The following is a 130,521-nucleotide window of genomic DNA, read 5'->3' as shown; positions in this document are numbered from 1 at the left end:
TCTCACCTCGACAACACGAGTTGGACCAACGGGGGTTCTGCTTGTTTGGTAGGAGCTGTTAGTGCACGTCACCATGTGTTGGGACGTTGCAAGTTCAAACCAATGGTATGTTGTTTAACTGGTTGGGGTCTGCCTAACCCCAGCTTGCCTATCAAAAAAACAAAAATGGGAGTTGGGTCATAAAAAGGCAAGACTGGCACTTAGGAACTTAGGCTTTTTGGCTCCAACTTGAATGATCCTACTTGACTATGTCGTCACCACAAATACAAGTCATGCCAAACCCAAAAAGATGTTTCAGATTCTGGTCGAGTGGAAGGCAGCGGCTGAAGACGTTGCTACCCTCCCCCACCCCAGTAGGTGAACATGCAAAGCACCCAAAATTAATGTGTACGATTTGTGAAACTGTTCACATCTTTTACTTTTCAATGAGTTAACTTATAGTCACGTTATTTTGGTAAATTGAGATTTACTGTTTACCACCCTACATGTGAATCCATCTTTGATTTGCGATGGCCTCGGTAGTGACTGTAAAAAATTACGATGTCTTTCAAGGACAAATTATAGTATGCAAGGGAAGGTATAGTTGGTATCTTGGATCTCCTCTGATACTTTCATTAATACTGATATAGGTGAAGTTTTATGAGAAAAGTATAGAATTTCTCACTATAAAAGAATTCGTATGAAAGTTTTTCCACAAAAATATATTTCCATTCTGTTCTGTGCATGAAAAAAAAAGTAGATTTTTTTTACTGACCCATGGGTGAGAGCAGGAAGATTATGTTTCCATCTTCTTTGTATGTTTTGAGTGCCAGGTTTGGCTGTTAAATGCCAAGTCCTGGATTTCCCATGCCCAGGCGAGGATTTGGAAGCTACAGTATTTGTTAAATCCTTTCTTGTTTGGGATGCGGTTTTAGGTTCTTGCTGGGTTGGGAATCTCCTTGCCAGCTACGGCTGTCAAACTGCCACATAAGAGTACCCAAAAAGGGGGAAACAGAGATTGAAGGCATCAGCCTCCAGATTTGGCAACTACATCCTCTAGGGTATGTAGCTGGATTTGGGAGATGGGAGAACCAAATCTGATCTCGTCTTCTGGATTTTGCAAATATCGGTGCTCCTAAATGGCTGAAGTGATAGGGGATTCCATGAGTCCCCTCGCTATGGCTCCATCTATGGAAACCAAAAAATGCCTTAAAGATGCCAACTAAAGAAACATTACAAGTTGCCTTTCAAAAAAGAAATAAAGAAACATTACAATTCCTGGGATGCCTTTTTCTTTGGATTTTCAGGAAAAACTCTTCTTTGTAAGGGATGTGGATTGTGAATGATTCAATAATGGTAATCTTGGGTTTTCTGAAAACAATGACAGTTTGGAGTTTGGTGGTCATGGAAGAGGTTAATGTGGTTGTTGTAGGGGGTCTGTGCTGATGAAATATCTGCATTTTTATTCATTTTAGCTTTTCATTTGCGATGACAAGCAGCCTATACACAAAAGGAAAAAAAAAAACAGAATTCCACAGGAGTTGTTGGAACATCTCATGAAATGCCAGACGATTGTAAAAATGATAAATGTTCTTTTCTGTTTGTTGTCACTGGCATGAGAAAATGATTTCCAGAAAACTGCTGTCTTTTTCTCGGAAGTAGCACGAAACAGTTGCGGCTATTGATATTATTGAAGGTGTTCTTTTTCCTTCCGTCTCTCGTTTTTTTTGCTAAATCGAGGTATTGGATGAATATGAGAGCAGGTGGGTAAATCATTTTTTTCCTGCGATTTTCTGTTTTCGACGTGAGTCTTCTTGGGGGTGTAAGTGGTAGAATGAGTCGGGTGGTATGTAACGGGTGACTCCTGTTGTTGCACTCATCAAAGTACAGAAAAAATGCGGTAAATATTCATTATTTCAATGAGATGGAAGTCCAAATTCGAACTTAAGAATTCACAAAAAGTTCGGGGTTTACATAAAATAATTTAGGGTGTACGCTTTGACGACGATGAGCACCGGCCTTGTCGGCTCGCATAAGTTTTGACTCTTGAGTTCTTGATTCAGCTTGTGGATGTGAATATGTAGGCTTTCTGGCTAATTGAATGGATTGAGTTATGTTTTCTTCAAGAAAATGCAAGATAAGAGAAGAATTGAACAAAATGGGTGGATGTATGATCCGAGGAGGGATCTCAACTATGGTTTGTGATCTCTGTAAAGCACGTTCACACAATTCTGATCAATGCCCAAGGAAGCGTGAAGCAAGTTCCAAAGGAGATCAAGATGAATGGCAGCCAGTGAGGAAAAAGACCAAGAAAATATCGGTGCAAAAGTCAGTTCAATAGTTGAACTCCAATAAATTTTCTGCTCTTTTGGATGCCGTTCAAGAGATTTTTTAATTTCAGTGCTCATAGTTCTAGAGTTAACCCTCTTATGAATGATGATGCATTACAAGCTCTTAGGATTCAGAATCATCGCATTCCAGTTAGAGGTCCTGGTTCAGAAAACGTGGTATTAGCAATTCAAGATGGTTTTGATGGCCCCAAGGGGGGTTCGTTTGTGCAAGCCAATCCGTAGGGTCCTAGCCTCAGAGTTTTATGCTGTCGGCATGACAATCGTAGGTATGGCAGGCTGAGCCAGTGCTACCAGGTCTTCGTGCTGGGTGCGGTTTCTTTGGGTTATAAATCCTGATCGATCTGTTAATTTGGGTCTTGGACGTCTCCCAAGGGAAGGATAATCAGGAAAACTTGGATGTAGCCAAGAAGGATCAGCCTCTAGGTGTCGGTTCACCTCATGAACATGTTTTCCTTTCTAAAGGGCATACCAACCCACCCAAGATGTCCAACATGTCAGGTGCAGCTGCAGTGGCAAGGGTTTCCCCCTATTTTGGACTCTAATTCAGTTCTTTCTTCCTTGGGAAAGAGGGAGATTTTCAAGGCACCTAATAAGGAAGGATTTGATATTTTAATTGATCATGAAGATTCTTTGTTAAATGAGGCATCCAAAGTTGGAAGGCAATCGCAAATTGAAGGATTAGATATGCGTAATGTAGAGGATAGAAGTCCTCCTTTCTCGGCTAACGAGGATGTGACACCTAATGTTGAAATGCATTCCAACAAAAATTGTGCACTGAAGAAAGGTTTCCTATCTCCCACCCCCAAAAGTGTCGGTCGTCAAAGGAAAGTCAGAACCTTAGTTTAATGGGGGAAACCTGCAATGGGTCTTGGATCTCTTGATCTTAGATCTATTAATAAAAACCAAGGTCTATCGTGAGACAGTATTATTGGATCTGGGTTTTGGATTTTTATTTTAGGGGTTTATCTCTTGAGAATTATGCCTCGTGTTCTATGCATTAGCTTCCTTTTAAGATCACTGTAAATTGGTTTTTCCGACTAGTGAATTGGTTGGGTCTGCCTAACCCCAACTTGCCTATCGAAAAAAGAGGAGGGAACTCAACATTGGGCCCTGCAATAATACTGTATGAAATTTTCAAAATGCCTTAAACTCCAGGATTGATTCGACGTCTTTATGCGCCCTGGGATCAGCACATAGGGGATCTGATCAAGCGTGGGGAGAGGCTCACCACGCTGGATCTGGATGGCCACACGTGGAAGGGGCTGCGATAGGGCCAAGGAACGGGCTACCGGTATGCTGAACGCCCAAAAGCAGAGCACCGGGAGGCTTGGGGGCATCCTTGGTCTTGCTCAGCCCTCACGACACCCGTAGGCCCACCTATTGGGCACTGCTACCAGGGATGGAGAGAGAGAGAGAGAGAGGTGATAACTCTAAAAAAGATCCACAATTGCATAAGACATCTAGGGTTATCCCTTTGAGAGGTTATATAGAGAACCTCTTATTTGGATTTGGGTCACCACAGTTTGGGCATGGCATCCTATGCCAAATAATCCAATGCACTTAACAAATTGTCAAAAATACTAAAAGAACAACCTATTGGACAGGGCACCCATGCGCCTAGCCGGGTGAGGGGCATGCCTATGCCGTGCTCGTGAGTGAGTCCTCCCGGGTTGTATCAGTTACATCACGCTTCCCATCCACTTGCCCACAAGTGTAAAATATCAGAATTTCTTCTGCAAGGTGTCTTCCCATACCCAAGTTGCTCCTTTGGATCCACATTCATCTCACTGAATAAGAAACTTGTGCCACTTGCTCCCGACACGTTCCATGCACATCATCTTGAGCACCTTAAGAGGCTAGGGTGATCTCTCATCTGGATCTTCCACCTCAAGCTTGTGGGATCTCCTAAGAAGGAATTCGACCAGCTCACATGAAAAACCGGATGAACTAATGTGGTCGGGGGCAACTTGAGAAGGTAGGTCGACTTGCCAAACCTCTTTTCCACTTGATCCGAGCCGTACTATTTAGGCAAAAGCTTGGAATAGGGCTGCCCAAACGCAAAGCAGGTTATATGTCCCCCCCCCCCCGAACAGGGCAGTTAGCTACATCTCATGTTCGGGGGTCCCAAAGAGCACCACGTATGTAAGCATGTGTGTCTCGTATCCCCATGTTTGTCAGCATTAATTAACGTTGGAGTTTGATGCGATTGCAAAGACTTAAGTACCCTCTCCTCCATTGGTGCAAAAAAAAATGATGATTTCTTGAAAAGGAGTGGTTGTAAAGACTTAAGTGCCCCGAAGATGATTATTTAAGACCCAGTCTCTGCACTGCAGGATTATCTGAGAAAGAAATCTCCTCTCGAGGAGGCCATGAACATCAACCCTCTCACTCTCTCTCTTCCTTCTATTTCTGCTTCTATGCACATCCAACAGAAGATCTTACATTGCTCCATCAAGCACCGGCTGACCTGCACATTGACTGTTGTGGAGCCTGATTCAGAGTTTTTACCCTTACAGGAGGAGGGTTTGGGGGTTCATCCCAGCGTGGGTAGCATCATTCAACTAAATAAGTTGTAGATCCTGATTCAGAGTTTTTACCCTTATAGGAGAGGGGTCTGGGGGCTCCTCCCAACGTGGGTAACATCATTCAACTTGAAGAGTTGTGGAGTCTGATTCAAAGTTTTTACCCTTACAGAAAAGGGGGGTCTGAGGGCTCCTCCCAGCGTGGGTAGCATCATTCAACTTGAAGAGTTGTGGAGTCTGATTCAGAGTTTTTACCCTTACAGAAGGGGGGTCTGAGGGCTCCTCTTAGCGTGGGTAGCATCATTCAACTTGATGAGTTGTGGAGTCTGATTCACAGTTTTTACCCTTATAGGAGGAGGGTTTGAGGGCTCCTCCCAATGTGGATAGCATTGTTCAACTTGATTTGTTGTGGAGCCTGATTCAAAGTTTTTGCCCTTACAGGAGAAGGGTTTGGGGGCTCCTCCCGATGATCATTCGACGAAATAAACCTGAGCCATCAAAAATGTATGTTTGAACTTTTCATCATCATCATCTTCTTCTTCTTTCTTCTTCGTAAAACACTGTAAAACCCTCTCTCTCTAGAGAAGAAATCAAGGGAGGCAAAGAGTTCCCCCTGAAGAAGGCCATGAACATCAACCATCTCACTCTCTCTACTTCTGTGCACATCCAACAAACGATCCTACATTTCTCCATCAAACACCGACTGACCTGCACACTAACTGTAGCATCGTTCAACTTGATAAGTCATGGAGCCTGATTTAGAGTTTTTGCCCTTACAGGAGGGGGGTTTGGGGGCTCCTCCCAGCGTGGGTAGTATCATTCAACTTGAAGAGTTATGGAGTCTGATTCAAAGTTTTTACCCATTCATGTTTTAAGGCATTAGATTTCATGTTTGAACATCCACGCATGTGCAGTTTGCTTTCATCATGTTCAGTTGCTTTCTAGATTATACTTTGAATTCTGGTGAATTTTAGATCTATCGATTTGTATGTAACCAGAGCTCATTTTAATTTGAATTTTTTACTGCAACTTTATGCATATGTCTTCATGCTCTCCACCAAAAATAAGATCATTCTGAGTTTGTTTGACCCACTTTAAAAATTGAGATTCAGAACCTATTTTTTTGCATCGTCAGGATTTTAGCAGAATGAGGACCAACTTGCGGGAGTGATTTCTCCCTAACCAGAGATGATCTTTCCAATCCGTAAAAATGGTTGTTTTTTAAATTGAATCTAGTTTGTTCATACCAAATTTCAGCGATTTATATGGTATTTTCATACCAGTTTTGGGTCGAAAACCATAACCCTATCACCCTGTGTCATTTTAACGGCTTAGATTTTGATCCATTTTGTTTGAATTTTATTTTCCTAATGGGAGATTATTTTTCAATTCTGTAAAACAAGTTCTCTTCGTTTATGTGTCTAGTTCATCCCTGTAATTTTTTAAAAATTTTTATGGTCAATTACTATTTTATTTTGATTAAATACCAGAACCTTATATCCAGATTTTATAAATATTCTGATTTTGGCCCCCATATCATGACTGTTGTAGCACTTCTTCAACAAATCGCTATTTGATTGACAATATTCTTCAGCAAATCGTTGTTATGAATTTTTTGGGTCTCTAATGAGTCTCTACTATGATTTGTAGTATTTTTGGGTCTCCAACGAGCCTCACAATAATTTATAGTGTTGTCCGGTCTTTTAACTATGATTTATAGTGCTTTGGGGTCTCCAACGAGCCCCACAGCGATTTGTAGGGTTTTTCAGTCTTTTAACTATGATTTATAGTATTTTCGGGTCTCTAATGAGACCCACAGCGATTTATAGTATTGATGGACCTCGCTATAGCGATTTGTAGTGTTTCTCGCTAAACACTACAGCGATTTGTGATACAAATCGCTATCCGAATCAGGATCAACTTGTCAGGGTCATATCTCCCTAACCAAAGATCAGATTTCAAATCCGTAAAAAGTGGTGTCTTTGTTATGAAATCTAGTTTATTTCTGTAAATTTTCAACAGTTTCTATAGTCATTTGATACCCCATTTGGATCTAAAACCAGACCCCTATCAGTCTGCCTTATTTGAGTGACATAGGTTTTTAGTTCATTTTGTAAAAGTCATATCTCCCCAACGGAAGATCATTTTCCAAATCCGTAAATAGAGTTTTCTTCCTCTATGTGTCTAGTTTATATCTGGAAAGTTTTATAACTTTCTATGCTAATTTGATATTTCAAACCTATTAAAAATCGAGACATGTCTCCAACAAGTTATAATTAACTTTCATCCACTCAGTTAAAAGGGAATTATAACATGTCGTCTCAGTTAAATAGGGATTTTTGGTTAGACCCATGTCCACTACTTGGGACATGTCGTCTCGGGTCAGGGTGTGAAGATGGACGTTAAGAAAGTCAAGGCGATGCAGATTTTGGCCAATACCCAGTTGCTCAAGGGACTGCAGGGATTTCTCAGCCTTACCAGATACTACCAAAAGTTTGTTTAGGGATATGCTCAGATTTTCCACTCCGGATGACCCTTCTAAAGAGCAGTGCCTTTCACTCAAGCTAAAAGGATACTACGACCTTCGAATCTCTGAATAAGGCTATGACTCAGGCATATGTTTTGGCCTTGCTAGATTTCACACAGACTTTTGTGGTTGATATTGACGCATCCAAACTAGGTATAGGGTTTGTTCTTATGCAGCATGAGCACCCCCTCACTTATTTTAGCAGGGTCATAGCAGTTGGGAAGCAAGGCCTGTCCACGTACGAGAAGGAGTTCATGGCTGTTATCCTGGTGGTGGACAAGTAGCGTCCATACCTGATGGGTCGACACTTTATAGTTTAAACAGACCATAAGAGTCTCAAGTACATGCTTAAGCAGCGAGTGAGTACTCCTACCCAACAGAAATGTGTCTTGAAGCTCCTGGGTTATGTCTTTGAGATCTAATACAACAAGGGAGTCAACAATCAGGTAGTTGGCGCTCTTTCACGATGTCTCAGCATGACCGACATCACCTTTCCCTTTCTGGATGACCTTCAGTGAGAGTATATAGTGTGCAACTTCCATTATACAGTACACGCGCATATCTAGTGAGGTGAGGCTCTCAGATTCAAGATTCAAAAGAATTTGGTGATGCATCATGGCCAAATAATACTTCTTTCGAAGTCCAATTTGATGGATCTTCTCGTAGAGTAGTACTACATGTCTACTACAACAGGCTATGAGGCTATACAATGGATCTATCAGCGTTTCTGCAGAGAGATTGCCTCTCTCGCCGAAGGCTTAAGAAATATGTTCAACAGTTTGTGGGGCAATGTAATGTGTGTGAGAGGGTTAAGTATGAGACCACCTCCCCCACCAGATTGTTGCAACCTCTTTAGGTGTCAGATCATATTTGGGAGGACATATCGATGGACTTCATCGATGGGCTTCCCTCCGTGCAGGAAAAGTTCACAGTCATGGTTATGGTGGATCGCATGTCCAAGTACAAACACTTTTTGGCTGTGTTTTACCCATACACTACCCACATTTATCGCATAGTTGTTCGTACGTGAGATGTTTTGCTTGCACGGGATGCCCCATACCATCATCAGTGATAGAGATCTGGTGTTCATCAATACCTTTTAGGTAGAGTTCTTTCGATTACAAAGTACAAAGTTGGTCAACCTATCAACCCCAGACAGACAAAAAGACCGAGGTATTGAACTGATGCTTGGAGGACTACCTTAGTGCCTTCAGGTGACAAACCCAAGGCATGTGTGAGACTCCTCTCATGGACCGAGTGGTCCTATAACACAACCTACCACTCCTCAGTTCTGGCGACCCCATTCTAGGTTGTGTACAAACAACCCCCATCGATTGTAGCCGACTATGTTGTGGGAGCTATGCAAGCAGATGAAGTTAAGCTGACTTTGCTAGAGAGAGACCATCTCTTACACTTGTTGTGTAAGAATATGGTTGCTGCACAAGAGAGAATGAAGCAGACATATGATTAGAGACATCAATCGTGATAGTTCTAGGTGAGTGACCTTGTGCTTTTAAAGTTGTCGCCCTACCGACAAAGGACATTACTACGAGTACAACAACACAAGTTGGCACCTCACTTTTATAGGCCTTTTCCTATGTTAGAGAGGATTAGGATAATGGCTTATCGCTTGGACCTCCTTGCAAGAGCCCAGGTACATCCTTTGTTCTATATTTCATGCCTTAAGCCCTATAGAAGAGAGCCACCCGACGGGTGCCCAACCTTGGTGACACCTCGCCCTAGCTGATCAGGGTCCTTGAGAAGAAAATATGAAGGAAGGTCGGTCACCTAGTTACAAAGATTCTGGTCCAGTGATCAGGTAGTGTTGTGGACGAAGCAATATGAGGAGAGGAAGAACAAATAACTACTCAGTATTTAGAGTTCCCTCCTTGAGGACAAGACGTGTTTGGGAGAGTGGATTGTTATGGACCCACATACACACCTCAGGTTTGAATTGCCAGACCTGCCAGATCCACTCCAGCTGGGACTGCATAAGAGAGAGAGAGAGAGAGAGAGAGAGAGAGAGAGAGAGACCCACCCCCTCCAGGACTCTCCTAGAGTGGGATGCCCCCTCGGAGTCCCATCTAGGGTGGACTTCTAGTTATCCCATGACTCTCTCAGAGTGGGATGCCCCTTGTATTGTCATTCAGGGTGACAATATAGATATGTAATATTCTCGCTTTTGTTTTATAAATAGGCACATACAACTTTCTTTTTACTTAATGAGATTTATTGAGTTCAACCTCTAAGTTTTATTATGGTTCTTGTGTGTGAGCACTCCATGAGGGAAAGATTCTGCTCCCTAAATCACTCATCTATCTTCATCCATCGCCGGTTAGTTGAGAAGAGATTTCTCCCTTCCAACTACGCCCTCGCTTTTGCCTCGATCCCCACACCCATCAGGTGAGGACCCTATCTCTCCCTATGTTTTCTTCCCTGGTCGTGTCCATGTCCTGAGACATGGCCAGGTCTTCTTCCCCCCTGCGGTTTTCCTGTGGTCGTGTCCAACCTGGTGACACGCCTGCTGCATCATGTCCGACTCTGGCCCTAACACATCGCAATATTGTATGCCACTGCTGTTGTTGTTGCCTCAACCTTGCCTCCACCATCGCACCCCTTGTTGCTGCAATATCTACTTGTGATAGCCTCAAAACCTGCCCTGCCTTAGCCACATAGGCCCTGCTCCTTCCTTTGCTGGGATCCGCACTATGTCAGGCCAGACCGATAGAACTAATCCATATAGGAATCAGGTCCTATCATATGGCACCTGGCAAAGCTTCCCTTACGTTTTCCATTAACACTTTCACAAACAATTTCACTGAATATGTTTTAGGCAAACTGTTGACGTGTGAATACTTGGTGAAATGGTCTACTACAACGAAGATCATTGTAAACACCCTAAATTTTGTAGGTCCATTCTTGATATCTCCTTCCATAGATGCTCGTCCCCTACAGGGTGATGCAGAGTCTCACCCCTAGGTTTATCCCAGTCTAGATGTCAGTTTACCCTCATTTTGTCAATAAAAATATCATTTTACCCCTGAGTCACCCTTAGCCTTTCATCAGTCAGACTTAGCTAAACTCATCTTAAGTTCACAGAAGTTAGAATATCAATCATTTCTAGCTCCACTGAGCTCACGATGAGTTGTGTCAGTTCATTTTTTAGTTCATTTTAGGCGAAACAAGCTCATTTTTAGCTTGAATTTTAGCCAAATTGTCTCTGAGTCAGTCCAACCAATTAGATCCTATCCTCAATGAGTTTAATTTGAGTTCATCAGGAGTTTGAATGGTCTAGTTCTAGTTTTAAGTCACTTTTTGCACTCTCAGACTCTCATTTCAGCTCGTTCGAACTCAATTCATTCCAAATTGAGCTAACCCTAGTCGTTTGAGCTAGTGTTTTAGCTTTGAATTTAGTTTATCTTAGTATAACTGACTTTAAATTCAGTTCATTCCAATTTTATCCAGTTCAAGTTAACTCAAACCAGTCCAGTACTGTGTTTCGCTACCCCTGCAAGGCAAAAATAAAAAAATAATATTTTCTTCAGAACATTATTTCTATCAAATTTTTAAGCTGGGGCAAGTCCCAATTCGGTCTCAGATCAATTCCTCTATCCGAAATCTTATCTATATCCGAGATCCAATCCATATTTCAAATCGAATACTGGATCCAATGTTGGATCTGATGTCCATTTTCTATTTCAGGCCCAGATTTTCCATTTTCTGTTTATATCCAGGATTCAATCATCACTTGGATCCATTTTCTTTATTTTTATCTTCCTTCGAGATTCAGATTCAATCTTTTTTAAAACCTCGAATCCATATCCCTTTCAAAATTTATTTTAAAAAATTAATCATCTTATCTCAAAAATAAATCTAACATTCTCCTTCTTTCAAAAATTGATATTTTAAAGTTGGATCCACTTTTAAACTTTTATTTGGACTTCAAACATCAAATTGGATCCAGATCTAAATTCAAAATCCAATTTTTATTCCAATTTCGAAAACAATCCTTGAATTTCAAGTCCAAATTCCATGTTTTTATAAAATCTTTCAAAATTTAAAATGGATCCAATTTCAATTCAATTTAGATTTTAAAAAATTTCAAATGGATTTCACATCTAATTGATATCCATTATCTTTAATTTCCAAATATCCATTATTTTCCACCATTTTATTTTCAAATCTCTCATTTTTAGTTTTAAAATTCAAAAGAAAAAATATTTCTAAAGTCCCATCTCGGTCGCCAAACCTGTTATCATCGCAAAACTTTCCCCCTCTCTCTGCGAGAAGGAGAAACGATTCTGAGAGTCAAACTCGACCAAAGTTTTTGAAAATGGTTTTGAAAATTACTCGCCTCCGTTTTGAAAATTTGTGAGAAAATTTCGTGGAATGGGATCCGCGTGTCGGTACAAGGTTCAACCGTTTCTAGCACATTTACTAGGGGTAATTGAACCAAGGATGAAATGTATGTTTTAACTAAGTTTAATTATCTAAATTATGCTCTATCTTCCTAAAATGCACAGAGAATCAGGCAAGTGCTATGAAATTTTGAAAATATACAAGTTTGAGAAATATGTTGTTTGCTTGGAATATTGAAAATATATTTCGAAAAATGCTTGAAAAATACTTGGGAAAAGTGATGATTCTGGGAAAATCATGAATTTCATTGGAAAATAACTTTTAAATGGAAAATGGACTCTCAAAAAAACTTGAACTTTGATAAAATTGATTTTTGGAATTTTGAATTACTTTTCCTAGGAAAATCAAATTTTAAAATAGATTTGAGAATTCTGAGAAAGATCAATTTCATAAGTATTTCAAGGACTGAGGGAAAATCGATTTTGGGATTTGAAAGTGAAATTGAGAATATTAAAAAAAACTTGGGAAATCATGATTTGAACTCGAAAAATTCTTGAAATATCATTGGAAAACTAAGAGTTTTTGAGAAAATCAATTTATGAGAAAGACTTAGAAATTTTTGAGAAAATCGATTTCTCTGAAATAGAATTGGAAAATGATTTAGAAAATGATGCAAACTGAATGAATGAATAAATTTGAAAGACATGTTTTTGGGAATTGAGAGAATTCTTTTGTATTTTTGAGAAATGCAGTGGATTTTTGGAGTTAGCCTAAGAGTGTAGGCTGAATGTGGCTAATACGAATATCCCAAATCTGGGTTTCCTTCGTATTATGACTATGTCCAAAAATATGAATTTCACAAAGTTTGTCAACTTTCTAAGAGCTTGTGCACGTGTCATTCGTGTCAACCATGGTGGATTTGAGAAAAGAATATGTATGAATTATACATTCATCAAATATTGAAATTATATGAAAGCAAACTATATGCAATGCAATCCTATTCTAAGCAGAAAATATAAATTATTATTCCAAATATTACAACTTGATATTACATTGAATTGAATAAAAGAAAAGAAATAAAAGTCTTCTTCCTGGATATTCCTGCAAAACTAGAAAACATGTTAACACAGAAATGTAGGTTTATCTGGATTTATCCAAAAATATTGGAAATTATCAGAAATTATCCAAATATAAACCAATTCAGAAATCTCTGTTATAAACTTAAATGATAAAATTGGATTGGAAATATGAAAATGAGCTTTGGAAATTTGAAATTGGGGTCAAAATGACCAAAATGCTTTTGATAGCAAGACTATGACCTTGAAATCAGGGTTTTTCAGAACGATATTTTGTAAAATGAGAGTTTTGAAATCCAAATGAAAATAAATCAAACACAAGATGTATGATGTAATTGAAAATATGAAAATCAAAGTTTGGAAATTCAAAATTCAGGCCAAATGACCGAAATGCCCTTGATAGCAAGACTATGGCCTTAAAATCAGGGTTTTCTGAAATAATTTTTGTAAAAATACAAATTTTGAAATTCGAATGAATGCAAATGATGTGTAAATCAACTATAATATGATGTGAGATGATGATATATATATATATATATACTAAAACTCTAAAAATGCAAAAATATCACAAAACACTGAATTTCGCTTTTGATTTTAAAAATTAACTAACTCAAAGGGCAAATGAGCTTGGAATTAACTCAAATTTGGTATGGACATTTAGACTAACTCTAAGAACAGAATAGATTCTGAAAATTAATATTTTTGGTATTTTCTAATATGAAAATTCAAACTAAAATTCTTAATTATGTGATTTTTGCCTAAAACCTTAGATTTGTTCTAATGAAAACTGAATTTGGGGTATTAACCTACCATAGAAAATCCCTAAATTTTGTGGGGTGACATAGGACAGTTAGGCAAAGATTTTTCTTTTTTACATATTTTAGTTTTGGCCTATGGTTGGAGTTTTAGAGCTCTAACAAGTTGGATCGGAATTCAACGACTCTGGAATTTAAGCCAGGCTGACAGGTTTTCACAAAAATTTGGAGAAAAATGGTAAACAGAAGCAAAAACCTTTGAAAATTTAAAAGAATGGCCCTAGAACATAGAGGAATAGTTTCATGTTTGACTATTTCTGCAATGGACCTACAGATTGGATGGACTCAGAGGTTTATCAAACCTCTAATTCTGATAAAATCTAACTAACAGGGATTTAGCTAATAAATTTGTAAAATCTGGAAAACTATGAATATGGACCCTAAAAATCCTAAAATTCTGGGAAAAGGTATAGGAGTTTATTAGTAACAATTTCACTGTTGATGATTTTGGCATTAGACCTACATGTTGATGCGATGTAGCGGATTAGAGTCGGTCTAGACCTTGACATGCAGGAAACCAGATTTTCACAGGGGTTTGGAAAATCCGATTTTTGGCATAGTCTGTATCTTCTTAAAAAAATACAAAAAAATACTGAAAAATACTAGGTCTTAAAAGGGATCTACTGTATTTTTTAGAGGAGGATTCAAATCTCCCTTGGGGGAGATCTCGTGTTCTCATGTTTGGTAAAATGGGATTCCAGATTATTATAGGGTTTAGAACCTGATGTGATGTTTGATTTGTTGGAGGAGGTTTTGAAACTCAAATGGATCCAAAATTTTGGCAGAAAATCAAAGACAAATTACTAAGACTATCATATTTTTTGGGGATTTTTGAACGAAAATTCTCACATGAAATCATAACTGGACTCGATGCATAAGATAAAATCTATAAACCTTACACTAAATGCTAACAAAAACTAATATTACATGAATAAAGCCATTATGAAAGGATAAGACTAACCTAAATACGAAATTTAAATCATGCAAACTACATGAAATATAAAAAAAACAAGAACCAACAGGGGAGCATAATTTGTTTAATGTTGATTTAATCAAAATGGGGGATTCAACCCATCAAATAGGTGAATCACCCCATTCTCATCAGTCTATATTCGTGAAATAGCCAATACCCTTTATCTTTACCATTCAAGTGCATCATACCATCTTAAATCCAAAATTCGAAACAAACATTTCATACATCCACCATTTTAATAAGCATTCATTAGATTCACCTAATGTAAAATCCGATAAACATGTGAATTAGAAGGAATAGGCTCAATACCTTGGGATTTAGTTTGTTGCACGGTTGGAGATCTTGAAGGCAGCAAGGAGGGCTGCAGTTGGGAAAGTTGGTTGTAGCTCCAATGAGAACGATTGCAATGGAAGGCTGGACCTTGCTTGTTAAAGCTCTTACGGTGGTGAAGGTGCGCCAACTGAAGTGGTGCTGGAGATGGTGGTCACCAAAGAAGGCTGAAGGTGACTATAGCTTGATGTGGATGGAAGGGCCGGAAGTAATGATGCTACGGTTGTAGCTGTTGCAAGTGGAGGCGACCTTGGTTGAAGATGACTGCAGTTGTGGAAGAAGTAGAACCGTTTGGAGGGGCTGCAATAGGTGCTGGAATGAAGGTGGCTGAAGTAGGTTTTGGAAGGATGGCACCGACTGGTGGAGCCCTTGGAAGGGATGGCGCCAAGTAGGGGCTGGTTGTGCTGCATCTGGAGAGAGGCCGTAGGTGGTGGAAAGATGCTACTCTCTTTGCTGCCTTGATGACAAGTGAGAGACCAAGAGTGGTCTTGGTGGCTGGATCCAAAGAGGGATCAAGATAAAGGGGAGAGAGAGAGAGTGAATGAGAGTTCTTAAGCTGAGAGGAGGAGATGTGTGTAGACAAAACCAAAATTGTGAATGAGAATGGGATTTTGAAAGGGGAATAGGTAATAAGTATGGGTTGGATCAAGGAAGGAAAGGAAGAAATGGAGGGAAAAGAAGAAGGAAATAAAGGTAAAAGAATAAAGGAAAGGAGGGAAGAAAAGGGAAAAGGAAAGAAAGAAGAAAGAGAGGGAAGAAAGAAGAGGGGAAGGAGAAAAAGAAGAAGGGAGAGGGCTGTACGTGAATGAGAAGGAGAGGGAGGAAAGAGAAGGAAGAAAGAAAAAAAGGAAAGAAAGAAAAGAAGAAAGAAGAAAGAAGAAGAAAAGAAGAAGTGAAAGAAAAAGAGGAGGGAAAAAGGAGAAAGGAAAGAAAATGGGGAAAAGAAAAGAAAAGAAAGGAGAGGGCTGGTCGACCCCCTTGTGAGTCCCACCACCTCTCATTAGGTGGAAATAATAAAAAAATAAAAAATAAAAAAGAGAGAAAAAAGAAAAGAAAAGAGATTTTTCCTTCTTTTTTGAAAGCTCGAAGTGTGGCACCACCTTGGAAATGGGTCCACATTCATTTTTGAAATTCATTTAAAAAGCTAGAGGGGTAAACTGGTCTCTTAAAAAATTTTTGGTCAAAATTAGCTATTTTTTGCAGTTTTTGAAATGAGCTCAGAATTTGAAGTTTTATACCCCGTTGCAGAGTAAATCCAGTTTAGAATTTGAAAAACCAAGTTAAAAAAGAATCCACATTGTTTTCTCAGGAAAATATTTCTAAATTTACAATTTCAAGGGTAAAAATGTCAATTTTGAAAACCGAGGGTTTGAAATTGATTTTTGAAAACTTTAAAACTCAAATCTGGTGTTCTGGATCTCGAAAATGAAATAAAATGTGATGAAATAATATGAAATGATGGAAATGATGAAAATGATGAGAAATGATATGAAATGCCATGTGAAATCCTGACCCTGAATGAAGAAATTTGGATATTGGACCCCGATTGACAGTTGTACCAGTTCAGAAAGTGATAAAATTGATAAAGATTGGCAAAATGGTTCAAGAAATAATTTTTGTCTCTACCGGGCCAGAGTGACACTAAAAAATTTAGGTTTGAGCAAGATTGAACTGAAATGAACTGGATTGAGCTGTGTTCTAAGGTTCCAGAACTCAAATGGACTAACAAGACACTCACTCAACTGAACTCCTCGACTGAATTATCAAGAAAAACTGCCATTTTTAGAAAAATGGTGAGAAATGGTCACTAGAGTGAAACGAATTACAAACCAGAGTTGGGTTTGAACTGAAACAGAGAATTGTAATACTGAGATGAACTAAAATTGAAGTTCAAACACTAGCTCAACTAACTGAATTTGGCTCAATTTCAGCTAAATGAGTTGAAATGGGTTCCTAGAAACTTGAAAGTGGTTTTGAACTGAAACTGAAGCACTTGAACTCCTGGTGAGCTCAAGCTACACTCAGGGGAACGTGACTGACTCGGAATGACTAACTCAGAGACAATTGACTTGGATTTGAGTGAGAAATTAGCTCATTTCTAAAGAAATGATCTCATTTTGGCAGGAATGGTCAGAAATGAACATGGTTTGCTCATCGTGAGCTAAGGTGAACTAGAAATGACTGACATTCTAACTGTTCTGAGCTTGAGAATGAGCTTGGATGACTCCCACTAACTCGGGGCTTAGGATGACCTAGGGGTAAAATGATATTTTTTCTAATGAAAGTTGGTAAAATGATAATTTTTTTAATGAAAGTGAGTAAAATGGTAATTTTATAAGACAAACTGAGGGTTGGACTCCTGTTTTGACCTACCAGGGTTGACATCCACGCGAGGGGGTGTTTTGGAATGCATGAGGAAAATTTGGAGTGTTTACAGGGCACCACTTTGCATTTTCTTTCAATTTAAAAAATGATTTTTACTTTAAAATTTTTCTTTAGTTTAAAAACCGCATTTTTCACTTGTTTTTAACTTCACCCCTTTGTCTTTAAAAACCCACATGGGCATCAATTGCCAAGTGATGCCATGCGTTACCTTGTTTTCAAAATTCCCACATTATCCATTTGAAAAAATAAAAAAAGACCCACATGGGGGGGGGGGGGGCACCCCCCATGTGTGCTCAAATGGTGATATTTAGCAACATCAGCCCTAACTAATTCTATTTTTTGGCATGCCCAAAATGCCCCCATTATGGGCTATAAAGAGACCTCTAGGGGATCTCTCTTATCCTCTCCTTGAAGTTGGCGCCAAGTTTGGAGAACTCCAACCCTCTCCTCCTCTTCTTCAAGGTATTTTTCTTTTTTCAATTTCATCGCTTTCTTAGTTTTAATTGATGTAATTTACATTTTATAATTTCTATTTATATTAAAAGTCATTACAAAAATAGAATTTGATCTTCTATAGATCAAATTCATCTTCAATTAGCAATATCAAATCAATCCATGCTTTATTTATTTTAATTTTTATTTTTTTAATTCTGTATTTGATGATATTTTTTTTCTAAAATTTGAAAATACATCAGCTAGATTTAATTTTTCATTTTATGCGTTGATATATTTCATACATTTATTCTCTTTTCTATTTTCCATGCATTTTGATTATGGCCTTATTTTAACATCTTAATTTAGGATACTTTTCTTTGCATTTTTTATCTGAATTTTTTAACATCAAATGGTTAGGTCATGGTAAACTAAAGGAAGCACGTGTTTGAAAATTATGCTGTTAACTAAGGTGTGTATTTGTAAATGACAAAAAGACAGTTTGTGTCAAAGGTTAAGCATGTTTTTGTATTTTTTTTGTTTATTTATTTATTTATTTATTTTAAAGGAGGGTTACTACGGTCATTATATCTGCAAAATAAGTCGACCGACCCATGACCCACGACCTGTTGGGTTTTAACTGACAGGAACCAAATTCTGAGATCTGACATGGGCCGGCCCGAACCTGGCTGGCTGGAGGATGCGTCTAAGCCTAACCGTTTCTGTTAAGAAGCAGACATTGGGAAGTCGTGGGCTGGATTGGAAACTGAAGGCTAGTTTGGGTGAGTGGCTGGCTGGCGCGTCAATCTCTCACGCAGGCCGCAGCGTGGGAGGGCGAGTCTTGCTTGACGAGAGAGATCTTCTTTTCTTGGGTTCCAACGGGAAGGAGGAGGAAGGAGAGAGATGGCCGATGCGTCGTCGACGGAGGAGGGGTTGCTGCCGGTGGAACTGTTCAGATGTCAAGTGGTGCCGCCAGCTCCTAACGGCACCGCCAATTCCATCGGTTGGCTGCGGGATTTCGCGGGCTTCTCGTGGATCGCCTATGGAGCTGCCTCCCTGGCTGTTGTCACCCACGCCGCTTCCCCTTTCTCACGCCGAGAGTCCGTCGTCGGTTCCTTCTTTCACCAGGTTCTTGAACCCGATCCCCCGCCAGGCCACGCCGATCCTTCTCTCTTTACCGTTGGCGCCCTCTCCTGGCGTCCCTCTCTTCCTTCCGATGGCACCCTCGCCGTCGCTTTGGGGAGTTCGGTTTCTCTCTATTCCCCGTTCCCGGATTGTCCCACTGGTACGCCACACCACACCCTGCCGTTCCCTTTCTTTCTTTCATTCATTCCTTGATCAAGTCATTGTTATTACTGTGGTTTTGTGTTCGTTTGTTATCGACCGAGTGCGTTCTTCAGTCTTTTTCTTTTTCTTTTTTGGTGAGTGTGTGTGGGTGTCTTCCCCGCAAAGCAAAGCATGGAAAATAAAAGGAAATTTAGGAAATTAGCCGCCAAGGCAAGGCTATGTGCCGATTGAATGAACAATCAAACCGAGTCACTGCAATCGTAGAGGGGCGTGGTTTACTGTTGGAACTAGGGCGACTGATTATCTTCACAACTTATGAACATCTTATGCACAACGACACAGCATCAAACTGCCATACCTCATGGCTACTATGCTTTATCTAGTTGGTGGGTAGGAGGTCCTCTTTTCTACTTGTATGCAAAGAACAAGATCATGTACACCTTGTCCTGGCTTGTTGGATCTGTAGTGAATGGAACCCCAGTTTCTCTTGTTTCTGACTTTGATACTGAGAGTAGTGAAATGCTGAAACAGTCGCTAATATTTAACATGCGAAGCTTGTTGGATCTGCAGTGAAGAGAAATCAAACTTCTCTTATATCAGCTTTGATACAGGGGCTGGCCAAGTGATGAAATAGTCGCTGATATTTACTAAGGCGGATGCTGAACCAGTGACACACGAATATTGCTGCGTTAGCATAACAGATGGTTATAACCATGAACCGTGACGTCTGCTGCACCTTTTTTAACTTGTCATACATAATTTTATATATTCTTATTCCGTAGCATCTACTCTTGAATGTTCCTTTCTGGTGCAATTTTTCCACCTTCTCTGTTTTTCTCAGACACCAAGAATGCCAAGTCGTTCTGGTGCAGGTCCTTCCTTCAGGTGGAGGCCAGTCGCGAGGCTTGTGCAGTCTTGCCAAGTGGAAGCAATTGAATGGACAAGGTCAGGGGATGGGTTGATCACTGCAGGTGCTGAGGTCGTTGTTTGGAAAAAGAAAAACACATGCTGGGAAGTACTCTGGAAGTCCCGTGCAGAACTTCCACAAACTTTGGTCTCTGCAGCCTGGTCTGTTCATGGCACTACCGCAACAGCAGCTCCCGCTATATCTTCAGTCTCATTACCAGTTAGTAACTCAAGTTTCTTTAACAACATGGCTAGAAATGCTATAGTCTGGCAGAGTGATGAGAGATCTGGGCTTGTGAAGGTTGAATTACACCATCCTCAGCCTATCTCAATGATTCAGTGGCGGCCACTATGCTTGGAAAAAACCTCATCAACTTGTAGGGAAGTGCTGTTGACGTGCTGCATGGATGGAGTAGTAAGGCTGTGGGCTGAGATTGGTGATGGAAGGGGAAGGAAGTACGCAAAGGACAACATTGATCAGAAGAACAATAAGCCAAAATTCTTCGTCACTGCAGTAATTGAAATTAACCAGTGCTTGGGTGGATTCCTTGGCACCAATACCTTTGTCAAATGGGCAAATGAAATCAAAAGTGTCAATGATAAGGGTGAAAACGTAATTCAGTGTCATCCAGAAGAAAGTTTAAACTGTGATGTGGCTGGAAGATGTGAGTGGTTGGTTGTGGTTGGACCGGGGACTTCTCTTGCTTTCTGGGCTGTCCATTGCCTAGATGATAGTTCACCACTGCGGTGCCCACGCATGCATCTATGGAGGAAAATGAATATTTCAGATTTCAGTGCAACATGCACGTCTGAATCTAGTACTTCAAATTCTCAAAATAGTCTTGTGTTCGTTTCTGCTGTTATATCAAGGCTTACACCTTCTGGTCCACCTATCTCATGTTCCTTGCTGCAGTTATTACCTACTAGTTCATTTAGATGGTTGCACTTGGATAGGCTGCATTCCGATGCTACTGTGGAAGCATCCTTCGACCAGCTTAGAAAGGAAAGTAGTGCATCTATTTCTTCCTGCAAAGTTTTTACTCAGGATGGGCACACTGGCAATATTATGCAGTTTGCAATGCATCCTTGCAGTTTTGAATTTGATCTTGCAGTTTCATTGGATTCTAGTGGATACATTTTAGTGTGGTGTTTGTCTACAAGTTCAAAATTTTATCCTAGCAAGCCAACCCTGTTTCAGCCTGCTTGGAATTGTCTAGGTCGAATCTTTGGTCACGATGATTGCTCGGGCATCAAATACTCAAGTTTGGCATGGGGACCATTGCTTTTGAATGGTAACATGCTTCTCCTTGTTGGACATGCAGGAGGAATCAATTGTTTTATCATTAGACTAACTAACAATACTTGCTTTGAACATCAGAAAATATGCACTATTCCATTCCCTAGTCACATCGTCAGAGAAGGCCCTGTCCATATCCATACATCTCCTTTACCTTCCATCAATTCAAACAATGGTGCACATGCTAGCTTCTTGTTGATAGCGGTTTGGATGGGCAGTTTTCAGATCCTGTCATGGAGATTTGTTGTTCATTCATATGACTTGGTTGGCAGTTGCTGCCTTGGAAGTATTACATCTGATAAAGTGTGTACATATAAATATGCATTTTCTGGTGCAAATTATTGCTTTGATGTCGGCCTGTGTTCTGATCATCATGACAGTGATACTATTACAAGTGTGGCTGTCGTCTGTGATGGTGCATCAGTACCAGCTGTCCCACAAAGTGGGGATTCTCTTGTTGGGTGTGTGGATAGCGCTTCCATATATCACATGGCAACTGGTTGTTCTAATGGAAACCTGAAGTTGTATAAAGTACTTGATAACTCAGATTCTTTCACTTCACCTACCGAGTTGCTGTGCCTTCCTTGGAAGCTTGTCGGTATGTTTAGAGCTCATGATGGCCCAGTTGATCTGATATCCTTGTCTAATGGTAGTGGTAAGATCGCAACAGTTAATATGAGCAGTCCAGATGCTTGCACTTGCCTCCATATCTGGGATTCAGTTAATGTTGTAGATGAGGGATGCTTTATTTTAGAGGATAAAATTTACTTTGATAATAATATCACTGCTTTAGATTGGCTAGTTATAGGAAATGGGCAGTCATTATTGGGAGTTTGCTTGCCAAATCAGTTGCAAATTTATGCACAAAAGAGATATAGTGGTTGGGATCCTATAAAGTCGAAACTTTCCTTGAAGATGCAGAATTGGCTTTGCATTGCATGCGTTCGCACTTCACTCTCTATTAGAAACTTCTTGTGGGGGACGAAACTGACACTTGTGCTTCTCCACCAAAAGTACCTCTGTATTACTAGTCAGTGGTCATTTGCTATTGATGGTGAAGGTCAAGCTGATTCCTATCCTGAATATTTCGAGGATCATCCTGCTGGTTTGAGGAAAGAAGCGGACAGAGGTAAGCTTTTTGTGCTTTCTACTAGAAATTGTGCTTCTCATTTATCTAAATGGATCATACATTCATCTGCATACTGAAGCCTGTATTCTTAAATGAAAAATTTACAATAATTTTTGACCTATTTAGAAATATCCAACTAACTTTTCAGAATTTACAAATTGGCACCTAAGTTAAGAAAATAATTCACAAAATCATGCCTGACTAACTCTGATCCTTTAACCATGGTCGGGCCCAGTTTGCTCAAGCTAAAAGACTGCTCTATCCTTTTGATGCTAAAAGATTACACTATCTTTTTCCTTCCCCATTTTTTATCCGGTACTTCAAAGATGGTTTTTCTACCTTGTGCCAGGCCAAAATGTCTCTCTCTCTCTCTGCGATAGTTTAGACTTTAGAGGGTTTCAAGTTCAAAACTGGTTTATCTCAAAAAATATGAGGAAAACTTGAAATTTCCAACATGTCCAATCCATAAAATTTTTTCTCGTTTCTGATAAGGGTATCAAGTTTGATGATTTGAGGTTGTAGATGTTGGGAGATAATTGATGGGTTGATCTTGATTTTATGAGATTTCCACTATAATTTGTCTGATGATTTGTGGGGTTTGGAGATGTGGGCATATAATTGATGGATCAATCTCAATTTTGTGAGATTTTTACTGTAGTTTGTGAAACTGCATGCCTTCCTATAGATCATTGGGTTGTTGCATTACTCGATTGGATTTCGTTGAGAGAGAGAGAGAGAGAGAGAGAGAGAGAGAGAGAGAGAGAGAGAGAGAGAGAGAGAGAGAGAGAGAGAGGATAGCTGATAGCTGATAGCATTGGATTGTGTTGGATTTTGGCATAATCATCTTTCAATGTTTAAGGGTAAAATGGTCTTTTACTTTGAGCAAACTAGGCTCAGACCATAGTTAAAGGGTCATAGCTAATCCAGGCGGCTGTTTGTGAATTATTTCTTAATCCAGGTGCTTATTCATAAACTCTGAAAAGTTAGGCGGGTCTTTGTAATTACATCAAAAGTTAAGCGTGCACCTGTAAAATTTTCTTCTTAAATTCTTCCGTAAGCTACTCAACTGTCACTTCATATGATGTTATTTTATATGACAGAGTACCATTTTCATCATGACTGTGACACCAAAGGAGGAATGCATAGCATACTTGATATAGCTGATGAATTATGCGGGTCCTTGCCACTATATCATCCTAAGTCACTCATTTCATGCTTATTTTCAGGTACTGTTTAATACCCATTGAGAAGTTGTTGACTTATTCTTCACATGCATGTAGTAAGGTTGTTTATTGGTCTGGGTTGACTACAGTATTTCTTCTCAGAAGTATCCCATTATTGCAGATATTCTTTGATGCAAAAATATTGATATAGTAGCCAATTTGAAGATATTTCATATTACTGGTTTTCTAATTGCAAGCAAAGCTTTTTTAATACATAAATTTTAGTGAACTCTGTTCACTAGATTAACATACTTGTGAGGCATACACTACTTGAAGTCAAATAATATGTTTTATGTCATCTGGATTCTAGCCTTTGGAACTTGAAATGGTACAATAGTCTGACTAAAACATATTTTTGAGCTTCTGGAATTCTATGGGTGATGAGTTCAGCAGGCCTTGAATGCATTTGCTGCTGAACCTGTGTTCAATATGTCTCATTGCTTTTTCCACTGATTTGATGCTGAAGCTCCTTATTCTGCAGTTCCAGCAGTTTCACCAAAAATCAAATGGTAGTGAAACATATATTGTTAGACATGGGCATTTTTGTCAATTCGCTCGAGGGCGGAATCATCATTTATATGTTGTGTGTGCTGGAGCCTGCTGGAGCTTCTTTATATGCAGAGACGTGAAACAATAGCATGTGATGCTTGTTATTGTAATATATTGCAAGGGGCATGGTCATCTTTTTACTTACCGCAATATATAAGGATACTAATACAATTACATAGTCTCATCTCATTGGGTCACTATTTTTGGCGGAAGGAAGGTTTCTCTCTTGTAAGGCTTGTAAGGAAATGAGAACCTTCAACAATGTTCTCCAAATCACCAAAGTGGATACACAAAAAGATCCACAATAAGATCTACCGATAACACCACAAAGATCCACAAAATAGTCTCCCACACAAAACCCACTCAATGGGCACACAAAGAATACTCACAAATATAAAAATATTATTTTATTCAAGAGGAATCCATGCAAGAAGCATAAAAAATGGGAGGGGTTTCACCCCTATATGTACACAAGCAAGAGAAGCTCCAAAGAGACGTTGGGAGGGGCCCAACGGCTCTAAATAGAGCCATTGGACCTCTCCAATGTCGACTAGTCAACAAATGCTGACTAGTTCAAACTAAAAAAAAAGTAAAAATTAAACTAACTATTCTAACCTAGTTACATATCTATATATATACATATAAATAGATATGTATGTATATAATACTTATACATTTTAACACTCCCTCTCAAACTTACGGTTGGATAACCGAAAGTTTGTCTAAGAGAAAGTGAAATCTAGGAGCAGCGAAAGGTTTGGTGAAGAAATCTGTCAATTGATATTCAGAAGTAACATATGGAAGATCGATAATGCCATGTAGATACTTCTCTCGTACATAGTTACAGTTTATTTCAATATGCTTGGTATGATCATGAAAGGTTGAGTTGCTAATAATGTAGATGAAACTTTTGTTGTCACAACACATCAGTGATGCTCTTTTAATTTGGACTCACATATTAGCCAACAATTTTTTTAGCTAGACCACTTCGATAATGATTGTAGCCATGGATCGATACTTTGCTTCAATCGAAGAGAGGGACTTTTTGTTGCTTCTTACACCGCCATGAGATCAACGATTCATCTAAAAATGCACAAAAACCAATGGTTGAATGTTGGTTATTGGGTTCACCTCCCCAATCAACATCAATATAAGCAGTTAAATCTAATGATGAAGAAGCAAACAAGAAAAGTTCTCAGAAAAGAAAGTTTTAATATATCTAATAATACGCAAAACCACTCTCATATGAATAGAAGTGGAAGCATGTTGAGACTGGCTTGTTGTGTGAATAACCTGTCCTATGTCAGGTCGCGTAATTGAAAGATAAAAAAGTGCTCTGATAAGTTGTCTGTACGATGTCAGACTTTTTAGTGGTTCCCCATCATCAATCTTCATCTTAGTATTGACAACTTCGGGAGTGTGTCAGCCTTATCATCTGAGATTCCAGACCTGATAAAAATATCTAGAGCAAATTTAAATTGAGTCAATAGATAACCTCTAGAAGAATAAGCTACTTCAATTCCAAGAAAATATTTAAAAAAATCCAAATCAATCATTTTGAAATATTTTTTGAGAAGTTTTTTAATGTGTTCAACTCCCTGTTTGTCCCCTCTAGTGATAATCATGTCCACATAGAGGAGAAGAATAATCATACTTGCATCAAAAACCTTAACAAATAAAGTTGTGTCGGTTGGACAAGATTAAAATCCAATATCATGAATAACTTGACTAAACCTGTCATACCATGCCTTTGGTGCTTGTTTAAGATCATATTCAATTTCGAAAAGCCTTTCTTTTTCTAAGAAACACATTTCTTGAAACATATACTTTTTATTTTTAAAATCAAAGCATCTATATCCTTTTTGATTACTTGTATATCCCAAAACGACACAAGGAATAGCACGGGGAGAAAGTTTATCATTTTTATCAATAAAAATGAAACATTTACACAAAAAAACTCTCAATCTAGAATAATCAAGAATTAATTTGAAAAGTTTTTCATTTGGTGACACATTTTTCAAAGAAGAGGATGACATTCTGCTAATAAGATAAACCACAGTCAATGTAGCTTCAACCCAAAATTTCTTGTTGTTTCTATAATATGCCTATGCTTCTTTTCGGCTAAACCATTTTGTTGTAGAGTGTAAGGGAAAGATTTTTGATGTGTAATACCATTTAAATCTAGATAGTCTTTAAATTCTTTTGATAAAATTCTTCCCTTGAATTATTGCAAAAAATGAAAATGTCATTTTTGAATTTATTTTTTATCAAACTATGAAATATTTAAAAATGTAAAAAAACTTCATATTTGTGTTTAAGAAAATAGATCCAAGTATTTCTAGTAAAAGCATCAACAAAACATACATAATACACAAATCCACCCTTATATATAACAGGTGTTGGGCCCAAATATTCGAGTGTATTAACTCAAGCGGTCGGGAAGAAATAAAGGTTTTTTCTTGGAATGATAATCTCTTCATTTTGCCAAGAATACAATCTTCACATATAAAGTTTTCAGAATTACAATTTTTTTCTTTCTTTGGAAAATACAGAATTTTGGATATATTAGGATGGCCAAGCCTTTTATGCCATAAACCCAAATCTAATTTATAAACATTACAACAAAAAGTATTCTTGAGTATTTTCAAAAAATCCATGTAGTACAGGCATCCTTCTCTATGACCTTTTCCAATCAGCTTCCCTAACTGACGATTCTGCACCCGATAACCACGAGATGAGAATGAAACATTACATCCATGGTTAGATAATGAGAAAAAGATGAAAGATTTAAATTTAATTTAGAAATATATTTAATTTTTTGAATATTTTTTTTTGAACTTTAAGAAGTATTTTCGAAATTCTCTATTTCTTTTATCTCAAGAGATGTCCCATCGACAGTAAACACATTTGACCTGCTTGAGTTACGATATTTGAATAACATATCACCATTTGGTGTCATATGAAAAGAGACACCTGAGTCAAGAAGCCAAATAGATTTATCGAGATTAGAGAAGCCGAAGAAAGACACCACAATTCCAGTCGATGAGGATGTTCCTTTGAGTAGAGGTTGAAGGGCCTCCACTAGTTGTGTCAAGGACATGTTCCCAATGGATGAATCTTGAATGATTTTGACATCACTTGACTCTTGGGGAGGTCCAACCGAGGCAACCTTCTTTTATAAGGCCTTTTTAACTTAAAAAAAAGGTTTTGACGTATCCCGGTTCATGACAATAATAACAAATAAATTTTTTTTCTTGTACTCATTACCTTGTTTTCCATAATGCTCATTGTTTGGCCTTCCATAGTGTGGCGGTTTGTAGGTACGAACATAGTTTCCTGGTCTAGATACAACTAGAAAAGAGTCATCATCACCCTTAGAAATCCTCTTTTTGAGCCTATTTTTCTCTATACTTAATTCTTCTATAGTGTATTCAATTGAGGGAACTTTCCCTCGATGAAGAAGAACGGATTTGATGGATTCAAATTCCGATTTCAATCCATTAATAAATTGAAAAAAATGCTCCACATCTATTTGATTTTGGCGGAGTTCTATATCTTCATGACAATGCTATTTTGGTTCAAGAAGAGCCAACTCTTCCCAAAGTTTGGACAATTCATTATAATATTCTTTAATATTTTGTCCCTTTGAGTCATATTTTGAATTTTGTCTTGCAAATTGCACACATGTACAATATCTTTAAGAGAATACATTCTCTTGAGATAATTTCATACCTTATTTGCATGTTCGAATTTAGCAAGACTAGAGCACTTGTTAATATCACCCTACTAATAAGCCAATACATAATTTTGACATGCCCCATTCTCTATTCCTTTTATTTCTTCTCATAGTTTGTTCAACCTTCGTAAGAGATACTTCTTTTTCACCTTCTTCTTTAGTAAGGATTAGTTTGGGTTCGGGATCAGTACTGTCTATTAGTCCCCACAACCCTTTTCCCCATATGAGATGCTTCATAATTGAAGCCCATGTTACATAATTTGAGTTATTGAGTTTGATAGGTTTTATAGTGATATTTTCATTGTCATCAATTTTTACAAGAACTAAAGAAGATATAACAAGAAGAAAAGAATAGAGAAGAGGAAGAAGAAGAAAGAGGAAAGCAAGGTGAAGATCACGAGTACTCCATCACCAAGCATGCACCATTGATAAAGAGCACAAATATTCCTCCACCAAGTGAGCACCACCAATCTTTTACTTGAGACACAATCACGATCTCACAAAGCACTTAAATAGGAATTACCAAAGAACTCTACACTTTTAAATTTTGAGTAGCCCCCTTTCCGATGCACTAAAAACAAATTCAACTAGATTACCAAGCTCTGATACCATGTAAGAAAATGAGAACCTTCAACATTGTTCTTCAAATCACCAAAGTGGGTACACAGTGCCACAATAAGATCCATCGAAAACACCATAAAGAACCATAAAATAGTCTCACACTCTGTAATGCCCTCAACTTATCCTCATGAAAATGTTTTTTTTTAAACAATTGCGGAAACCAAACCCAAGGATCCGGGGTCTCACAAATTTAATAATTACCAAACCACAAAGATAGTGCATTGAATCAACAAAGGGTAACCAACTTTATTAACCAATATAATAAATATCATAAAAACATAAATAAATAAAGTCTGTAACATAGAGCCACTCTGTCAAGAACATCAGAAACAAGTCACGCAAACTCGCAGGCTTCATGTGGCAGTTACCCCATCACTGAGCTCTTGGTCTTGAAAAACATTTTGAAATACAGGGTAATAACCCGAGTTTTTTTTTTGTACAAATTCCTCTAAAAATCCAAATAAAAAGGAAATAGCATAAACCAAATCCATTCATAAATTTAGAGGAATATAACAATAACAATTTCATAATCAATTTATCATTCAAGCATTTGAAACAAGTACCATGCAATAACAATTTTCATATGAGACAAAATAAGTATAAATGCATGAACTAATGCATAACGATAAATATACATGATTCAATGCACATGCATAACTTATTAAGTTATTATAAGAGTTTCTTTTGCATGCATGTCCCTATTAAATGCACAAAATTTTAGTTTAACTTTTCATTAAACTCGCAGATATTCAAAACGGGCACAACAATTTTCAAAGTCCAAGTTAGGTTCCCAATTGTAGCTTAACACACAATTTATAATTTATTATTAGGTTCTGCACTTGTTTCTCGACCAATATCAGGAATTGACACCATCCATCGGAACATTATAAATTAACATCTAATGTCGATACATCAAGAAAATCAGCATCCACTGATGCCACTTTCTTTGTATACAACAACTGTGTGACACCACCACCCCCAGACAAAGTGGCTGAAATCTCTTTAAAACCGTGGCCGGGAGGTGAACCACCACATCGGGTTCAGGGGCACAATCGCATACGGAGTTTTAGTATCCTCACAGTTTTCTCAAAACCACCATTCAGGATTCCTACACTGTGGATGAGACATGTAAGAAAAAAATTAATTACACTGTTTGTCTCTTTTAATTTTTTTTTTACAAATTCGAGTTCTTTACACAAGAACCGTTTTGCAAATCAACGTGCAAAACCCAATTCGGACCTGACACACTACCATTTTTAACAGTGCAATTCAATTAAAAAGCCAATAATTCAAAACAAATTTTGCAATGTATAAAAACAAATTTTAGAGCAACACATGCTCATGGCCCACATGACCGGCAATGGTTCTCAACAGACCACATACATGCATGACCACATACATGCATCTTATGCAAAAAATTTAGTGAACATGTTCACAATGCACATTCAATTACACAATAAGAATGCACATATAAAACAACTTGCATACGCATACGAACATATGCTTACAATATTCATTAACATGACCCAATTTATGCATAAGCTCTCAACCATGCACATGATTATATTCGTGCAAACATTAAAGTGAATTTTAGGATTTTCATGCGTATGATATGCATATTTATGCAAACATAATCAAATCAAAATCACATTTATGTATCAATTCCGAAAGAATGCATACATCAATCTTAAACGGGTACATGATCAAATTCATGTGCTAATTCAACTATGCAGAAATTTTTCATCGAGCCAACAACTGGGGCTGAGCTATGTACATGATCGAATTCATGTACATGGGTCGGCCAATGCTAAAAATACATAATTTCAGTATGCTGGCTGTTTCATGTACATGATCAATTATCATGTACATGGGTCGGCCAAACTCAAAATTATACTCATAACAGCCTACACCAAGTGCTGGCTGATCCATGTACATGCTCAAGAGCATGTGCATGGGTCGGTCATACCATCGAGTATGTATATATTAACCTGTTGGCCAGACCATCAAGCATATATATATTAACTTGCGCATCATATATACATTATTAAAACTTAACCAATGATAATATGCATATGCATGAGCAAGTAATTCAAACCATTGCATTCTAATGCATGAACATGTAATAATAAAATAAAAACATGGTATTCTGATGCATGAACATAATCAACCAAGATCAAAATATTCAGCTGTATGTGCATATAACCAGACGGGTTTGAATCAACAGTTGAAAGAACATGTACTCGGCAGATCTGGACAGAATTGTCCACATGTGAAAAAAAATAAAACTTTGCAGAACAACACGTGTTCATGCTGTTCGAACATTTACTCGACATATCTAAACACAATTGTCGACATGCTGTCCAGATCTGTCCACATGTGAAAAAAATATAAAACTTTGCAGATCAGTCCAGAACGACATGTGTTCATGCTGTTCGACAAAATCTGATCCAGAACAACATGTCTACATGTTCAGTAGATCTGGTCCGAAACAACATGTGCATACTGTTCGGTAGTTCTGATCCGAAACATCTGCATATTGTTCGGTAAATCTGATCTAAAATAGCAATGCACAAATCCTGTAGGGTCTCTGTACAAATCTCCATCTTGGGAACTGAGTTTCTGATGAAGTACACCGGGTGTGCTTAGAGGCTTGCAATCAATCATACTTGCCTTGCTAAGAACATCAACGATATACTTATGTTGAGTAAGTGTCATGCCTTCAGGAGTCCTGTCAACTTCTACTGCAAGAAAGTATCGCAGTTTACCAAGATCCTTCATCTTGAATCTATGATTCAGAAGTTCTTTAACCTGTTCAATATGTTCATTAGAGTTACCTGCAATGATAATGTCATCAACGTATATCAATAACATGTTAACTATATCTTTGCATTTAAATATGAAAAGAGAATGGTTAAGAAGAGACTGAATAAAGCCATATTTTTCTATTTCGAGCGAAAAATTGTCAAACCCAGATCGAGATGCTTGCTTCAGGCCATATATAGCTCTCTTTAACCTGCACACGTATTCTTTAGTGTTCCCTTCTGCAGACTCAGTGGGTTGCTCCATGTATACTTCCTTCATCAGTGTTCCATGTAGAAACGCATTTTTCACATCCAGTTGGCTGAGAGTCCACTGGTGCTCAACTGCCAATGATAGTATGATGCAGATAGTGCCCATTTTACCGATTGGACTGAAAGTCTCATCATAGTCTTATCCTTGATCCTGTATAAAGCCTTTGGCAACCAGCCTAGCCTTGTATCGCTCGATAGTACCATCTGGCTTATACTTTATCTTATACACCCACTTTGACCCAACCACATTTCGATCGTGTGGTCTGAGAACAATATCCCAAGTGCTACATTCATGAAGAGCCTCCATTTCTTCGTTCATAGCTTCAATTTATCTCTTAAAATTTATTGCTTAATAAAATGTTGTGGGTTGATATTCCTTGCCCAAAGAAGCTAAGAAGAGTTGAAAATCCATCGTAAAATTCTCATAACTAACCCACCTATCAATTGAATGTCGAGATTGGGTAGACTTTCTGTGAACAGGTGATTGCATGGAAATAGAATGTGAATTTTGCTCCTGATTAGAGCTGAGGGGTATCTCCTCACGTTGAGAGTAAACAATGCCTTTATACCTTTCTAGGGCCGATAATGTCTCAGAAATCACACTTTTTTGAGTTCTTTGCTCAACAGTAGGTACGTTTTCCTCATCTCTTTGGTGACATTCAAAGGAACAACCATCATCAATACTAGAAAAGAGATCTGAGTTCAACCAAGGATGATAAACTTCAATTTCAGGAGTGATGGCATTATGACCAAAATTTGATTAATCAAACACAAAATTTTTGGATATTTTGATGCGCTTGCTTACAGGATCATAGCACATGTAGCCTTTGTAATCATTAGCGTACCCAACGAATCTGCACTTTAAGGCCTTATCCTAAAACTTATGCCGCATTGACCTGTCAACATGAACATAACATACACACCTGAATACAGGCAAATCATGATAACTTGGATGCACACCATGTAAAGAGAAATAGGGTGATTTGTTTTCCAAGATGTTCATGGACAATCAATTTATGACATAGACTATTGTATGAAAGGCTTCTGTCCAGAAGACAACTGAAAGATTACTATCATTCATCATGCTCATTGCACTCTCGACAATATGACGATGCTTGCGTTCAACAATCTGTTGAGGTGTATGAAGGCAAGACACCTGCCTACTTATCTCATTTGTCTCGAGGAAACTAATAAAGTCATTTGAAGAGAATTCACCCCCTCCATCACATTAGAAACAAATGATATTCTCAGAGAATTGATTTTGAACAAAGGAATGAAAGTTCTGAAATAACTTAAAGGTTTCAGATTTATTTTTCATAAAAAAGATCCATGTATATCGATAATAGCTATCAACAAAGATGAGATAATATCTAGTGCCAGACATGAAAGGAACTGGAGCCGGACCCCAAACATCAGAACATATAATCTTAAATGGTCTTGAAGTTCTTTTATTAATGGAATGAAAAAGAAGAATATGACTCTTACACTGAAGACAACTAAAACATTTTTTATTGTCGACACTTAAATTTAGACTTGACTTGGGAGTAAGACTACTTGAAACAAGCTTATTTATAAAATGACTACTACAATGACCTAGACGACCATGCCAAAGATTCGGTTCAATACATTCAGAAAGATTAAAAACACTGTCAGAAGTAGTTGAATATAATGATGTGAGCTTCAAGGTGGAATCAACAGATTGAGCACGAGAGGAAGGATTCTCTTGGAACACATACATATTCCCTTGTCGTTTTCCTTCAGTAAATATTTCCCTCGTGTGAAGGTCCTTAACACAAACAGAGAAAGGAGTAAACTCAACTGAAGCATTAATGTCATCTACAAGCTTAGAGACAAAAACAATATTTTTCTTGATATTAGGAGCATGGATGACATTTGAAAGTGCAAGAAAAGAGTTGGACATAGGAATTTCAGAATTTTCAATGTGCGTAATATGGTGGTGTGACCCATCTCCAATGACTATACTATTTCTACCAACATAAGGGACAAGATCTAGGAGCTTACTAGCATCACCAGTGACATGAGTGGCTCCACCAGAATCAACATACCAAGTGCCTTGATCATTCTGTTTGATATTTAATTCAGCCAAGGCAGATAATAACAATTTTTTGACTTCTTCACTATTTTTATATGTATATGTTCCTTTTCTTGTTTCCAATTGCTTTCCTCTATTCTGCGGGTTAAACTAGCAATTTGCCTTTATGTGCTCCCTTTTGTTGCAGAGAAAGCAGGTAGGTATTGTCCTTTGCCTTTGCAGATTATGAGGTATACTAGGAGTAGGTAATATTCCACGAGCTCCTTGTTCATTTCTCTCTTGACCTCCTCTTTCTCGAGATTCATACCTGCAACGTCCTCAACCATAGGTGACTCCTGTGGCAAGAACGTCGTGGGCTCCAATGGGATTATGATGGATTATGATTACCTTCAGAGAATCCTTTCAAAGTCATCTCATACTGTAAGAGTTTAGCACGACGATCTTCTAATGTAGGTAAGTCTGGCAAACACAACAAGGAAGTAACCATCATATGATAATTGGGTCCCAGCCCGCTCAAAGTTTGTTGTACCATATCTTTGTTACTGACCGCGCAACCCACGATTACCAACTGATCTGTGATGGTTTTCATTTTGTTTAAGTATTCCATGACAGTTATGGAGTCCTTTCTCAGCATTTGGAACTCTTTTTTTAAATATAAAACTTTAGCCTGAGAAACTTGAGAATACGTCTGAACAAGACGATGCCATAACTGCATAGGTGTGCAGTCATCTGGGATTGCCACAAGCACTTCCTGTGACAGGGTGAAAGTGATGTAGGCAACCAAAGCCTGATCTCGCTTCATCCAGGATATATACTCTGGATTTCTGACAAAAGTAATGGAAGTGTCACCCTCCCTAGTCTTGCCATCTTGTGATATGAACTCTGGAGGAACAGAAACAGAGTCATCTAGATGTCCAGAAAGATTCTGACTTCTTATGAATGGGATGATTTGTCTTTTTCAGGTGAGAAAATTAGAGTTGTTCAGTTTTTCAGATACAAGTTGACTAAGAAAGTTGGAAGATTGACCAGATTGAGAAGAAGAAAAAGAATCCATAGGTAATTGAAGGCGGAAGCAAGACTCAGAAATAAAAGAAGTCAGAAACAATACTGGAGTAGAACAAAAAAAAATCAGAAATAGAACTCAGAAATAAAAGTCAGAACCAATATGTAATTTCAGAAAACTCGGAACTCAACTGCCTTTTTTTTTACAGCAGACCCGAGACAAAAATTGAAGTTATGTAGTAAACTGATCTGAATAAAGATCAATCAATGAAATGCAAAACAGAAACATGTTATTTGGATGTAACATGTTTTTCTTTCCAAAAAATGCAAAGAGCGGAATATGATTTTTGGATGTAACGTTATTCTAAAATGTAAAGAAAAAGAATCTAATATTTTACTCAGATCTGACCTTACTTTTCTAAAGAAAATGAGGAACAACTTATGAAATCACGCAAAAGATTTGCTCTTGCGTGACCATATGAAATCACGTCAAACAGATTTTAGAATAAACAACGTGAGAAGGAAAAGAACAACGTCAAACATAATATGAGCAAATAACAACGTCAAACATAATATTTCTTTTCAGATGCAGATTTTAGAATAAGAAAAGATGCAAATTTTAGAATAAGAAGAATGACGATTAAAGAGGGTGACAATTAGATGCGGAAAGAGAGAGATTAGATGCAGACTTTAGGAATAAAAATGCAGATTTTTGAAATAGGGAAAAACAGAATACGTTGGCTGAAGGAAATATTCTGCTGAGTGCGTTGGCTGAGAGATTCAATAGATTCAAGAAGAATAAGAAAATGAATACCTTGGAAGAAGATGTTGGAGAGAGGATCAATGCTCTGATACCATGTGAGAAAGTGACGTGAGAGGAGAGAGAGGCTCTAATGACTGCAGAAGAAAACCCAATTAGGGTCTGCGATTTTCCCTTCTCATTAAGTATGCATAGGTACATATTTTAGGGTATGAAAATACCCATTACATAGTATACTAAAATTACAACATGCCATTCATGAGCATGTGTTTTAATAAACAAGACGAATTGGGTCTGGATCAGAGTTACCAGTCGAGGAAGCGGGAGCTGGAAGCGAGGCACTTTCAAAAAATTAGGAAGCGGGGAAGCGTGGGACTACTTAGAAGAAAATTCCGAACCGTCTCGGAAGCGACCTAGGAAGCAAACCGGAAGCGAGGGGGAAGCGAAAAAATGGAAAAAATGGGGAAGCGAGGGGGAAGCGCGCTTCCCAAAAAAAGGGGGACACTTCCCCTCACACTTTGGAAGTGCGACGTTTCGTGCTTCCGAAGCACGCTTCCCCTTTTACCTAGGCGCTTCCGGTAACTCTGGTCTGGATCCTGAGATCTAGACCCGGTCATGAATGACGTCTTTTCACAGGTTTACTGAATGGCCATCTAGAACTTTGACTTGACATGAGATTTTTGTTAGAGTGTGTATGGTATTCTATATGCTTTCTTATTTCTCTAGGGATTTTCTGTTCTAGTCAGTCTTTTTTGTGCCATGCCTTGTATTTTTTAGATTCACATCACCTTTTTCTTAATATAGGCCTTTATTCCTTATCCATTATAAACATGAGTTGATTTCCTGCTCAGTTTTACAAGAATAGTGAAGAATGAGGTAGAACAATAACAAAAAAGTTGCAAGTATTGTTCTTCTTTAACAGTCACACTTATCATTGGATACACTACAATAAAGCCCTTAGCTACAAACCGATCATGGCTACAGCCTATAGGATACACATTTGAGTATATAAGAACTACATTTTTATAATCTTTTTTAGAAGGGATTCAGTAATTTATAATGTAGACTGGTCTAAAAATCATATTATTGTTTCTTATGGTTGAAGATGAGGCAGCTAGAATCCTCGGCAGGTTGTGGTAACTGTAGGGAGTTTTTCTCTAAGCAAAGCTGCCTGACCGCTCCTTTTTTCCTTCTTGATAAAGTCGCCTTCTTTTTTATCTGGTTTTGTGAATGCATTTTCTCTTCTTTTCAACTGTATAGGCTCTTCTGTAGTGTTAACATTTAGGTATCATCAGATTAGATTTGGATGTGTTGATGGATTGGACCTTGCTGGGTGGGGACCAGTTTTTCTCCACATAGTGTCTCTTCATTATCTTTCTTTGCTCAGAAATTTTGTATTGTTGTGGTTACACCTTGTCAGTTTCCTTCCTTTATGATTAAATATACTTGCACTCAAATAAGTGCTATGAATGTGACTGACGTGATTGTTTAAGCTTGGATCTTTAGAAGCTATCGGGCACCATGAATATGTCATTGAAAAGTTGCATAACTACTCTGGATTGAGTGTGATACTTGATAACTATTACTTTCTGCATTGCTTTATATTCAACCAAGGACTATGATATTTCAGGAAATTGGAAGTGTGCATATGCTGCTGTGGGACATCTTATCTCATGTCTTGATGGTGAAGGTACTTCAACCATTCAGGGAAAGGGTGATAACATCGGCAGATCTTGCCACAGTATTCAACAAGTCAAGTTGTCCAAATATATCCAGGCTAATTGTTCAACATCTTTGCAGCCTGTGAAATCAAAGTCCCAGAAAAATATTCTACAACTTCTGGAAGCAAATTCAACATCTATATCAAGTGTTAAAGATGATAGATTTGTTATACATTCTGGTGAATCTGAAATCAAGAGATTCTCTACAATACTGGAGAATTCCCCTTGTATTCCTGGTATTACAAATATGGAAAGGCCTCAAATTCTTGCAATTGTAGACCTTTTGCTAGAAATTAGTGATCCAAGTGGTGCTATGGCCTATGAAAGCTTTGATGAACCTGCACGAAGGTACTTACATTCTAGGTTGATTATTCATGTGCATAAGTATCTCATTGGATTTTTCATAGTTTATTTGTTACTAGCAATCCAATTTCCTTGCATTAGCATGCGTATAGCTTTTCAATAATGAAGTATATCCTATTCCTAGGTCCATAATTGATATCATGATAAGAAGGCTGGACTGGGTTGCTAATCCATTTTTACCTTGGTAACAAAGTGTAATAAAATTATAAAAGTATGTTTTGGGCATGGGTTTCTGGTAATAATCTAATACAATAATATAAAATAACTTAAGGCAGGTGTATTAATATAAAAATAATTTAATGTAGGAACTTTGGGGGATGATTGGGTCCAAGAGTTTTTGCTATCTTATTCAATGTTTTTTCAGAAGTTTGACTTTTACAATTGGAAAAATTGACTTTTCACACACATTATTCCATACATCTAAACTTTTCAACTGTGTAGTATCTGAAGCATCCTGGAAGATTAATTTAGCTGTTGAAATATTTTGAAACTTTTGATATGGATCAACTACCTTAAATTTCTTTGTATTTCAAGGGAACATCTTCTTTTTCATGAATGATACTTTTTTGAAGGACCCCTTTGTCTTTACACTTTGTTGTGATCAGAGCTAGAAATATCTGCGACGAATTCACTGCCCTGGAAGATCCTGATAAAAATCCATGTTAAATTCAAGTTTCCATCTGTTTTTACTGTATTCTGATTTTAATGAAATTATAATGATTTTTTTTTTTATTTTGAACATTTTCTTGATTTTTGTAATATTTTTACTTTTTAATCACCAAACATTTCATGATATTTTCCCCCAAAAGCTAATCTTGTGAAAATCTCGTAGGTTTTCCCCTTGCCAATAAAAATCTGAGTGACATTCGTGACCATGGTTATGATGTTGGGGTTTGTAAATGCTGTCCTTCAGTATTAGTAGCTAGTGTGGTTTGAACTATTTGAGCATTAGTTCATTCTATGCTTTAACTTCTTGAAATTTTATGAGTTCTCATCTTTTGGCGCAAACTGAAATCTTTATATCAAGGTTTTGGGTTGCTGTACGCTTTGAGAAATTGCTTTTTCGTCGAAAATTTGGAGGAGGTGCTCTTGCTGAAGACTTGGTCGTGGGCTCCAGTTTGATTGCTTGGGCTTTCCAGTCTGACTGTCATGAAAACCTATTGAATTCAGCGCTATCTTATGAACCATCTTGGCAGGAAATGCGAAATTTGGGAGTTGGATTTTGGTTTACTAATGTGACCATGCTACGTGCAAGGGTAAGTACATTGTACTATTTCCTTTTGTTTTGAAGGCATCAGGAAAATCTTCTAGTGATACTATTTTTTTTGTTATTTTGGTTTTAATGCAAGAATCATTTAAAAAAAATCAAATATTTAAGGAACGCTTGTGTTTGTTTGTCTTTTCACTTGCATGTCTGCTTGTGCACATGTATGTGTGTATGCATGCATGTGTGATTGCATGCATGTGCGTGTGTTTGTGTCTGTGATTGTTATATGTGGTGTGCATGCATTTGTGCATGTGTTGTGTATGTTGCTTTTTTCAATTTAATGCCTGCTGTCAAGCCGTGATTTGCATGCTCAGTTTATTGTACTAATCAATTCATCATTTTATTCATCCTTAATAAAGGTCATAGGTTTCTTGTCTTTTTCTTTTTCCAACTAATTGTGAACTCCAATTTAGAACATCTTTACCTTTGGCATTCCTTTTCATGTAGTTTTTTCCTGTTATTTTTAATTTTCATATTCAAATCGCTTCTTTCTATACATTTTCCCTACTTTAAGTATACAAGAGCTCCTTCTTCAATCTCAAACCCTGACACTTTTATTATGGTAATTGGAAATGCAAGATATGTCAAAAATTTTCCTGGCCATGGAAGAATGATGCATTTGCCCCTTTGTTAGGGAGATTGTTTGGACTTTTTGTTTGTTGATTTAAGTAGTGTTTTGGGCTTTTAGGTTTATTTTGTATAAGGACATTTGTCTTCCTATTCTGATTGATCTTATATGCCTGGTCTTCCTATGCTGAGGACCAAAACTCGAGATCGCTCTAAAAGTTTGGTCCCTCTCTTCTGTTTTTTCCGTTCTTGTTCTTCTTCACTGTCTTATCTTTGCTTCTCTTCTCTTTTCATAATCTCTCTTCTCACTCTACCTCTAAAGGTAATTTCATGAGCTCAATAGTTAGTATGTGATCGTTTCTTGTGACATGTATGAGCATGAGTTTTGTTATCATGGGACTCATGGAATGTTTAAAATTGTGGAAATTCTAAGCATATTTTTGTTCATCATTTAACAAACTGCTATTTTGTTTAGTGTGATCGTTTCATATTTTATTTAATATAACATTTTCTAAACTATTCCCTTTAGTTTTCTTTGTTCAATCAATAAAAAACTAGGTGAGACAAGGTGAGGTAATAAGACTGCTTATTGGATAACTATGCCAGAACACTTTTGATAACCTTGGGCAGAATTGAAAGTCTTGTAGATCTACATAACTTGGTGACCAATTAGCAGGCTGAGTTGCAAGCCAGGACCCTCAGCAGTCGCAGCAGCATGGATTGGACTCAGATCTTTTGCGTTTGGTTGGATGCATGTTTGAATGGCCATCAGTCTATTAGAATATGGATCGGATATGGATCCAGTCGAATCCATATCCGATACAGCCTCTTATATGTCTATGTGTAATATGTAATACTTGTACAGGGCAGTTTTGTCCTTGTATTTTATTTGTAACCCTATTAGTATTAATGCAGGGTTAGTGCAGCCATCAATGTATTAGAGTGGCTGCCGATTCCCAAATACCGAGTTCTCTCTTTTCTCTCTCTCTCCCCTCTCTCTCTCACCGATTCCTTGATTCATTTAGGAGTTCTTTCATGGTATCAGAGCAGCGACGTACCTGGGAGTAAGAAGGCTCTTCATCGGGATCGTGAACAGCTGTACCCAACCACCTCCTCGTCATCAGGTTCTTCTTGTCATCAGGTCTCTCGTCATCAGGTTAGGTCCAGTTTCCTGCAAAAGCTATACCCAGCCACCTCTGAACCTAGCCACCTCCTTGTTATCAGATCCTTCTTGTCATCAGGTCAGGTCGAGTTTTCTTTAAAGGCCGAGTTATTTTTTCTTCCCTCTTGTCGCACGAATCAACATCTGTGCTGTTTTTCATTTCATGCGACTCCTCACATTTGGCTGCATACACCAAGATCACATCCGGTCACGTGATCCTCATTCTGTCCCAAACATACCCAAATCACGTCTGGTCACGTGGTCCTCATAGTTTCTTTTCTTATTTCCCGAGCCCCGAGTTTCTTTTCTCCCATCTGGTCGCACAAAACAGCCTCTGTGCTGTTTTTCATTTCACGCGTAAGGCTGCTTTCTCACTTCTTGACTGCCCACACCAAATCACGTCTGATCACGTGATCCTTATTCTGTCTCAAACAGCCATTGAACCAGTTCCAAACAGACCTATTACAGCCATTGAAACAGACGTTGAATCAGTCCTGTCGTGACATACTTCTTCTTGCAGAGTTCTGCCATACTGCTGCAGTTTTAGGATATTAATCCAATTTCTGTCGCAAGGCTGCTTTCTGTCATAAATCTGCAAATGGATAACTCAGCCAATTCGGGCCTTTCCTCCAACTTCCTTGAGCAGTTAGTTTCTGAAAAACTGAGTACAAACAGTTATTTGACTTGGAAACGGCAGATTATTTCCTTCATCCGAAGTCAAGATCTTTCAGGTCACCTTGATGGCTCCATTCCAATGCCTCCAGAATTTATCACACATGAAGCGGAAAAAGATGGAGATGGACCAAACATTATTCGCATCCCTACTTTTGTTACTTGGATGAAGCGCGATCAGACTCTTGTTGCGTACATCACTTCTACATTATCACAAGAAGTATTAGTCTCCATTCCTGATGATTGCACAACTAAAGTCTTGTGGGAGACTTTAGCCCATACCTACTCTCAGATATCAAAGGCTAAAGTGTTGTTTCTCAAGCGCGAATTTCAGTTTTTAAGAAAATGAACAATGACCATCATTGAAATTTTAAATCAAGTCAAAAGCATCACAGACCAATTAGCCATAGTTGGATATCCAGTGTCAGATAAAGAAAATGTGCAGTAGACACTCAGTGCCTTGGGATCAGAGTATCATGTTCTTGTGACCTCTTTATTGTGTTTGCCGACGTTACCTAGTTTTGAAGATTTACATGCCAAACTGTTCCAGTACGAGATGTCCTTGAAAAGCTTTTCTGATGCCCCAACAGGGCAATCATCTATGCATGATGTTTTTGCCACAGGGATGACTGCTGATCGTGCACGAGGAGGGCGTGGCAGAGGCAGGGGAGCACAGATCCAGGGTGGATGTGGCTTGCTGCCTACACCCAGCCCGTCAAGGAATGTTCCCACATGTTATCAGTGCAACAAACGTGGTCATATCAAAGCCAACTGTTGGTTCAATCTTAAAAATCGTCAAAACCGCGACAGAATGCAAAACAATAGAAACGTTGCCACATCAGGATCTGCGGGTACCTTTTGAGTCAGTGATGACGCTACGGATCTTCTCTTGTCTGCTATGGCTAACTTGAACCTGAAACAGAATGACGATGGAATATGGTATGTAGACTTTGGGGCAAGAGCTCATGTGTAACGCCCCAAAAATCCAGGACTTGTAACTTTTAGAATAGTTTAGAAAGCTTTGAAATCATACAATAATCAGAGTTTAAATAGTACTTCAGCGGAAAATGATATTTTTAAAACCACAAGTCAATGGACCTTGAGCGCATTACAGCGTAAACTTTCTTTTACCGAATTTCGCACAACTATTGAAATCAAAGGGTTTTAAAATGCAATTTCAATGATTTAGAATTTGTTTGTTGAAACCGAGAAGAAGTTTACTAAAACAGCTTTAGTAACTCAAGGTTTAATAAAAAGAGAAATTTTGGAATACACTTTATACCAAATTTACCAACATGTCCTCAGGAGCGAAACGTCAGGGAAAGAGCTCTATCTTGATCTCATCACGCCATCGTGTCATCGCAGACTGTATTACCTATCCAAAACCTGCCCATAAAATGGGTCAGTTTCACTAAAAACTGGTAGGTGCACATACATGACAATATAAAACATAATTAAGCAGAATAATTTAATATGTCAAGTAGACAGGCAATTAAATAGCAATTTGCTTTCATCAGAATCATAGAGCAAGCTATCATGAGCACAATGCTAAAATTATTACAAGCATTTTACTGGCACAAGTAGGCTAACTACTACAAGCAAAGAACTGCATAAGAAATTTAACTAGCAAAATACGATATTTCATCAACCACACACACAATTCCATAAGTATTGAATCGGTGGTACACCATAACTTTCATACGCGTATAACTCAACAAATTGTGTAATTAGATTTAAATTATGTTTCGATATTAACTGGCCAAGTGGGTACGCACAAGGCACGACTCTAGAAACAACCTAGACTGATCTGGGGGTTTATTATGTTATGTATTTTATGATAACCCGGATAGCTGACTGAGTCCGCACCTAAGGGAACGGTCGGTGACCAAGAGAGAAATCCCCAAAGCAGCATAAACAATGGATGCATCCCAAACATGGAGAGCTACCACCTAGGATAATTATGGTAGCCCATTTCCCTAACTCCGATGACTGGGGAAGCCGAGTCTTTTGCTCGTAACTGCCATTAATGGCTTGTCCATCGAAGTTTTGTACCTTCCTGTCCTCTCTCCTGACAGGAGTCAGCGATTCGAATGAGTACATCAGGGGTAGTTAACTGAAGACCCATTCTACGTACTCTGGTCTTTCGACCAACTCGAGTATCTTGCCAGTGAAGGCGAAAACATCACTTATTTAGGTGATCACAACATTTTGTTATTTGCACTCATCGAGGTTGCCACAACCTACTCATCCAATCATCGCAACGTAAGAAGACGTACTTGTCAAAAAGTACGGTCGTACTTGTCAAAAGTACGACTACGATGAAAGGGAAATGGTTCCACAAAAGAAACCCCAACATATATTATCTGCCAAAGAATTAATACAACACAGTCTGGCAAGATAAGTCTTGAATTCACTTCAACAACATTTTTCATATTTCATGATGCAAGGTCATCTCGGATCTCTCGTCCGATCAACAAAGTACTTAACATGTTGTGCATGTCTAAAAGTACGCTATACTGAACCAGGGAGGTGTGTGGGCTTCTCAAAAGGAACACCCAACACACAACTTCATAACGATCCAAAAAATAAAGGAGTGCTCATTTGACACGATTCATCCTTAAAAGTCATAATGCCACATTGAGTAATTCACGCAAGGCACAACACTATCATTCTTGCATCCAAAATTTTATCTTAGTATCGACATGTGACACTAGATTGATAAATAAAGAATGGGTTCTTCAACAGAACCCCACTCATGCATATGCTCATGCCCCTGATCGGGGTTATAAAATATTTCTCCCAAGTTTGTGGACCTGAGAGGGCCTATATGTGACTTCGAAATCCGACAGGACTTAAAACTTAACTTTGCAAAAGTTGTGTATTTTGAAGAGCCCTGGGTTTGCAAAAGGAAATCCTCTTTAAAAGAACTATAGCGCACAAGTGCAACTTCTAGTGTTTTGAAAACAAGTGATAATAGGATAGGCACAAGACTACATTTATGTAAGTACATATTTACCATGAGTGTGAGCATATGCAGGTTATAACATGTCAACAAACAACTCTAGACTTGCGATGCCGCACATCGAGGGAAAAGCACATAAGTAATACACGAGGTACCAAAACCATACATTGACCACTTAGATAGGCAAACACATAAGGTCATGAGTAATACACGAGACACGAAGTCGTACCTCACTCAAAGGAAACGTGCAGGCAAAAATGGATGTAAGCAAACAAGGGCATATGTATTTCAAGAAATACGAAACCACACCTCAACTCATAAGCAACTTATGCAAAATAATGATCGAAGAATGAAATTGTACATCGACCCATATTGACGAACATGCAAGCATATATGCAAGCAATTAAGGGCATAAGTATTGCAAAAAGTGCGAAACCACCTTCAACACATAAGCAAATACGCAAATTAATACTCGAAGAGTAAAATCGTACCTCGACTCATAAACATGCAGACAAGAATAATACGCCACGCAGAAGCAATATAAATCTAAGTACAACTAGCATGGACATCTTAATTATTTCAACTTAATTAGATCTATTGCCCATTGTGCGACTTTACCCTACCTTGGGATGTCGTGCAACTGCGTACGTCTACGGGTGTGGATGATACGAGGGTCGGGCCGCGGAGCGCGAACTGGACTCGTTGCGTAAATCTGCAAGAGTGTGAAATATTCAATTATGCTAATATAATTAATGGTGCGACGGGGCAAGGGTAGAATTAGGCGATAGGAGACTTTGGCCTCCTTCATGACCGAACAACAAATGGCAGGGGCCTCGGTCCCTGCCTGACGAAACAACTGATAGGGAGTGAGACCTTGACAATTGAAGACAACGAGGCGACAGGGGACGAGCCCTTGCCGACGGCACTAAGGCGGCAGGGGGCGAGCCCCTGCCGACAGCAGCGAAGCGGCAGGGGGAAAAGACCCTACCAACGACAGCGAATCGACAGGGGGGCAGCCTCTGCCGACGACAGCGAAATGGCAGGGGTCGAGCCCCTGCCGACGACAGCGAAATGGCAGGGGTTGAGCCCCTGTCGACGGCAGCGATTCGGCAGGGGTTGAGCCCCTGCCGACGGTGGCGAGTCGGCAGGGGTCGAGCCCCTGTCGATGGCAGCAAAACAACAGGGGAGACAACCCCTACTGTCAGCACCGAAGGGGCTGTAATGAGATATTGCGGAAATATAAAGAGTGCATACAAGCACATACAATAATGAATAAAAGAGAAAATATCACAAGTCCACGAAGGGACAATACAAGCACAAGCCTTTAAGAAGGCAACAATATACAAAGCCTCTTATTGAAAAGAGAGAGGAGCTCTCAAAGATAAGAATACACATGGGGATCACCCCTATTTATACAAGAGAAGGAGGAGGAAAAAGGAGGGCCAAAGGGCCTCAAAAGGAGAGCCAAAAGGGGGCTCCCATAGAGTCGTTGGGAGCCCCCAACGGTCACATTTGTGACCGTTGGGGGCTCCAACGACTTCTATGTTGGAGCCCCTTTAGGTCCTCAAAAGTAATAAAAAAGAAATGGAAAAAATAAAAAATAAAAGTTACATTTGTTCAAAAAAGAAAAAATAGTTGTTTTCTAAAACAACTATGAAATTACAAAAATACCCCTATCGGGTATTGATGTAATAAACAAAATATATATATATATATATATATATATATATATATATATATATATATATATATATATATATAAAATAGGTACATTTTAACACCCCCCCTCAAACTTTACGGGGGAAGGACGGAAAGTTTGCCGAGAAGAAACATGAACCGAGGAGCCGGAAGAGCTTTAGTGAAGAAGTCTGCCAACTGATATTCTGAAGTGACATATGGCAGAGCAATAGTTCCTCGTAAAAATTCGTCACGAACATAGTGGCAATCCATTTCGATATGTTTCGTACGTTCATGAAAGGTATGATTGCTGGCAATATAGATGGCACTCTTATTGTCGCAGCACAGCTTTGAGGCTTCAGTAATATCAACTCCCATATCTTTAAGCAAACTGCGAAGCCATACAAGTTCCATTGTTGTGGTTTCCATTGCCCGATACTCAGCTTCAGTGGATGATAGTGAAACTTTCTGCTGCTTCTTGCATCGCCAGGCAATCAATGAGTCCCCTAAAAAGACACAAAAACCAGTAGTTGAGACTCGATCATTGGGATTACCTCCCCAATCTGCATCAGTATAAGCAAGAAGATTCAAAGGGGAAGAGGAGGATAGAAATAGCCCTTTATTGATGGTATTCCGAATGTAGCGGATGATTCGGAGAACCGCACTCATATGCACGGTTGTAGGAGCATGCTGAAATTGACTGACTGAGTGAACTGCATGAGTGATATCTGGTCTGGTGATGGTTAAATATGTAAGAGACCCAATGAGTTGTCTGTACGGTGTAGGATCTTCCAGAAGAATCCCATCCTCTAACCGCAACTTGGCATTAATAACCTCGGGAGTCTCTACCTTCTTATCATCAGAAATCCCAGACTTAGAACATATATCTGCAACAAGCTTCATCTGTGACAAAATATATCCTCTAGGAGAATATGCAACCTCAATTCCAAGAAAATATCTGAGAAAACCTAAATCAGACATATCAAAATTATCTTTTAACATATTTTTAACATTAATAATACTACTTTGATCATTTCCAGTGATAATCATATCATCAACATAAAGCAACAAAATTACGATACTATGATTTTGTGGAAATGTAAGAAGCAACAAAAAGTCTCTATCTCGTCAACTGAAGCCGAATACAGGACAATGGCTACAACTACTATAGAAGTTGTCTGGATAAGGCGTTTGCTTCATGACATGGGTGTTGAAAGTACAGGGGCATCAAGACTATGATGCAACAACAAAAGTTCTATTTATATTACCAGCAACCGAACATTCCATGAACACACTAAGCATATTGAAATGGTTGTCACTACGTACGAGAGAAGTTCCTACATGGCACCATTGATCTACTATATGTTTCCTCAGAATATCAACTGGAAGATTTCTTTACTAAACCTTTCGCTGCTCGTAGATTTCACTTTCTCTTGGACAAACTTTCAGTTATCCAACCGTAAGTTTGAGGGAGAGTGTTAAAAAAGTGTAATATTCATATATAATGTATTTATAGTTATCTTTTTTTAGTTTAGTTAGGAACTAGTTAGAATTAGGCTAGGTTTTTAATTTGGACAATTTAGGACATGTTACTTTTTGACCATAGTTAAAAAGCAACATGTATTATTGGAGTTGTTGGGCTCCCAACGACTCTAATTAGAGCCATTTGGAGCCCAACAACTCCCTCCAGCTCTTTCCTTTATGCTCTATAAATATGGGGCTATTCCCCCTTGTAATATCAACCAAGGTTTTAAAACCCGTGGCTCGAAACTCGACTCGTTCTTTATTGACTCGTGACTCGGCGGGTCAACTCGGTGATTCGGATCGGGTTTTGTTAACTTTTGATTTTAAAAGAAAAACAATATATAATTTGTCTGAAACCATGTTTTTGAGTAAACATAGTCTCCAAATGTCTGTAAGAATATAAAAACAACTGCAAAGAGCTATAGAGGTTTGCTTGAATAATTGAATTTGATATCTATACAAGCACTTTGACTAATTCATGACTTGAATTAGAGGATTTGGTCACCATGAGTTCAGTCTGCTACTACCTAAGGTTCCTAAAATGGCCAATCATATATGCTAGCTTGTTTTAAAAGTTTTAATTCCCTCTCTAACAATTCCATAAATGTAAAACAGGGATATATGTGCATATTGAAAGTTTACAGAATGCCCAATATCAACATAAATAAGCAATTTTCTCATGTATAAAACTATGCAGGAAATATATTAATGGCACAACTATAAAAAGACTAATAATATTTGAATATGTACAATGCTTGTTCACATAACAAATGGATGATGAAACCTAAATGTGACTTCCCATAGGCACAGTTGACCCGCCATATATAGTGAGAATCAACAACAACAACAACAACAACAACTACGCCTTCATCCCAAAACAATTGGGGTCGGCGATATGAACCAACAAAGAAAATCATTATGGGTCTTCCACATGAATCCTTCTCCTCCATTCATTTCTATTCAATGCCATGTCCTCGGTGAGGTTCAAAGCATTCATATCCTTTCTTATCACCTCCATCCATGTCTTCCTAGGCCTACCCCGACCTCTTTTAACTAATATATTTTCCCATTTCTCCATCCTTCTAACTGGAGCATCATTAGGCCTTCGTCGAATATGTCCAAACCACCGTAAACGATTCTCTCTCATCTTATTTTCAATGGGTGCAACGCCTACCGTCTTACGTATCTCCTCGTTCTGAATCTTATCTTTTATTGTATTTCCACACATCCATCTCAGCATACGCATCTCAGCTACACTCATTTTTTGAATATGATGTCTCTTGGCAGCCCAACATTCCGTACTATATAATAAAGCGGGCCTAATAGTCGTCCTATAAAACTTTCCCTTCAACCGCAATGGCATTCTACGATCGCACAACACTCCAGTTGCACTCTTCCATTTCATCCACCCAACCTTTATCCTATGATTTACATCTCCATCAATTTCTCCATACTTTTGAATGATAGATCCCAAATATTTGAAAGAATCATCCACCGGTATTTCGTGCTCACCAAGCTTCACTACACTCCCATCACTACTTCGTTGCTTACTAAATCGACATTCCATGTATTTTGTCTTACTCTTACTCAACTTAAAACCTCTTGCTTCCAATGTCTGTCTCCATAATTCTAACTTAGCATTAACCCCAGCTCTAGACTCATCAATCAAAACAATATCATCAGCAAACAACATACACCATGACACATTTTCTTGAATTGATCTCGTAAGCTCATCCATCACTATAGCAAATAGGAAAGGGCTTAAAGTAACCCAACCGTTATAGGAAAATTGGTTGTCACCCCTCCACAAGTGCGGACATTGGTTACTACTCCTTCATACATATCTTTAATTATACTAATGTACTTGAGAGAAACACCTTTCTTCATCATTGTCCACCAGAGAACGTCCCTAGGTACTCTATCGTAAGCCTTCTCCAAATCAATAAAAACCATATGCAAATCTTTGTTCCTCTCTCTATATCTCTCAATAAGTTGTCTAAGAAGATGTATAGCTTCCATAGTTGATCTTCCAGGCATAAAACCAAATTGATTCTCCGATATCATGACAATCTTCCTCAACCTAGACTCAATCACCCTCTCCCAAAGTTTCATAGTATGACTCATGAGTTTTATACCACGATAGTTTGTGCAATCTTGTATATCACCCTTATTCTTATATAGAGGCACCAAAGTATTCTTCCTCCACTCATTAGGCATCTTATTTGTCCGCCAAATCTTGTTAAAAAGATTTGTCAACCATTCTAAACCTTTCTCTTCCAAGCATTTCCAAGCCTCGATAGGTATACCATCTGGGCCAACTGCCCTTCTTGATTTCATTTTCTTCAAAGTCTCTGCAATTTCTTTCTTTTGAATCTTGCACATGAAGTCACGATTCATCTCATGAAAAGGAATTGAAAAGTCTCCAAGATCCTGAGCATGACTTTCATTAAATAGCTTATCAAAATAATCTTTCCATCTCTCCTTAATCTCCTCATCTTTGACTAAAACCCTTTGAGTTTCATCTTTGATACATCTAACCATACCTAGATCCCTCGATTTCCTATCTCTTATCTTTGCAAGCCTATAAATATCCTTCTCACCCTCTTTGGTATCCAACTTGTCATAAACCTCCTTATATACCTTATCACTCGCGTTCTGAACTGCTTTTTTAGCTTCCTTCTTTGCTATCATATACTTCTCCAAATTCTCATTATCACGATTTTTACTTAGATTTCTATAACACTCTCTTTTAACCTTAATAGCTAATTTGACATCCTCGTTCCACCACGATGTATCCTTACCTAGTGGTGCACCGCCTTTAGACTCACCCAATACCTCCTTAGCCACCTTTCTCATGCCACCCGCTATCTTATTCCGCATAGATTCTGAATCCTCCTCGAGACACCAATCAACTTCCTTAACTACCCGCTCTACAAACATTCCTTGTTTAGCTTCTTTCAGTGCCCACCACTTAATTCTAGGATCTATCATATGTCTATCCCTTTTGCGGTATTGTCTAATTCTAAGATTTAAAATTAAGACTCTATGTTGTGTAGCTACACTTTCTCCCGGTATAACCTTACAATCGATGCAACAACCCCTATCTCTCTTTCTAAGTAGGAAAAAATCTATCTGACTCGTATTAACCCCACTTTTAACTGTTACTAGGTGAGACTCCCTCTTCCTAAACCAAGTGTTTGCTAAGATCATATCATAGGACAAACCAAAATCTAAAATCCTTTCTCCACTTTTATTTCTTTCTCCTATACCATAGCCTCCATGGATACTCTCAAATCCATCCCTACTAATGCCTACATGCCCATTAAGGTCACCGCCGATGAAAAGCCTTTCTCCATAAGATATCCCTTGTACTACTCCATCTAAATTTTCCCAAAATTGACGCTTAATGGAATCATCTAAACCTACTTGAGGTGCATAAACACTAATAATATTAATAATAGCCGTACCTACTACTAATTTAATAAGTAAAATCCTATCACCCTTCCTACGGACCTCAACTACATTATCTATAAACTCACGACTCATAACAATCCCTACTCCATTCCTATTCCTATTTATTCCTTTATACCAAATCTTATATCCCCAAGGTTCTATCACTTTTGCTTTCTCACCTACCCATTTGGTCTCTTGTAGACATAAAATATCAATCTTTCTCCTACACATAACATCTACTAACTCTACCAACTTACCAGTTAAAGATCCTATGTTCCAAGTGGCTAACCTAATTTTATGGTCTTGGACTAACTTCTTTACCCCCACCCGTCCAACAAAGTGAGGGAACCCTTGCCTATTTGACACCACACCCGGGCGCCGGTGTGACGCGTCGCTTCCGGGCGACGACCTAGCAACCCTTGCCCATTTATCACTGCCTCCGGGCCTATAGAGTACAGCGCGTCGCTCAGTAGGGAACGCCCCAACGAAATTCTCATATTGGTTCATATTCATAGGGTATGACTAAGTTTTTATGCTGGCTGTCACAGGCCTATATAGTGATAATCATTTGTTTAAAATATTTTGCTAGAATAAGTTGATAATACAGGGTGAACAATAGTTCGAACATGGCAATTTTATTCTATGGATTTAAATGCTTTTTTATCTTTAAATGATTTTTATTTTCTTTTTTATACAAAATTTGGGGGTAACCCTTGTTAAAATATATGTACTTGTATATTTCGAAACTGTAATTTGAAACTCAAAAAACAAATTTCAAACATCCCAAAACTCTCCCGAGTCAGGCCGAGTCAAGCCGAGTCAAGCCCGAGTCAAGCCCGAGTTTGCCTTGCCGGGTTGACTCGCTGGAGGGGCGAGCCGAGCCGAGTCTATGAGTTAACTTGACGAGTTTTAAAACATTGATATTAACTCTCTCGAGTGTGGGTTTTCCCACTTAAATGATATAAAAATTTTCCCTCTCTTGTTGTGTATACTCTTTTGAGTATTTCAATTATTGTGAGTGTGTTGAATGAACCATTATGTTCATTGAGAGAGATCTTTTGTGAGTTTTATTTGAAGCTTCATCTTCTTACACTCTATCCAAACCACATAGGTACTTGACTTGCTTATCGATGAACGAGCTTTTTGGATTCTCGATCGATCCGAATCACGTACGGATCGATCCTGTGGAGTCTGTACCACTTCGCCTCTGATTCAGACTGGATATCGGGTTTGGTTCGCTCCAACCCACATCTAACTCAAAATCGATGCGTTTGGGTCTCCCTTAGATCTGAACTTACGTAATCTTACATAAAAATTCCCAAAATTTGTATTAAAAATTTACAGTTATTACATCGGCTCCAGGTTTAGTATAAAACTTCACAACCTGTATTCGGGTCCATGTATTAATGAGACCTTTGGGTCAAGACCTTGGTCTTAATTAGGTTTTATTATTTATCACCATACCTGGACTCTATAGTGTTTGGTTCAGGTCGGGTCCGTGTAACCCTGACTTGTTAACACCCCTAGAGATAACAATAGTTGGTTTGTCTTCACTGTCAATCAATCGAAGCACCTTCCCCAAAGGTATAAGTATTCTCAACAACTTCATTTATGAATCCCATAATTCACTTCTGAATACAATATCTATAATTTTTGTGGGCTTTCTTTTTGTGCATGGGGATATGCATTCCACTCATCTAATGAAAACATTTTTTTAGTGCAACTCTATTATTTACTTGACTTTGCACTGTCAAAAAATTCGTAGCAAATTTAGTAACTGCACTACAAATCAACTCAGCACCACCAGTGTATTTTCTCATTAAACTCAAAACCCATGCATAATTGTAAATAAATTTAGTAATTTTTTGGCATCATTCAAGTGTCTCCTTTATCTCATCCATGTTATTGACCTCCTCAAACATGAGGTTCATGCAATGGGCAACACACGAGGTCTAAAAGAATGACCCAAATTTTTTTGCCAATTCTTTACCTGTTGCCCTATAATTTGTTGCATTATCAATAATAAATTACACAATATTTTAAGGTTGAACCTCTTCAACAACCTGATAAAAAACTTTGAGCAATACATCTGCTATCTTGGCGTATTAGATAATTCTTTTGGGGCAATAGACAAAAAAATTGATCAAGGTCCTTGACTTTCTGCCTGTTCACCCATCTGCCATGATGCTACACCCAATTTCTCTCCATGATTGCCTCATCTCATCACAATATGCCTTCACTTCTTTCATATTAGTATCTAAAACTTTTCCTCTCAAAGCATGATATGAAGGCATTTTATATCTAGGCCCGATACTGGTTATGACATCTGCCATTGCATGAATGGAATTGGCCGCATTGATAGGAATGCAAGTATCATAGAACCATCTCCTAACCACGACATTCGCTTGCTCGACTAAATGTTGAGGAGTCATAGTAGTACAAATGTTGGGTTATGCCCCAGGGGCAATCATAGGAGGGAAAAAACTTCTAATAAAGCCTCTAGCTCTACCTCTTATCGAAAAACTGCTTCCTCTTCTTTTTGTGTCAACAACAACACTACTACTGACACCTGTCATACCTTTTGCCTTCGCTGCAGAACTTTCTACTTCTGATCCTATGCTAAGGGTTGTAGGATCAGAAGTAGGAGGCTCTCTTTCTTTTATCTTTTTCCTCTCAGACCATTAAGTAATTGCTGGCATTGCCATTTAACAACATCTAGCAATTTTCTTAACGTGCATAAAACAACATTAAGATGTGTCTCGGCTAAATGATGCTTCAATCGAGTGATACCACCCAAAAAAGTATTTTGGCAATAGTTGTACTTGATTTTTAATCGGTTTTCACTCATTACTTGAGTGCCCCATTGCCATGCCTGATCCTCTCATTCTATCTTAAAAAAAAAAAACTCTAAGAAACAAAAATAGTTTTTTTTACCTTAACCTACTTGAGTGAAAAAATATTGGAAATGCACTCTTACTTGAGAAAATCATAAAAGCCTCTCCTTAGCGCACGGATTGGTCCCCAAATCGCTCTCACGGCTCCTAGAGTGCGTGGGTTCCCCTTTAATGGCCTCTACACAAATGAGTGAGTCAACCCTCAAAAGGTATTTAAAACCCAAAAGTTAAATAGTAAGTTTTGGCCCCTTTTAAAGTGTGCCAATGCCATATCGTACGATATGGGTTGATACAGGGTGTATCGTACGATACACCCGATATGGGTACAATACACTCATATCACGATACGAGTGTGTATCGTATCGAGAACTTCAATAGTAACAATATGTATCGTACGATACAATACGATACGATACTTACAACACTGGGTTGAGCCAATAGGCTCAAAGCAAGCGTTGAGGAAGAGGGAACTCATGTCCTTATGTCACTCACCATGTAATAGGATTATCACCATCCTCCTCCTTATCCATCAACACTTTCAAGCAATCTAGACGCCCAGTGGAAAATGTTGCAAATTTGTTTTTCACTTGACAGATGTGTTGCGAACCTTGTAAATCCTATTAAAATGCAATACCTTATTTTTGGACTATTCTAAATGCTTATGAGTGGGACTCAACCATCACCTTCAGATAGCCACTCTTTTCCATAGTATTTTCGATTCAATGAACGTGCCATGCATCGTAGAGGAGTTTGCTCTTATCCATCGTGCTACTAATATAGATTGCATGATTTGAAAAAAAGGCTCTCTTCAAGTACATAATCTTTGTTTTCATGTTTAAAAATCATAGTTTGGATTTTTTGATCATTTTGTCACACATTTCATGTACTTTATGGAGTATATGTTCTTCTTGGTCAACAACCATTAACATTTCCCACATGTGCTCTGTATGAGTTTTGGATCTTAGCCAGATTTGACCTAATCCACTCAGACCCCTACCTAGTAGTGTACCCATACTTGTACCTGTGTCCAGGCATGTGATGCCGGTACCCTGCCCCTTCAGACGTACCCATGTTTTGTAGCTTAATTATAAGTATAAAAGGCTTGCAGATAACTTTTCTATAAAGAAGCTACATACTCGTAAAGAAGTAATTTTTGCAGTTGATCATGCAACCCTTTGTTGTTTCAGAACACTATGGAACTGCACTCTATTGTAAAGTCTTGGTATGTAGTAGTGGCCCTTATAGTGTTGGGTTCCTCTGAACAAATATAACATTCTAGAGGCAAGCTTGATGATGGGTCGAGGGTGTTTTTGATGCAAGAAGGGTCCTTTTTACAACTTCCCTATGTGCATCCTGTGGTTCATCTGTGAACTGGCATTCTGACTTACATAACATCAATATAATGAAGGTTCACTATTTTAGTTCTCCTATGTTTTGATAGGTAAATGTTGGAGCGTATGCAAAAAGGATCCTTTTTACAACTTTCATGTGTGTAGCCTGTGGTTCATGTGTGAACTGGCTTTCTGACTTACATAACATCAGTATAATGAAGGTTCAATATTTTAGTTATCCTATGTTTTGTTCCTTTTGCCCATCATTAATTACATTGTAGTCACTGGGTCTTATATTTAAAGTATAGCTAAAGTTGCAAGAAATTTCTTCTTAATCATGGTAATATTCTTTGCAAGGTCCCTGACCCAGTTAGCAGTTCCAAATTTTATGCTTATATACCATAGGTTTTGGATGACATTCTTTTGAAAGGTATCTCAATTTTAAACAAATGTGCTTGGTGTTTCCTACTGCTAGATGTTTTTTCTTTTTCTTTTGTTAATGTCATCAACCTAGTCTTGATACATGTTTTTTGCTTGTGTAAAATCTTTTGCGGAAATGATCTCATTGATTATGAAGTGATGACATCTATAAGTGGGTTAATACCAAGGTTGCCAAACTAGGAAGCGAAAGCAGGAAACAATACGGGAAGCGGAAGCAAGAAGCGAGGCATTTTAAAATTTATAGGAAGCGGGAAGCGAAGTATCAATTTAAAAGCTAAATATTAGAAAAATGAAGCAATATAGTAATTGAATAGGAATCAAACAAGAAACAAATAAAAACTAAAATAAAATTGATCATTCTTATATTTCATGATTTTTCAGTAAAAGAGTTAAAATTTTTGTTAAAATCTAACAATGATGGTTACTAATTTAAAGAAAGTACATGGAAAGTGAGTGAAAGCGTGAGAGAAAATACATGAAAAACATGAAAAGAAACGTGAGAAAAGCATATAGGAAGCATAGACCATGTGTGTGGGAAGCAAAGAAGAAGCGTGGGGGAATCGAGATTCCCATGAAGTTTCGGAAGTGAGGAGTATCGCGCTTCCGAAGCGAGTTTCCGGGAAGCGAGCTTCCCACCTACCTGAGAAGCTTCCGGTAACTCTGGTTAATACAATGAAAATGCAGATTGTTTTGCTTGTTCATCTAGAGTAGCAGGAATTATGTTTCTTGTTTTGCTTGTGCTACTGCTATCCATTGAATTCATTGGTTATGGTTTATTTCTTCATTGAAGTCACTTTCTGACAGTATGTAAATCATGTGTAGATGGAGAATTTAGCAAGAGTACAATATCTGAAGAGAAAAGATCCAAAGGACTGTGCACTTCTATACCTAGCTTTAAACAGAGTTAAGGTTTTGGCTGGATTGTTTAAAATTAGCAAAGATGAGAAGGACAAGCCCTTGTTTGGATTTCTTTCTCGTGATTTCCAGGTAAATGCCAACTTGAAATTTAGAGTTTATTGTAATTGATTTTCCTGTATTGGACCATGTCCTTGACAATTATTGAAGCGTTGTACAACCAAAACTGTGTTTGAATATTTCATCCTTACGAATACAACCATGGCAAGACTGCCCACGTATTTGTGGATGGATGCCCTTTATAGAGTTGGTGATTAACCGGATGCTGTCTAAAGCTTTGAATGGGGAAATTCCATGTCATTTGCTTTATGATAAGCATATGCTCAATATTCACAGCTCAAAACTTTTGGCTGTTTATGTTTTGTGCATATAGTTGAGTCTTTCATTATATCTCAAGGAATGCAGTTTTCTTTGAAAATGTTTTTGATGGAAAATCTTATAACAATGTTCCACCTTCTTTAGATGCGACTGAGACCTTCTGGTCGTGTGCATCCATTAATTGACTAATCAGCCTGGTATGGAAGGACCAACAGGCCAATGAAGATATAAATCAGCCAACAAGCTCAGTTTTCTTTGCATCTATGTGAACTTCCTTCTTAACTACAAACATATATAAGAAGAAAGGCATTTGTTTATTCTAGGCATAAGAAGATAGACTGCATATCTTACCTATGGTACAACCCTATCATTGGAATCGGGATGTGTGACACTCGGTAACGTACCTCTGAAGTTCGTAAAGAATCAGATTCTGCCTTGTCCCAACAAAAAAATTCAGATCTTCTAGAGTTTATTATTTGCCATTTAAATAGGTGAGTTATGATAGTTTCTTCTTGGAATTTCAAGTTTTTGTTGCAGCTCTTCATGAACAAAAGAAACCCAGAAATATTCAGCAAGCATGACACTCATGTTGGATAGAAGACATGAATGGGGAGATGTGTGTTCTCTATGCATGACAATTATTGGACCATCCTTTCAACATGTAGTTGGTTGTAGTCTTGTAGATGCGTGTATAAAATTAAATACATGACTGATGGAAGTGTACCGTGATTCACAGCTCATTTTGCAGCCAAGGGAAATATACAAGAACATAGATTATGTTTTGATAAAACTTTTAGTTCGGTGGTTTGGATGTGTACCATGAAGATTATAGTATCTCTTACAGCTAGATTTGGATGGAATTTTTGTCAGACCAATGAGAGAAATGCCTTCTTACATGGTGATCTACTTGAAGAAGTTTAGTGGAGCAATCTTGGGGTTGCTTTCAAGACGATCCTTGAAGGGAGGGTCGATGTCTCAAGAAGGTGACGTATGGTTTGAAACAAGCATTATATTCTCTGTTTGACACCAAAAATCTCGTAGTAAAGGAGTTTGGTTCCAAAGGAGTCAAACTAATTATTCTTTGTTCAGTTATATTGCATAACCATCGCCTTGATCCCATCCACTAGCAAACCTCTTAGCTTCCTATTAACGCTTCTCACCTTCTTCTGGCCTGATTTATCCATTCTTGGCTTCATTTGGTTTAGAACATGCTGCTTTGATACCTCATTCTATGAAAACCGTAGGATGGTAAGTGCCTCCTCCAAGAACATCTCAAGTTAGGGCTTTGTGTGCAAGCCCGTTTCGAGGTCTGGGACTATGCTAAATCAACCGTTGCATTGAACCTTACTGTTGGTGAGTTCTTCTGTTACTGATTAAACAAATCCATACCTTCTCAAACCTTTGGGTTTATGGCACTAGCTTCCATATGTTTCTGCAATTTCTGCCAGAAGCAGCTTCAAAAGCATGTTGACTCCATTATATATATATATATATATATATATATATATATATATATATATAGGGCGACTAGAATATGAGAACTACCATGTGAACTGGGCATTTCCAACAAATTTTTTTTTGCAAATCCAACCATGAAGATGTGTTTGGCATGGTGAACTTGCTAGGAATAGACTGTTGGGTCATGCATTTTTTATGAAAAAATGCAATTTTTGGTTTTTTGAATATTTATGAATATTATGAGCTGTTAATTTTAAAGCCTTAAAAAAACTTGCTTATACATTATAATTGGATATTTTAAGTGCTCGTCCCTATAAACTTAGCATGTAGATCACATCCATATGGTTAGATTTAAGAGAAAAAAACACAAAAAAACCCATGAAAATCATGGTTCACTCGGTAGTTCTCATATTTAATTTTAATATATATATATATACACACACACACACTAGTGCAAAACCTGTGCAAATGCATGGGATGGAGAGAATAGAACTGTGATTTCAGATTTTTTACGTAGACATTTTACATTTTTTATTGGACTTGGCATTGCCACATAATAGATATACAAATTTGCATAAGTGAAGCAAATATCAAAAGCATAAAAAATAACAAAGAACAAACTGTTAATTTGTCCTTGATGGGTAAGGTTGATTGTCATTTCTAAAAGTTTGCTATTGTGTTAGCAAATTGTAACGCCTAAATTTTTTTTAACCTTAATTATAGTTCAAATATTGAAATTTTGAGACCATTTTTTTGATAAGTATAAGTAAATCAGATCTTATAATGCGGAAACGATTTTTAAAAACGGTTAAGACTTTGGACGCAGTTACACTAAAGATAACAATCAAATCAAAATATACGGGATATACACATTTTAAACCACATACAATATAAGACTGAAATACGAAGAGTTTTAATTTCATTTCAAATCAGAGTATGAAAACAATACTTCAGTCTCTACATGATCAAGTACTTAAAACGAAAAGATCATGAATACCAAGATCGCAAGGTAAGAGTGAACCTTCGAGAATGCAGCTCGACCAACCCTTCGCTCCAACTACTCATCATATTTTACCTACATTACCTATCCCCCATAAAATGGGGTCAGACTCGCTAAAGTTTGGTAAAGCAACCCAAACTCAAACTTAAAGAAAACATATCAAGCATTTAAAGGTAAAAATATATTATTCATCCATCGTCAAGTGATAGACAAGGGAACAACCTCTATGAGTAATTCATTTCAAGCATTCGAACATAAAACATTTAAAAGCATTTCATCACTTAATATTCTATTCAACCTTAACTCACGTAATAAAGCATAATTTATATGCATTCAGATCATTGCATCATTTTCATATGCATTCATAATTCTTATAAACAATAAGTCAAATCACATTTGATCATTCCAACGTGAAACACACACACATACCTTATAAGTAATTTGGTTAAATATTCATGATACACATCAATCATGATACATAATTGTGATATATTTACTCAGACAATCATTTGCAATGAAACTATGTAAGCGTGACACCAAATAAGTCAAAACTAGTCATTTGTAGGCATGATGTGTCATTCACCTGTACGCTAATATAAGCGTTACAATCATAACCTCATATCAAGATCTAAAATCAATAAAGATTTGATTATCATATCTGAGTTTAATATATAATCATGCTATAATAGAAAAGCCAAATCTATAGATTCATAACTGACTATCTCAATCAACTCAGAAGATTATCACAATTCATCGTAACATTTCATTTATTCATAATAAAGATTTACAAAATCCACACCGGATCACTTGGTCTGGGAAATGTACAACCTTACAAGGAGTTACCGACCTAGACGGATGTTCTGCCTGGTCTTGGACAATGCACTTCCTCAAAGGAATATACCATCTTTGCGGGCTACCCGCTCTTGGACAATGCACTTCCTCACAAAGACTTGCCGCTTTAGCCGGATTACCTGATCTGGTCATGCACACCCTCACAGAGAATCCTTTGGGAATAGTTCCTCAACGGGTACCATATTCAGTGAAAACTATTGTGATACATGCATCAATACAATTGACTACTCTCAGGGTCGATAGCCATCAACACGGGCATAAGCATGTATACAATCAAAGCATCACACCATACATCACTTCATATGGCATTAAAATTATAAAATCACACATTTAACCAATATGGCTTCATGAACCAAAGTTCATTATTGAACTTAAACATTTATCACATGCATTCATAATTTCATTTCACGTGGCATTTAAATCATATTATACATAAGCATATTATCCTACGCATCATATCATCGCCACAAAGAATATTGCACTTCGTAAATTGAACCTTGAAGCATGCGTAAACAAAACATGAGTTCTATGCATGCATACGTGAACATGCACATTTCATAATACGAAGCAACTAAACCTCAACATAAATAACTTCTACGTAGTTCAAGATTTGTACACACGATAAAAGTCTTATGCATTTTTCACCACATGAATCTATATATCACCTTAGATATAATTGTGCAAGGGTTGGTCAAAATCTCATTGACCATCCTACCGTACATCATATGCATATATTTTTCAAGCAAACAAGATATACAAGTTCAAAACAATTTATAACATTCACATGCTTTCTTCTATACAAGAATAAATGAGTACATCATATGACAAGACAATATATATAACATTCACAATATGCATCGAACATGACTTATATATATCCATAGTAGTTATATGTGCACCATGTATCAAATTCATACAAACACACAAAGCAACATAGTATGCGCAAACAAAGTATGATGACACACATTGCGTACATATTATACATTCATAAGTGCACATGCATTCAAACCCATACACAGGTGTACTTACAGCAAACACACTCTATATTCCGCTAACTACTGTAATGAAATACGCGGAAAAGAAATGTATGTCCTACAATGGACATTCACACATAGAAATCAAAGAACAAGTCCAAAAGAGGACATACACAAAAGCCAATAATGGCTAGAAATCATAAGATTGTATAAAAGCACTAAAGGGCTTGAAGAAGCCACACATTACAAAGGGGGAGACCCCACTTATTTATAGGCAAGAGAGGAGTGAGAGAGGGTTAGAGAAAAGAGAGAGAGAGGCACCATTGGGAGACCCAACAAGGTGTCGTTGGGCTCCCAACGACTCTTTGTTGGGCCCCCCAATGAAGGTGCATTTAATGCACAAAAAGGAAAAAGAAAAAATAAGGAAAAAGAAAAAAAGGAAAAAGTAAAAAACAGAAAAAGACTATACTGCCCCTATTGGGCGATTTTACAGAAATACCCCTTATCGGGTATGAGTGAAATATACTTATATATATATATTTATATATATATATATAAATATATTGATTACATATATATTTTAACACCCCCTCTCAAGCTTTACGGGGATACAACCGAAAGCTTGTTGAGAAGAAACATGAAACGAGGAGCAGCAAGAGCTTTAGTGAAGAAATCCGCCAACTGGTACTCAGATGTGACGTAGGGCAGTGCTATGGTTCCTTTTAAGTATTCATCTCGAACATAGTGGCAGTCCATCTCTATGTGTTTAGTCCGCTCATGGAAGGTGTGATTGCTTGCAATATAAATGGCGCTTTTGTTATCACAACACATCTTCGAAGGAGTAGAGATGATTACGCCCATATCATTGAGGAGACTTCTAAGCCACACAAGCTCCATGGTTGTAGTGGCCATTGCACGATATTCCGCTTTTGTTGAGGATAATGACACCTTTTGCTGCTTCTTGCATCTCCAAGAGATCATAGAGTCACCTAAGAAAACACAAAAACCTGTAGTTGAGACTCTATCATTGGGGTTTCCTCCCCAATCAGCATCAGTATAAGCAATTAAATCAAGAGATGATGAAGAGGAAAGAAAAACTCCCTTAGTTATGGTGTTTTTAATGTATCAGACTATTCTTAAGACTGCACTCATGTGCACAGTTGTAGGTGCATGTTGAAACTGACTGAGTGAACTGCATGAGCTATGTCTGGCCGAGTGATGGATAAGTATGTCAGAGCCCCAACAAGTTGACGGTAGGGAGTAGGATTCTCGAGAAGTATTCCATCTTCCAACCTTAACTTTGCATTGATGACCTCAGCGGTTTCTGCCTTCTTATCATCGGAAATTCCAGATTTGGAACAAATGTCAGCAGCTAGTTTCATCTGAGAGAGAATATACCCTCGAGGAGAGTAGGCTACTTCAATACCTAAAAAATATCTTAAGAAACCAAGGTCAGACATGTCAAAATTTTCTTTTAAAACTTTCTTAATATCATGGATTCCTTGTTCATCACTTCCAGTGATGATCATATCATCAACATATAGTAGTAAAATAACTACTGAAGACCCTGCACTTTTCACAAACAACGCAGTGTCAGTATAACATGAACGAAAATTCAAACTAGTCATTACACTGCTAAGCCTTTTTGGGGCTTGCTTTAACCCATAAAGTGCCTTTTTGAGTTTAAGAATTTTGTTTTTACCAATAGATACTCCTGGTGGAGGATCCATATAGACCTCTTCACTTAGTTCACCATTAAGAAATGCGTTCTTAACATTCAATTGATAGATAGGCCATTTTTTAACGGATGCAACCGCAATAAGAGTCCTAACACTAGTCATTCTAGCTACGGGAGCGAAGGTTTCTTCATAGTCTATTCCGTACTCTTGAGCATATCCTTTGGCTACCAACCTAGCTTTATAACGTTCTAATGACCCATCACTTTTCTTTTTAATTTTGAAGACCCATCTACATCCAATAGACTTCTTTCCAGTGGGTAATGAAGTTATTTCCCAAGTTTTAGCCTTTTCAAGGGCACTAAGTTCTAGTTTCATGGCTTCAACCCATTGAGGAATGTTTTTGGCTTCATTATAGTGTGATGGTTCATGATAAGAGTGTAATGCAATTAGGCATGCCCTATATTTAGGTGTTAGGGACTCATAGGAAACAAACCTATTAGGAGGATTGGAGATTCGGCTAGATCTCCTTAAAGAGGTTTCTTCTATGTTGGAACTTTGAGAATATTTTTTCAAAGCGCTTATGGGAGTTTCTTGACCACACCTAGTATAGGTTTGAATTGACCTATTTTCAAAATCATTACTTCCATTTTCAACATTACTAAGAGGAGTATCCTCTAAATCATTAGGAACATCCTCAACGTGAGGAGTCACATCTTCTTGAGAAAGAAGATCAAATAAGAAAGCATATTCGCTTTCATCAATATCTTTGTTTTTCTCAAAGCCGTTCTCATTTTCTAAAAAGGTAACATCTTTGGATACATATAGTTTGTTACTTTTGGGATCGAAGCACCTAAAACCTTTTTGATTTTCTCCGTATCCTAAGAACACACATTCGATAGCTTTGGGAGATAACTTATCTCTTTTATGTGTAAGGACAAAACACTTACACCCAAAAATTCTTAATCTATTAAAATCAGGTGTTCTTTCAAAAAGTTTTTCATATGGAGATATATTTTGTAGAGATGAGGATATCATTCTATTTATCAAATAAGTTGAGGTTAAGGCGGCTTCGACCCAATAGCATTTTGGAATTTCTTTGGAAATGAGAAGAGTCCTAGTGGTTTCCAAGATGTGTCTATGCTTTCTCTCGGCTAGACCGTTTTGTTGGGGAGTCCTAGGACATGACCTTTGATGACAAATTCCATTGGTTTCCAAATATTCTTGAAATTCATTTGACAGATATTCTCCACCGGAATCGGATCGAAGAATGGAGATATTAGTTGAAAATTGATTTTTGACAATCATATGAATTTTTTTAAAGAAATTAAAAACTTCGGATTTTAGATTGAGAAAATAGATCCACACATATCGAGTGAAATCATCAATGAAAGTAACATAATATGAGAATCCTCCTTTTGATATGACCAGAGAAGGACCCCAAACATTCGAATGAACTAATTCAAAAGGTCTTTTGGACACAAATGTTCTCTTTGGAAAGGGGGTGGATTTCATTTTTCCAAAAATACAACTCTTGCAAACAAAATGTTTCTTATTACAAAATTTCTTTCCAAAAGGAAAGGAGTACATTTTTGAGAAGCTTGGATGTCCAAGTCTTTGATGCCAAGTTTCTATATTTTTATCTTGGACATGATTACAAAATGATTTAGTGGGAAGTTTCAAATTGTTCATGTAGTAGAGATCTCCCCTCCTATGGCCTTGCCCAATCCGCTTCCCGGACTGGAGATCCTGTATAGAGCAATCCTTGGTTGAGAAGGAGATTTCACATCCATGATCACATATTTGAGAGACAGATAAAAGATTTAAATTAAGTTGAGGTACTACTCTTACATTTGGCACAAAAAAATCTTTTGAAAAGTCTAAAGTTTCAAAACTTTTAACTTGTAAAGAGGTACCATCAGCGGTGGAAACAAAAGAATTTTTGGAGTTGCTACATACATTGGATAGTCCATTTTCAATAGGAGTCATATGAAAAGATGCTCCAGAATCAAGAATCCAAGAAGGCGTACCTGGAGGAGAAGAAGAGGCAATGGCGACTCCCGAAGTTGACGGCGATTTGAGTAGAATTTGAAGTGCTTCGGATAGTTGAGCAAGGGAAAAGGACTCTTTCCCTTTATTGGATCCTCCTTCTTTTGTGGGATTTCTTCAATAATAGCAACTTTACCTTTTGGAGGTTCATTTATCTTTGGACAATTAGGTCTTATATGACCCGTTTCTTGACAATGATGGCAAATGGCTTTCCTATAATTGCCATTATAGTTATTTTGCCTCCCAAAGTGTGGAGGCTTATATGCTTTCATATGATTGCCGGGTTTAGACACGGCAATAACTTCATCTCCTCCTTTAATCATGCCAAGACGCGTTTCTTCTTGGCATATTTCGGCAATGACATCTTCCAATGAAAGCGGTTTTGATCTATGAAGAAGGGAGGACCTAACTTGTTCATATTCGGGCCTAAGCCCATGTAAAAATTGGAAAAAGTGTTCTTTCTCCATTTGTTCTCTTCTCATTTCCGCATCTTCACTTGATACCCATTTGGATTCAAGAAGGGATAGCTCATCCCATAAAGGTCCAAGAGTGCTATAGTAATCTCTTACACTCATTTCACCTTGCTTAATGGTACGGATTTTTTCTTGGATAAAAAATTGACGAGCAAGGTCTTTTTGGGTATACATACCTTTCATAAAGAACCATGCTTCATTTGCTAGGCGGAATTTAGCAATGTTGGCGCAAATCTTTAGCTCCACATTGTTCATGAACCATGCAAGAATTTTTGCATGCTTACTTTCCCAATCTCCTAACTTGGATTGGTGATCTTCAATAGCCTTTATGCAAGCATTTTCTTCTAGAGCTTTTTCTTGATCACCATCAATTTTCGTAAGTTGAAGTTGAGGTTCCCTAATGGTGTCCATAACATATCCTCAAAGCTTTTTACCTTTGAGGTTGTTCTCCATGGTGGCGTCCCACATCATGTAGTTAGTACCATTGAGCTTGAAGGAGAGATCAATCTTTTGTTCTCCTTCCATTATAAAATCAAGAATGGAGGACAAACAAAGAGAGAGATAAATCTAGACAACTAGCTATAAGAGCACAACCAAGGCTCTGATACCATGTAATGAAATACGCGGAAAAGAAATGTATGTCCTACAATGGACATTCACACATAGAAATCAAAGAACAAGTCCAAAAGATGACATACACAAAAGCCAATAATGGCTAGAAATCATAAGATTGTATAAAAGCACTAAAGGGCTTGAAGAAGGGAGACCCCACTTATTTATAGGCAAGAGAGGAGTGAGAGAGGGTTAGAAAAAAGAGAGAGAGGCACCATTGGGAGACCCAACAAGGTGTCGTTGGGCTCCCAACGGTCACAATTGTGACCGTTGGGGGCCCCACGACTCTTTGTTGGGCCCCCCAATGAAGGTAGGATCCAGACTCAAACTTCACTTTGGATCTCAGACTTCAGATCCAAATCCACTTTAGGATCCAGAACCCAATTCTATTGTGGATCTCAGATTTCAGATCCAATTTCATCTTAGGATCCAAGATCCAATTCTACTTTGGATCTCAAACGTCAGATCCAATTCCATATTAGGATCCAGAGTCCAACTCTATTTTCATATCCAAAAACCATCTTGGATTCAAAACCTTGAATCCAATTCCATTCCAAAAATTCCAGATTCAAATCCCATCTTGAATCCCATATTTTAAATCAACTTCTCAAACCAATTCCACTTCACTCAGATTTCAAGATCAAGTTCCCATTTCGGATCCTAAATCCAAAAATTCAACTTTGAACCTTATCTTGGACTCAAAATTCATCTTGAAAATCCAACTTTTAAATCAAATCCATTTTTCAAATTTTGATCAAAATTCCCAATTCCATCTTTCTTTCTGATTCAATTCCATTTTTTTTTCTAAATTCAAAGTCCATTTATGACTTTGAAAATTCCTTTTATCTCAAAACTTCAAAAAAAAAATCATTTTTCCAAATCCAGATTCATATTCCCAAGCTCTTGATTATTCTAAAGACTTAGAATTTTAATCTTAAGTTCTAAGTTAGAAACCATTTCTTCACTTTATCTGATTCACTTGAAATTCTTCAAAATATTTTCAAAAAGAGCATACATCTTTGCATTTGTACAAGCATGATTCATTGTGCATTTTAGACTTAGGATAAACACTTAGATAAATTCTTAGCAAAGCAAAAGGCACTAAATTCGACCCTTGGTTCGATTACCCCTGGTAAAGGCGCTAGGAACGGTCGAACCTCGTACCGACAAGCGGATCCCGTCTCCCAGTTTTCCCGCAAAATATTTTAAAAACGGAGGCGAGTTATTTCAAAATATTTTCAAAATTAAGGTCAAGTGAGACCCACAAAAGAGTTCCTCTTCTCTTCTTTCTTTTCTCTTCTCTCTTTCTTTTCGTTCTTTTATCTTTTCTCCCTTCAAAAGGGAGGAAAATAAGAGGTTGGAAATGAAAAGAGAAGGAAGAGAGAGAATATTACGAGAGGAAAAATTTTGCGATGATCACAGCACTCTTCGCCAAACGATCCACTATTTCCCAAATGGCATCTCGCTGTCGCCAGGTCTTAGGCAACCCTACTATGAAATCCATCGAGATGTCATCCCACTTCCACTCTGGAATCTCGAGTGGCTACAAAAGTCCACCAGGTCTCTGGTGTTCGATCTTCACCTGCGGACAGGTGAGACACCGGGACACGAACTCCGCGATGTCCCGCTTCATCCCATTCCACCAGTAAGTCCTTTGAAGATCTTTAAACATTTTCGTGGAACCCGGGTGAACGAAATATCTAGACCTGTGAACTTCACTCATCAGCTCCTACCTCAGCCCTTTCGGAACCCACCATCTGTCTCCGAACATGATGGTTCCGTCCTCCTCTCGACGAAACTGTGCCTCTGCTTTTTGGGCACTTCCACCATCTGGCTGACTGAAGTTTCTCAAAATGAGATATTTCTTAAGAATTGAAGTTGCTTATTCCCCTCGTGGGTATTTGATATCTCAATCTAAATTTGCTTTTGATATTGTTTCTAGCGCTGAAATTACAAATGATAAGAAAGTAGACACTTTAGAAGTTATCAATGTTAAAATGAGAATTGATGATAGAGAACCTTTTGATGATCTCACTCCTTACAAATAACTTATTAGAGCACTTTCATATCTTTCCATTACTAGACCAGATATAGCACATGTTGTACTCACAGCTAGTCAATTTCAGCATGCTCCCACTTCTGTTCACATGGGAGCAATTTTGCGTATTATTAGATACATAAAGTCCTTTCACGAGGCCTCTTCTTGTTTGCTTCATCCTCATTAGATTTAATTGCCTGTAATGATGCTGATTGGGGAGGTGATCTCAATAATAGGCACTCAACCACTGTTTTTTGTGTTTTATTTGGTGAATCCTTAATTTCGTGGTGGTTGAAAAAACAACAGAAGGTCTCTCTCTCGTCCACCGAAGTTGAATACCGAGTCATGACGACCACAACAATGGAAGTAGTTTGGCTGAGACGTCTGCAAGCTGACATGGAAATTGAAGCAACACAAACTTTACGAATGTGTCGTGACAATAAGAGTGTGATCTATATTGTCAGCAATTAAACATTTCATGAATGCACCAAACATATTGAGATGAACTGTCACTATATGAGAAAGGAATATCTAGCAGGCTTCTTCACCAAACCTCTCGCTGCTCCTAGATTTCATTTTCTCTTAAATAAACTTTCGCTCATTGTACAATAAGTTTGAGGGGGGGTGTTAAAATGTAATATATATAATATATATAATAATTATTTTTTATTTAATTTTCTTTATTTTCTTTATCTTTATTTTTATCTAGTTCATTTCGAACTAGAAATAGGAATCTAGTCAAGATTCCATTTGGACTTGACTAGATATATAGTTGTTGGACCTAGTTCAACGGCTATAATTAGAGTCGTTGGACTAGGTCCAACGACTCTAAAGAAGAACTCTTCTTTCTTCTTCCTTTTTTTGTATAAATAGGTGTGATCCCCTCCATTGTAATACAATGTTTCTTAAGCATTTCTCACGAGAAATAAAAGTTTATTATTTTTATTATGTTCTTTCATTTATACCCTTTTGTGGGTTGTGCTTGTAATGTTTCCATTTAAACACCCACAATGAGCTTTTGTGTGTTTGTGGAAGATCACCATTTCATTACAATCCATTCTCCATATATGTATATATAAAAGTGAAAAAGGGTATGATTACAAAATCTTGTTAGCCACGGAGGGCAAGAAAGAGCACTTACATGATAATAATTATTTTTATTAATTCATAAAATGAAATCAAGAAGGGCAGTTGGCCCAGATGGTATACCTATCGAGGCTTGAAAATGCTTGGGTGAGAGGTTTAAAATGGTTGACAAATCTTTTTAACAAGATTTGGCAGACAAATAAGATGCCTAATGAGTGGAGGAAGAGTACTTTGGTGCCTCTATATAAGAATAAGGGTGATATACAAGATTGCACAAACTATCGTGGTATAAAACTCACGAGTCATACTATGAAACTTTAGGAGAGGGTAATTGAGTATAGGTTGAGGAAGGTTGTCATGATATCAGAGAATCAATTTGGTTTTATGCCTGAAAGATCAACTATGGAAGCTATACATCTTCTTAGACAACTTATTGAGAGATATAGAGAGAGGAACAAAGATTTGCATATGGTTTTTATTGATTTGGAGAAGGCATACAATAGAGTACTTAGGGATATTCTCTGGTGGACAATGATGAAGAAAGGTGTTTCTCTTAAGTACATTAGTATAATTAAAGATATGTATGAAGGAGTAGTAACCAATGTTCGCACTTGTGGAGGGGTGACAACCAAATTTCCGATAACGGTTGGGTTACATCAAGGATCTGCTTTAAGCCCTTTCCTATTTGCTATTGTGATGGATGAGCTTACGAGATCAATTCAAGAAAATGTGCCGTGGTGTATGTTGTTTGCTGATGATATTTTTTTGACTGATGAGTCTAGAGCTGGGGTTAATGCTAAGTTAGAATTATGGAGACAGACATTGGAAGCTAGAGGTTTTAAGTTGAGTAAGAGTAAGACTGAATATATGGAATGTCGGTTTAGTAAGCAACGAAGTAGTGATGGGAGTGTAGTGAAGCTTGGCGAGCAAGAAATACCGGTGGATGATTGTTTCAAATATTTGGGATCTATCATTCAAAAGTATGGAGAAATTGATGGAGATGTAAATTATAGGATAAAGGTTGAGTGGATAAAATTGAAGAGTGCAACTGGAGTGTTGTGCGATCGTAGAATGCCATTGCGGTTGAAGGGAAAGTTTTATAGGACGACAATTAGGCCCGCTTTACTATATGGTACGGAATGTTGGGCTGCCAAGAGACATCATATTCAAAAAATGAATATAGCTGATGGATGTGTGGAAATACAATAAAAGATAAGATTCAAAACAAGGAGATACGTAAGAAGGTAGGTGTTGCATCCATTGAAAATAAGATGAGAGAGAATCGTTTACGGTGGTTTGGACATATTCGGCGAAGGCCTAATGATGATCCTGTTAGAAGGATGGAGAAATGAGAAAATATATTAGTTAAAAGAGGTTGGGGTAGGCCTAAGAAGACTTGGATGGAGATGATAGGAAAGGATATGAATGCTTTGAACCTCACCGAGGACATGGCATTTGATAGAAATGATTGGAGGAGAAAGATTCATGTGGAAGACCCAGAATGATTTTTTTTTTGGTTCATATTGCCGACCCCAATTGTTTTGGGATGAAGGCTGTTAAAATGTAAAACTATACATATATGTATATATAATAATATTATATATATATATATATAAATACATTTTTCATTTCTTTCTTTTCTGTAATTTTTTTCCTTTATTTTTATTTTTTGTCTTTATGTCATCTAGTTCAGTTTGAACTAGAATGACTGTTGCTAGTCAGGTCCTGTCCAGACTTGACTAGCAATAGAGCTGTTGGACTGACAAAGTCCAACAACTCTTAATAGAGTTGTTGGACTGACACATTCCAACAGCTCTAAATAGAGCTGTTGGACTGTGCCCAACAGCTCTATTGAGTCCTCTTTCAGCTGTGTATATAAAGGGGTGCATCCCCTCTTGTATTTTACTCCAATGCTTCTTAAGCAATTGGTTTTTCATATCAATAAAGAATACATTTTTATTTTTATTTTGTTTCCAGTTATACCCTTTTTAAGGGTTATGCTTTAGTGTCATTCTTGACACTTGCTCTTGTTAATCTAAGCTCGTGTTTCGAAGATCCCCATTTCATTTCATGGTATTAGAGCCGCGGAAGTACTAAATCTTGAGGAAAAGCTGCCTCGGTTTCCGTGCCCGTTTGCAGAAGTGTTCGCCACTTGAAGAGAAGTGTTTTATCACTTCATTGGAGAAGATTTCACATCTTGTTGTATTGTTTTTTTTTTTTTTTCTTTCTTTTTCATTTTCCTTCTTGTTTCTCTTCTATCCCTATTCTTTCTCTCCTTGTAATCGATGGATGACAATGATAAAGTCACCATCATGCCTATGAAACTAAGCGATACGAACTATGTAACATGGGCTTCAATCATGAAGCACCATATATGGGGAAAAGGCTTATGGGGGATTGTGGATGGTTCCGATTCGGAACCTAAGCTATCTCTTACTAAAAAGGAGGGAGATAAAGAGGTCCCTCTATCGGAAGAAGAGAAAATCACGGCTATTGCCTCATACGAGAAGAAATGGAAAGAATGGAGAATATCTCATGCGAAGATAATGTCATGGCTTATCAATAGCGTTGACATTAAAAAATGCTCAAGTCTTGCCAAATTTGATCATGCCGATAAGGCATGGGAATACCTTAAGAATATGTATTTTCTTAAAGATATTGCACACGTGTGCAACCTCCAAGAAAAAGTTCGAATGATGACACAAGGAGACAAAACTATTCGTGAATATTACAATGGGTTGTCCGAACTTTGGGAAGAACTTTCCCTTTTAGAACCAAAGTGGCATTGTGCCGAAGACATCGAGCTTCATCAGAAACAACTCGATGCTGAACATTTTTACCAGTTTATCACTGGATTAAGGCCGGAATTTGAAACCACTAAATCGGCCCTACTTTACCGGGGAAAAATTCCTTCTATTGTTGAAACTATAGAAGAGTTAACAATGGAAGAAAATCGTCTCCGGAAAGGTTCTTTAAAAATTGAAGATGATTCCGTTTTAGCCGTGTCTAGACCAGGGAATCATGTTCGATCATATAGGCCTCCTCACTTTAACCGACAAAATGGTGACTATGATAAGAAGAAAGTTATTTGTCATCACTGTCATGAACCGGGACACTACAGGCCACAATGTCCCAAACTTAAGGAGCTGAGAGAAAAAAGAGCTGCAATTGCTGGATCGGAGCCTGATCAGGATGCACCAGTTTCCCTGGCCCAACTAATGGAGATTCTTCAGCCTCTCATCAAAGGTGCCTCTTCCTCATCTGAAGCTTCAACCGGCGCAGCAGCCTCATCTTTTTCTGATCTAGGTAAAATTTCTTGGCTTCTTGACTCTGGTGCATCTTTTCATATGACCCCAAATAATCAAAGTCTATCCAAATGTGTTAAAAATAAAACAAGTGTGTCAAAGGTCTTTACTGCTGATGGGACTTCTCTTGAAATAGAAGAAATAGGAAATTTTGAAAAAATTTATAAAACAAAAAAATTTTTTATTCCAGAAATTAGACATGTTCCCAAATTAAATTTAAATCTTTTATCTGTATCTCAAATTTCTGATTATGGGTGTAATATTTCTTTTTCTTCTCATGGTTGTTGGGTACAGGATCGCCAGTCAGGCAAGCAGATTGGGGAAGGCCATAGAGAAGGAGGACTCTATTACATGGATTTTTTGAAAATGCCGAAGAAAGCTTTTTGTTATAATATTCAAAAAATAGAGTTGGAACTGTGACATAAGAGACTTGGTCACCCACATATAGCCAAAATCCAACATTTTCCAAATCTAGGGAAATTTTGTAACTCTGAATCATTTGATTGTAAAGATTGTATTCTCGGCAAAATGAAAAGATTACCATTTCAGAACAAAACCTTTTTTTCTTCAAGACCACTTGAATTAATACACTCGGATGTTTGGGGTCCTGCACCAGTAATTTCTAAAGGAGGATTTGTTTACTATGTTATTTTTGTCGATGATTTCTCCCGACATACGTGGATGTACTTTCTCAAACATATGTCTGAAGTATTTTCATACTTTCAAACTTTTCATAATATGGTTAAAAACAAGTTTCAAAATGATATTACTATTTTTCGCACAGATTCAGGGGGAGAGTTTTTATCCACAGATTTTCAAAATTATCTTAAATTGCATGGCATCACACATCAAAGATCTTGTCCTTATACACCTCAACAAAATGGACTGGCAGAACGAAAACATCGTCATATTATAGAAACCACTAGGACTTTATTAATAGCAAATCAAGTCCCTAAAGACTTTTGGGCAGAAGCTGCCTTAACTGCCACCTATCTCATTAATAGGATGCCATCTTCTTCGTTACAAAATATCACTCCCATTGAAAAACTTATGAACATTTCTCCAGACTACTCTAGATTAAGAATATTTGGGTGCAAATGTTTCATATTTACTGACAAAAATGATAAACTTTCCCCTCGTGCGATTCCCTGTGCCTTTTTAGGATATGCTGAAACCAGAAAGGTTATAGATGTTTTGACTTCAAAAATAATAAACTATATGTCTAGAAATGTTTCCTTTTTTGAAAAGGAGAGCTTCTTTGATTTTAGAAAATTAAAAGACGTCACTGAGTACTCCTTTTTGCTAGATCTAACATCAACATCTGATGAATATGACCTTGACTGTAACTTTGATGATGATCAAAGAATTATTGATCTTAATGTTGAAAATGAAGAAGTTCATAGAGATACTAGTATTCAATATTTCAGGCGACAAGAGTCTAATCCTCCATGTGCACTTGAGAAATATTCTAACATTCCAACTAGACAATCAACCCGAATCTCGAGGCCTCCAGGAAAGTTTGTATCATACGAGTCTTTCTCACCCACATATAAGGCAGTTATTGCATTAATTCACTCATATGAAGAACCATCCACATATTTTCAAGCAAAAAATGATATCAAATGGATAGAAGCCATGAAAGCTGAATTAGATGCACTTGAAAAGGCTTCTACATGGAATATTCAAGATCTTCTTCCAGGGAAGAAAACTATAGGATGTCGATGGGTTTATAAAATTAAAACCAAGAGTGATGGTACTCTTGAAAGATATAAAGCCCGTTTAGTAGCCAAAGGTTATGCCCAAGAATATGAGATTGATTATGAAGAAACCTTTGCTCCGATGGCTCGTATGACTACTGTCCGAACCTTAATTGCCTTAGCTTCTATCAAAAAATGGTCTATTTTTCAAATGGATGTCAAAAATGCTTTTTTAAATGGAAAGCTAGTTGAAGAAGTTTATATGGAACCCCCTCCTGGTCTAAGTATTCCTAAGGGTAAAGTCCTTCGCTTAGAAAAAGCTCTTTATGGACTTAAACAAGCACCAAAAGCTTGGTATGATAGGTTTAGTCGTGTTATGATTGATATTGGTTTTCAATTCTGTTTAACTGACACTGCTTTGTTTATTAAGAATTCTGATGCAGGGATCATTGTGCTTCTTCTCTATGTGGATGATATGATCATCACCGGAAGCGATAAACAGGGAGTTGAAACAATCAAAACACTTCTTAAATCTCATTTTGAAATGACTGATTTGGGCTTGTTGAGATATTTTTTAGGCATTGAAGTTGCTTATTCTCCTAGAGGATATTTATTATCTCAAACTAAATTTGCTTTTGATATTGTTTTCAGGTCTGGTATTACTGATGATAAGAAAGTCGACACTCCAGAAGTTGTTAATGTTAAAATGAAGATTGATGATGGAGAACTTCTTGCAGACCCTACTCCTTACAGACAGCTTGTCGGGACACTTTCCTATCTATCCATTACCAGACCAGATATAGCACATGCTGTTCATACAGCAAGTCAATTTCAACATGCTCCTACTTCTGTTCATATGGGAGCAGTCATGCGTATTATCAGATACATCAAGTCCTCTCTTTCACGAGGACTTTTCTTATCTTCCTCATCTTCTCTTGATTTAATTGCATATACTGATGCTGATTGGGGAGGTGATCCCAATAACACACTCAACCACTGGCTTTTGTATCTTTTTAGGGGAATCATTAATCTCGTGGAGGTGTAAAAAGCAGCAGAAGGTATCTCTCTCATCCACCGAAGCTGAATACAGAGCCATGACAACCACGACCATGGAAGTAGTTTGGCTTCGACGACTGCTTGCTGACATGGGAGTTGAAGCAACAAAGGCTTCACAAATGTGTTGTGACAACAAAAGTGCGATCTACATTGCCAGTAACAGAACATTCCACGAACGCACCAAACACATCGAAATGGATTGTCACTACGTCAGAGAGGAATATCTACACGGGATAATTGATCTGCCATATGTCACTTCAGAATATCAGTTAGCAAACTTCTTTACAAAGCCTCTCGCTGCTCCCCGATTTCACTTTCTCTTAGACAAACTTTCACTCATTGTACCGTAATTTGAGGGGGAGTGTTAAAATGTAAAACTGTACATATATGTATATATAATAATATTATATTATTATATATATATATATATAAATACATTTTTCATTTCTTTCTTTTCTGTAATTTTTTTCCTTTATTTTTATTTTTTGTCTTTATGTCATCTAGTTCAATTTGAACTAGAATGACTGTTGCTAGTCAAGTCCTGTCCAGACTTGACTAGCAATAGAGCTGTTGGACTGACACAGTCCAACATCTCTTAATAGAGCTGTTGGACTGACACATTCCAACAGCTCTAAATAGAGATGTTGGACTGTGCCCAACAGCTCTATTGGGTCCTCTTTCAGCTGTGTATATAAAGGGGTGCAACCCCTCTTGTATTTTACTCCAATGCTTCTTAAGCAATTGGTTTTTCATATCAATAAAGAATACATTTTTATTTTTATTTTGTTTCCAGTTATACCCTTTTTAAGGGTTATGCTTTAGTGTCATTCTTGACACTTGCTCTTGTTAATCTAAGCTCGTGTTTCGAAGATCCCCATTTCATTTCAAAGGCGTAGTTGTTGTAATCTATAAAATGCACAAAGAATCAGTACACAAGGGGTCCTAGACCCATATATATACAAGAGAGGGAGAGACTACTAGCCGTTAGGCAGCCTTAATGGCTTGTTAGCTAGCCAAAAGACAAAACTGCCTTTCAAGGGCAGAAAAAAAATACAAAAATAAAATTACAATAATACCTAAAATACACTAGCAAAAATAATATATATATATATATATATATATATATATATATATATATATATATATATATATATAGAGAGAGAGAGAGAGAGAGAGAGAGAGAGAGAGAGAGAGAGAGAGAGAGAGAGAGAATCCCTAGCATCATTCTTGCAGTAATAATCACAAGGGTTTTTGAGAATGAAAAATCTTGCACATTTTGAAAATGCATAACAAAAATTTGAAAAGAAAAAGTTGTCATACCCAAAGTATCGCATTCTCAAAGGACCATATCTTCTTCTTGCTGATCAATGATGATTGCAATGTTGGCTTACCTTGTCATATATTTGATTTCACCTAGAAATGTTTGAAACTGAGATAATTGTCTTATCAATATTGTTGGATCCTAGCTTATGATAGATGGCTGAATTCCCCATTCAGTTCTAACTCTCAGGTCTCTGAGCTTTTGAATTCTTGTTTCTATAGTGCACCAGAATGAGCCTTTTTTGTTGACATAATGGCACCAAAGCCTTATTGTAGCTGGAAATTATAATGGTCCATAATAAATGTATTTTAGCAATATTGCCACAATACTTTTTTGTTAAAAACCTTTAAATGTGCAACAAATTCAAAATATCATGATATTTGTGTTAAAATGTACCTATTATATATATATATATATATATATATATATATATATATATTCTGTTTATTACATCAATACCCGATAGGGGTATTTTTGTAATTTCACAGTTGTTTTAGAAAACAACTATTTTTTCTTTTTGAACAAATGTAATTTTTATTTTTTATTTTTTTCATTTCTTTTTTATTATTTTTGAGGACCTAAAGGGGCTCCAACATAGAAGTCGTTGGAGCCCCCAACGGTCACAAATGTGACCGTTGGGGGCTCCCAACGACTCTATGGGAGCCCCCTTTTGGCTCTCCTTTTGAGGCCCTTTGGCACTCCTTTTTCCTCCTCCTTCTCTTGTATAAATAGGGGTGATCCCCTTGTGTATTCTTATCTTGGAGAGCTCCTCTCTCTTTTCAATAAGAGGCTTTGTATATTGTTGCCTTCTTAAAGGCTTGTGCTTGTATTGTCCCTTCGTGGACTTGTGATATTTTCTCTTTTATTCATTGTTGTATGTGCTTGCATGCACTCTTTATATTTCCGCAATATCTCATTACATGGTATCAGAGCCACTCGATTCTTGAAGGAAAGGTGTGGTTCGTGTATCTCTTATTTTGGTGGACATCTTCTCACTTCTTGGCAACATCATGGAGACAAAGATTGATCTTTCTTTCAAACTCAATGGAAAGAACTATATGATGTGGGCATCGGCAATGGAGAATAATCTCAAAGGGAAGAAGCTTTGGGGTTATGTCATGGGGACCGTTTCGGAACCTAAGCTTATGCTCACAAAAATGGAAGAAGATCAAGAAAAAGCTCTTGAGGGAGATGCTCGTCTCAAGGCCATTGAAAATCATCAAAAGGAAGTAGAAGATTGGGAAAGCAATCACGCAAAAATCCTTGCGTGGTTTATGAACAATGTGGAGCTTAAGGTATGTGCTAATATAGCTAAATTTCGTAGAGCCAATGAGGCTTGGTCCTTTATGAGGGGTATGTATACCCAAAAGGATCTTGCAAGAGCATACTTCTTGCAAGAAAAAGTTAGAACCACCAAGCAAGGTGATTCTAGCATTCAAGACTACTATAGTGCCCTTAACCCACTATGGGATGAATTGGCTCTTTTAGAGCCAAAGTGGGTTTCTATGGAAGATGTTGATTTAAGACAAAAACAAATGGAACAAGAGCGATTGTTTCAATTTCTTTTTGGGCTACGCCCCGAATTTGAGCAAGTGAGATCCTCACTTCTCCATAGATCTATTTTTCCTCCTATTGAGGATGCTATTGCCGAAATCACTCAAGAGGAGACAAGGCTTGGCATGAGTAAGCATGTTGATGAAGTCCTTGCCGTATCCAAACCGGGTAACAATGTTAGAACCTATAAGCCTCCTCATTTTGGGAAACAAGGAAACTTCAATGGAGGAAGAAAAATGATTGTTTGTCATTATTGCAATGAGCCGGGTCACATTAGACCCGTTTGTCCAAAGCTTATGGGAGCCTTCAAGCCTAAAGTAGCCTCTCTTGAAGAAACCACCTCCAAAGAAGATGAAGGCAAAAACAATGACATTAAAGAAACTCTTGGACAAATATCTATGGCTCTCCAACAAATGCTTAAAGTTTCTTCCTCCACATCGGGTGCGGCCATTGCTTCAACATCATCACCGGGTATGTATTCTTGGATCCTTGATTCCGGAGCTTCTTTTCATATGACCCCTCATGAGAATGCACTTAGTGATGTTTGCATCAATTCAAAGGACTCTTGTGTCTCAACGGCCGATGGAACCTTTTTGAAAATTTTAAGTATTGGCTCTTTTAAAGATTCTCAAAATTTTTGTGTTCCAAAAGTAAGAGTTGTTCCCAAATTAAATTTAAACCTTTTTTCGGTTTCTCAAATTGCCGACCATGGATGTGAAATATCTTTCTCATCTAATGGTTGCTTTGTGCAGGATCTCCGGTCCGGGAAGCGGATTGGGCAAGGCCATAGAAAGGGAGACCTCTATTATATGGACCATCTTGATCTCCCTACAAACTTTTTTTGTTCTTATGTCCAAGAAAAAAATATGGAAACTTGGCATAAAAGACTTGGTCATCCAAGTTATTCCAAAATGTATCTCTTTCCTTTTGGAAACAAATTTTGTAAGGAAAAAAAAATTAATTGCAAAGATTGCATTTTTGGAAAAATGAAGTCTATTCCTTTTCCAACTAGATCTTTTTTCTCATCAAGGCCTTTTGAATTGGTGCATTCGGATGTTTGGGGTCCTTCTCCGGTTATGTCTAAAGGGGGTTATTCATATTATGTTACGTTTATTGATGACTTTACTCGGTATGTTTGGATTTATTTCCTTAGTCATAAGTCAGAAGTATTTACTTTCTTTAAAGATTTTCATAAAAAGGTTCAAAATCAATTTCAAAGTAACATATCTATTTTAAGATCCGATTCCGGTGGTGAATACTTATCTCACGAATTCCAAAACTATTTAAACCAAAATGGCATTTGTCATCAAAAGTCATGTCCTAGGACTCCTCAACAAAATGGCCTAGCGGAAAGGAAACATAGGCACATTATAGAAACCGCTAGAACATTGCTTGTGTCTAGAAATATTCCAAAAATTTTTTGGGCGGAAGCCGTTCTTACCTCAACCTATCTAATCAATAGAATGCCTTCTTCTAAGTTAAAAAATGCTTCTCCCTATGAGAAACTCTTTAAGTTTTCACCCGATTTTAATCGACTTCGTATTTTTGGTTGCAAATGTTTTGTCCTACTACATAAAAGGGATAAGTTATCTCCCAAAGCAATTGAATGTGTATTTTTTGGATATGGTGAAAATAAAAAAGGGTATAGATGTTATGATTTTAAGAATGATAAACTATATGTTTCAAAAGATGTAACATTTCTTGAAGAAGAAAACGGTTTTGATAAAATAGAAGAGACAAATGAAATCGATTATGTATTCTTATATGATCTTATTGATGACATACAAGAAGATTCTCTTGAAAACATAGATGACACTCACGAGGTATCCCCTCTTGACATAACACTCTCAAATGATAGTAATTCAAATACAAATGTTCATGATTGCAATGCCAATATAAATGTTTACTCAAGAAGAAATCAAGAAAAACCTATTAGTGCCCTCGAAAAATACTCTCAAATTTCTGAATCCATTGAGGAACCACAAGTTAGGCATTCTTCTAAAATATCAATACCCCCAAATAGGTTTGTCTCCTATGACTCTTTAACTCCCAACTATCGGGCATGTTTGATAACTCTACACTCTTATTTTGAACCAACTCACTATAATCAAGCTAAATCTATACCTCATTGGGTTGAAGCAATGCAAGTTGAACTAAATGCTTTAAAAAAGGCCAATACTTGGGAAGTAGTTGATCTACCCTCACATAAAAAACCTATTGGTTGTCGTTGGGTCTTCAAAGTTAAAACTAAAAGCGATGGCTCTTTGGAACGATATAAAGCAAGATTGGTTGCTAAGGGGTACTCCCAAGAATATGGTATTGATTACGAAGAAACATTCGCCCCCGTAGCTCGTATGACAAGTGTCAGAACCTTAATAGCTGTCGCATCAACCAAAAAATGGCCTATTTATCAACTTGACGTAAAAAATGCTTTTTTAAATGGAAGTTTAAGTGAAGAAGTTTATATGGATCCACCACCCGGAATAAATATTAAGCAAGGTCAAACACTTCGGCTTTTAAAGGCATTATATGGTCTTAAACAAGCTCCTAAGGCTTGGTATGATCGTTTTAGTGATATCATGATAAAATTAGGATTTCATTCTTGTTATACTGACACTGCTCTTTTTGTTAAAAATGCAGGTTCTAGTATCGTAATTTTGTTGCTTTATGTTGATGATATGATTATCACTGGAAATGATCAAAGTAGTATTATTAATGTTAAAAATATGTTAAAAGATAATTTTGATATGTCTGATTTAGGTTTTCTCAGATATTTTCTTGGAATTGAGGTTGCATATTCTCCTAGAGGATATATTTTGTCACAGATGAAGCTTGCTGCAGATATATGTTCTAAGTCTGGGATTTCTGATGATAAGAAGGTAGAGACTCCCGAGGTTATTAATGCCAAGTTGCGGTTAGAGGATGGGGTTCTTCTGGAAGATCCTACACCGTACAGACAACTTATTGGGTCTCTTACATATTTAACCATCACCAGACCAGATATCACTCATGCAGTTCACTCAGTCAGTCAATTTCAGCATGCTCCTACAACCGTGCATATGAGTGCGGTTCTCCGAATCATCCGCTACATTCGGAATACCATCAATAAAGGGCTATTTCTATCCTCCTCTTCCCCTTTGAATCTTCTTGCTTATACTGATGCAGATTGGGGAGGTAATCCCAATGATCGAGTCTCAACTACTGGTTTTTGTGTCTTTTTAGGGGACTCATTGATTGCCTGGCGATGCAAGAAGCAGCAGAAAGTTTCACTATCATCCACTGAAGCTGAGTACCGGGCAATGGAAACCACAACAATGGAACTTGTATGGCTTCGCAGTTTGCTTAAAGATATGGGAGTTGATATTACTGAAGCCTCAAAGCTGTGCTGCGACAATAAGAGTGCCATCTATATTGCCAGCAATCATACCTTTCATGAACGTACGAAATATATCGAAATGGATTGCCACTATGTTCTTGACGAATTTTTACGAGGAACTATTGCTCTGCCATATGTCACTTCAGAATATCAGTTGGCAGACTTCTTCACTAAAGCTCTCCCGGCTCCTCGGTTCATGTTTCTTCTCGGCAAACTTTCCGTCCTTCCCCCGTAAAGTTTGAGGGGGGGTGTTAAAATGTACCTATTATATATATATATATATATTCTGTTTATTACATCAATACCTGATAGGGGTATTTTTGTAATTTCACAGTTGTTTTAGAAAACAACTATTTTTTCTTTTTGAACAAATGTAATTTTTATTTTTTATTTTTTTCATTTCTTTTTTATTATTTTTGAGGACCTAAAGGGGCTCCAACATAGAAGTCGTTGGAGCCCCCAACGGTCACAAATGTGACCGTTGGGGGCTTCCAACGACTCTATGGGAGCCCCCTTTTGGCTCTCCTTTTGAGGCCCTTTGGCCCTCCTTTTTCCTCCTCCTTCTCTTGTATAAATAGGGGTGATCCCCTTGTGTATTCTTATCTTGGAGAGCTCCTCTCTCTTTTCAATAAGAGGCTTTGTATATTGTTGCCTTCTTAAAGGCTTGTGCTTGTATTGTCCCTTCGTGGACTTGTGATATTTTCTCTTTTATTCATTGTTGTATGTGCTTGCATGCACTCTTTATATTTCCGCAATATCTCATTACAATTTGGTGACTATAATATCTTATCATTAATGATTTTCTCAAATGTCAATGGATGCGTGTGTATATGTGTGGTGTATGTTTATAATACCCAACATCATGCAGAACCACCAGTTGTCAGTACCAACATCAACACAATGTTGGACTTTTTGGAGTTCTGATATCTGTTAACAAGTTCCTTTTTACTATTTTTAGTACATAATATTTATAAGTATTTGTCTTTGACTATGAAATCAATGTGGATGATCTCTCTCTCTCTCTCTCTCTCTATATATATATATATTTATATATATATCCCCAATGGAAAACCCTCCCAAACCTCCCCCAATGGACGTTTTATTGGATTTTTGGTGTTTTTTTTCAAAATTCTGACCAATACAGATGTGATCTATATGCTTGTCTTTATGGGAATCAGTTCTTGAAGCATTTGATTCGGATGTATGGATAGGTTTTTATAAGTTTCAAAATCAATGGCATGCAATTTTCATACATTTTTTAGACTCAAAATACCATTTTTTCTATCCAAAATTCATGATCCAAGTATTGATTTATAGTAAATCAATCATGCTGAACACATCTATAGTCAGAATTTTGAAAAAAAACACCAATTGGGGAGGTTTGTATGGGTTTCCATTGGGGAGGTTTTCATTCCCCTGTATATATATATAACACAGGCACACACACAAACTTCGCAGGTGCACAAGACCACACATTTGTTCAATTGAAATAATTAATACAAAGTTGTGTTAATTCTCTTTTTGTTCAGCTACTTGAAGAATCCCATTGTTTATTGTTGTTTTGCTTGATATGCTCTATTTTTGCAGGAGGAGAAGAATAAAGCTGCTGCTCTGAAGAATGCATATGTTTTGATGGGGCGACATCAACTAGAGCTAGCTGTTGCTTTCTTCCTTCTTGGAGGTGACCATTCTTCTGCTGTCACTGTCTGTGCTAAGAATCTTGGAGATGCACAACTTTCTCTTGTAATTTGCCGGCTTTTAGAGGGATATGGTGGAAAATTGGAGTGTGACTTAATTGCAACTCATATACTTCCCTCTTCAATTGAAAATGGGGACTACTGGATGGCCAGCGTACTTGAGGTGGTTCAGATAGGGGGTTTTGAACACTATATTTATGTGTGAGTGTGTATATCTTGCCTGTTGTTAACTTGTATATTTTATATGCAGTGGATAATTGGAAATTATTCTCAATCTTGTCTGTGTTTGCTCAATGGCGTGTCACTGGATTCAAATGCTTGCAAGTCAGATATTCTAATCATTCCTCGAGCAGCATATGACCCAAGTATAGGTCAGTACTGTTTAATTCTTGCCACTAAAAATAGCGTAAGGAATTCTTTGGGAGATGCAAAAGCTGCAGTAGTGGCAAGGTGGGCATTGCTGATGTCATCACTTGCCTTAACCAGGTGTGGACTTCCTGTAAGTTGGTCATACTTTACTCTTAGTTTATGACTATACATAAATACACACTATATAAATATAAATATAAATATAAATATGTAATATATATATATGTTCTGTTTGTTTAGACTTTAGAACACTTCTTTACCCCTTTATTTTTTAATTGATTGATGTTCTCTATTTTTTAATATTATAAACACCATTAGTTTTCTGTACTCCAGATTTTCATATTTCTGGGAATTTGAGATCTTCCTGCAATTCCTTATGAAATTTTTTTATTGCTAACTTCTGAGATATTTCAGCATCAATACCAGTGTTTATACTCACGTGCATGCATACAGTTGCACGCTAAAATACATTCCATAATCTATATGTGTTGTTGAATTTTGCATGCATGTATGTGCACTGTCTTTAAACGTCCTATCTCATAGCCCTTCCTACTTTATTGAGGCAATATGGGCTTATATGAACTTCTATTCAAGACCGTTCTGAACTTTGTTATAAGTTATTATCTTTATAACTTGACGTAATTAGTTATAAGCATAATCATTGACATTGGACTTGACAATGTCCTGGCAAAGCGATTTCGCAAGACATGTTCTGTCTTTATGTAAATAACAGGTAAACCTTGGAAGATCTTGATATATTTGAAAAAGATAACTTTTGAAATCATACAAGAAAAGGACTTTATATTTCTTTTCTCATCAATATAAAAAGAAAAGTTATCAGATATATAATGAATAATTGACTAAGGAATCTAGTCATATTTAATTAGTGGAAATAAATACATAATCAAATAGAATAACAATTTTGCAATAACATTCTGAATTTTTATAAAGTTTTCAAGTAGGCAATGGCATTCTCAGAATATCAAAATATTTACTTAGATTGGTGTACCCCAATACCATTCTGTCATAAATATCAGCCTGCAGGTGTTAGAGATGAGGTAAAGAAAGAGAAGAGTAGTCGGCGGCAAATAGGGTTTTCCCTTTTACTTAATATTTAAAGTGGTACAATACAGGGCATAACTTTACATAGGTAATAAGAACTAATTACAAACATGCCTCCGCTGTATCTTGAGGTGGATCGGGTCGGATCCATGATCCAAACTAACAGCCTCCCTCAAATTGAGTATGGTCTTTGATCATGCTCAACTTGCCTTTGAGTGCCCAAAACTGATGAGTGGATAATCCCTTGGTAAAAATGTCAGCAACTTGCATATCTGACCTAACATATGCAGGTTCAATTTCTTTTTCTTCCACCTTTTGTCTAACAAAGTGTTGATCGATTTCGATATGCTTCGTGCGACAATGAAGAATGGGATTGAAGGCAATATTAATAGCACTCTGATTATCACAAAGAAGCATAGAGGACGAGATTGGTTCTTGTAATTCTTGCAGTAGATGTCTCACCCACGTAACATCGGCTGTTCCTGCTGCCATTGCACGATACTCGGCTTCAGTTCTAGATCGCGCCACTGCCTTTTGCTTCTTGCTACTCCATGTTACAACATTATTGCCGATAAGGATGCAATATCCTGAAACTGATCTGCGCTCATCAGGATCACTAGCCCAGTCCGCATCTGTGTAGGTGAATAGTCGATGTCCTGACGTATAAGCTGTCTTTGTTATACATCAAACCATCTCCAATCGTACCCTTTAAATACCGAAGGATTCTTTTTACCGCTTCCATATGTGCATCTGTAGGAGCATGCATAAACTGAGAGGCCTGATTGACAGAGTATGCTATGTCAGGCCTAGTGAATGTTAAGTATTGTAACATCCCTACAACTCGACGATATAAAGTTGGATCATGATAAGTAGTGCCTTCTTTAGCACTTAACTTATGATTTAGAAGACAAGGTGTGCTAATTGGTTTACAATTCTCCATCCCTGTAGCGAGTAGAATATCAATAGTGTACTTATGTTGGCTCAATGTAATAGTCTCATGTCGACTATCAACTTCCACACCCAAAAAATATCTCAAGGAACCGAAGTCTTTCATCTTGAATTTAGCCATCAGCATAGACTTAACCCAAGATATGTGATCCTCATCACTCCCGGTAATAATGATATCATCAACATATATAAGCACCCAAACAATAGCTGAACCACTTTTGAAGATGAACAATGAATGGTCTAGAACACTTTTATTGAACCCATGACGCTGGATCTCTGTGGAAAAACTTTCAAACCAAGATCGAGAAGCTTGTTTTAATCCATAAAGAGAGCGTCGAAGTTTACATACCCAATTTGATGAATCATGCATGCTATATCCAGGTGGCTGCTCCATGTAAACTTCTTCCTTTAGTTCACCATGCAGAAAAGCATTTTTAACATCAAGTTGACTGAGTGACCATCCATGTTGTAATGCCAACACAATGACAATCCTGACTGTGCCCAGTTTTACTACTGGGCTAAACGTTTCATCGTAGTCCTGCCCATATTGCTGTGTGAAGCCTCGTGCAACCAGACGAGCCTTATAGCGCTCAACACTGCCATCTGGTTTGTGCTTGATCTTGTACACCCATTTGGATCCTACAATATTCTTGTTATCTGGCCTTGGCATAATTTCCCATGTGTTGCATTCATGCAATGCTTCCATTTCCTCATTCATCGCCTCTACCCAGGCACGAGAATTTACATCATCATGAAAGGAGGAAGGTTCTGTTTCTTTGGACACTCTGGTTAGAAATGTTTGAAAATCCAAAGAGAAATTGTTATAACTTACCCAACGATCTATAGGATGTCTAACCCGAGTGGAATGTCGTAGAGGAGTCTCAGTATTGACTGGGTGAGTTCTACGAGAATAAACAAGACCAAAAAAACGTGAGGATGTTGTTATAGGAGGAATGTCTTCCATATGTGGTTCCACATCAAAAGTATAGGGTTCATTGTCTGTCAATAAAGATGAATCCTCATGAGGCAACGAGTCATATAAAAGTGAGTCACTGAGCCAAGGATCATAACTGTCCTGTGTATCTGTGGAAGATGAACCCAGAGTGTCAAAATTTTCATCATCAAAAACATTTCTGGATACCCGAATTTTGCCTGTATGAGGATCATAACACCTGTATCCCTTATAGTCATCTACATACCCAAGAAACTTGCACTGTACAGCTCTGTCTTGAAACTTATTCCTCAATGAATGATCAATATGAACATAACATACACAACCAAAAGGATGTAGTTTTTCATATGATGGATGACAATTATAAAGAACAAAATACGGAGAATTATCTTCAAGGATGGTCATGGGCAACCTGTTGATAATATAAACAGCTGTGTGGAAAGCCTCGGTCCAAAGGGAAAAAGAAATGCCTACAGTATGCATCATGCTCAAGGCTGTTTCAACAATATGCCTGTGCTTTCTCTCAGCAACTCCATTTTGTTGAGGGGTATGAGGGCAAGAAATGTTACGTGTAATGCCATGCTCCTTCAAATATTCACTAAAATCATGGGATATTGTGATAATCGCAAAATTTTTCCTCTCATAATGTTCTCTCTCTTCCTTATCTTTTCCTTTCCAACCTCTTATTTTCCTCCTTTTTGAAGGGAGAAAAGATAAAAGAACGGAAAGAAAGAGAGGAGAAAAGAAAGAAGAGAAGAGAAGAGGAAATCTTTTGCGGGTCTCACTTGACCTTAATTTTGAAAATATTTTGAAATAACTCGCCTCCATTTTTGAAATATTTGCGGGAAAATTGGGAGACGGGATCCGCTCGTCGGTACGAGGTTCGACCGTTCCTGGCGCCTTTACCAGGGGTAATCGAACCAATGGTCGAATTAATGCCTTTTGCTTCGAAATGAATTTATCTAAGTATTTATCCTAAGTCTAAAAATGCACAATGAATCATGCTTGTGCAAATGCAAAGATGTACGCTCTTTTTGAAAATATTTTGAAGAATTTCCAAGTGAATCAGATAAAGTGAAGAAATGTTTTCTAACTTAGAACTTAAGATTTGAAGTTCTAAGTTTTTAGAATAATCAGAGCTTAGGAAAATGAATTTGGATCTTTGAGATGAATGATCTTGAAACTGAAAGAAAGAAAATTTCAAAGTCATAAATGGACTTTGAATTTGGAAGTTTTGAACTTGGATGAATATTTGGAATGGAATTGAATTCTAACTTTGAAGTTTTGAAGTTAGAAGGAAATGTGGGGGATCTAAAGGAATTTGAGGAATGAGATTTGGAATAGTTGGAATTTCAAGATAGAATCCGAATCCAAATTCTGGATTCTGAATATAGTTTTGAGTTGATTTTTGGATTTAGGATCTGAAATAGGAACTTTGGTTTGAATGAAAATGGGACTGGCTTTGAGAATTGGAATTTAAAGTGGAATTTGGACTTGGAATTTTGAATGGAATTGGATTCAAGATTTGGAATCCAAGAGGGTATTTGGATCCGAAATCTGAGATCCAAGATAGGGTTGGACTCTGGATCCTAGAATGGATCTGAGATCCAATGTAGAATTGGTTTCTGGATCCTAAGAATTGGATTTGGATCTAAAGTCCGAGATTTAAAGTAGAGGTGGATTCTGGTTCCTAAGAATTAGAATTTGGATCTGAATCTGAGATCCAATGGTAGAATGGGATCTGGATCCTAAGAATGGATTTTGGATCTGAATCTGAGATCCAATGGTAGAATAAGGATCTGGATCCTAAAAGAAATTTGGACCTATGATTGGAGATCTAAAGTGGAATAAGGATTTGGATGGAATTTGGATCTGTGATGGGAGATCCAAATGGGATAAGGATTTGGATCCTAAATGGAATTTGGATCCGTGATGGGAGATCAAAAATGGGATAAGGATTTGGATCCTAAGAATTTTGGAATTTGGATCTGAATCTGAGATCCAAAGCAGAGTTGGATTCTGGATCCTAAATGGAATTTGGATCTGTAATTGGAGATCCAAAGTGGAATGGAGTTTTATATTTGGAAATCTGGATCCAAGTTGAGACTAGGATTTGACTTTGGATTTGGGTTTTGAAAGTCCAAATGGGACTTTTTAAAGATGGATCTGGGTTTTAGAAACCCAAATTTTAGACTTGAGATTCAAATCTAAACCTTGATTGAAGATAAGGGGATGAACTTGATTTTGAAATCAAAAGATAACTTCAAAGTTAAATTGAACTTTGAATTTGGATTTTGATTTGAGTTGAAGTTTTTGAATATGAAATGATTTTGAAATTTCAAAGTCAAATTGGTCTTTGAAATTGAATTCTTGAATCTTGGAGTGAGATAGAATTGGATTTAAATAAGATCTGATGAAGAAGAAGAAACACTTGGAATTTTGAAAAGGAGGTTTTGAAAATATGATGCAGTTCTACCCTAAATGATGAATGAATTTAAATTTTTGAAATTAGATTTTGAAAATTGTATTTCATTCTTTACATGAATTGAAATAAGATTGAAGATATAATACATCCTTGACTATGGTCATTGAATGTATTATATAATAATCTATATTTAAACTCAGGTGAAGAATGAAACATATTTTGTGCTTTTATAGAGTTTAAAATGGAATTAACTCTCAATATACCCTGACTATGGCCATTGGTATATATATTGAATTAATTCTAAGTTAAACTCTGAAAAAAGGTGAAATATTTGAAGAATATGATGATTTTTGAAAGAGGATTCAGTGTAGATCCAGTGTTATTTCATAAAAGATAAGAATACTAGGTCTTGTTTACACCCCGACTATGGCCGTTGGTGTGAATCATCAACTTAGAATTAACTTACCTTTTATGAAATGGTGCACGTGCCATTCGTGTTTCACCATTGTGAGAATTTGAGAAATAAAGAAAAAAATGCATGAACAACAAGTAATTCAACGATATTTACAATGCTCATCCATGCTACCTAAAGCAGGAAATGTAAATTTCTCATTCAAATCTAGCTATTACAATATGTAAGATCAATTTTACAACCCCAAGTAATAATATCTTCTACATATTTCCTGCAAAACACTTGATTAGTATGAAAGAATAGAAAGGAGATGTATATATTACAGGGAGATCAAGGATGAAAGGCTCATATGTCAAGATATATATATATATATATATATATATGTAAAAAAAAAATGGACAATGACTTACATACCCATGTATATATGTACGTATATATATATGTATATGAGCACATAGGTGTACATATACCTGTATATACTCATATATATATATATGTATATATATATGACATACATTTAGTGTAGATTTGGATGATAAGGAAAGCTAATGAAGGGATTAGGCAAATGAAGGGATTGGAGCAACTCATTGAGTTGCTGTAAAAAAAAAAAGAATTTGCAGCTGGCCTATGAACTTCTCGTGCGATGATCACAGGTGAGGTATGCCGATCATGCATAATTAAGGACGGGAGAATAATGCAGGGGATCGCAGCAAGGTGCTGCTGGTGGGTATGGCAAATAACAGGGTCATTTGAGGGACTGCTGGTAGTGATAGATGCCGGGCAGCAGATACTGTGGGGATATCGACACTCCTTGAAGTATAGAGGAAACAGCACACACCGAGTCGTGACCTCTGTAGTGGGACCGATCTATTTTGATAGGGTTTCAGACCAATCTAATCCCTTGTGACATACACTTTGAGACCCCTAATAATGCTGACAATGAATAATCCATGCTTAAACTCCCTACCAGGCTTAAGCAAAACCCAGCAATACCACCTTCTAATTTTCTATCCTGAAATCGGCATAATGATGGAAGATTCCACACCAACAGTATGCCTGATTTGGCTGGAAACTGGTGACAGGCTATAGTGATTTGTAAGGGTTGAGATTGGAGGCAAGAGGTACCAGCAGGTTGATGGAGGTGATATTAGTGGGACAATGAAAACATGAGTGTGCAGGGGAGATGAAGATCCATCTCAATGTTCCCACAGAGAGGGATCATAATTTCATCTAGAATTTTCGTTTCACACTACAGGAGAGCTTGGTTACCAGCAATACCAGTTTGCAGAGAACACAAAGTACTGAAGAATGCCTCCACCGGGCACTCCAGCCATGCTTATTTTGCCAACTGTGGATAAGCCACCAAGTTAATTTCTTGATTGGCCTGGGGCGAATAGTGTGAATTGCCGAAAATACATCAACATGCAGGTATGCTGTGGTGCCTATATGTTGCAAGTGATATACATCGATTATGCACAAGACATGGCTGTGAATGCTATGCTAATGACAGATATGAAGAAATGTTTAAATGGAGCAGCTGTAAACAAATGAGTTAGAATGAATCAAGCAATCGATTTGAAAATATACAAAACCTGTCAAAAAAAAAAAAGGGATTGTATCACCTTCTCTGCAAACTGAGAACAAATTTTCCAGAATATTGATCCTGTATTGCTTTTACTGCCAGCTTAGATCTGAATTTCCAGATCCATATTAGGTTTAGATGAAAAAAGACCTTCATTTTAAACATTTATGGGCTGTGACGTGATTGGTTGGCTGGCATCAAGATAATCTTATTGCACTACATAATGAAGACTCAATCAGATATAGGCAATGCAATATCAATTCAGCATTTAAAAAAAAAATGGAACCTGCTGATATACACATACAAACAATGAAATATAAATGATCATCAGTAATGCTTAGGATAGCATGTTATGCAAACTGCTATGAAAATATAATGCTACAAAGTAAAGTGCTGTGGAAAAATGAAAAGGCTCTGAACATCAGATGTGAATGGAGTAGAGAATAGGTGTCAAAAAAAAAAAAAGAAAAAAAAAGAAAAGAAAAAAAGAAAAGAAAAAAAGAAAATAAGAATACACGCATATTATATAGGATGGTTATGCATATGATGGGGGTATATACAAGCATACATGTGGAATATAGGAAATCTACTAAATCTAACAGAAATGTATAAAGATACTTGTAGAAATAGGAAGAGTTGCTGTCCCCAGACGTATCCTTCAGCAAAATCATGTATGATGGAAAATTTGGCTTACAACATTGCAGACGGTTAGGACTTAATCTTCGATATTCACTACCAAATCATGGGATGATCCTTTCAACCCAAACGAAACAGGAGCAGAGCTGGCTTTAATGGGGAAATTAAAGAATGTTTCAGCATAGTTTGACGGTGATTCGATCAGCCATCCTTAGATGATTCCCGGAAAAACTCCAACAGGGAAAACATGATTACCATTAAAACAATTTCTTATACTTGGCTCTTGAAAGCCTTTTCTAAATCTTCATCTGTAATTATTGATAAACATCAAGCCAACTTCAAATATATCTCCAGCCGGTCGGGGCATATAGGACTTAAACAGAGAGTGTAAATCACAATTGGGAGATATCGGGCCTTGTGCTTTCAGGCAGGTTTTAGAAGTCTTTATAAAACTCATGAGGTTTCTTCAAGCATAAGATCTGAATGCTCATTTACAGATTGAAAAATATAGGACGTTTCACTTAAAAGCCATTGCCCACATTGTGGGATATATATGCTGGAACTCTCTCTTCACCGAAAGTCCTGGGTTCAAACACTATTACGGCCTGGTTCATAGCTTGATCATCAGCGAACTGGCATTGCAATCTTAAAATGTTGTTTGGGCAGGGTAGCTACACAGCCCTCAAAACCATTCCATCTCTTGGCACTTCTTATTTCGAGATGTCATTATCTCCAAAAGACCAAATAATGATAACAGTAGTGCTGTAGAGAGGGAATGCACACCGATCCTTAGGTGACGACCCACACACATGTAATGGGGTGAAGTTTGGGAAGGACAAGAAAATGATATTATGGCAAATGGATGATATGCCATGGTTGCTACATCATGATTAGCAATGAAATGTCAACAGATTGATTCGAAAAGGGGATTCTAATCTGTAGTATAACCCAAATGACTCTTATGATAATGATTTGTCTTCAAAAACAGAGAAAACACCATGCCGAGCATCACCAAACGGATGGGGCGAGCGAACAAAAATGAATCAAAATACTCGGATATAGATGAAATCAACTGAAAAATGATGACGCTCTGTGAACCTGATGCGAATGTTGATGGCATGGATGTCATGCAATTCTAAATGCTAGGATGCAAGATGTAAATGGGAAATTTTCCACTAGCTGAAATGTGGGAAACGAAGAATAAAGAAAAAAAAAATAAAAAAAAATGTATGGGAACGAGGTGATTCCAGCATTAATATAGCAGTAAGAGGGTCGATCCTGCTATATGCAGGTCGACCCCACTATAGATGCATCAAAAGAAGGATGAAAGAAACTCAAAACGTAATCGGAATAGAAAAACAGGGGCAGTATTCACAGAAAAACTAAAACAGGAAGGGAAGATTACTCACCCTGAACTCTGTAGGGGTGGTCGATCAATTCCCTTCAATCGAACCCAGGTATCCACCAGAGGGGAATGAGGTGAAGAGGAGACGAAGTCCGGAGGAGTTGCTCAAAGAAACACAGGGTGATCGACAATGGTGGATCTTGCTTTTCTTTTCCTCCTTGAGAGTTGCTGGAGAGCGATGAAGTGAAGGAGATAGATTGCAAAAATGGATGTCCAAAAGACCGATCTCCAGGAAAATAAGGGATGATGAGAAGAAGCTTGGAGGCCTCTTCTTAAAGGTGTCGTGGAGGATTCGAGAATGGAGACGGTTGCAGATGGAAGGTGGGAAGCGGCGATGGCCTTTGAAGATGGACGATGGAGAGGGGAAGGAAGAAACGCGGGAGCGGGTTGTTGGAATTTTGTGATATTTCCTAAAAGAGGCTCCCTTTAAAAAGAAGTTTTTATAAAATAGTTCAGAGTTGAGTTTTTCAGCAAGAAGTTTTCTAAAAACCTTGAGAATCATTTGCTTTTCTTGTAATTTTTCCAAATTTTTTTTGTTATTTTCTATATATTTTTTTTGTATTTTTTTTTTAGAATGAAATCCAAAAGCTTTACAAGAAATCAAAAGATTGAAACTAATTTTTTTTTGATGTTTTTGTAAAATATTTACAAAAGGAGTTTTTCTGAGAATTTTAGAAACTATTTTGAGAAGATTTCTTCAGAAATGGGTTTTTGATCCGGATTTGGAGGAAATATGGATTTAAAGTGCTGGATTCGGATCCGGAGTTGATTTTGAATATATCAATATGAATTTTAATTCAGAGAATCTGAAGAACTGACTTGATTTTCTCAGAAAATGGGGTTAGGGGTAAAAGGGTCATTTTTACAAAACTTTGAAAAATTTGGGGTGTTCACAGATATGTATTCTCCCCCCCCATCACACTGGAAATTTACAACATTGGTATTGAATTGGTTTTGGACTAGTGCATGAAATTGTTTGAACAACTTGAAAACTTCATGTTTGTTTTTCATGAAGTAAATCCAACTAAAACGAGTGTAAGAATCAAGAAAGAGTACATAGTATCGAGATCCAGAAAGAGAGGCAGTGGGCGCAGGACCCCAAACATCTGAGCATATAATCTCAAAAGGATTTGTTGCTCTTTTATTGATACTATGAAAATGAAGTACATGACTTTTGCATAAATGACAACTTGGACATTTTGACTCTAAACTGACTGCGGGCATTAGACCTTTAGCAGACAATTTGTCAAGAAAAACTTGACTACAATGACCCAAACGAAGATGCCATAAGTTTGGCTTATTAAGTTTCAAGACTCTAGATGAAGAACTATGATCTGTGGATCGACTCAAAAATGTTGGAAAGGAAGGAGCTGAAGAAGCCACGGCTACGGAAGACGATGTCTTCAAAGGCACATGAGATTCTTCAAAGACGTACATGTTCCCGCGCCGTTCACCTTTAGCGAGCGTCTTCTTGGTGTGAAGATCCTTAAGATAAACAGAAGAAGGAGTAAATTCAACGGAAGAATTTGTTTCATCAACTAATTTAGACACAGATAGAATATTCTTTTGAATAGCAGGTGTGAGTAAGACATTTGACAAGGGTAATTGAGATTCAGGCAAAGAAAGGGAGACATTTCCAGTGTGAGAGATGGGGTGGTGAGATCCATCTCCTATGACTATAGTGCCATTTCCAGTGTAAGGAGTCAAGTGAGAAAATTTACCTGCATCAAAAGTAACGTGTGCTGCTGCCCTTGAATCAATATACCATATACCTTCCTCATTTTGGCGCAAATTCATCTGATTGAAAGTAGTCATAAGGCTATTTTGTACGTCCTGTGGAAGAACCTGTCCCTGAGGAGTACGGGCAAACTGATGAGTTGCCTTCTGCCCTGGCCTACTATCTGGCCTCCCTGATTTGTTCCGGTTCTGAGGATTGTACCAGCAGTTTGCTTTAACATGTCCCCGTTTGTTGCATAGAAAACAAGTAGGAACACGTCCTCCTCGTGGTACACTGCTTGAACCAATACCTCCTCCACCTGGTGTAGGCAGTAATCCTCCTTTGTTCATAGGTGTTCCATTGGGGCGAGGGGGAGTAAATGAAACTCCTGTTTGAATAGGCGTATGTGTCATCATCACAGGATGAGCATCCTCTGACGCGTGTTCCTGATTTAAACTGACCTCATATTGCAAAAGCTTAGATTGAAGATCATCAAAACATGGAAGGACTGAGACAACCTGAAGTGCCGTGCAAAACATGCGATATTCAGGTCCAAGACTACCTAATACCTGTTGTACCATATCCTTATCTGATACAGGACTTCCAATGGCAGTTAACTGATCTGTAATCACTCTGACATCCCCCATGAACTCTGTAATGGATTTGTTTTCTTTTCGCATGGATTGGAATTTCCACTTGAGTTGCAAAGCTCGAGATTCGGAAACCTGAGAAAAAGAATGAGCTAGTCCATTCCATAACTCGGTAGCGGATTGGTCATCAGAGATAGTTTGTAAAACACGATCAGAAAGTGTGGAGGTTATGTAAGCAACTAATGTATGATCCCGTTGTACCCATATGTCATAAGCTGGATTGGTGCTTCGAAGTTGACTCACCTTCCCATCTTCACCTGTTATTTCCTGCATGATATGTGTAGGTGGGGCGGGTGGTCGCCCATCTAGATGCCCATAAAGACCATGACTGCGAATAAAAGGCACAATTTGGCGTTTCCAAAGCAAATAGTTATCATGTGATAACTTGTGGGTCATGAGGTGAGTAAGAAAACTAGGGTTCAATTTGGAATCCATAGATTTTATGAAGAATGAGAGAACAAACTGTATTTAACAGTGTATTAAGAGAAGAAGAACAGCAATACTGTGTGCTGAAAATGATATCAGCAACACATTGCACAGAAATATAGTGACGTGTAACCCAGAAAATAATCTTCACACACACACGTTATTCAAAAAAAATATTTTTGCAATGCTGTGTAACGTGTGAACCAGGAATAGCAATGCTGTGTGCACAGAGAAATAGCAATGCTGTGTAACGTGTGAGCCAGAAAAAGAATTGGAAAAGAAAAAGAATCGAAATAGAAATAAGGATGCGCAAAACTGGGATGCGTGAAATCAGATTAGGAAAAGGAGAAACTGGAGAAATTTGATTAAGGAAAAGAAACAGAGAAATAGGGATACGTGAAACTGGGATGATGCGTGAAATCAGATTAAAAAGAAAACTGGAGAAATCTAATTTGAGAAAAAAAAAACAGAGAAAAGATCAGAAGATCAGAAATAGATTTAAGGAAAAGGGATAGAGAAAGCCTACGTCCTTTCACGCACTGGTCCTTATAGGCCTTCCAGATGATCGATTTCCGTGCCCGTGCTCTGATACCATGTCATAAATATCAAAAATATCAGCCTGCAGGTGTTAGAGATGAGGTAAAGAAAGAGAAGAGAGAGAAGAGTAGTCGGCGGCAAATAGGGTTTTCCCTTTTACTTAATATTTAAAGTGGTACAATACAGGGCATAACTTTACACAGGTAATAAGAACTAATTACAAACATGCCACCGCTGTATCTTGAGGTGGATCGGGTCGGATCCATGATCCAAACTAACACATTCATGGGAGGATGTTTTTGGCAACTCCATCCCCAACACCACATCCTGGGAATACCATATTTTGGCAACACTTAGAAACAGTGTTTCCATCCTAATGCAAGGCTTCCAAACAGAGCCTAGTGTGTGGTGAATATGGGCTTTTTGATAAGAGTTGGCCTAAGTGTTTGGTTTTATCTTTTTCTGTTATGCTAATCTGGCTGAAAATTGTGCATAGCATTCTAGGGGCTTTTTCTTAGTGAAGGTAGTGATCTCTTATTATTACACTTTTTTTCCTTGCTATAATAGAATAGTTTAAGATTAGTGCAGATGAAGTGTCTTCCATCTGTCAATGTAAATGTATAACTTTACCAGAAGTAGTTGTCAAAGTTGGTTATTATATCTACTGACTTGGCTGTATATTGAAAAATTCTACTTCTAAATGCGTTTTTGTATTTTATTACCTGAAAGGTTTTCTCTAAGATAGTTTGTGATGGTATCTGCATATTTTACGAAATTCTTAGTTCAGTATTGTTAATTTGTTGTCTAGAAAGATTTGTGGTGACCTATCCTTATACATTCTTACTACAATAAAATAATGTGATATTCTGGTCCATATTTGTATATGAGATTAGTCATGGAGAGGATGATGTGACTTAATTATTACATGTTTCTAATATTTAATCATTTGAAAACTTTTATTCATTCAAGATGTTTTGTCTGATCAATCCTTGTTTATTTCAAGCTTCAAGCTTTAGATTGCATTTCTTCTTGGAGTAACATTGGGGGCAAAAATCAAGGCAAGGTATCAGGTGTCGGAAGGCTTAATACTGTCTATGGGATCCTAATGCCTAACTTGCAAAATGATTCATGCAATTGGCTTTCGGGAGATGTAGCTTCGAGATTGGAGTCTTGTGTGAAACTAAATCTTGCAATGCAATGCATTTCGAAGTTCATTGTAGAATACCTCTTCTTGGAAAATGCCTGCTTAACATATTCAGGCATGGGATGCTCATTTGATATTGAGTTTGGGACTCATCATTATGAGGAGCTGCTGGATGCACTTTACAATAAGCTGCAAGATGGGATCTCAACTTTAGAAGGGGAATATTTTGTAAATGCTTCCAGAATGTTGATTATGGTAATTATGTGCAACATAGATTCTTATGCTTTTACTTCGACATTGATAATTTTCGTTACACATAATTTCATTTGGTTACAGATATTAATCTTTGCTTGCAACAATGACAAGCTTTTTCTTGGATATCACATTATGAATTCCTATGACTCCGCTGTTCATCTGCGGCATGAGCTTCATGGTACTGAAAACTCCACCTTCAGTGCATTTACACCCAAGGCTCTCACCCATGTTACCAAAGAGATCTGCTATGGGTTTGCTCGTTGTGTTGTAGCGTGTGGAATTATGGCCTCTGCAATGAAGACAGATATCAGAATGACTACGGTATATGGAAAGGCTGGGTGCCTATCACCATGGGAATGTCATCTGCAGGACCTTTTGCGATCAGTTTGGCATCTCAGACTTATTTTAAGGTTCTTCACTAACACTTCTTCAGAGATGGGCCTTGAGTTGAGAATCTCAAGTGATCTTGATCATTTGAAATACTGCATATGTTTAGCTTTAGCCTCGTTCCACCGAAACTCTGAATTACTGCTTCTAATGATTCAATACATTTTAGATGCACCAAAAGTTAATGTGGTAGATATTAAGAACTCCGTAAATCAAAGTGCACAGGTCATACTTCGTGACGATTCTTTTGATGCTTCTATTGAATTCCTTGAGACTGAGCACGACAAATTGCAAGATGTTGAAAACAAATCAATGACATTTACTTTTCCTAATGATGAAAGATGGCAACTTGCGGTGGCTTGCTTGTGGAAAAGTGTGTTCATATTTACTGCCAGTCAAGCATACAGGTCATTGGAAGTTCACAATGATGAAAATTCATTAAATTCTATACCAAGGTCGGAATCTTGCTCTCATGCTGGTCCTAAAACTGATGAGCTTAATGCAAGGGGTGCTTCAGAACAGATTGAACCATTTCCTCTGTTCCTACTGGAGCCTTTGATTGATGCAATTGCTTATATCTTGTCTGGTCTGACAAAGGAACTCATATTTTTCTTGGGTGAAAAGTTGAAAAAGGATATCACTGTTTTTACTTTGACTTGGTTACATGATGCAGTCTTGTCTCAGCCTAAGGCCCCAGTGCACTATGCTCAAAGGGAAACTGATCTCCCAAAAAGAAAACACAGTGAAATGATACCCTTTTTTGAGAATTTTTGGGAAATAATTGTGAAGCCAGAGAAGGTGCGTAATATTTTCACTGATGAAGGAATAAATTGCTTTGAAAGTGTCAGCAACAACCTCTCCAAAGGCTGGAGGGATATCCAGGAATGCATCATAGATGAAGTTGGGAGAGAGAATGCTAGCTGCATTATAAATGATAGAAGTGGTAGTGATTCTGGTGCTTGCAATACTGATCACAATAGGCATTGTCCTTCTGGCAGTGAAAATCACCATGGCTCTGTTCAAACAAGTTCCTTCCCTATGAGGGATACATTCAACTTTCACTTCAATAGTAAGGAAATTTTGAGGAGGAATGGGGAACTTCTGGAGGTAAATTTCTCATTGAACTAAATGTGAGTTATTGTTCAGTTTATTTGCTTATCATTGTTGTTGCTTTATTATTTTTAGATCAACAGTTCAGTTATTGCTGACCTCACAACCTGAAATGGGCAAAATTTGCTCTTATGCTAGTGTGTTTGATGCAACTCTTTTGCTTGCAGGCGATTTGTGTCAATTCCTGTGATGAAAAACAATTTGCAGTTGCCAGCAATCGCAAGGTAACCCTCTGCAGGAAAAAAGAAAAAATAAATTTAATAACCTCTGCAGTTTGTTTCTATTTTCCTTAATTCTTAAAAATTCTTCATGTATTATCTTAATTCAAGTATGATCAGAATTATCAGAATCGTCAATGTCATCTATGGAAACATCCCCAAATCGTCCTTTTATTCATCTTTATCAATGATAATTGATTTACCATCTAGGTTGTGCTCTAAGACAAAGTTGTACAATACACTGACGCCAAGCATGATTTAGTCATGCACGAATAGTTTATATCATTTTTCTACATCTGGTTTCATGAATCACTTTGATACGCTTTTGTATTTGGTTGGAATTTGATTGGAGCATGCATGGAAAGTATCTAGTGGAATGACCAAATTTTATATTTGAAAGTCATGGTGGTTGCATTTCTGCTGATGTTTTGTTTGGTGTTTTTTCATGTTTCGTTGAGACATTTGGATAGGTCAACATATTCTCTGTTCAGTGTTTATCTTCCATGCCAAATGTTTGAAGAACTGTTTGACTAAGACTCCACCTATTAAATTGTACTTTTGTGTAAGATATCAACTGTTCTTTTGACCTATAACTTGTGGACCTTGGAGGACTATTTATATTTAGTTTTTCTTGGATTCACGAGTATGAATTTAAGCAATAAACTTTGAGTATGAGAAGACGAGATATAGTGCACAATTTAGGGTGCGTGTGAATGCATCATATCTCAGATCTGTGTATTGGATTGTGGAGCCCATATAGTGTTAAAACATGAAGATCTCCACATTCCCCTGTGCAGGAAAGAAGAAACGAAAATTGGAGAAGAGGCTACAAAAACACGTTAAAAGATTCTAGCGTGTTCTCATTGTATTAGGGATTGAGTATGTAACTAATACATAATTTTAGTGTACAAAACTACCCTCTAACAATATACATAATTACAACACACTTTCATCATTTGGATCTTGATCCGATCCAGTATAGAAATCGGGTTTGGTCATGCACATACCCGATTTGGGTCCAAGACCCAGAAACGACTTCTTTTCAGCCTCCCTCAAGTTGTGTATGGTCCTGGACCATGAACAACTTGCCTTTTAGAAACCAGAATCTGTCTTTTGTCAGTCCTTTGGTGAATATATCTGCAACTTGCTCTTCAGTTCACACAAACATAGGCTCAATCTCGTTTTCTTCAACTTTTTTTCTGACGAAATGCTGATCTACCTCAATATGCTTTGCTCGACTATGATAGATGGGGTTAAAGGACATATTGATGGCACTTTGATTATCACACAACAGAAGTGATCTAACAATCGGTTCTTCCATCTCTGTTAGGAGATGTCTTATCCATGTAGCTTCAGCAGTGGCAGCAACCATCGATCTGTATTCAGCCTCTGTACTCAACCTAGCAACCGCCTTTTGCTTTCTACTACTCCAAGAGACCATGTTCGATCCAATGAAACTACAATAACCAGATATTGATCGTCGTTCATCTGGGTCACCTGCCCAATCAGCATAGATAATGATTTCATGACCACATTTATTTAATTCACTTTTCCTGTACACCAGCCCATCACCAACTGTACCCTTTAGATAACGAAGTATTCACTTAACTGCCTCCATGTGCGGTGTATGAGGTTCATGCATAAACTGAGATACTTGATTTACCGAATAGACTATGTCGAGTCTAGTAAAAGTGAGGTATTGTAACATGCCCACTATGCTACGATATCTAGTGGGATCTTCATATAAATCCCCTTCTTTAGAACTCAATTTCTGATGGACGATGCTTGGAGTTGCCAATGACTTACAATCTTTCATGCTTGCCCTACTAAGGATATCCATCGTGTATTTGTGTTGAGTAAGAGTAAGTGCATCACACGTTTTATCAACTTCCACCCCAAGAAAATATCGCAGATCACCCAGATCTTTCATTTTGAATTTCTGATTTAATAGCTTCTTTACTTCCTCAATATGACTTCTATAGTTCCCTGTGATAATAATATCATCGACGTATATTAACAGAAGAGTGGTCACATCTCGTTCATTGTAGATGAATAACGAGTGATCTAGAAGAGACCGAGAGAAACCGTGCTTCTGTATTTCCAACGAAAAACTCTCGAATCAGGACCGAGAAGCTTGTTTCAATCCATAGAGAGCTGAATCAACGTTCATCCATGTTCAATGGCTAGACCCAACACAATACGAATGGTTCCCATCTTAAAAATAGGGCTGAAAGTTTCATCAAAATCTTGTCCTTGTTCTTGTGTGAATCCTTTGGCTACAAGTCTAGCTTTATACATTTCAATGCTCCCATCTGGTTTATATTTTATCTTGTACACCCATTTTGACCCAACTACATTTCTATCTAGTGGTCTAGGCACAACTTCCCATGTACCACATTCATGTAAAGCTTCCATTTCTTCATTCATTGCTTTGATCCATCTTCTAGAGTTTGCAGCTTGATAAAATGTGAGAGGCTCATCCTCTTTATTTATGGATGTTAGGAACAGTTGAAAATCCAATGAAATTTTTTTATAGCTTACCCACCTGTCAAGCAAATGTCGGGTTCGGGTGGATCTTCTGATGTCCAACATCTATGGAGTGGAAGTAGAAGGACCAAAATCATTATCACAAGGGATGGATGAGGGATCTTGCTCTTTCTCTCGTGGGGTGTATACAACACCCTTATACCTTACTGGCTCCAAGTTTTGTGTGGTAACCTCTTCTGGTTGGGATGCATTTGATGACTTCTGACATATTTCCTTCTGGCTGCAATCTATAGGACAATCTTCTCTAGCATTGGAGAAGAGTTCTGAACTTAACTATGGATCGTACACCTCAACACTGGGACTTGAACTAGCAATATGAGAACTTGGATTAACGGGCTGATTGTCAAAGTTCATCTCGTCAAAAACGACATTCCTCGATATTTTGACGCGTTTGCTCAATGGATCATAAAACCTATACCCCTTATAGTCTTCAACATATCCCACAAACCTGCACTTTAAGGCTTTGTCCTAGAACTTATTTCTCAATGAGTTGTCAACGTGAACATAGCAAACAGATCCAAACACACGTAATTCATGATAGTCAAGGTGTATCCCAAATAGAGAGAAAAATGGTGACTTATTTTCTAAAATGGTCATGGGCAATCGATTTATCACATGGACTTTGGAGTGGAAAGCTTTTGTCCATAGAGTGATAGGTAGATTAGTCTCGTGCATCATGCTCATTGCACTCTCAACAATATGTCGATGCTTTCTCTCTGCAATTCCATTTTGTTGGGGTGTATGTGGGCAAGACACTCTTCTCTTTATCCCATTATGTTGAAGGAAACTAACAAAATCACTAGAAGAGAATTCACCTCTTCCATCACATTGGAAATTGAGAATGTTGGTAGAGAAATGATTTTTGACAAAGGAATGAAAATTTTGAAACAATCTAAAAACTTTTGATTTGTGTTTCATGAAGAATATCCAAGTATAGCGTGAATAACTATCAATAAAAATAAGGTAATATTTGCTACCAAAAACATAAGCAATTGGGGCAGGGCCTCAGACATCAGAACATATGATCTCAAAAGGCCTTGAAGCTCTCTTATTAATTAAATTGAAGGACAAAACACGACTCTTACATAAATGACAACTAGGACACTTTATTTCACTGGCTTCTGAACCCAGACTGGACTTAGGAATGAAATTATTCGAGACAAGTTTTTCAATAAAATGACGACCACAATGACCTAAACGACTATGCCAAAGAGTTGGCTTATTACATTCAGAGATGACAAAGACATTTAGAAGGAACAAAAGACGAATGCTGATGAGGCTTCAAGGGTGAATCAACAGAATGAACAGAGGAGGGATCTTCTTGGAAGATGTACATGTTGCCTCGTCTCTTTCCCTCAGCGAATGTCTCCCTCGTGCGAAGATCCTTGACATAAACAAAAGAGAGTAAATTCAACTGAGGCATTAACATCATCAAGAAGTTTTGAGACAAAAACAATGTTCTTCTGGATATTAGGTGCATGAATAACATTTGAAAGATTAAGAGGAGACTTGGGCATGAGTATAATGACATTTCCAATATGTGAGATGGAGTGATGAGAACCATCTCCTGTGACTATGCTACTCTTACCAACATAAGGGGTAAGATTCAAGAGTTTACCCGCATCACCCGAGACGTGTGTCGTTGCTCCATAATCGACGTACCAAATTCCTTTATCATTTTGTTTCATAATCAAGCCTGCCAAGGCTGCCAATAGCAACTCTTTTACTTCTCCATCCCTCTTAGCCTCTGTTTGTGGAGTTTTCCCCTTATTTTAAGGATTGAACCAACAATTTGCTTTAATATGCCCTTTTTTATTGCATAGGAAGCAGGTGGGAATGAGCCTTTGTCCCTGTATATTGGGCGTTGGATGTAAAACCCGCTTTTAAAAAAAAAAAATTGGATCCGGGTTGGGTCGGGTCCGGATCCGACCCAGGCCCCTCTTCATTAGGGTTTTAATAACCCGACTTAGGAAGAGGATTTCAAATCCTCTTCCCGAGCGCCGCTCCCTTCCACCTTCGTTTTCGGAAGACTTAGGGAAACCCATCAGGGTTTCCCCATTCGTCGCCCCCCTGAGGCTTTTAAAAGCACTGCAGGGGGGCGGGGGAAGGCACACAACCGTTTTGCCCCCCTGTGCCGCCTCCTCCTTCTCCGCGCTCGCCACCACTGCCGTTGTTGCGCCCCGTGCCGATGCCGACCACTGCCTCCCAGGTACGCCACTCCACCTTCTCCTCCTCCCCCTCCCATCTCCCTCTCTGTCACCTCGCCAGGACACCGGCAGGCGGCGCACGACCCCTGCCACGCCCTCCCACCTCCCTCCTTGCCCATTGGAGACCCGACAGGGGGCCTACAACGCCCCTGTCGTCCCCTTCTCTCTTTTGGGGTGCGTCGGAGTGCCGGCAGGGGCCAATGGCCCCTACGGACCCCCCTTTCTCTTCCTTGTGGGAGATCGGGCGACCGACAGGAGGTCGGTCGTCCCCCTATCTCCCGGCCCCTCTTCTTTTAAAACCCAGCAGGGGCCGATGGCCCCTACCATTTCTTTTCAAGCCCGACAGGGGCCTTTGGCCCCTGTCACCCTCCCCTCTGCCATGATCTGCGAAGGGGTCGGCAGGAGGCTGATAGCTCCTGCCGCCCCGATCCCTCTCTCGTCGGCAGGGGCTAGCCCCCTGCCCCTTCGGTGCTGACGGCAGGGGCTGCCTCCCCTGTTGTTTTGCTGCCATCAGCAGGGGCTCGACCCCTGCCGATTCGCCACCGTCGGCAGGGGCTCAACCCCTGCTGAATCGCTGCCGTCGGCAGGGGCTCAACCCCTGCCATTTCGTTGCCGTCGGCAGGGGCTCGACCCCTGCCGATTCGCTGCCGTCGGCAGGGGCGCGACCCCTGCCGCTTCGTTGCTATCGGCAGGGGCTGCCCCCCCCCCCCCTGTCGATTCGCTGTCGTTGGCAGGGGCTTTTCCCCCTGCCGCTTCGCTGCTGTCGGCAGGGGCTCGCCCCCTGCCGCCTTAGTGTCGTCGGCAAGGACTCGTCCCCTGTCGCCTAATTCTACCAATGCCCCAGTCGCACCATTAATTATATTAGCAAGATTGAATATTTAACACTCTTGCAGATTTACGCAACAGGTCCCGATCGTGCTCCGCGGCGCAACCCTCGTATTATCCTCACGCGTAGGCGTACGCAGCTGCACGACATCCCAATGTAGGGTAAAGTCGCATAAAGGGCAATTGATGAACGTATTTAAGTTGAAATGATTAAGATGCCATGCTAGATATGCTTAGAGTTATATTGCTTCTGCATTGCGTATTATCATGTTTGTATGCTCATGGGTCGAGGTACAATTTCATTCTTCGATCATTATTTTGCATAGTTGCTTATGAATTTGAGGTGTGGTTTCGTACTTCGTGAAATACATATGCCCTTGTTTGCTTGTATACATTTCTGCCTGCATATTTCTTTTGAGTGAGGTACGATTTCGTGTCTTATGTATTACTTATGACCTTATGTGTTTTGCCTGTCTAAGTGGTCAATGTATGGTTTTGGTACCTCGTGTATTACTTATGTGATTTTCCCTCGATGTGCGGCATCGCAAGTCGAGAGTTCTTTGTTGACATGTTATAACCTGCATATGCTCACACTCATGGTAAATATGTACTTACATAAATGTAGTCTTGTGCCTATCCTGTTATCACTTGTTTTCAAAACACTAGAAGTTGCACTTGTGCGCTATAGTTCTTTTAAAAGAGGGTTTCCTCCTGCGAACCCAGTGCTCTTCAAATGGCACAGTTTTTGCAAAGTTAAGTTTTAATCCTCGCAGGATGTCGAAGTTGCATTTGAGTCCTCCCAAGTCCGCACACTTGGGAGAAATATTTTATAACCCCGATTCGAGTTGCGACCCAATTCGAATAATTCCGATCAGGGGCATAAGCATATGAATGAGTGGGGTTCTGTTGAAGGACCCATTCTGTATTTATCAATCTAGTGTCACATGTCGATACTAAGATAAATTTTGGATGCGAGTTTGATAGTGTTGTGCCTTGCGTGAATGACTTAATGTGGCATTATGGCTTTTAAGGATGAATCGTGCCAAATGAGCACTCCTATATTCTTTGGATCGTTATGAAGTTGTGTTGGGTGTTCCTTTTGAGAAGCCCACACACCTCCCTTGATCGGTATAACGTACTTTTAGACATGCACAACATGTTAAGTACTTTGTTGATCGGACGAGAGATCCGAGATGACCTTGCATCATGAAATATGAAAAATGTTGTTGAAGTGAATTCAAAACTTATCTTGCCAGGCTGTGTTGTATTAATTCTTTTGCAGATAATATCTGTTGGGGTTTCTTTTGTGGAACCATTTCCCTTTCATCGTAGTCGTACTTTTTGACAAGTACGTCTTCTTATGTTGCGATGATTGGATGAGTAGGTTGTGTCAACCTCGATGAGTGCAAATAACAAATGATGTGATCACCTAAATAAGTGATGTTTTCGCCTTCACCGGCAAGATACTCGAGTTGGTCGAAAGACCAGAGTATGTAGAATGAGTCTTCAGTTAACTACCCCTGATTTACTCATTCGAATCGCTGACTCCTGTTAGGAGAGAGGACTGGAAGGTACAAAACTTCGATGGACAGACCATTAATGACAGTTACGAGCAAAAGACTCGGCTTCCCAGTCATCGGAGTTAGGGGAATGGGACTACCATAATTATCCTAGGTGGTAGCTCTCCATGTTTGGGATGCATCCATTATTTATGCTGCTTTGGGGATTTCTCTCTTGGTCACCGACCGTTCCCTTAGGTGCGGACTCAGTCAGCTATCCGGGTTATCATAAAATACATAGCATAATAAACCCCCGGATCAGTCTAGGCTGTTTCTAGAGTCGTGCCTTGTGCATACCCGCTTGGCCAGTTAATATCGAAACATAATTTAAATCCGATCACACAATGTGTTCAGTTATGCACGTATGAAAGTTATAGGGTACAACAGATTCAATACTTATGGAATTGTGTGTGTGGTTGATGAAATATTGTATTGTGCTAGTTAACTTTCTTGTGCAGTGCTTTGCTTGTAATAGTTAGCCTACTTGTGCCAGTAAAATGCTTTTAATAATTTTAGCATTGTGCTCATGATAGTTGCTCTGTGAATCTGTTGAAATTAAATTGCTATATAATTGTCTGGCTGCTTGACATATTAAATTATTCTGCTTAATTATGTTCAATATTGTCATGTCTGTGCACCTACCAGTTTTTAGCGAAACTGACCCATTTTATGGGCAGGTGATGTATAGGTGATACAGTCTGCGATGACACGATAACGTGATGAGATCAAGATAGAGCTCTTTCCCTGATGTTTCGCTCCTGAGGACATGTTGGTAAATTTGGTATAAAGTGTGTTTCAAAATTTCTCTTTTATTAAACCGTGAGTTAATAAAACTGTTTTAGTAAGCTTCTTCTTGGTTTCAACAAACAAAATCTCAATTATTGAAACTCCGTTTCTAAACCATTTGATTTCAATGGTTGTGCGAGATTTGACAAAAGGAAAGTTTACGCTGTAATGTGCTCAAGGTCCATTGACTTATGGTTTTTAAAATATCATTTTCCGCTGAAGTATTATTTAAACTCTGATTATTGTATGATTTCAAAGCTTTCTAAACTTTTCTAAAAAGTTACAAGTCCTGGATTTTTGGGGCGTTACATTGGAAGTATACCACGATCACCAAAAGCATTTCTCTCTTATCCTCCCCTTCCTCGAAAAGAATTTCCTCATCTGCCTCTACCATAAGTCAGTCTCGTGGCCAACACATCTTAAGTTCCTGAATGAACATGGGTGTTCTCAGAAAACCCTTTCAGGGTCATTTCATATTGCAGTCGCTTTGCACGAAGATCTTCAAATTTTGAAGCTCTGGGAGACACAACAAAGATGTCACCAGAACATGATAGTCCGACCCCAATCCACTTAAGGTTTGTTGCACTTTGTCTTTATCACTGACGAGACATCCCACAATAACCAGCTGATTTGTGATGCCTTTCATTTTATTCAGGTACTCTATAATAGACATCGAATCTTTCTTCAACATTTGAAATTCTCGCTTGAGAAACACAATTCTTGCTTTAAAGATATGCGGATATGTCTGAACTAACTTGTTCCATAGCTCTTTGGGTGAACAATCATCAGGAATGGCAACAAGAACTTACTGTGAGAGTGTTGAGGTGATGTATGCCACTAATGCTTGATCTCTTTTCATCCAAGCAACATAATTTGGATTTTTGAGAAGAACAATGGATTGTGCCCCTTTATCGTCCGTCTTTTCTTGCAAGGTGAACTCTGGAGGGGTTGAGACCGATCCATTCAGATGACCAAAGAGATCCTGACTCCTTATAAAAGGAACAATCTGCCTTTTCTAGGTCAAGAAGTTGAAATTATTCAGCTTGTCAGAGACCAATTGGCTAAGAAAGTTAGAGGAAATGCCTTACTGTGGGAAGGATGAGTCCATTTGCAAAGATAATGGAAAAGAAGAGAAAAAGAAATGCTTGAACCGAACAGAAATTCAGTCACTCGAATATTCTGCCTTTTTTTTTAGGCAGATGTATTATATTCGGGTTTGATCAGAAAAGTAACTGATTAAACAGTTTTCAAAGCAAAACCTGAATATCAAAAATTGAATCAGTGCCAACGTGAAAACGTGAAACAGGATCTTGCAGACTGAAGCATCACAATATTGATCTCAGAGAGTATAATATTCAAACTTAAATAGCTCAATAATGAATATCAACACAGAAGTTGTTCCAGATCTGATAAAATCATGAAACATGGGAATGAATAGTTCGAAAAACAGTTTTTTTTATGGTTTTGGGATCAGTTAACTGATTCTGAGAGAATCAGATCTGAAGAAAAGGAGAATACACTGACATCAAATCGAGAAGAGAAGAAGAGAAAGAGACGTTAGGGTTTTTACCCGAACCGAAAGAGAAAAGAAAAAAGGAAGAGGACACACGCTGAAATGGGTTCTTACCAAATCCGAAATGGAAAAGAGATGAGGAAGGAGACGTACCCAAAAATCGGGTTCTTACCAGAACCGAAATAGAATAGAAAAGAAAGTGAGAAGAAGATGCACGCAGAAATCGGGTTGAATAGAGATATTTTCCTGACTTAAAAAAAAACTCAGATTATCTCCTTGGACATTCCTTCTGGAAAGCAATCTCAGGCCCAGCTTTTAACACCGCTTTGATACCATGTTAAAACATGAAGATCTCCACATTCACCTGTGCAGGAAAGAAGAAACGAAAATTGGAGAAGAGGCTGCAAAAACACGTTAAAAGGTTCCAGCGTGTTTTCATTGTATTAGGGATTGAGTATATTACTAATACATAATTTTAGGGTACAAAATTACCCTCTAACAATATACATAATTACAACACACTTTCATCATTTGGATCTTGATCCGATCCAGTATAGAAATCGGGTCTGGTCATGCACAGACCCGATTTGGGTCCAAGACCCAGAAACGACTTCTTTTCATATAGATCCGAGGTTAACAAACTCTATATCCCAGATCCACCCCAAGATAAGGTTTTGAGATTCACATTTTATTTTAGATACATGTATCTCTGGGCCTAGTGGGCAGGGGGAGGGGGGGTTGTCAGGCCAGAGATATCTGTATGTTGACCTTGGATCTTGATTTCAAAATTGAGGTAATAATAATCAAATGCGCTGAGAAGGTTACATTCTTAGCAATCACAAATTATACAACAGAAAGGAACCATTGCATTAACTATTATGTTGCCCTTAACCTTCGTTAATCCCAATAAGATGCAATGCATGCAAGTATAATAGAATTGTCATTGCTTTAATTATGGTAGTGCCATTGAAGCTGTATTCTGAGTTCTGTTCTGACTTCTGCCATGTGCCAGTGATGTTTTATCTCAACTTATTTAACTTTCTCTATTGCATATTAAAATAATTTTTTGCCATTGTCTGCCTGTTATGTAGCCCTTGTGATGCTTCCTTTTCATAATCCGTTCAAATTTCAAGTATGCTGATTTAGTGTAAAGCTAAATCACAGTTTAGCTCACTGGAATCTAATTCTTTTATCATCGGATGTACCAATCAGTGCCTAGAATCCAGTTTTTTTTTTTTTACAGAACCGGATAGGCATATACTAAACTAGATCGTGCTGTGTTGTGGCTATAGTATATGATTTGATGTCTACTGCATACTAAGAACTATAATATGTGCTTTAGTAACATTAAGAATTAATGTATGTATGTTGACACTGGAACTGGCTAGAGTCAGGACAACAGGCAGATATTGCATAATTTAAGGTTTTTTATGTAAATATTTTTAGTTTTGCATATCACATGGTTGTCCTCTTAATCATGACTTATTTGAAGCGGTTCTATGAATTATTTGTCTGAAGTAACACTATAGTCAATCCACTTACTGCTTTTGATACTTGTTGCATAGTGTGCTGTGTCTTGTGCAAGTCATCGTTATTTTTGTTGTGAAAATGAAATCCTCTTTTTAATCAGCATCCTTTTTTTTTGGGCAAGTGTCTTAGCTTTTTAGTTTATGAATGCAAGATAATCAGTAGTTTGTTCAGTCATTTCTCCTTTCTCTTGTGATAGTATATCTACCCTGTGTGATTCTGTATATTGGAAAAGACTTATTAGATGTTCGATCTTATTCACAAGATTGCATTATTCCTTTAAATTTTCTTCTTGTCATTCTGCAAGTTCTTCATTTTTTCAAAATTCCATGGTTTAGTACTCATTACATTTCCTTTTTTCTCAGGGCGTGCTTTTTTTTAGGTGGAGCCTAACAGAAGCTTCTAGAGAGAATACTGAGTACATCTGGTCAAAATCTGACTGGCCCCAGAATGGTTGGGCTGGGTCTGAGTCCACGCCAGTTCCGACATTTGTTTCACCAGGTGTTGGTCTTGGTAGCAGGAAGGGTACCCACCTTGGATTAGGAGGTGCAACCGTTGGCTTGAGTTCTTTGGCAAGACCTGGAAGGGATCTAACTGGTGGAGGTGCATTTGGGATTCCAGGATATGCTGGAATTGGGGCTTCAGGCTTAGGTTGGGGCGAGCAGGAAGACTTTGAGGAGTTTTTTGATCCCCCTGCAACAGTTGAAAATATTAGCACAAGAGCCTTCTCTAGCCATCCTTCTAGGCCTTTGTTTTTGGTTGGATCTAGCAATACACACATCTACCTTTGGGAGGTATGTTCCATATGATTGTAGATTGTATCGTCCCTTGAATTTTCTGGTGCATTTTATTATAATTGAGAAGTCTTGAAGCTATGTAAACACAAAACCCATAATGTTATGAATATCTGTCTTTTGGGTGCCTTTCCTTTTTCTTCCTTTTTGTTTTTAAACACAAATTTATTCACTGATATGGATCTAAATCCAAATTCGGCCTAAGGGATGAGAAGTGAAGAGAAATAATTTAACCCAAAGAAATCCTAGAAGATAAATAAGACATCTACAGGATAACTAGTTATCATTAGCAAGTAGTTCTCTAGGAAATAGTAGAAGAATCCACACCTTAATTTCCTTAAATCTCCTGTTCACTTTGAGTTTTGCTGAAATAATTTCCCTCTGGATCTTACCCTCCATAAATTATGTTATCTTCTTTCACTATGCCTTGCAGAACCTCCCATTCACACCATTTAGCAACACATAGAAAGGGTGCTTTGTGAGTATGTCAATGAGGTCATTGAAAAATAAACACTAGTTTGAAATGAAACAAGGTGTGCACAAACACAATGCCACTAAAGGGCTACAAAAGTGCACACACAAAAAGGGCCACTAATGAACCAATTACAATCTCACTCTTCAAAGGAAGGGACTCAGAAAGGAAACATATCATTCTATAAGCCACCAGTGACAATTGAGGAGAATCAACATCTTGCTCTTGAAGAATCTTATCGAGCAATAGATCAGAAGCAGTTCATCGAAGAGTAGGAGCAAAGGTGGCGTGGAGGGGCCAATAAATTGGTTCGTAATCAAAATTTCTTCCTTAAGTTGTAGTTGGTAAGTCTCTCATGGGGATTTCCTGCTAAGGAAGATATCATTGTATTCTTAAGGTTGATCAGGTGGCAGGTACTGGCAGCCAACGATGTTCTAGTATCGTTCTTCCCATTATTCTTGGGAAGGTTACTTGTTAGAAAGGGTATAACTGGTTTTCTCAGATGAGTAAATTAGAAGCATTGAGGTTTTTATTGACCAATTGAGGAGGAAAGGAGGATACACTTAAAAGATTGATCTATTTGTCTATAGGCTTTTGCAGTTTGCCACATATTATCCATATAAGTTTTTTTTTTTAAATTTAGCGACTAATAACTTCAAAAAAATGACTAAACTGTAAGAAAAAAATTTGGTGTCTTTTTTGTGTTTCTGTTTCTTGATGAACCTGTTGTGCTTCCTTTATTTTCTGATCTGTCTTATGTTATTTGTGCTCGTTATTAAATCACCAAATCTTCTCTGCAGAACTGTTTATCTAACTTTTCATATAAAACCTGTTGCTTTGCTATAAACTGGTTCATGATTTTTTGCAGTTCGGTAAGGATACAGCTACTGCAACTTATAGCATCCTTCCTGCTGCAAATGTTCCTCCACCTTATGCCCTAGCATCCATATCAGCTCTACAATTCGACCGTTGTGGGCATCGATTTGCTAGCACTGCATTAGATGGAACTGTTTGCACTTGGCAACTTGAGGTTGGAGGAAGGAGCAATGTCCGGCCCACAGAATCATCTGTCTGCTTTCACAGCCATGCATCGTATGTTTCTTGCATGGAATGATCATAAATGTGGCAACAGTTGTGGCATACTATGCTTATAGTTCAGTCTTTGAAATTATCTGGTAGTCCCATCTGATACAATTTTGCAAAATGTGCATTCTAATAACTGCTTTGGGTGCAACAGGGATGTAACTTACCTGGGTTCAAGTGGGTCAATTATTGTTGCAGCAGGGTGTAGCCTCAATAATGCCAACGTGGTTGTGTGGGATACGTTAGCACCACCTGCAACTTCTCGTGTTTCTCTTAGATGTCATGAAGGTGAGGCTGACTTTGAATTTGAAACTTGAATACCTACATGGCCGTATCAAGACTTGATGAGAACAGTTGGTAATTTTTCTATGTTTTTTTTAGGAAAAGGAGAAATGGTAGTGGCTAGTTCCTAAATGTTTTGTATTTATTCAAGCTATTATGCAACTTTGTAACTGTTGTTTTAGATCCTAGTTTTTTTCAGAACCAGAATTACTTGGTGCAATCTATAACCCTTCAAGTTTTATAAAATATTGATTTTGTTCAGATTAACCATGAGTCAGCTTGTGTCCACCCATTTTCACCTCTTGGAGCAGGAAAAACAACCAACAGATTGCTACTTTTTTTTGTATTAGATAATTGATACGACTATAGGTGTTTCTTAATGATACTGGTTCTTATTTTAGCAGTTTATACTTGCATTCTGCAAATTTGCTCTCTCTCATGCTCACACACACACACACACGCACACGCACACGCACAGACTCTCTCTCTCTCTCTCTCTCTCTCTCTCTTGCATGTATACACATGCATACTCATGCACATAGATGTGCACACCACACCTCCACACGGGCACACACACACACCATCTATGTATATGTGTGTGTGTGTGTGTGTGTGGAGGTGTTAATCTAACTTCAAACCCTTCTTGCTAATGGTAGCTGTGTTCAACTTATTTAAATGACCAAAACACCCTCAAAAGCAATGATATTTTTGAAAGTATGTTGTTCCTTTAGGGGTAAATTAGAATTTTTATTTTAAAGAGAAAAGAGAAGGTCAAAAGAAATTTTCAGAAACTGACAAACAATACATTTGTAATTGTAATTTGAAAAGTAAAAGTAATAATTTTACCCTAAAAAGTAACTAATAAAAAAAGCCACCACTTTTGAGGGTGTTTTGGTTACACAAGCGGATAAAGAAAGATAAGAACATAAAGAAGACGTTATGATAAGAAGGTTGTCACTCTCGAAGTTGTTAATATCAAAATGAACACTGATGATGGAGAACCCGACACCATAGAGACAACTTATCAGGACACATTCTTACCTTTTAATTACGAGACCTGACATAACACATACAATTCACACAACTAACCAGTTGGAGCATGCTCCAACCTCTGTTCATATGGGAGCGGTTTCATGCATTATTAGATATATCAGGACTTTCATTTATCGAGGCCTTTTCTTATCTGTTTCTTCATCTTTAGATTTGACTACTTATACTGATGCTGACTGGAGAGGTGATCCCAATGACTGACACTCAACCACGAGTTTTGTATTTTCTTCGGTGACTTAATGATTTCGTGGCGATGTAAGAAGGAACAAAAGGTATCTCTCCTTGACTAAAGCAAAATATCGAGCCATGACTACAACAACTATTAAGATGGTCTGGCTAAGAAGATTGTTGGCTAACATGGGCATTCAGATTAAAGGAGCATCATGAATGTGCTATGACAACAAAAGTTTCATCTACATTAAGATCAATCAGACCTTCTACGAATGAACCAAACATATTGAGATGGACTGTCACTATGTACAAGAGGAATATCTACATGGCACTATCGATCTTCCCTATGTTACTTCAGAATATCAACTGACGGATTTCTTCGCCAAACCTCTCGTTGCTCCTAGGTTCCACTTTCTCTTAGGGAAACTTTCGGTTATCCAACCGTAGGTTTGAAGGGGAGTGTTAAAATGTAAATATACATATATGTATATATATAAGTAGGTTAGTAACTAGGATTACGTTAGTTAGGATTTTTGGTTGAATTAGGACCAGTCAACAATTGTTGACTAGTCAACACCTAAGAGTCGTTGGAGGTCCAACGACTCTATTTAGAGTCATTGACAACGACTCTTTTTGGAGCTCCTCCCTTCTCTCTCTCTCTCTCTCTCTCTATATATATATATATATATATATATATATATATATATATATATATATATGGGGTAAAACCCCTCTTTTGTAACTATGCTTCTTGTATATTTTCAGTCTCAATAAAATATTATTTTTTAATCTTATCTTGGCTACCTTTGGTGGGTTTTGTGTGTGAGCCCATTTAAGGCTTTTGTGTGTTCTTTTTGGTGCTTTGGTAAAACTCTTTTGAGTGTCCACTTGATGATTTGGTGAATATCTTCGGAAAAACTCATTTTCTTACAGGAGTATCTTCACTTACCGAGGCCACCTTCCTTTTGAGCTTAGGGCATTCCGATTTTATATGTTTCTGTTCATTACAATGATGACAAATAATTTTTCTTCCTCCTCTATTAAACTTTTTCTCAAGGTGTGGGGGTCTATATGTCCTCACATGATTTTCGGGTCTTGACACCACAAGAACCTCTTCACTTGACTTTTTCATGCTGAGTCTTGTCTCCTCGTGACATACCTCAGGAAGTGCCTCACTTATAAGAGGCGAGGTGGTTCTATGAAGGAGGGATGATCTAACTTGCTCGAATTCCACTTTAAGCCCATACAAGAAAGAAAATAGTTTTTCTCTCTCAACTTGCTTTTGTATCATTTCTATTGTTGGGCTTTTCCACCATCTCACAATGGGGACAAGAGACCATAGTGTAAGGAAACGGCTTGAAATACATTAGGTTCAATAATGAACCAATACACATGCACACGAAGTGCGGATATACCCACTAAAGGGGAAAACACAAGCACATAATGTGCTAACACATAAACCCACGAAAGTGGCAAAAATGCCTATAAGGCATAAGTTAATATTATTGAAGAGAAGAAGGGTGTAAACCCTAAACCCTAAACCCTAAACCCCTAAACCCTAAACCCTAAACCCCTAACCCTAAACCTCTAAACCCCTAATCCCTAAACCCTAAACCCTAAACCCATTACAATGGAGCAAAAGCTCCTCAAAGAAGAAGTGAGAAAATACAAAGGGGAAAGCCCCTATTTATGCAGAAAGAGGATAGCAAAAGGAGAGGCCAAAAGGGGCTCCCCATAGAGACGTTGAGAGCCCCCAACGGTCACATTTGTGACCGTTGGAGGCCCCAACGACTCTATGTGGGCCCCCCACTTGCGTGAAATAAAAAACAAAAAACAAAAAACAAAAAATATAAAATGTAAACTAATTCTAAAAAATAAATAGTTGTTTTCTAAAAACAACTTTATAGCAAATGCAAAAGGACATAAATACCCCTATCGGGTATTGCGCACACATATGTATATATTTATATATATATACATATATGTGTAAGAGTACACATATTTTAATACCCCCCCCCCCTCAAACTTTGCGGGAAAAAACCCGAAAGTTTGGAAAAACAAAAGAAAGTCTTGAAAAGAAGTCCAATGCTTCAAAAGTCTTCAAGGGGAATCTCCATCTTTATGACATCTCAGCAAATGCTTTCAAGTGTAAGTCTTCAAAAAATGTCTTTATTGGGGATCATCCCCATAGTACCTCCATTGATTGAATCCATGATGTATCTAAGGCACCACATCTTAATGATCCTGTAGAGAAAGAACAAACCAAGAAAAGACTCAAAGTATACAAGACAAATAAAATATTCTAACCCAAGAATTGCAACAATAATATATTGAAAAGCAAGAGTGGTTTTAAACAAGATAGTAACAGTTTTTCAAAACATTAGATAAGAGGCATCATTTCTTAAGGATGACAGTAAATCATGATTTTACCAAGATGAAATATGACTATTAAGAGACATTTCAAACAAATTCCAAAAAAAGGATATCTAAGTGGAAGATCATAACAGGATAATTAAAAAACTACTGAATCATTTCAATACTATGAAAAAGTCTTCAAGAAAAGCAATGTATAATGTCTTCAAAGAGACAATGCATATGAAGTGCACCAACTTCCACAAATCGTTTTGCACAAGGGCCCAATAAGTACTCAAAGGAATTTATCAATACTTGGAAGTAAGAAGTGTGTGAACGAGGAACACTCAAAGTGTACAAAGACAAAAAATATGAAATTTGTATTTAAAATTAAAAAGGTTTCATGTATTACAAATATCTTTAAGAACCCAATGTTCACATAAGAACTAGTGGCTCCCTAAAAGGGACATACGAACGAAAGCAATTTTGACACACAAATCAATAATAAGGAGGCATTTTAACACAAGATGATCTAATGATTTCTTTCATATCTTAGAGAGAAGAAATTCTAAACAAATGTCACATGTGATCTTGCTAAAAATGTCCTCCCAAGAGTCATTACACATTGCGTAGAAATCTTTACACATTGAGGAAATTCATACTCAAATATTTGCAAATACAAAAACTCATTAGGTGACCGAAAAATCAAAAGGCACTTAATATATAGGTTAAATGCCAAAAAATTAAATTGGTTTCCGAATATGCATATCAATGATATGATTCACTAGAATATCTTAAAACACAAGTTATGAATGAAATTTTGCAAATTTCAATAATAGTTCATCCACTACAAGCAACAACCTCATTAGTCCTCCAAAACCCATAAATCAAGTGTATAAGCTACTAGATCAAGAACATAAATATAATGCCATTAAAGGCCAAAGACACACACAAAGGTGTGTAAAAGAACCTCTTGTCTACATGTAATAATACTTGAAATGAGTGCATCAATGACAAGAACAAGAGAATACGCGCCAACATGGACCAAAAGCATCTCTTGTCTACGTAAAAATACACTCAAGATCAAGTATGTTCAACTATTAGAACAAGAGTATCAAGCCAACCATGGGCTAAAACACAATACATCTCTTGTCTACATAAAATAGCACTTGAAATGAGTGAAAGAAGCCAACCATGGGCATACATTTCAGCGACCAGAACAAGGACACAAATGCCAACATGGACTAAAATCACACACCATGGTGTGAATCAATGTGCCTTGTCTACATATAATAACACTCAAAACAAGAGTGTTCAGCTACTAGACCAAGAGAACAAAGCCAACAAAGGTCTACCAACACACAAAGGTGTAATAAAAATCTTGTCTACATATGATGACACTTAGATAAGAGGTATAAAAGGAGAAGACTTTTGAGGCAATAAAACTTGTAATGACAAACATATAGATAAAACCTTGAATATAACCAATAGAACAATATTTTTTGAAAATAAATACGTGCACATACGCACAACAAGAACACTTGAAACACTTGTGCACAAAAAGCACAAGACACGAACTCACAAATGTACTCATAAGATTTATAAACAACAAAAGGTTGGTCAATAGTCCCAAAACCCTTGATTTTAATATATCTTAAAACATTTAAGGTTTCAAACACCATATATCCATCACATTTATATATAAATAAGAGCATCCATAAGATCAATGACCAAAAAAAGGGAAAACGAGTGATACTCATAATTAGAGATCATATAACAAATCATTTTAGAGTCCAAGGTGCCCATACCTCACCTCAACAACCATCTTTAATATGGCAAGTGGACAATCTAAAATGACATAACACAAGGTGCCCATAACTCACCTTAACAATCTCTAATATAACAATAAGGCCATAAAAAAGGATTGATGCATCATATAACTTGTGATGGATAAAAATAAATGCCATAAAAAAGGCAATGAACACTTAGGGAAATCATTTTCCAAATATGTGATTTTACAAAGAGGGCCGATTCAAAGGTCCAACATGATTAACCACAACAATATGCCTTATAACAATAATTTTGCATAAACACGAAATTATGTTCAATTATGATCATTATCAAAAGACTTAATAAACACAACATGAAATATTTAAGCAATGTCATGTGTGAGAACGGATTTGGAATAATCCAAGAATCAAATCAAGCCTTTATAAATTGCAATTATATGCATACCAAGATGTAGAATAGCAATAATCTTAAATGAGCAAATTTAGGACATGTAACAAGATATTGCGGAAGCACTTACAACGATAAAAGAAATAATCTCACAAGTCCACTAAGGGACAAAACAAGCCTTAAAGAAGGCAATATAAACATCTCTTTATTGAAAAGAGAAAGAGAGCTCTCAAGCATTCATAAAGATGGTAATATTTAAAAAGTCTCATAAAAACCAATATTGTTATTTAAAAAGAAGCATATAACAATCATGAAATCTTCTCAAAGAGTATATACTCATAAGAAGATTCACAAGGATCAAAAGGCCTCTCAAAGAGAGATCCAAAGAAAAATCCCCAAATGAGGGTACAAACGAAAGGAAGAGGGAAAACTTTATTAAAGTGGAGAAAATCCCAAAAAAGAATAATAGGATTGCATTATGGCATAAATTTATAAACAAAAATTCATAATATTGTTAAAAACATATGACTTAATAGATTATAACCAACTCCTAATGTAATAAGTATGCAACATTAATGAAGACCATAAATTTTATAATAAAACATATTCTTGAAATTGAATTGAAGAATGTAAAGAGAATAACCATTTTTTATGAGATCATTTTTAAAACTTAATTCAACCGGTATTATAAAATGCCTTCTTAATCAAATATTGCTCATATGAAAAAGAACTCATTAGGTAGGAAAATAAAAAATTAATAAGGAATTTTTCATAGTTAATATATGTCAATCATTTTTCAAAGACAAATGATATTACGAAAAGTCTCATATAGGACATTTTAGAGAATAAACACATGCATTTAATACGAACCAACAATTATGATAAGAGTATGTGAGCAATGCTACATATTTCACAAACATTTTATTTTTAACATAACTTTCTTAAAAGACTTATTTTTCAAGAAAAGACATACGAAGGAGAATAATATACGAAAAAGAAAAGGTTCAATGGAATGTTAAGAATCCAAACTCATAATGACAAGGAGAACACATATGCAAAACATATCTAATTCTTCATAATAAACAATACTTAAAGAAATATAATGCATACCAAATAATTTTAAGAAACAAAAGAGAGAAATGAGAATTTCACCATTTTTCTTTAAAATTTCTTGAATAGCACGCTTCCCAATGCAACAAAGAGCAACTCGATCCCAACCTTGCTCTGATACCATATAAGAAAACGGCTTGAAATACATTAGGTTCAATAGTGAACCAATACACATGCACACGAAGTGCAGATATACTCACTAAAGGGGAAAACACAAGCACATAATGTGTTAACACATAAACCCACGAAAGGGGCAAAAATGCCTATAAGGCATAAGTTAATATTATTGAAGAGAAGAAGGGTGTAACACCCATTACAATGGAGCAAAAGCTCCTCAAAGAAGAAGTGAGAAAATACAAAGGGGAAAGCCCCTATTTATGCACAAAGAGGAGAGCAAAAGGAGAGGCCAAAAGGGGCTCCCCATAGAGACGTTGGGAGCCCCCAACGGTCACATTTGTGACCGTTGGAGGCCCCAACGACTCTATGTGGGGCCCCCACTTGCGTGAAATAAAAAACAAAAAATATAAAATATAAAATGTAAACTAATTCTAAAAAATAAATAGTTGTTTTCTAAAAACAACTATATAGCAAATGCAAAAAGATGGAAATACCCCTATCGGGTATTGCACACATATATGTATATATTTATATATATACATATATGTGTAAGAGTACACATATTTTAACACATAGTAGTCTCTAATACTTTTATCTCCTTGCTTCGTAGTTCGCGTTGTTTCTTGGAGATAATATAAGACGAGCCATATCCTTTTGAATGAATGTGCTCTTGAGAAAAGCCCATGCATCACATGCTTTTTTGAATTTAATGATGTTGGTGACGATCTTGAACTCTATGGTATTCATAAACCATGAGAAAATTTGTGCATTGGTTTTTTTTTCTTCATAAAAGGTATTTCACTTGATCTCATTTTCGTGTAAGCTTTAATTGGGGTTCGGTAGCGGTTTCACTAACATATCCCCATAGTGTCTTCCCTTTGATGTTTTCTATAGTGGTTGCTCACATCAAATAATTACTTGTTAAGTTTGAAGGAGATGATGGAAGATTTTCTTTTGGTCATGATCGTGATCTATGTAGGAGATACAACTTGAAGATGATGACCACCAACAAGAGAGCTCGAACAATACAATCTTCAAGTTACAAAAGCTCGAGGCTCTAATAGCATGAAATAAAATAACAAAAATACAAAAAACACAAGTTCAATAGGCAATATGCCAAGAACACAAGCTACTATGGGCAATACAAAAGCCAATATAGGCTATACAAAAGCCACTAAGGGCAATACAAAGCACCAAAGCTCAAAGGAGAGAACACCAACTATAAAAATAAATAATTTCATTCATAAGAGAGCTCACAAGAAGTGAGAATACAAGGGATTCATCCCCTATTTATACATTTCAAATGGGCTGGTTCTAGCCGTTGGCACTCCCAACGGCTAGTTCAACAGCCACAAAAAAATGTGAATAAAAAGGAGAAAGAGTATAATATTATATACATTATTATTATATATATTAGTTAAGTGGTATGGTACACACTAACTAATATATATACATATATATAATAACATATATAACTGTACATATTTTGACAATAGCATGCAACACATTGGGCCATAAATCCATTTGGATAGATCTGTTTGGACGGACTTGGATTAGAGCCAACCCATGGACACTCCTATTCGATGTTAATGATGATGATGCACATACAAGGACTTTTATGTAATCTACGTTGATGCCCTTGTCCCTAACAGCTATGAACTTGAACATTTTTTATTTGCATCGAATAAGCCACTTCCCAAGTTTGAATGCATTGATTTAGTATTGGTTGGTATTTTTTCTCTTTCAAGCACCCTGTGGATAGTGTTTCTTATTTGTACCCACCATGACATTTGGGCACAGGCTGCACACTGCACACTCTGCTGTAGGTGTACAAGTTGACAGTGAATACTCAAGAAATTATTGCTTCTCTATTTTCTCTCTGCTGACATTTTAACATTGTTTTAGATGATTTTGTCAATGTTTTTGGCGTTTTCGTCGTTTCTTTGAATTTCTCTAGTTCATGTGATAAATCTGGAACTGACTGTTTCTGCGTGTGCAAATAATTGTTATCTATTATTTATTCATGGTTGAATTGCTTTTATGAAGGTGGTGCCCGGTCAGTTGCAGTTTTTGACCATGATATAGGCAGTGGTTCAATTTCACCACTTATCATCACAGGGGGGAAAGGTGGTGATGTTGGATTGCATGACTTCAGGTTTATTGCAACTGGTAAATCTAAAAGACACAGAATTTTCAAGGAAAGGAACCTTGATCTTTCTAGATCCCCTGACACTGATTCAGGGACATCCATGAAATTCGGTGATCAAAATCCAAACGGGATGCTCTGGTACCTACCAAAAGCACACCTAGGTACTGACAGATCATCTTTCCCCTTGGTTTGAAAGCACATTCGGGATACATTTTAACCTTTTCTTTTTTCCAATTGTGGGCCCTGAAATAAAAGGGAGCATTACAAGGATATCAACCATCCCAAATACTAGCCTGTTCCTAACTGGAAGTAAAGATGGAGATGTTAAGCTGTGGGATGCCAAAAAATCGGAGCTTGTATTCCATTGGCCAAGAATGCATGACAGGCACACATTTCTCCAGCCAAGTTCTCGAGGCTTTGGTGGAGTTGTTCGGGTAATCTCTTGTAGTTCCTCTTTAGGCGTATTGGTAACTTGTGGAAGTGTAGAGCTCATAGTTAGTTTGTGTTTTCACCCCCTTGTTAACAAAAGTAGGTTGTCATAATTTACCTCTGCAGTGAAGTCAATTGAAGAGGATGATGCTTCCAGTGTACTATTCTCATCTGATGATGCATACCGAGTATTTCTCATCTGATATTATTGTTACTCGCGTTCTGCTGATACTTGTTAAGCCTTTATTGCAGGCTGCTGTCACAGATATCCAAGTCATTCCTGATGGTTTTCTAACCTGTGGTGGAGACGGGGTCATAAGATTGGTCCAGATTGGGGATGTGTAGCCTATTGCTACTAAGGTTCCTGCTAACAAACATGAACGACGTGTGAAAATATTATATACAAGGGAGACACTCTTTGAGCTGCAGAAGTTTCATGTGTTCTGTTGCGTTTGATGTGAATCCACTCTTTGTAGCAAGCGTGTAAATAGAACTGTGGGTCTTGAATTATCGTGATATGCTATAGTGGCTCTCAAGTCAGCACCACAATTTTGTTTTATTTATTTCCTGATAAGCAAGTTAGCTCCACGTTGTTAGATGCAAAGTTGGGAATGGTGTATTCCGTGTGCAGAATTTGTGCAAGTTCTTTCGGCTGCTGAATAAGACTCGCATCATACATTGAGATCTCCTGATTTTTTCCTAGCGATGGATGGGCCATAAGGTCATGACTCATATGTATTTGGTAAAACTTTGAGAGATGCTACTGATTTGATGGTGTCTGGAGCTCTTTGAGGACGTTTCTGCCTGTTGGAGAAAAGGAATAAAATGAAATTTTGGATTTTCGGTTGGCTTCAGCTCATCTTCCTCATCTTGGTCCTCTGGTGTGGCTGGTGAGGAGGGTTTATGTGCAAGATCGATCTTAGATTTATTTATTTGTAATTTTTATTGCAATGTTCCTCTGACATGTCTAAATATTCTTTGAAAAATGTCAAGAACCGCGAATTGTAATTGCATATTCATTCTGAATATTGAGATTAACCGATGTAACCTTGTTTATAGTTGAATGTGATGGCTGGTTGATTGAGACATGACCTGTAAGCCAAAAACTCATGTTTAATGATGACTAGGGATGTCAATGGATCAGAATTTATTCAATATTTGACCTAATCTAATTCCATTTGGCCATTGTGTTGTGGTTTCCGTCATGCTCCCAGACTCTCTTGCTGTTTGGGAGCAGCGGTACTGAAACAATGCGTTGGGACTGGTGTTGGCAGGCCCAACACAACATTTCAACTCCTTTACACGGCATGTTTTGGTAACTCCATCTCTCAACATCAAACGTTGGCAAAAAGATATTTTGGCAAAACCATGTTTCCATCCCATTGAAAAGCTCCCAAACATAGCCTTAGTTGATTTGATTTGATAACATTGCCACTAGTAATGCTTTAACGGGCACGTCCATTGACCGTATCTCAGCCTGTCCAAAATGATGGCTAACGTTACTGATGAGTCGCCACCGCATCGAAGCTTGCTCATGGTGATTGGAAGCATCACTAAGTCTCTCTTTATGGAGTTTGCAAATCTGGTACCAAATAATCTTTACATTCTTTTTAGTTTTTTTGTGTGTGGATTAGACCTTATCTGCTTTAAGCCCTTTCCTATTTGCGATAGTGATGGATGAGCTTACGAGATCAATTCAAGAAAATGTACCGTGGTGTATCTTGTTTGCTGATGATATTGTTTTGATTGATGAGTCTAGAGATGGGGTTAATGCTAAGTTAGAATTATGGAGACAGACATTGGAAGCTAGAGGTTTTAAGTTGAGTAAGAGTAAGACTGAATATATGGAATGTCGGTTTAGTAAGCAACGAAGTAGTGATGAGAGTGTAGTGAAGCTTGGTGAGCAAGAAATACCGGTGAATGATTATTTCAAATATTTGGGATCCATCATTCAAAAGTATGGAGAAATTGATGGAGATGTAAATCATAGGATAAAGGTTGGGTGGATGAAATGGAAAAGTGCAACTGGAGTGTTGTGCGATCATAGAATGCCATTGCGGTTGAAGGGAAAGTTTTATAGGACGACTATTAGACCCGCTTTACTATATGGTACAGAATGTTGGGCTGTCAAGAGACATCATATTCAAAAAATGAGTGTAGTTGAGATGCGGATGCTTAGATGGATGTGTGGAAATACAATAAAAGATAAGATTCGGAACGAGGATATACGTAAGAAGGTAGGTGTTGCACCCATTGAAAATAAGATGCGAGAGAATCGTTTACGGTGGTTTGGACATATTCGGCAAAGGCCTAATGATGCTCCAGTTAGAAGGTTGGAGAAAATATATTAGTTAAAAGAGGTCGGGGTAGGCCTAGGAAGACTTGGATGGAGATGATAGGAAAGGATATGAATGCTTTGAACCTCACCGAGGACATGGCATTGGATAAAAATGATTGGAGGAAAAGGATTCATGTGGAAGACCCAAAATGATTTTCTTTTTTGGTTCATATCGCTGACCCCAATTGTTTTGGGATGAAGGCGTAGTTGTTGTTGTTGTTTGTTGTTGGATTAGACCTTATCGATGTGATTTTAAAGGGCTTCAAAAATCAATCCCCGTACAATGCAATATGACCTTTCCCATGTAAAGGAAATACTTTACATGGGAATAAAACACAGATTTCTAAAAAGTGGTAAGCTCAGCCCATCTAAAAGCTTTCAATGAATTTACGTACCAAAAGTGAAACGTGGTGAAAAATACTGACGCCCACTTGTGCCAGCATATCCCTTGCACACTATGATGATGATTTGATGCTTGTTTTATTCAGTGTTGATCAGGGTTGTCAACTCAACACTTTTTCATGTAAGTTGCATGAAACAACCGAGGCCTAAAGCACAATATAGGCTCAGATCTAAATCATACAATCAAACTTTGGATTGTATTAGTGTATTTTCAAACCCAGGTCTTCATGATTATGACATTTCATTGGTTTTACTGCATATTAAAGGTTCAAATTCTCAAAAGTTGTAAGAGTCATTCACTTTTAGAGGAGATTAAGCAGGTTGTGTGGGACCTACCTGTGGGGAAATTGCTGGGTCCAGACGGCTTTCCCATCGAGTACTACATGGCTGTATGGGATGTATGTAAGGAGGACTTAGTGGAGGCTTTCGGGGACTTTCATATCAATGATAGGGCCAATCGTACTTTATTCTTATTCCTAAAGAACAAGGTAGTAATGAGATCACAAACTTTAGACCAATCTCTCTTTTAAACTCTACCCTTAAAATGGTCACAAAAGCCCTTGGTAACCGCTTGAGAAAGGTCTTACCTTCAATTATATATTCATCTCAGTGTGCCTTGCGTTTGCATGATTGTGTAGTTTTGGCTCATGAAGCAATTCACTCTTTCTATGTTTCTAGACATCGGGCATTTATCTTCAAGATTAACTTAAGGAAGGCTTTCGATTCAATTAAATGGTATTTCTACTAAGATGTTTGGACTAATGCGGGTTCGGCAATAAGTGGTCAGCATGGGCTAAGGCCATCCTATGGTCGACTTCTATAGCAGTTAACATCAATGGAAACAAGGGCAAAATTTTTAAACCATCATGCGGTCTTAGACAAGAAGACTCAGTATATCTTATATTCATCTGGGCAATGCAAGGGTTCTCTAGTCTTTTTATTGAAGCATGTGCACAAGGGCTTTTCAAAGGTATTAAGATGCCTAGCCTCCCAAACTTCTCTCGTCTCCCCTTTTATTTTTGGAGAGGCGCCAGAGAAAAATTTTAGATTTCTGACTTTGGAGATGTTTTTCAAAGTTGGCTGGGTTACAAATTAATGAGATGAATCAAATAATGGTGTTTAATGATGATAGTGAGACACTAGAAGATTTTGCTTCATGTGTGTTTGAACGTAGCAAAGGGACTTTGCCTCTCAAATATTTGGGCATTCCCTTGCATAGGGGCATTTCTAGAGATCGTTATTGGGCGGGGGTGGACAATAGGGTGAATGGAAGATTAGATTGTGGTCGGCAAAGCTCTTTTCATTGGTGAGCAGAATCACCCTAGTAAAACATGTCTTGGCCACAATTGCTCACCACCTTGTGATGGTCTTTGTCATGCCAAAAAAGACAACAAGAAGATTGCAAAGATCCTTTAAATCGTTTCTTTGGGCAGGCAAGAAGGAAAACACCTCTCATAGTATCATATGTTGGGAGACGGTCACTATGCCTTTGAAATGTGGAGGTTTGGGTATTAGAGACATTCATCATTCTAATGTTGCATTTATTGTCAAATGGTGGTGGATCATATGCATAGAGGACAACATGGTGTTAAGGATGGCCATGACAATGGATATATGACTCAAAGTGAAAGAATGGTTCAGATTTTTGGAAGGAGCTCTCCACAGTTCTACCAGTTTTCTTAGAGTTTATCAAAGTAGAGTCGGGAGATGGAAGCACGATAAGTTTTGGGTGGGATATTTGAGAGGGCGAACAACCTTAAGGCATAGATTCCTGAACTTATTTCGCATTGTGGCTGGTTCTAACCGTACTGTGGTTGCCATGTAGTTGGATGGTGTTTTGATTTTCGAAGAACTCTCTATGTTGAGGCTATCTGTGAATACCAAGCTTTTCTCTCTCTTTCTCAGCCCACCATTCAGCGAAAGGGAGGACATATTAAGTTGGAGGCTCTCATCAAATGATAAGTTCTCCCGGTCGCTATGCCCAGCTGCAGTCAGTCCCTTCATACACAACACTCTTTGGGAAGGGAGCCTACCTCCATGGGGATCTTCCTTCTATTGGCTTTTGCTTCAAGGAAAAATTAAAACAGACTTATTTTTTAAAACCAAGGGGTTTCTTTTAGCGAGCAAATGTCGAATGTGCGAGCTTGAAGAAGAGACCAATGCACACTTATTTAATGATTGTGGTTTTATAAGTAATTTGAATCTTCTTGTATGGGGTGCTCAGAATCAGCACTTGGATGCAACCTTAACCTTCATGGATGTACTTTTGGCATCTAAGTTGTAAAGGAAAGGTAGAAAATGGACATTTGTGAGGCGTTGTTGGCTCGCCGGATTGTTTGGCAGGAACAAAATGCTAGAATTTTTAGCGGTAAATGCAAAAGCTTGGGCATTATTCTCAACATAATTATGTGGGAGCTTCATCAGAGATTCAGATTAAAATGGCCAGATTCAGATCTATCTTGGATCGACATTCCACAGTTCAAAGGTCGATGATTTTCATGTTTGGACTCTATTTTTCCTACCATGTATGTGACACCTCGTCCCCCTGCTCATGTAATGTTTCATTCTGTTTCAATGCCAACGATTACTGTTTTCTTTCAAAAAAAAAGAAGCTTGATGCTCTATTTAGTTGATAAAACTTGAACCTATGATTTTTAGTTCAATAGTTTAATGCCTTTAATAGAACTAAACATTAACCCATATGGTAGGTAATGCCAGTTGTGGCTATCACGGCTGCCTTTGGGCCTTTTTTCAATTAATTTAGTGAGGTTGGCCATGATTGATGGTGGTTTTGTTTATGTCCGAACCTAGAGGAATTAATGAGCAGCCTGGCATTCAAAAAGGAAAGTAAAAAGAGAAATTGTGAATGTAACCCCAATTTATAGCTCAATTTTTTTCATGTTTTTTTTTTAAACTCAGTGAAATATACAAATCAGGATTGTCACAATTACTGTATCAAACATACACAGACTAAAATGCAGAAATTAAAGTACATCAATACCAATTGAATTGTATTAAATAAAGTTTAATTTATTTACAATCGCTCAGTCATGAAACCATTCCCAAACCCAATGTCAAAGCCAACCAAACCCTTTAAACATTAGAAACCAAAACTATCACCTCGATAGGTAGCGTGCAAAGTCCAAGAACAACTGAATAGTGTAGGATCACTCGACCTCCTCAAAACCTAAAAATTTTATAAGGAATCAAACAACCCAAGTCCGAGTAGGCAATAACATACTCACATAATGCATGATATCATAATACATTCAAGTACAACTTCATATATCAATCATGTAACACACATCTTAGCAGACAATAACATAAAATCATGTTAACAACAAAATAGCAGGTCAATTTAATGCGCATTCATTCATGCTAAGATTTGCATCAGTAAAATAAATTATGCACATGCATGAACATTTACAAAATGCATGAACATATACAAGATACATAAACTTACCATTTCAGTATTGCGAGTCTATGAATGAGTAAGTTTTTATCTTCAATTATCATTTTCTTGCTTAAATGATGCATGCAATGTTCTATCTACATGCAATTCACATTCTTGTTTCACTTATCAATATATGTGTGTTGATATAACACAAACACTCCCAGTATGAAGGTACGACCCATGTTTATATTTTCAAGCAATTGTGTCTTATTAACCTGGGTGACACCCCAACTATAACTATTTTGAAGAAAAAAATATAATTTTTAAAGAGAGTTTTCAACCTCCTGCAACCTGGTATATCAGATTTTTCTCAAGAGTCTTACCTATCACACCACAGACAAATCATCGTAGTTCCTCTGGTTATGGGCTCTGTGGATGGGGGGTCAAAGCAACCTTTTGTGCTAAACAATATCCCCATAAAACCATTAGTACCATGCTTACTCTCTCAATAAGCTATAAGAGAATTAACGTTATTTTGATTTCTTAATTAACTATCTTGTTAATTATGCAAATGCAAACATGCAACTACATTTAGGGTTCATATGCAATAATATTCATGGCACTCTATGCATGATTTTGATTAATTTCTACCATAAAATCTATACAATAATGCAATCATTATACATTTATACAGTTAAGGTAGACTAATTATTCATATTTATGCATGCACAATTCAATCAAGAATGAAATGCATTCAATTAACATGCATATTAATCCAATATCTCATTTATGCATCAATAAAGATGTACAAAGTAAAACACGATTAGGCACCAACACATGCCATGTTGTGCAGTTTGGATCTCTACTAACCTGATTTTGGAAATCCCACAAAAGATCACAAGAATTGAATTTCACTCTCACAATTTTATTGGGACTGCCCCAACATCTTAGGAACAAAGTCCAGAAAGCAAAACTGTCAAATCAGTCATAACAAAATCAAAAAAATTCTGGGACTGAACCCTGCTCAGGAAAAATATACGGCGGATCCTGTCCACTGCAGAAATTTATCCCTGATTGGGAAATTTTCCAAGACTTACAAGAAAATCTTTTGACAAAATCCTTTTAGAGAATCTTATTATACATGTTAGCTTTCACTCAAATTTTTCGTAATTTATTTTGATCAGTTTTGAATAGGATTTTAGAAACTTCAAAATCTTTGGTCGGAACAGTCCTGCTAACATAGCAGAAAACATATACTCTGTTGCAATGGATGTTTTGGCCTCAAAACTGAACCAAACGGAACAAAACAAGATTTCAAATTCAAACCTTGGATGTGTAGAACATTTCATTATTTTTCTTTTAATTTATCAACTTTGTTTTCATAAAGATATCAATTTATTTCTGAAACTAGGCGAAACAAAAAATAAAGATAAAATAGCCAAGATTCATACGCATGCAAGATCCATTAAGTAAGAATAAGAATCATGTTATAATTCATTCAATCATGATTTTTTATGCTCTAAACATATTTACAACATCGCACGACACATCTTTGAAATAAGGGAGAGTCATTTCTCTTTTTTTTCTCTTTTTTTCTCTTTTTTTACTTAGAATATGAAACAAGGGGCGGTCATGAGCCTCTTTCTAGTCCTCTCTAACTCTCTCTAGAACACGAGTTCTAGAGAGAGGGAGAGACTAGCCCCTTTTATAATATAACTTTTTTAATATTTTATTTTTAAGTTTTTTTTGTAATTTAATTTGATCTAGAACGGGGGTGGCGTCCACTCTAGAAGACCTTAGGTAGATAGAGTTCTACTTTGTGTAGGACTCTATACTACATTCTAGACATTATCTTTTTTAATTTTTTTTTCTTGATGGAGTGCGCTAGCCACTTCACAGAGTGAACTAGGTTTTTTGGGGGCTAACACCATCGAGCTTGCAAGACTCGATGATGTTTAACTCCACAACACCCATGCTCCAAAGACCAGTAGCAGCTTATTCCTGATTAACGAATTCATGGAGAAGTGAGAGGAATGGAAGGGAGAGAGCTAACAACTTTTTCAGTTAATCTCAAAGAGCTAACTGAATCGAGGTCAATATATCTAATTTGACTTTATATTAAAGTCC

The 130,521-nt window shown here is 37.7% G+C and overlaps 1 protein-coding gene across 3 annotated transcripts; it reads left to right on the top strand.

Annotated features, from left to right (window-relative positions):
• The first annotated feature begins 18,543 nt into the window (after nucleotides 1-18,543).
• LOC149815995 (transducin family protein / WD-40 repeat family protein) lies at nucleotides 18,544-123,344 on the top strand. 3 transcript variants are annotated; one of them, XM_089987990.1, is made up of 17 exons: nucleotides 18,544-19,034; nucleotides 19,909-22,368; nucleotides 23,469-23,594; nucleotides 37,014-37,452; nucleotides 38,495-38,723; nucleotides 56,240-56,404; nucleotides 82,765-83,037; nucleotides 83,125-83,373; nucleotides 96,999-97,394; nucleotides 97,476-98,888; nucleotides 99,059-99,115; nucleotides 110,439-110,867; nucleotides 112,208-112,431; nucleotides 112,577-112,710; nucleotides 121,729-121,992; nucleotides 122,087-122,265; nucleotides 122,513-123,344. In XM_089987990.1, exons 1-17 carry the CDS (start codon nucleotides 18,653-18,655, stop codon nucleotides 122,603-122,605), a joined length of 7,512 nt encoding a protein of 2,503 aa, XP_089844116.1. In that variant the 5' UTR covers nucleotides 18,544-18,652; the 3' UTR covers nucleotides 122,606-123,344. The 3 variants fall into 3 exon arrangements, with proteins under 3 accessions (XP_089844116.1, XP_089844117.1, XP_089844118.1); XM_089987991.1 differs by lacking the exon at nucleotides 121,729-121,992; XM_089987992.1 differs by lacking the exons at nucleotides 110,439-110,867; nucleotides 112,208-112,431; nucleotides 112,577-112,710; ... (1 more) ...; nucleotides 122,087-122,265; nucleotides 122,513-123,344 and having other exon boundaries at nucleotides 97,476-98,911; nucleotides 99,059-99,116.
• The last annotated feature ends 7,177 nt before the right edge of the window (nucleotides 123,345-130,521 follow it).

This window comes from Nuphar pumila, chromosome 14 (genome assembly GCF_984573655.1).
Source record: "Nuphar pumila chromosome 14, dmNupPumi1.hap1.1, whole genome shotgun sequence".
In the NCBI taxonomy this organism is placed as follows: Eukaryota; Viridiplantae; Streptophyta; class Magnoliopsida; order Nymphaeales; family Nymphaeaceae; genus Nuphar; species Nuphar pumila.
The sequence above is the reverse complement of the archived record's forward strand: the minus strand, read 5'-3'. Positions and strand labels throughout refer to the sequence as shown.

What these genes read in the sequence shown, in the direction of transcription:
- LOC149815995 (XM_089987990.1), top strand. Translation starts at nt 18,653, where the DNA reads ATGGCCGATGCGTCGTCGACGGAGGAGGGGTTGCTGCCGGTGGAACTG. An exon ending in GTTCCCGGATTGTCCCACTG is followed by an intron (nt 19,035 to 19,908) that starts GTACGCCACACC and finishes GTTCTGGTGCAG; the next exon opens with GTCCTTCCTTCAGGTGGAGG. An exon ending in TAACCAGGTGTGGACTTCCT is followed by an intron (nt 83,374 to 96,998) that starts GTAAGTTGGTCA and finishes GTTTATTTCAAG; the next exon opens with CTTCAAGCTTTAGATTGCAT.